General features: G+C 43.1%; 5 protein-coding genes and 1 pseudogene across 10 annotated transcripts; 3 read left to right on the top strand and 3 right to left on the bottom strand.

The window, feature by feature from the left end:
• Positions 1–1,950: 1,950 nt before the first annotated feature.
• On the top strand, positions 1,951–4,942 carry LOC123729312 (uncharacterized). Of its 2 annotated transcripts, XM_045704192.1 has the most exons (3): positions 1,951–2,287; positions 2,459–2,601; positions 3,935–4,942. In XM_045704192.1, the coding sequence occupies exons 1-3, from the start codon at positions 2,251–2,253 to the stop codon at positions 4,346–4,348; spliced, it is 594 nt and encodes a 197-aa protein (XP_045560148.1). In that variant the 5' UTR covers positions 1,951–2,250; the 3' UTR covers positions 4,349–4,942. The 2 variants fall into 2 exon arrangements, with proteins under 2 accessions (XP_045560148.1, XP_045560147.1); XM_045704191.1 differs by lacking the exon at positions 1,951–2,287 and having other exon boundaries at positions 2,402–2,601.
• A 484-nt stretch (positions 4,943–5,426) lies between these two features.
• On the bottom strand, positions 5,427–8,637 carry spring1 (SREBF pathway regulator in golgi 1). The gene is made up of 5 exons (XM_014159995.2): positions 7,940–8,637; positions 7,580–7,736; positions 7,148–7,299; positions 6,755–6,868; positions 5,427–6,376 (listed from the first exon to the last, which is right to left on the bottom strand). Exons 1-5 carry the CDS (start codon positions 8,030–8,032, stop codon positions 6,293–6,295), a joined length of 600 nt encoding a protein of 199 aa, XP_014015470.1. The 5' UTR covers positions 8,033–8,637; the 3' UTR covers positions 5,427–6,292.
• A 58-nt stretch (positions 8,638–8,695) lies between these two features.
• Positions 8,696–17,512, top strand: rnft2 (ring finger protein, transmembrane 2). Of its 2 annotated transcripts, none has more exons than XM_014159994.2 (10): positions 8,696–8,800; positions 9,065–9,144; positions 9,348–9,835; positions 10,152–10,228; positions 10,420–10,520; positions 11,051–11,204; positions 13,359–13,508; positions 16,060–16,125; positions 16,593–16,694; positions 16,937–17,512. In XM_014159994.2, the coding sequence occupies exons 2-10, from the start codon at positions 9,098–9,100 to the stop codon at positions 17,069–17,071; spliced, it is 1,320 nt and encodes a 439-aa protein (XP_014015469.1). In that variant the 5' UTR covers positions 8,696–8,800; positions 9,065–9,097; the 3' UTR covers positions 17,072–17,512. The 2 variants fall into 2 exon arrangements, with proteins under 2 accessions (XP_014015469.1, XP_045560229.1); XM_045704273.1 differs by having other exon boundaries at positions 8,707–8,800; positions 9,036–9,144.
• Positions 17,513–19,794: 2,282 nt separating this feature from the next.
• Positions 19,795–45,198, top strand: LOC106579814 (F-box/WD repeat-containing protein 8-like; annotated as a pseudogene).
• A 169-nt stretch (positions 45,199–45,367) lies between these two features.
• tesc (tescalcin) lies at positions 45,368–56,045 on the bottom strand. 2 transcript variants are annotated; one of them, XM_014159989.2, is made up of 8 exons: positions 55,778–56,045; positions 52,837–52,906; positions 49,586–49,666; positions 48,910–49,049; positions 48,345–48,406; positions 46,924–47,031; positions 46,660–46,707; positions 45,368–46,257 (listed from the first exon to the last, which is right to left on the bottom strand). In XM_014159989.2, the coding sequence occupies exons 1-8, from the start codon at positions 55,839–55,841 to the stop codon at positions 46,168–46,170; spliced, it is 663 nt and encodes a 220-aa protein (XP_014015464.1). In that variant the 5' UTR covers positions 55,842–56,045; the 3' UTR covers positions 45,368–46,167.
• A 329-nt stretch (positions 56,046–56,374) lies between these two features.
• Positions 56,375–69,145, bottom strand: fbxo21 (F-box protein 21). Of its 3 annotated transcripts, none has more exons than XM_045704270.1 (13): positions 68,884–69,145; positions 66,288–66,423; positions 65,692–65,801; positions 65,268–65,389; positions 64,273–64,419; positions 62,174–62,310; positions 61,446–61,582; positions 60,956–61,135; positions 60,796–60,810; positions 60,568–60,700; positions 58,857–59,047; positions 58,320–58,477; positions 56,375–58,008 (listed from the first exon to the last, which is right to left on the bottom strand). In XM_045704270.1, exons 1-13 carry the CDS (start codon positions 69,105–69,107, stop codon positions 57,740–57,742), a joined length of 1,959 nt encoding a protein of 652 aa, XP_045560226.1. In that variant the 5' UTR covers positions 69,108–69,145; the 3' UTR covers positions 56,375–57,739. The 3 variants fall into 3 exon arrangements, with proteins under 3 accessions (XP_045560226.1, XP_045560228.1, XP_045560227.1); XM_045704272.1 differs by having other exon boundaries at positions 65,692–65,786; XM_045704271.1 differs by lacking the exon at positions 60,796–60,810.
• Positions 69,146–110,793: the final 41,648 nt, after the last annotated feature.

Here is a 110,793-nt window from a genome sequence, read left to right as displayed (position 1 = left end):
CGTTCTGGATTATTGACCCCTGCCTGCCCTGACCCTGAGACTGCCTGCCATTCTGGACCCTTTCTGGATTACTGACCCCTGCCTGCCTTGACCTGTTGTTTGCCTGCCCCTGTGATTGTAATAAACTGTTACTTCTACAGTGTCTGCATCTGGGTCTCACCTAAACGTGATATGTGGTTAATGCACTGCTCTGGTCCCCTTCCCTGCTCCACTCAGACAGCCTTAGCAAGATTATTTTTTTATTCCTTTTTGACCATTTAATGGGAAACTAAACTCAGCAAAAAAAGAAATGTCAACAGCTTTTATTTTCAGCAAACTTAAGATTCAACAACTGAGACATAAACTTAACAAGTTTTACAGACACGTGACTAACATAAATGGAATAATGTGTCCCTGAACAAAGGGGGGGGGGGGTCAAAATCAAAAGTAACAGCCAGTATCTGGTGTGGCCACCAGCTGCATTAAGTACTGCAGTGCATCTCCTCCTCATGGACGGCACCAGATTACCCCACTCTTCCACCAAGGCACCTGCAAGTTCCCGGACATTTCTGGGGGGAATGGCCCTAGCCCTCGCCCTCCGATCCAACAGGTCCCAGACGTGCTCAATGGGATTGAGATCCGGGCTCTTCGCTGGCCATGGCAGAACATTGACATTCCTGTCTTGCAGGAAATCACGCACAGACCGAGCAGTATGGCTGGTGGCATTGTCATGCTGGAGGGTCATATCAGGATGAGCCTGCAGGAAGGGTACCACATGAGAGAGGAGGATGTCTTCCCTGTAACGCACAGCGTTGAGATTGCCTGCAATGACCACAAGCTCAGTCCGATGATGCTGTGACACACCGCCTCAGACCATGACGGACCCTCCACCTCCAAATTGATCCCACTCCAGAGTACAGGCCTCAGTGTAACGCTCATTCCTTCGACGATAAACGCGAATCTGACCATCACCCCTGGTGAGACAAAACCGAGACTGGTCAGTGAAGAGCACTTTTCGCCAGTCCTGTCTGGTCCAGTGACGGTGGGTCACGGTGGGTCCCATAGGCGATGATGTTGCTGGTGATGTCTGGTGAGGACCTGCCTTACAACAGGCCTAGAAGCCCTCAGTCCAGCCTCTCTCAGCCTATTGCGGACAGTCTGAGCACTGATGGAGGGATTGTGCGTTCCTGGTGTAACTCAGGCAGTTGTTGTTGCCATCCTGTACCAGTCACGCAGGTGTGATGTTCGGATGTACTGATCCTGTGCAGGTGTTGTTACACGTGGTCTGCCACTGCCAGGACGATCAGCAGTCCGTCCTGTCTCCCTGTAGCGCTGTCTTGGGCGTCTCACAGTACGGACATTGCAATTTATTGCCCTGGCCACATCTGCAGTCCTCATGCCTCCTTGCAGCATGCCTAAGGCACGTTCACGCAGATGAGCAGGGACCCTGGGCATCTTTCTTTTGGTGTTTTTCAGAGTCCGTAGAAAGGCCTCTTTTTAGTGTCCTAAGTTTTCATAACTGTGACCTTAATTGCCTACCGTCTGTAAGCTGTTAGTGTCATAACGACCCTTCCAAAGGTGGATGTTCATTAATTGTTTATGGTTCATTGAACAAGCATGGGAAACAGTATTTAAACCCTTTACAATGAAGATCTGTTTAGTTATTTGGATTTTTACTTATTATCTTTGAAAGACAGGGTCCTGAAAAAGGGACGTTTCTTTTTTTGCTGAGTATATAACAGCAAGTAACTTACTTGTTACCCAGAACAATTTGATATATTGGGATAAAAACAGCTGGACTGGGCCTTTAATAGATGATTACACACAACATGACAAACATGGCATTGTGAATGTATTCTGGTTCAAAAAGCTCAATGCATACCTTCAGCCTGAGCCGAGCTTTCTGTAGTAGCAGTTGCATCAGTTTCTTGCACGTCAACTTCCTGAAGTTGAGAAATAGGTAGGTGTCATGGGAATAATACCTGGTGATTCAGTGGATATTTAGACATGTAACTCACCGGCCACGAAAAACAAACTGAAGATGAGTTTGGTTAAGCAAATAACCACATAAAAGGAAACATCTCAATTGATTTTTCTGATGGGTTTTCACCTTGTGTGATATCACATTGTAAGATATGAAGGAAGTTGATCATATCCGTATAACTTTTTTTCAACATATGACGAAGCAAAATGAATATAAGACTGTGACCACTGTCAGTGGGCTGAGCAACTCATTCTTGGCTAAACTATAAGCAAGGAAAAACTAAATATATGACATATGAAATGTTATATGTGAAGTTAACTGCAGGTAATATTATGCAACATCTGTGTCCACAACTACACTCAATTACAACATATTACAGCAAGAAAGGTTTTGCAAATTATACACAAAGACCTACTCGAAAACCATGTGTACTTTAATTCATGTCTTTCAGTATTGGAAAATACTATTGTAATTTTGCGTTGACTTCTTTCCCAGGACTTAAAGCATTGTGCATATTGGTGATGATGGTCACTCTGGAGGCTGACTCTTTTCGCCGAATGAAATCACCCTGGGGCTGCAGGGTCAAGGAGCTAACCACTCTCACCAAAACACTCATCAATGACAGCCTAACCAGCTATGTAAGTAGCTACATCTGTCTTAATATGCCATTTAACAGACGCTTTTATCCAAAGCAACTTACAGCGCATATATAAAAATGTTGTATGTGATCCCAGCAGGAATTGAACCCACAGCCTTTCTTGGAGTTGCTAGTTCTACCATTCTCTTACCAACTAAAGCCACACACCACCTGAACCAAACAGTCTTCAGTAGCTTTGTTTCCATTAACTTCCCCATGGATTTTTTTTGTCTATAAATGCGATAATTGCCTTCTAGGGTGCTTTGCCATTTCACTATTTTGTTTCGATAAAAACAGCTGGTCGTAATGACGTCACACCTATACAAAAACTTAACAATTGCGAAATACTTTTGAAGGTACGCAGGGACGTGATGTGTCGAATAAAAATGTGGTGGTTAAAGTGTTTCCATTACCCATTTAGACAAATTGCGCATTAATAAATTGGCGACAGCCTGTATGCCCTCCCACCTATCCGCGAAAGCCAGCATGGATAGAATGCAATAATATAATAATTCTCATTATTCTCATATAATAATTCTCATGTGCCAACGTATCGACAAGGTCCGTGCCATTGTGAAACTTACCCTCCTGTAGATCTGAAATAATTGGATGTTGAAACAACTTACCAGCCAACCAGAAAAGCAAGCCGATGCAGTAACCCCCCCCCCAAAAAAAATAAAAAATAAAATGTGAAACAGTATTTTGCAAGCGTTAGTCATTTAGAATGACATGTGGAGTGAAGGTTGTGGTTACATGATGACAACACGTGCCCCATGTACCTTCAAAAGTATTCGGCAATCATAATTTATTAGAAAAACTGTTTCCATCGTCATTTGTCGCAATTAAGTTAGACAAAAGAAAAATCCACCTGTATAAAGAATTACAATGTTGTCCATCTTTAGAAAATGTCTCCAATCTTCCGTTTCCATTACACGTGATTTTTGTTGTTGTTGCTTTTGTCGAATAAACCTGGGTCAATAGAAACCTGCCTACTGACTGACTTTAGTAACCGTGCTTACTTACATACTGTACCTGTACAATTACTACTGTCCTGTTCCCTTGGGTCCCATCATGTTCCTTTCAGTTCTTTACTTATTGATCCACGCAAATTCCAACGTCTTCCTTTCTGGCAATTTGGAGAAAGACAAGTCAGTTCATGGGTCAAAATACCAACTGTTGTTACTGGGATATTAATTGCCCTCTTTATTTAACTGAGACATTCTGTCCATGATAAGTAACAACTGAAAAACATTGACTTAAAACAGAATTTACTGAAGACATTCCATCATGTCAGAGTACATATTTATGGTCTATTTTCAAATCTCTTTTCCCAGATGGCAGCCAATGGACAGAACCAACCTTTTGCCCTGGGGTTTCCAGATCTGGACCTCAACAGTACCTCACCTTCCCCTCTGGAGAGAGCTCAGTGTGGGCTACACTTCATTGGCAAGGCCCTGGAAGAAGTCCTCAAGGACCAAGAGAGTGACCTGAACCCAGATCACATATCAATGCACAACAACCTGAATGACTCTGTTACCATGGTGTGGAGGCTATCTGCCTGTCTGAAGATAACCTTTGGGGGTGACTGCACCCAGAAGCCAGCCCACCCCGAGATGCCCAAGCCCCCCTTTCAGAGGAAGCGTTGGAGCATTACCCTGCTGGAGGAGTCACGGGACTTCCTGGTTTGGGTGGAGTCTGTGGATTCCAGAATAGTGAATAGTGGAGTAGTGGATTCCAGAATACCATAGATTCTATAATCACTGAGTTATATTTTATTTATTATAATATTAATGTATTTGATGAATTGAAGGTATTTATTCGTCTTAAATGCTATTTATTCCGATATATTTCATACAAATTTTATGGATGCATTCTTTTAGTACAAAGTTTCAGCATATTACCAGCACATGTCTGTCTACAGCAACAGCATTTCTGTTTTCTTATAAAGCTGATTTGTATTGGAAGTTCTGCAATAATAATAATACCATTGCCAAACAGTGTCATGATGACATAGTTCTAATAGTTTGTGTTAAATGAAACTGTTTGCATACTTAGTGGACAGGCCTACACTGTGTTCCCTTCCCATGTGACAGTCATTAATCAAATTGCCATGAATGAACATTTGTCAGGACCTTAATATATTTTCTAATTACAAGACAGATTCTGTTTTCACAGCTTTCAGGATGATTAATTGTTTAGCTCTGGCCATGTTCCCCAAGTGGATAATTTAAAGGCATGGAGAATTATTATATCTGCATAGGGCTACTGTGCATCCCAAATGGCACTCTATATAGGGGCGGCAGGTAGCCTAGTGAGGAGGCAGGTAGCCTAGTGGTTAAAGCATTGGGCCAGTAACCGAAAGGTTGCTAGGTCGAATCCCCTGACAAGGTAAAAATCTGTTGTCTGCCCCTGAACAAGGCAGTTAACCCAGTGTTCCTAGGCCATCATTGTAAATAAGAATTTGTTCTTAACTGACTTGCCTAGTTAAATAAAAATATACCTGCACCCTACATAGTGTATAAATTACAACCACTGAAAGCCCCTTCAAATCAAGCGAGATGCTTCAAGCTCAAACACTTCTGAAGTTGTGATACTGTCCAAGTTTCCTATCCTCCACTTTGTGAAAAACTAAAAGATGTTTAAAAAGTTTTCATTTTGTCATACTGTATATTAAAATATGCCAATTCTAGTTGATACAGCTCTGACCCCCGATAAACATTATCCAATATATAGAACACTTTCATACTGTGAAATACATACAAACTTATTTAATAAAATACCGAGAATTATTCTGAAAGAGTCTGCGCAATGTAAACCGTGAGCCGATTACTTTCAGTCACTTTATTAAATAACCAGTCAGTCAATATCCATACACGACTACACACAAAAGTAAAGACACATTCTTTATAGTTTGTTTTGATATTCAACAATAAGGACTAAACAACCGATATCAACCTTCAGTATATCGTCAGGCTTTAAATACAGACCTTTATAACATGGGTCGTGTTCATTTTGCACCAAACAAAAGAAAACAGACTAAAACATGTGAGACTCAAACACTTTTAAACATTTTCTGTTGCATGCCCTAATGAACATGACCATAATGTGGAACAATGGCAGCATGAGGTGAATCCTAACTGGTCTAATGAGCGAATGAGACCTGATGATCATCACTGATGAAGTTATGAAGCTATGCACTTATGAAGTGTAAATAATATAGCTATATCACATACAGTATTTGTCCATTGTTGTGAGGTTACGATAGTGTTCTTCGGAGCCATATGTAGAGACTGTTACTCACATTACTTTATCAAAAGGTTCAACATGGCGTCCGTTATTGTCAGTCAAATCCCCTCTATACAGGGTTTGGTGTTTTTGGTGGCTCCCGTTAAGCACCGTATGGTGTCAGACGTTTCAAGGCCATTATGTCGACACAAGATGAAGGGGAATCCCGTCTTCCCACGGAGCATCAAGGTGTGTCTCTTGGCTCATAGTTGGACCATTTCTTTACATTCTCGTAAGTCCCAGACAACCATTATTAGTTTCTATACAGTCTCATAGGTCCCAGAGGACCTTTATTAGTTTCTATACAGTCTCATAGGTCCCAGAGGACCTTTATTAGTTTCTATACAGTCTCGTATGTCCCAGAGGACCTTTATTAGTTTCTATACAGTCTCGTAGGTACCAAACAATCATATAGGCAGGAGTTCAGGTGGACTTTCTCCATAACAGTATTTTGCTTGTGGATTTCTGTAGGTATTTTCATGTTGGACACTCTACAGGAGCAAAAAAAGAAGGTAAACACAACCAATAGAATGTTTTACATCAATCTCTCTTGCTATCTCTGCATGACAGGATGTGGGTAGGGTCTGGGAGTGATCAGAGACCTGGGCCCAGATTCACAAAACCTGAAGAATACATTTTTCATTAACTGCCATTCTTTCTATAAAAGCGAGCTAAATCGGTTGCCTAGCAACACACATCTTAAGAAGCTTCATAAGAAAATCTTTCAATCTTGTTGAAGAATTGCACTTACAAACTATCTTATGAACTTGTTTTTTTCTTAAGAAGCGTGTTACATTATTGCGTAAGAAGTGTTTTGTGAATCTGGGCCCTGTTATCCTTGTTTGTTTCATGTAGACAACTCAACCTACCTGTGATGAAGTCCGACACTTGGCTAAACACAGCTCAAAGTGGTCCTCCACGGCTGTGAATAGGTTCTGGAAGCCATCTGCAGCTCTGTTCAGGAAACTCTCTAGAAGAGGTTGCTGAGAAGGAGAGAATATGAGAAAGAGAGAGAGGGGTAGAGGTGCAACAGTCAGATCAAAATCTGGTACTTCTCACATGGATTAGTCATAACACAACCACTGCAAAAGGTTCAGATGAAAACAACGTAAAGTTAAAGATGCCAGGGTAAGATTGAGATTTGACTCCATGACTGAAATGCCATGCACCCAAAAGATGTACATGCAAAAGATGAAAATTCTCATTTGGAACAAAACATTTTGCTGTTGGATGCAGCTCAACAAGTGCCACAGCTTGAATACCTTATCAGGCTGGAGGCAGCAGGACACACAGTGCTCGTAGATGTTGCAGCAGCCATTGGCCAGACAGCTTTTACAAATGTACTGTCTTGAGCTGGGGGCATTGACATTACAGCAACCATTCACCAGCAGATCGTTTCTGTCACAGACATAACCTGTGGGGACATTCACATGTAAAATGGATTAGTGACTTGAATATTGAAGTGGTATTTTATAATACCTCAATGATAAGGGCTTTTCTCACATCATCTTTCCTTAAAATGCATTGGGGAAGAAGGACAGGGGGGAGGGACCTTGGGTATTCTTCTCAAATACAGTTGAAAAGGAGGTGAGGAGATTGTGAGGAATCACAGAAAAAAAACTGTTGGAGAAAGAGGTGTTATTTCCTAAGGGATAACAAGTGAGTGAATGAGTCCAGTTAGATTCATAACTCACCCAGTTCATCTGTGAGCAGCGTTTTGCCCTGAATGGAGTTCCGGCACTGAGTGATCTGCCTGCTACTGTTGCCCAGGTTGAACCTGACTTTCCATGGGATCCGGTGATCCGGGTCCCTGGCCTCCAACAGGTTGCGATCCCGTATGGTTCTCTCCTCCTGCATAACACATCACAATATATATCTCACACACACATCTTGTATAGCCAAAAGTCAAGACCTTGCTGCATGACAGATAGATAGTCAGGTGTGGTTTGACAAACTAGTATAGCCTAGAGCTGGACCTCATATCAATCAAATGTATTTATAAATCTGTGTTCTGTGGACTAAATATACACCTGAGATGTCAAGAGTTTAAATACCTGTTTCAAGGTGCTGGTTAGGAAGTAGATCAAAGACAGTCCAAACACCACACCTAGCACCCAACGTTTTCTCAGTAACCTTCTTAGCACCATGGCATGACGTTATTGGGAGATCCCTGATTGGATTACAGCAATGCTAACTAGATAATGTTAGCTCGATAAACCATATGGTAGCTAGAGACTTCTGGTTCAACTGGGGTGTCTGGTTATGATTGGCAGTTTAGAAATCACGTTCAATAACTGAGAGCTTCGTTTGGTCAACACCACAACCTAACCCATTTTGCTGGCTAGCTAGCAATGCTAGGCAAGAAACCGTGGTAGCTAACGTTAGCTAGTTATATGTATATATATACGCTGTAGAGAAGGACCACAGCTGTGCTAGGTAGGTAGCTACAAAGTAACGTACATATTCGCTAGCCGTTTTGGATAAAGACTGCTTTGTTAGCCTGCGTCGCTGGAAACAAGCTAACGATGCTAGGCTAACTACTCACCCAGCTAGCTAGACTGACAGTTAACATTAGCTAGCTAAGGTTACCTGCCGTGAGATGCATTACCTAGAGTTAGCTGGCTATAACTCTACTGACAAATTACATATATTGTTGACGTTGCCTTCAGATAAATGACCGAGAAAGCTTCGAAAATAAACAACGTTTTTCCCATGAAATCTGACGTCCACCATCAAAACAATTCCCTAACACGGATCACACATCCGTGGGAAAGTGAACGCTGATTGGCCGAGTTGAAATTTCAGTGACGTCATACAGGAAAAACATCGTCGCGAGCCAGGCCAGGCAAGCCGCAGGGGTGTGTAGGCAAAATAACTACAAGGGAATGAGAATAATAAACAGAACGATGATTCAGGTGAGACCAACAATTCCCGTGGACAGATATTAACTAAGAATCATGCATATAAATCATGCAATACAGAAATCAGTAAACCATTGTACTGTACATGTAAATGGTGGCGTGATGGTGCGACTGCCAACCATCATAGCTAGTTAGCGTTAGCTATCTGCGGTTAGCCAAGTGTTGCAATAAAGTCTATCCAACCATCGATACTCTCCTTGCGGCGTTGTACTGTATTCACTTATTGCAGTCTGTGTGTCTGTCTGCACCCCATCATAGCCCTGGATCACTCGGGGATGAACTGGATGTGCCATGCAGAGAAGACACAGCAGCAACACGGATGGCATGCCCTCTGAAAGGTTTGAGTTCACGTCCTAGGACACAGGCATTTGCAGGTTCATCATCACAACCTGAAATTGTGCACTAAAGAGGATTGAATATATATATTATAACTGGTTAACTTCAGGAGCCAAATCCATTGAAAGGCAATGCAAGAAATAGACAATAGACAACAGTATTTGAACCGTCAAAAGATGCAGTTGATCCTCTCTCTGCTCTCCAGGAGCCGTAGCCAAACCCTTGGATCAGAAAGCAGCCTGGACGAAGGAGGTGTGTTTGACTGCCTGAAACCCGACTCGCCCACCTCCCCCCAGCAGCTCTTCTCTGGCCTGGTTGGGGTCGGGGTTCCCTCGGGATCTGGTGTGCCCTCCGCAAACTTCCAGGCGGCTGGCCTTGTTCTGGGGACTCCTCCAGACGTCTTCATCCAGATGACTGCCTCCTCCAGGGAGGAAGGGGGGCCACACCGCTCTGAGTGTGGGCCCTACCTCCCCCGCCCGCCCCCGCACCATCATCACAACCACCACCACTTTCACCAGCCGCTACAGCACCGTGCATCCGGAGAGAGGCATGGGAACAGGGAGGAGGCCTCGGAGGACCCCTCTACACCGGCTCCGGCCTTGTCGGAGCTGAAGCCTGTAGTCACCTGGCTACAAAGGGGGTTCCCGTTCATCCTGATCCTCCTGGCTAAAGTGTGTTTTCAGCACAAGCTCGGTAAGACTGGTTTTAGATCGCAATAAAAAAAATGACTCTTACACTTGTGTAGTAACACCAATACTACACTGATATACTACACTGAAATAAATACTATACTGATAAATACCTCACTGATATAAATACTACACAGATATACTAGACTGATATAAAGACTACACTAATGACAATGTTTTTATTAGTAGTTGCTTGGTAATTGTATAGTATTGGAGTTGGTCGTTTTGTGGAATAAGTAGAATAAGGAACATTTGGAAACTTTGGACGTGTCAGATACTGTGTGTGACTGACTGGTAACTCTTCTGTTTCTCTCTGGTAGGTATTGCTGTGTGTGTTGGGATGGCCAGCACGTTTGCCTTCGCCAATTCATCGTTCAAGCACCAGGTGTCACTACGGGTAATTTTCACCTTTTGTACATCTTTGATATGAGAGCATAACTCTTATACTTTCTATAAACATTTGAGCTCATTATTTGAGTGTTATCGAGTCTATGTAAATAGCTAGCTCGAGAGAAAGTGAGAGTATGCGTACATTAGTGATTAGTAAAGTATTTGATTATTTACTATTTGTCTGTCTGTGCATATCAGGAGGAGAGGTCTGTGGTTGTAGCTCTCTGGATGATCATGTTCCTATCTGGAAACATAGTGTATCTCTACTACACATTCAGTGCTGAGGAGCTGTACAACAGGTAGGGTAAAATCATGTCTTGTGATTCTTTCTTATGGTATTGCACTGAAAACACTACAATGCACTGAAAACCTTACATTGCACTGAAGACCCAACATTGTCAACCATCCAATATTTAGGCCTAATGGTTTACAGTTGGCTGACATTGACATTTACCTCTTTGATATTCTTTTCTTTCTCATCGATCTGTATACAGTATGACTGTGGTAATTTATTCATTCAGTTTTGTCCTTTTTGTTGTTGTAATATGATTTTCATTATCTTTAGGCATATGTTACCATGTGCCTTCTTGTCCTGTGAGTATTGATTTTCGTTTATCATTTCACCTGTTTTCACATTTTGTTTTGTCCTCAACATTTTTAGTCATGTTGTTCATTTTTGGTACTGTCTTCTGTTGATCCATGAATGTGTCCCTTGTAACCATTAGAGACTAGACCAGACATAAGGTATCACATCCATCCACGATCTAACCTCAACCTGTAAAGTACTGAAGTTTGTCTCATCTCTGCCCCCCCCCCCCCCCCAAATCAGTCTGATGTTTGCAACGCCCAACATAAACAGCTTTGACTTCTTTGATCTAATCTGGGCGGTGGGGATCACCGACTTTGTTCTCAAGTACTTTACTATCGGCCTGAAGTGCTTCATCCTGTTTCTACCCAAAATCCTCCTGGCCTTCAAATCCAGGGTAAGAGCCTGTGTTAGTGTGTTTTTATATTCATAAAAGCTTTTACTGTTTTCCTCAGGGTCACAGCTTGTGTGTGTTTTATATTCATTAAAGTTTCCCTCATGTCCTTGGGGTCACAGTGTGGGAGTGTGTGTATTGATGTCTTATCCACATGACAGTTTTGCTTATAACCTGTGGTCACAGAAAGAGTGTGTGTCTGTGATTGTGTATCTGTATGTGTTCCATCAGTGTGCAGGTTTTGCACCTGGGGCTCACAGTATGTTTTGACCAGTGATTTGTACATACACTAGATTACTGATAGGGGGTGCTGTGTTGAAGCCACCGTGCCTCCATATTGGCATTCCTATACCATTGTAAAAAATATTCTGGAATCTATAGAAATGCATTTATTAATGTCTATTTGTTTTTGCCACATTTATTCTGTTACAGACCCCTTAATGCATACTTTTAAATTACATGTGAGCTAAACATATATTTTTTTAAATATATAAAAGTGTTTGCTTAAACTATATATTTTTGAGATTACTAATGCCACTGGCCCCACTACAACAACAAATATTTAAATACATGTCATTTTGTCCATGAAACATTTAATTGAAATACTGTTGAATTCCATTCATTCCTATGGATGGCTGCTCCTACTGGGGAGTGCCAAAATCACTGACCGGTGGCTTCAAAGCCTCTCAATGGCCAATACATAAAATCAGCAATCCAGGGTTTATATACATCATTGGTTTTGACTCGGCTAATAAACAGGCCAATCAGAGAGTTAGGCTGCTGCCACTGAGCTCATTCATCCTGGGGGACTGCAAGGGTGAGGTCATCACTCCCTGGGGCTGGACCATTACTGTGGTGTGTGTGTGTGTGCTCCCACTACCCCTCACTTTCGGCTGCTGGGGAAGCCCGCGCCACGCAAACACTAAACCGACCGACCGACCAACCCCCACCTCAGCCACCATCCTCTGCCTTCCTGCCCCCCCCCCCCACCCCCTTACAGAAAAAGACAGGCCAGACTCATGTACATTGATTTATTATTTTATTTAGTTTGCTCTACTGTTTCTTCAACATTGCTCCTTGCCTGGCTACATTTTTGGCACTGTCAGTGCACTCCACTCCAGGGAAATGTATTTTCTAGTATCCATGCATCCACCTGAAGCAAGATTTAATGAAAACATGTTTTTAGCAGCTGAGGGGGATAACTCATAACAGTGGCGTACCCTAACTGCTGGTTAGGTTTTGATTGGTAGTCTGAGAGGTCAGCGTCACTAATGAAAAAAAAACAGCAGGAAGTCCCAGAATGCGTTGGAACTGCTGCCGTGGCTCAAAGTTTCTGGCCGGAGTCCAGTTTTTGTTTGACACACATTGTGTGTTTGCGGGGGACAACAATAAGGAAAGATGAATTTCCTGCTTGCAGAGGTCTCCCATCCTCAGTCCCCCCTCGACAGTTTCCAACCCAGAGTGATTAATCTCTGTCAGGTGATATCCACATAACCATTATACATACTGTGATGCCACTGGGAATCCATTTCCTGTTAGTGTTGGCCTTCTGTTTTTGAACCCCCCCCACTCCTCCCACACACACAGCAACAATAGGAACTTTTTATTTTAGAAGAGTACTGTCGCCTTGTCCTCCTGGCTTCCCCTGTGGCATCCATTGGAGAGCGAAGAGGAGTGGCCTCTTAAAGAAAAGATGGCTGCCCCCGTAGGTTGACTTGCCTAGGGCTGAACTGTGTGGGTAGCAGGTGAAGAGAGCCGAGTGGCTGTCAGTTTCTCTTGCAGTGTGTGGAAATTGCCTTTTTCTGCTGTGAAGCTGCAGCCTGCGGAGCCTCGCCGGTGGCCGTGCTTAGGCTGGAACTTGTTGCTTGCAGTGTGCTGCTCATCAACAGATAGGCCTAGAGCTAGCCTTATATGTGCTGTTTTTTGGTCATTTACTTAACTTAAAGAAAAACAGATTCTATATTGAGGGTACATACACTTATCTTTGAAGATTAAAATTAGTTTGAGATGAAACCTCCGTTTTTTTCTGTATTTCTCTTTTTCACACCATCTCAAACCACCCATCAACCACAGACATTGTTCAGATGAAACATAAAACATGTATTACATGCATTTCCAATGTCTTATCAGTGTCCTCCGTGTGTGTGAATGTCGCAGGGTAAGTTCTACCTGGTGATAGAGGAGCTGAGTCAGTTGTTCAGGGCCTTGGTGCCCATCCAGCTGTGGTACAAGTACATCATGGGAGAGGACCCGTCCACCAGCTACTTCCTAGGAGCCATGCTCATTATCAGCTACAGCCTCTGCAAGGTAACGTAGTGCTAATATAACTCACACTCAGCCTCTACGAGGTAACGTAGTGCTAATATAACTCACACTCAGCCTCTGCAAGGTAACGTAGTGCTAATATAACTCACACTCAGCCTCTACGAGGTAACGTAGTGCTAATATAACTCACACTCAGCCTCTGCAAGGTAACGTAGTGCTAATATAACTCACACTCAGCCTCTGCGAGGTAACGTAGCGCTAATATAACTCACATTCAGCCTCTACGAGGTAACGCAGTGCTAATATAACTCACACTCAGCCTCTACGAGGTCACGTAGTGCTAATATAACTCACACAGCCTCTATGAGGTAACGTAGTGCTAATATAACTCACACTCAGCCTCTACGAGGTAACGCAGTGCTAATATAACTCACACTCAGCCTCTACGAGGTAACGTAGTGCTAATATAACTCACACAGCCTCTATGAGGTAACGTAGTGCTAATAAAACTCACACTCAGTCTCTACGATGTAACGTAGTGCTAATAAAACTCACACTTAGCCTGCAAGGTAACGTAGCGCTAATAAAACTCACATTCAGTCTCTGCAAGGTAACGTAGTGCTAATAAAACTCACACTCAGCCTCTGCAAGGTAACGTAGCGCTAATATAACTCACACTCAAACCTCTGCAAGGTAATGTAGCGCTAATATAACTCACACTCACCCTCTACAAGGTAACGTAGTGCTAATATAACTCACACTCAGGCTCTATGAGGTAACATAGTGCTAATAAAACTCACACTCAGCCTCTACGAGGTAACGTAGTGCTAAAAAGAACTCACACTCAGCCTCTGCGAGGTAACGTAGTGCTAATATAACTCACACTCAGCCTCTGCAAGGTAACGTAGTGCTAATATAACTCACACTCAGCCTCTGCAAGGTAACGTTGTGCTAATATAACTCACACTCAGGCTCTGCGAGGTAACGTAGCGCTAATATAACTCACACTCAGCCTCTACGAGGTAACGTAGTGCTAATATAACTTACACTCAGCCTCTACGAGGTAATGTAGTGCTAATATAACTCACACTCATTCTCTACGAGGTCACGTAGTGCTAATATAACTCACACTCAGCCTCTACGAGGTCACGTAGTGCTAATATAACTCACAGGCAGCCTCTACGAGGTAACGTAGTGCTAATATAACTCACACTCAGCCTCTACGAGTTCACGTAGTGCTAATATAACTCACACTCAGCCTCTACGAGGTCACGTAGTGCTAATATAACTCACACTCAGCCTCTACGAGGTCACGTAGTGCTAATATAACTCACACTCAGCCTCTACGAGGTCACGTAGTGTTAATAAAACTCACACTCAGCCTCTACGAGGTCACGTAGTGTTAATGAAACTCACACTCAGCCTCTACGAGGTAACGTAGTGCTAATATAACTCACACTCAGCCTCTACGAGGTAACGTAGTGCATATATAACTCACACTCAGCCTCTACGAGTTCACGTAGTGCTAATATAACTCACACTCAGCCTCTACGAGTTCACGTAGTGCTAATATAACTCACACTCAGCCTCTACGAGGTCACGTAGTGCTAATATAACTCACACTCAGCCTCTACGAGGTCACGTAGTGTTAATAAAACTCACACTCAGCCTCTACGAGGTCACGTAGTGTTAATGAAACTCACACTCAGCCTCTACGAGGTAACGTAGTGCTAATATAACTCACACTCAGCCTCTACGAGGTAACGTAGTGCATATATAACTCACACTCATCCTCTACGAGGTAACGTAGCGCTAATATAACTCACACTCAGCCTCTGCCAGGTAATGTAGTGGTAACATAACTCACACTCAGGCTCTGCGAGGTAACGTAGTGCTAATATAACTCACACTTAGCCTCTACGAGGTAACGTAGTGCTAATATAACTCACACTCAGCCTCTACGAGGTAACGTAGCGCTAATATAACTCACACTCAGCCTCTGCAAGGTAACATAGTGCTAATATAACTTACACTTCTTTATGTGTAGGTGGTAGTAGTTCTATTCAATGTTGTTGGAGTAGCCTGTTCAATGGAGCCATATTCAGTTATATTCAACTCTGTATATTCAATGGAGTTGTTGGTACTGTGATTGCTAAATGTGGGTGGGTGGGGGTAGTGTATGTGCAAGAAATGCATGATAAATAGGCTAAAGCATGAAGACGTCATGGGTGGCTACAGCTTTCAAAGTATTTTGGGTTGAGATTAGACACTGGAGAAATTGAGTCAGAATTGTTCATAGATGAGTGTCCTCAGAAGGTTACAAAATGGGACAGGACACTGCACCTCACTGAGTGGTTAAAGAATAGAACATTACATTCAGTTAAGAATAGAAGAGGAACCAAAAGATATTGACCTAGTAGAGAATTGTGTTAGTTAGAAAGAACGTCATAAATTAGAATTTTGTAATGTTTTCACGATAAAATTCAGTGGTCACCAACCCTGTTCCTGGAAAGCTGGAGGTGCAGGCTTTTGTTCCATCCCTGCACTAATGCACCCGATTCTATAGCCTTAACTGTTTGTGTTTATCTTTCAGTCGTTTGACCTCTGTGGACGAGTATCAGCCATACGCAAGGCCATGGCAATTCTCTGCAGTTCTCAGGTGAGAAATTATTACTTTTTTTAAATACAAGTATCTGGGTCAATTAGCAGCCCACTTCACTATCCTATAGCCATTGAAGTAATATTTCTAGCTAAAGTAGTACACCTTCAACTATCAACTGGTTGTGCCTGATCTTGCTCTCTGATTGAGCTATATTACTACATATACATTATTAGAATGCACAACATATACACTGAGTTGACCCTGTATGGAATGGGAAGGTAAACATTTACATTTAAAAAATATATATTATTTTGTAATTTAGTAGACGCTCTTATCCAGAGCGACGTACAGGAGCAATTAGGGTTAAGTGCCTTGGTCAAAGGGCACATCGACCGATTTTTCACCTATTCGGCTCAGGGATTCGAACCAGCAAACTTTTGGTTACCGGCAGCCTTTTGGTTAACCGCTAGCCTACCTGCCTTTGTCTCTTTGTAACCACGTACTTGCTGCTCTATCACCCACAGAGTTATGGTGTGAGAGCCAGCAGCCAGCAGTGCAGTGAAGCCGGGGACGTGTGTGCTATTTGTCAGGGCGACTTCAGAGACCCCATCGTTCTTCTCTGTCAGGTGAGGGGACATATATGAACCCATGGCCCTGGCTCTAGCTACTATCCTCACTAGTATGTTATTCACTGCTAAGAGTTCTATGTTACATTTGTGTCAGGTTGTCATTTTTTAGCAACAGCTGATTGTGTGATATTGTGGGCAATCTGTGGTGTAGACAGTAAGTAGAGTAGTGTCATGTCATAGGTGATGGAGTGCATGTAACGGTAAATGTAATTTTGTCTGTCTGTCTCTCTCCCCTCTAGCATGTGTTCTGTGAGGAGTGCCTGTGTCTGTGGTTTGACCGTGAGCGAACGTGCCCCCTGTGTCGATCTGCAGTCATAGAGACCCTGCACTGCTGGAAGGACGGCACCACCTCTGCCCACGTCCAGATCTACTAGTGACTGATGGCCAGATGCCCACCAGACACTGGGGGGCACTATGGAGTCCAATTTAGTATGCCATTTATGTATCAAGTCAGTTACTATACCTTCTCTACACCGCTGTCACTATCCCTATCACACTGCTTGTCTAAGTTTGGCTTCAGCCATGTCTTGCAAAGAAATAGAATATTAACTTATCTCAGTGTGACCCAGCACCGTGTGGTATGGGTTAGTATTCTGGCAAAGGGTACCTATAATAGTATCTCAGTACAACAATTGCTTGTTTGCTCATGTATTTAGTTTTATTTAGTTACTTATGCATTTCAGTTGATTTCTAGTGTAGATTCAGCTTATGTTTAATGACATTATTTAAAATACAAAAACTTTATAGAAAAAGTCACAGGTTCTGTTGTCTTTCATTGTGTATCAGACTTTCCAATTAAACCATGACTTATGCAGTATTGTTCAACATTTATTGAATGTTTTATGTTGTCACGATATTACTCATTGCATAATAATGATAGCATTAATGCATTTTTACTTTTCAAACTTTTATTATCTAGATTGAGCACAGAATTCACAATGTAATACATATTTAAATAGCATGTAAAGAACACATTCTTTATAAAAGACACAGATTCAGCACTGCAATTGAAAACTACAGTTTTTGTGATATAAAAACAGCTTATGACTTGTAAACATAAATAGCATGCCCTTATATTTGCACATGATTTCTTGCACGGTTTCATTAACATTATCTGCATGAACAAGCTACAAAATGCTGAGCCCCCAAGCCCATTTCAAAAGTTCCAAAAAATGTAACAGTTGATGTATTCCCCTTTCTCTTCAGTCATCAATATTTGATACAGCCCACAGCATTATTCACCTAATAAAAATAAATGACTATAGAAACAAAAAAACGGTAGGAAAAAAATCGTATCAAAATTGATTTTCATTTGTAGTGATGGTAGAGTCCAGTCTTTACATGATCTATAATTATTACAGAAGCTTATCTAACAAGTACAGTGCAATTCTTCCACTGAGCACCATTTCAAGAATGCCCATCACAAGAGACAATGCGCCTAAAAGTAGGCTGCACACGTTCTTAAATGTGTTTTTGCATACCAATAGGATATTTCAGTTAGGTAATTGACATCGTATATAGTGCATCGATAATTCAAGTGTAAATTCATCAACTTATGACAGTCGCGTGGGCAATATAAGTACGTTTTTCCTTTGGTAACCGTCAGGGGAGAATGACATCACCGTTCCTTACTCGGAAGAATCGCCAGACATTGAGAGTGATGATAAAAGTTACGTCAATTCATATCTGAATACAAATGAATTCAAAGCAATGACTCAAATGATCTAATAAATGGGGAAAAAGCGCACTGAGAAATGTATTCACGCAGTACTGTATCTTAGACCCACATGTCCTAAAGTATTATTTGAATTGAAAATGTTACTCAATCGCTGTGACATAATGTTATGTCACCTGAATTCAGAAGCACAACATTTTCCTTAGCCAACATAAAGTACAAAGAATATATGTCCTTTGATTTTGGTCAGATTCCTTATTTTTCAAATCCCTGTCCCCAACAGTCTCGCTGCATGTGTGGCATGTTCATCATGATGACATGTCAGTGTGCACGCTGGACCTCGGCTCTCTGTGGCAGGCTGACTGGCTGGCATCCATTTTCTCAGTGCAAATATTCTGACAGCTTTCTCTCCTCTTCGGGATCATCTAAAGTGGATAAATAAATAAAAATGTTAGTGCATAATAAACATTTAGATCATATTTCGATTTTTTTCATAATCTTTGAATAGTCCAACATAGTTTTGCTTATGAATAACTAAATTATAAATACTCAAATTGTAAATAAACTACATCTTACACCAACTATAGTTACATATTTATAACCGCAATTTACCTGCTGAACATAGTTGGGGAAAGTTGACAATCAACCGTCTATACTCGCAACCAAGTTTGTTTGCGTTACTCATATGCTGCGTTCACAACAACTCGAAACTGGGAACTCGGAATTCTCTGACTTCAGACTTCAGTGCGTTCAAAACAACTGGGAACTCGGACAAAAACGAGCTCCAACTGGGAAAAATCATTTTGAACGGTCATTCAACTCGGAAATTCGAACTCGGGCCTCTTTCTAATGCTCCGACTTTCCGACCAGAAGATTACCGACGTCATGATTTGACCTCGTATTCTTCTGAGTTCCCAGTTGTTTTGAACGTGGCAATAGTGATGACGCGTACCTGTGAAGTTTACCTGTTGCTGGTTTTGCATTTGCAGTGTCTTGCACCTACAGGTGTCGCTTTCTGATAAAGAGCATGAGGACGGTGATTTGTATTGCTGTGCATACAAAGCGTTTAAAGTTGACTTTTCTATTAAACTCCAGTTTATCGTAATATCTGTTGTCTCGAGAGCCAACCGTCCAGTTTTTATCCATCTCGTCCCCGATCCTCCGGAGGCAGGAGGCGAGCGACTGGGTCCCGGAGCATGGTGAGGGTCCTTGGGCACAGATAATCGAGTCACCGGGTAGAGGCAGAGGCTGGTCTATCGGGAGCCAGCACATGTTCTCAAAAAAATCTATTTATATTTATTATCTGTCCCTGTCCCCTCCTCTTATCCACTCATCGGTAATATGATCCTCTTTACTGTACGGATCAGATCTGGACTGTGTTGTTGCTCTCTCTCTCTTATATTATTCATGATAAAGAGTCACATGGTGTGAGGGGTTTACATCATATTCTCCCAAAAGAGAGAGGTAATCATTAACTCTTAAAAACCCGTCGTCTCATTTTATCCGCCGAGGCTTTTGTTTGATATAATGGTCAAAGAGAGGTCTAGTTGAATAATCATAGGATTTAAAATAATAAGTATAATACATTTGAGATTACTGTACCTAGAAAGTACACAATCGGGATCATAAACCGTTTTCTTTAATAATTGTGTATTTTCATTTAAACTTTATTCATTGTACGCGTTATTCTTTGTTGAAATTAAAATATGAAACAATCCACTATTACAGACCGATGCGCCCATAATAAACTATGAGGAATTACATTTTGTGGAACTAATCTGATAGCAAAGTCTCTAGTCGGACAGGTTTTGGTACAGGACTTCACTGTTTTTTGTTTTGAGATGGGCTAGCTACAAAAATGTTAACCCTGCCGCTTTGTCTAAAAATAATATAATAAGTATATGGCAGCGTTTACACAGCGTTTGAAGCAAGAACTGACAAACAACATACCCGCACATTGACTCGGTACCGGTACCCCTGTATATAGCCTCGTTATTGTTATTTTATTGTGTTACTTTTTTCCTTACGTTTTTATATTTTTTATATATATATTTTTTTGCAAATATTTTCTTACTTACTTTTAAAAACAGTTCTGCATTCTTGGTTAAGGGCTTGTACAGTCGTGGCCAAAAGTTTTGAGAATGACACAAATATAAATTTTCACAAAGTCTGCTGCCTCAGATTGTATGATGGCAATTTGCATATACTCCAGAATGTTATGAAGAGTGATCAGGATGAATTGCAATTAATTGCAAAGTCCCTCTTTGCCATGCAAATTAACTGAATCCCCCCAAAACATGTTCACTACATTTCAGCCCTGCCACAAAAGGACCAGCTGACATCATGTCAGTGATTCTCTCGTTAACACAGGTGTTAGTGTTGACGAGGACAAGGCTGGAGATCACTCTGTCATGCTGATTGAGTTTGAATAACAGACTGGAAGCTTCAAAAGGAGGGTGGTACTTGGAATCATTGTTCTTCCTCTGTCAACCATGGTTACCTGCAAGGAAACACGTGCCGTCATCATTGCTTTGCACAAAAAGGGCTTCACAGGCAAGGATATTGCTGCCAGTAAGATTGCACCTAAATCAACCATTTATCAGATTATCAAGAACTTCAAGGAGAGCGGTTCAATTGCTGTGAAGAAGGCTTCAGGGCACACAAGAAAGTCCAGCAAGCGCCAGGACCGTCTCCTAAAGTTGATTCAGCTGCGGGATCGGGGCACCACCAGTACAGAGCTTGCTCAGGAATGGCAGCAGGCAGGTGTGAGTGCATCTGCACGCACAGTGAGGCGAAGACTTTTGGAGGATGGCCTGGTGTCAAGAAGGGCAGCAAAGAAGCCACTTCTCTCCAGGAAAAACATCAGGGACAGACTGATATTCTGCAAAAGGTACAGGGATTGGACTGCTGCGGACTGGGGTAAAGTCATTTTCTCTGATGAATACCCTTTCCGATTGTTTGGGGCATCCGGAAAAAAGCTTGTTCGGAGAAGACAAGGTGGGCGCTACCATCAGTCCTGTGTCATGCCAACAGTAAAGCATCCTGAGACCATTCATGTGTGGGGTTGCTTCTCAGCCAAGGGAGTGGGCTCACTCACAATTTTGCCTAAGAACACAGCCATGAATAAAGAATGGTACCAACACATCTTCCGAGAGAATCTTCTCCAAACCATCTATGAACAGTTTGGTGATGAACAATGCCTTTTCCAGCATGATGGAGCACCTTGCCATAAGGCAAAAGTGATAGCTAAGTGGCTCAGAGAACAAAACATTGATATTTTGGGTCCATGGCCAGGAAACTCCCCAGACCTTAATCCCATTGAGAACTTGGACAAACAAAACCTCACAAATTCTGACAAACTCCAAGCATTGATTATGCAAGAATGGGCTGCCATCAGTCAGGATGTGGGCCAGAAGTTAATTGACAGCATGCCAGGGCGGATTGCAGAGGTCTTGGAAAAAGAAGGGTCAGCACTGCAAATATTGACTCTTTGCATCAACTTCATGTACCTGTTAATAAAAGCCTTTGACACTTATGAAATGCTTGTAATTATACTTCAGTATTCCATAGTAACATCTGACAAAAATATCTAAAGACACTGAAGCAGCAAACTTTGTGGGAATTCATATTTGTGTCATTCTCAAAACTTTTGGCCACGACTTGTTGTATTCGGTGCATCTGACAAATACAGTTTGATTTCATATAAACGACGAGCAACCAAACTCCAATGGTGACTCTCTTGGCCAACCAAGTCGGGAGGACTCTAAAAATAAGAATTTTTGTGAAAATGTAGGTGGACCAGAAAGAAGACAGAAGCATGTGTCATCTGTAACTTTACAGCGGAACAGTGAATGAGAAGAGGACCAACCACAAAGTATCGATAGCCGAGGCCTTGCTAGGTGGAAGGACCGGTCCCTTGTTGGAGAGGATTCAAGAGGAGAGGATACGAAGGAAGAGACAATACCACAGTGTGAAAGTTAACAAGGCCAACAAATTGGTGGATTAATTCATTCAAGACCTGGTAAGATGATGTTGAGGATGATCACGACAATCCTACCAGTAGAGGTAGCCTACCTACCACTTCATTAAGTGGAACTCAATTTCATTGCTGATTTACTTATTTTTTGCAGAATGAGATAAATGACATTCCCTTCTTTGACGTCGAGTCGCCCTATGAGTTATCCCTGAATATCTTCCAATATCTCAGACGGACAGAGTTGGGATGATGTGCTCAGGTAAACTAAGATCATGATCAAACCCGTCAGTCATATAACTAGACCTGAACATGACCCCTGTTTTGTGCAACCCTAATGTGACGTAGGCCCTAGTAAGTGATGATGACCACTATCCAACATGTCCCCTTCAATGTCCTCTTCAGGTCAGCAAGATGTGTAGTATAAGTACACCGTTCTACTTTGTTGTACCTAGTGATGACCACTCAATATGCTTCCACAGGTGAGCAAGGCGTGGGCCGTCCTGGCGGAGGACGATGTGCTGTCGTTTAGGATGTGTCTGAAGGATGGTTATCACCACGGTACCGCTGTCTCTGACTCTCCCTGTTGGAAGAACACACTACGAGACTGCAGGAACTCTGACAACACTGTGCTCTCCAGCTGGGAGGTAGGGGACGGCTTGGCTTGATAGGGGTGTGTGTGTGTCTGACTGCTTGGCTGTTTGTGTGGCACTTTAACTCAATGCATTTTTTTAGATAACACTTCATCTGAATTTGCCCTTAAACCTGTGTAACGATACAGTATTAACTTAAACCTGTGTAACGATACAGTATTAACTTAAACATGTGTAACTATACAGTATTAATTGTAGTAATAACATTGTAATTGCATAGGGACGCCGATAAACAACATTTCGACTTGCATGTCTTCCTACTCCTAGAATCGTGTTGGATCAATCAGCTAACTGCAGTATGACCTTTGAGAAGGTGCTGTGTGATGTCAGTTCCTGTGACAGCTATGTTGTTGCCGATGTAAGATATACAGTAATATAACCTGTTTTCAGTGTCAGAAGGGGCAAGCAGCTGTGCTGATCAGCACATTTCCAACCCAATGAAGGGAGATCAATAGACATGGACCTGCTGTTTTGACTCTGTACTAAAAGAGACCACCACATGTCTTTGAACTCCTTTTTTTTCTCCATGTTCTTTTAATTCAACCTGTTGTGAAAACACAATAGACTTCAGCCTCTATGTTATGTCCCTTACAGCTAAGGATGCTACTTAAATTCGACTGGGCCCGGTGTACAGTAGGATGATAGCATGACTTGAGCTGCTGAAATGAGTCTGTTAAATGTTGTATCAGGAGGCTGGGGCCCACAGGGGGTGGTCTGATTAAATTCTCCTCTGGCTGGGTCCCAAAAGGCACTCTATTCCCTACATACAGAGACAGAGGGCTGCCTGCTGTAGCAAATTGTATTCACCCAGAATATAATTTATTCCCCCTCAGGAGGCTGAGAATATTTGGCATAGGCCCTTGGATCCTAAAAAAGTTTTACAGCTACACCATCGAGAGCATCTTTACTGGCTGCATCACCGCTTGGTATGGTAAATGCACCACCCTTGACCGCAAAGTGCTACAGAGGGTGATGTGGACAGCCTAGCACATCGCTGGGGCCGAGTTCCGAGCCATCCAGGACCTCTATATCAGGCGGTGCCAGAGGAAGGCTCGAAAAAACTATCTGCACTGACTCTATCTACGCACACTCAGTGAACTATATATACACACTATATACACAATCACCCACACACACTACATTGACACTCCCACCCAAAACCCAAACCCACACACAGTCACATACAATACCAGTGAAAAGTTTGGAAACACCTACTCATTCAAGGGTTTTTCTTTATTTGTACTATTTTCTACATTGTAGCATAATAGTGAAGACATCAAAACTGTGAAATAACACATATGGGATCATGTAGTAACCAAAAAGGGTTAAACAAATATATTTTATATTTGAGATTCTTCAAAGTAGCCACCCTTTGCCATGATGACAGCTTTGCATACTCTTGGCATTCTCTCAACCAGCTTCATGAGGTAGTCACCTGGAATGCATTTCAATTAACAATTGCGCCTTGTTAAACATAATTTGCTGCTGCGACTCTGTTCTTTATTTTACTCTTATTATTATCTATCCTGATGCCTTGTCACTTTACCCTGCCTTCATGTACATATCTACCTCAAATACCTTATTATTATCTGTCCTGATGTCTAGTCACTTTACCCTGTCTTCATGTACATATCTACCTCAAATACCTTATTATTATCTATCCTGATGCCTTGTCACTTTACCCTGTCTTCATGTACATATCTACATCAAATACCTTATTATTATCTATCCTGATGCCTTGTCACTTTACCCTGCCTTCATGTACATATCTACATCAAATACCTTATTATTATCTATCCTGATGCCTTGTCACTTTACCCTGCCTTCATGTACATATCTACCTCAAATACCTTATTATTATCTATCCTGATGCCTAGTCACTTTACCCTGCCTTAATGTACATGTCTACCTCAAATACCTCGTACACATGCACATTGATCTGGTAGTGGTATTCCCTGTATATAGCTTCACATTGATCTGGTACTGGTACTCCCTGTATATAGCTTCACATTGATCTGGTAGTGGTATTCCCTGTATATAGCTTCACATTGATCTGGTACTGGTATTCCCTGTATATAGCTTCACATTGATCTGGTACTGGTACTCCCTGTATATATCTCCACATTGATCTGGTACTGGTACTCCCTGTATATAGCTCCATTCTTCTGTATTTTATTCCTTGTGTTACTATTTTATGATTTAGAAAATCTGCATCTTTGGGAAGGGCTCGTAAGCAAGCATTTCACTGTAAAGTATACACTAGTTGTATTCGGCGTATGTGGACAAATAACATTTGACTTAATTGGATTTGGATCACTGAATATTCTAAGATACTTCGCATCACTATGAGATCCTTGTATAACCAGGGTTGAGTTTTAGTTGACATTTTTCTTTTCGGATGGTTTTTCGAGGCAAGCTGATCAAATATTTCTCTCACTTTCATACAGTATCTTGTAGATGCACTGAGGAAGCAGAACTGCAGGTTGTGCTCTGATCTTGCCTAAAATTGATACATCAAACGTTTCATGGCTTGGAAGAGGGAAAGGCATGAATTTCTCCTGTTGATTCTTGGCGGAAGGACGATGCACTAATTAAGTTGAGTGTTGTTACCTTCCTGACAAACCCTGAGATGTCAGATGGAGTGTTTTAGCCTCCTGTCTGTCTGTCTGTCTGTCTGTCTGTCTGTCTGTCTGTCTGTCTGTCTGTCTGTCTGTCTGTCTGTCTGTCTGTCTGTCTGTCTGTCTGTCTGTCTGTCTGTCTGTCTGTCTGTCTGTCTGTCTGTCTGTCTGTCTGTCCCATTTCCTCATGCTGGGAGACCGATGCTCAGTGAAGTGGGTGGTACAGTAGCTAGCTGAAGTGGTTTAAGTGATTGTAGCATGTAAATTGGGGAGTTGGAGCTAGCTATCTTACGATCTTGTTTGTGCCACAGTGTCATTGGTAGCAAACTAGCTGAAAGGGTTTATCTGGCAGCCCTTTGGTGCTACTCTCTGTGGTTATCTCTGTCTGCAGCTCTCTCCAACAGCCCAACCCAGCACCAGTCCTGACCCACATCCAGGTTCCAGCACCGGAGAGGAGCTCTGTCCGTCTGAGGCAGCCCAGGGCAGCTGGTGCTGGGGTGGACCTGGGGTAGCTTGTCTCGTGGCTCTTCTCATGCCAACTGTGAGGAACTCAGCTGCCACCTCACTCTGCATGTCTCCAATTGACTAAGCTGTAAATGGGAAACTTGGGAAGCATTTGGTGTTTCTATGCATGTGCACAGAGAGGACTGTCTAAAGCTAGGATGAGCTAGCTATATCTTCTTAGAGCTACTGTAGGCCATAACTGATACCTGCCTGGTCCTCTTGAGCAGTATACATCACTGCTTCGTAAAAAGTGACTGTTTTAGGCTTCTATTCACTATGTCACAAATCTCTTTTATGTTAATATCATCCCTCGTGTTGAGTAACGTTGTTTTCCGTCCCCACAGGTACACGTCAGGGTATGTGAGACTGTGGGACACCCTCCACTAGGACTCTGCAGCCTCCTTCCTGAGGCCCAGCCCCCTTGACTGCAGACCTCAGCCCCAGACCTCACATCAGTCACGTCTGGTGTGGCTTCCTATGGCCATGGTGAGTGGGGGTCCTCGACTCGCTAGTCAATTTATTGGCTATTCCACTGGCTAGCCTTTTCTGGTAATTGTACAGAAAACGTTTTGCTTTCACAAAACTTGAAAATAACAGTTTCAGGGTGCGATTAGCAAGACACACATTCCACATTAGCAAGCTAGATGGGAAATGGTTCCACGTGACTCGTGCTGCTGCATCTGGTACTCTGGTCTTGGATCTTGGACCTGTTACTCATGCAAGTCCAGGATTAGTTTCAGCCAGAGTTTGTTTGTGTTTCACACATGATTTGCAGCACAGATCAGGGTTCCAGATCCCTGGGAGGGTCCACACTCTGGCTCTGAGCCTGGAGAGGCCCACCTTAGGTACTGCTGCTGGGCTAGACGTCCGGCTGGACCAGCCTGATGACGGGCTATTGGAGGACCCTTTGCCAGGCCACGCTGCCCAAACCTGTGAGTCTCTCTCTCAATTCAATTTCAATTCAAAGGGCTTTATTGGCATGGGAAACATTGTCTCTCTTTCTTTCTCTCTCTCACTCTCTCACTCTTTCTTTCTCTCTCTCGATCTCTCTGTCTCTCTCTTTTTCTCTCTCTGTCTGTCTCTCTCTCTCTCTCTCAGCTTGATCATTTTAATGAGGATTATGATAGAATCCCATGATGCAATGATAGGGTGTCTACATTGATCCAGTCTGCTGTTGTGATTTCTCATATTTTAATTCCTCTATCTGTCACAGTCAATCCATTGTCAATCCATTGTACCATATTAGTTCATTAGCAGTGCAACTGGACTTTTCATATGTGATGTACTTTACTGTCACATGGAGTGAGAAGTCTAATCAGCAGGCTGAATAAAGTTATAACTTTCCTAACAGAGGCTCTGGTCACAGGAGGAGTCTATGGTCTTAGTGCCAGGGGCTGGGGGGAGAGGAGTAGACAGTGGCCCCCTGGTGGCCCTCTCTGCTGGGGAGACAGTGTACCTGCTGGGCCCTGAGGACCTGGAGCCCCCGGTGCTCCATACCGTCTACGGCCTCCCAATCACCTGTCTGGACGCCTCAGTGACACACACTGCCCTGGGGGTCAAGAGCTGTGGCTGGGACATGAACGATGGAGGCAAGGTAGGTGAATCAACATTGAATTGATTACAGTCTTTTGACAGGGTCGTATTGATTAGGGCATTCATTGAAACATGACAGACAATGAGGGTTTCTAATGAATACAACCCCGGTGTTGTTTTTGATCTACTGTACCTGGTGTTAGGAACAGGATTACATTAAGGTAGGTATGCCAAAGCTAAGCACTAAGCCAATACTGAAGCCCAAACCATTATTTTTCTGCACTAATCTGAGTCTGAGTAGCAAAACACCCATCTGAGTCTGAGTAGCAATACACTAATTTGAGTCTGAGTAGCAATGCACTAATCTGAGTCTGAGTAGCAATACACTAATCTGAGTCTGAGTAGCAATGCACTAATCTGAGTGAGTAGCAATACACTAATCTGAGCGTGAGTCTGAGTAGCAATACACTAATCTGAGTCTGAGTAGCAATACACTAATCTGAGTGAGTAGCAATACACTAATCTGAGTAGGAATACACTAATCTGAGTCTGAGTAGCAAAACACCCATCTGAGTTTGAGTGAGTAGCAATACACTAATCTGAGTCTGAGTAGCAATACACTAATCTGAGTCTGAGTAGCAATACACTAATCTGAGTCTGAGTAGCAAAACACCCATCCAAGTTTGAGTCTGAGTAGCAATGCACTAATCTGAGTCTGAGTAGCAAAACACCCATCCGAGTTTGAGTCTGAGTAGCAATGCACTAATCTGAGTGAGTAGCAAAACACTAATCTGAGTCTGAGTAGCAATACACTAATCTGAGTGAGTAGCAAAACACCCATCCGAGTTTGAGACTGAGTAGCAATGCACTAATCTGAGTCTGAGTAGCAATACACTAATCTGAGTGAGTAGCAAAACACCCATCCGAGTTTGAGTCTGAGTAGCAATGCACTAATCTGAGTCTGAGTAGTAATACACTAATCTGAGTCCGAGAAGCAATGCACTAATCTGGGTCTGTGGCAATACACTAATCTGAGTGAGTAGCAATACACTAATCTGAGCGTGAGTCTGAGTAGCAATACACTAATCTGAGTCTGAGAAGCAATACACTAATCTGAGTCTGTGTAGCAATGCACTAATCTGAGTCTAAGTAGCAAAACACTCATCTGAGTTTGAGTCTGAGTAGCAATACACTAATCTGAATCTGAGTAGCAATGCACTAATCTGAGTCTGAGTAGCAATGCACTAATCTGAGTCTGAGTAGCAATGCACTAATCTGAGTCTGAGTAGCAATGCACTAATCTGAGTCTGAGTAGCAATGCACTAATCTGAGTCTGAGTAGCAATGCACTAATCTGAGTCTGAGTAGCAATACACCCATCTGAGTCTGAGTAGCAATACACTAATCTGAGTCTGAGTACACAAACACACACTAAACATGTTGAGTCTATTTCCCAAAGTATCTGCTATTTGTGTATACTGTATTATTGTGGTGTATCTAAGGGCCCTACTCCTAACTGAAGCTGGTACCTTCATTTAGCCCTCTGCATATTACAGGAGACAGAGTTTATGTGGCTTTTCTTCGAGAAAAAACGCAACAGCAAACGTACAATGCTGTGCACAGAGCCCTCCACACACAGTACTACAATACGTTGAGTTCCCCACAGCTGTGAAGCGAGCTGTAGCCTATTGTGTGTTTGTGTTAATGAGTCTGTTATTAAAGAATATGAAACAATGTTGTGTATGTTATTGTGAATTTTCCAGTACGTATGTGGCAATTATTTATTTCAGAAGGTGTCAGCAAAATCTAGTATTCTGTATGTGCTCAAGGTTATTGGACACCATTAGATATGCACCTGTCGGTTATTCTTGTAATTGTTATGGCCAACTATGGTTACACCTCTTGGGTCTTTTCCAGAACAGGGGTGTCCCTTTCAGAGGAGTTAGCAAGATGACATGTATTGGTTATTCCTGTAGAGTGCCAAGGTCTATTGCTATGGTCCTACATGCATTAAACTATTTCTGTGACTCTACAGGTTCCATGTCCTATTATGAAGGCAATATGATAACGGTGGCTGAATGCCAGAGGTGATGAGCCATTAAGAGGAGTTACTATGAGTATGACGTAAGGAGGACAAATGTATTACACGTGTGTGCCAAGACTGGAAGGAGTTGTATTCATGAACCAGCTCGGCTTTTATTATAAAGTAATAAAAAGTCTATTTGACCTCACAGGCTCCAGTATTTGTGAAATATGATTGACCAAATATTTCCACGACAATGTTTGCAACAGCTTTTTTTGTTGCCTAAAATTAATTTGTAGAATATTATATTCTACAGTGCATTCGGAAAGTATTCAGATCCCTTCACTTTTTCCACATTTTGTTACGTTACAGCCTTATTCTAAAATTGATTCCATAGTTTTTTTCCCCCCTCATCAATCTATACACAATACCCCATAATGACAAAGCAAAAATAGGTTTTTAAAAATGTTTGCTAATTTATAATTTAAAAAAAACGGAAATATCACATTTATATAAGTATTGAGAACCAGAGCGTCACTGCACAGCTATTTTCAGGTCTCTCCAGAGATGTTCATTCAGGTTCAAGTCCGGGCTCAGAGACTTGTCCCGAAGGCACTCCTGCGTTGTCTTGGCTGTGTGCTTAGGGTTGTTGTCCTGTAGGAAGGTGAACCTTCGCCCCAGTCTGAGGTCCGGAGTGCTCTGGAGCAGGTTTTTATCAAGGATCTCTCTGTACTTAGCTCAGTTCATCTTTCCGTCGATCCTGACTAGTCTCTGTCCCTGCCTGGTTTCCTCCAGACGTGACGCTTCGCATTCAGTCCAAAGAGTTTAATCTTGGTTTCATCAGACCAGAGAATCTTGTTTCTCATGGTCTGAGAGTCCTTTAGGTGTCTTTTGGCAAACTTCAAGTGGGCTGTTATGTGCCTTTTACTGAGGAGTGACTTCCGTCTGGCCTCTCGACCGTAAAGGCCTGATTGGTGGATTGCTGCAGAGATGGTTGTCCTTCTGGATGGTTCTCCCATCTCCACAGAGGAACTCTGGAGCTCTGTCACAGTGACCATTGGGTTCTTGGTCTCCTCCTGATTTCTCAGTTTGGCGATGATGGTTCCAAACTTCTTCCATTTAAGAATTATGGAGGCCACTGTGTTCTTGGGTACCTTCAAGGCAGCAAACATTTTGCAGTGGACATTTTTTGGTAACCTTCCCCAGATCTGTGCCTTGACACAATACTGTCTCGGAGCTCTACGGACAATTCCTTCGACCCCATGGCTTGGTTTTTGCTCTGACATGCACTGGCAACTTTGGGACCTTATATAGACAGGTGTGTGCCTTTCCAAATCATGTCCAATCAATTGAATTTACCACAGGTGGATTGCAATCAAGTTGTAGAAACATCTCTAGGATGATCAATGGAAACAGGATGCACCTGAGCTCCAATTTGAGGATCTAATTCGGGCTTTAGTTGTAAATCGGTGTCATACATTTCAGTGTATTTCAAGATAAATATTTGCAAGATGTAGTTTTGTGGAAAAAAAACCCTGTTTGAAAAACCCACTTAGTTAAACACCTTAGTCTGTCTCTCTCTAAAAGTTTAATGGTTTGTTAGGCACAGATGCTGGTACTTAAGTAATTAGTCGAGTGACTAGGGACCGGACCTAAATGGAGCCTCTCTCTGTTGGTTAGACATTTCTTTGGCAGAGCTATCCCACTGACATCATTACAATGTTCTCATTCCTGATGATGTTATATTTTAACTAAAGCGCCACAGATTGGGCCTAGGAGAAAGTTTGAGGGATAACTTTGCTGCAGTGCATCCTCTCAAGGTTACAGCTAAAGGATTTTTAAAAATCTTGTAAAATCAAGAGAGATGTCATATACAGTGGCAAGAAAAAGTATGTGAACCCTTTGGAAATACCTGGATTTCTGCACAAATTGGTCCTAAAATGTGATCTGATCTAGGTCACAACAATAGACAAACACAGTCTGCTTAAACTAATAACACACAAACAATTATATGTGTTCATGTCTTTATTGAACACACCTTGTAAACATTCACAGTGCAGGTTGGAAAAAGTATGTGAACCCTTGGATTTAATAACTGGTTGACCCTCCTTTGGCAGCAATAACCTCAACGTTTTCTGTAGTTGTGGATCAGACCTGCACAACGGTCAGGAGGAATTTTGGACCATTCCTCTTTACAAAACTGTTTCAGTTGAGCAATATTCTTGGGATGTCTGGTGTGAACCTCTCTCTTGAGGTCATGCCACAGCATCTCAATTGGGTTGGGCCACTCCAGAAAGGCATATTTTCTTCTGTTGAAGCCATTCTGTTGTTGATTTACTTCTGTGTTTTGGGTTGTTGTCCTGTTGCATCACCCACCTTCTGTTGAGCTTCATTTGGCGGACAGATAGCCTAACATTCTCCTGCAAAATGTCTTGATAAACTTGGGAATTCATTTTTCCGTCGATGATAGCAAGCTGTCCAGGCTCTGAGGCAGCAAAGCATCCCAAAACCATGAAGCTCCCTCCACCATACTTTACAGTTGGGATGTGATTTTGATGTTGGTGTGCTGTGCCTTTTTTCTCCACACAAAGTGTTCTGTGTTCTTTCCAAACAACTCAACTGTAGTTTCATCTGTCCACAGAATGTTATGCCAGTAGCTATGTGGAACATCCAGGTGCACTTTTGCAAACTTCAGACGTGCAGCAATGTTTTTTGTTGGACAGCAATAGCTTCTTCCGTGGTGTCCTCTCATGAACACCATTGTTGTTTAGTGTTTTACGTATCGTAGACTCGTCAACAGAGATGTTAGCATGTTCCAGAGATTTCTTTAAGTCTTTAGCTGACACTCTAGGATTAACACTTGACACTCTTCTTAACCTCATTGAGCATTCTGCGCTGTGCTCTTGCAGTCATCTTTGCAGGACGTCCACTCCTAGGGAGAGTAGCAATAGTGCTGAACTTTCTCCATTTATAGACAATTTGTCTTACCGTGGACTGATGAACATCAAGGCTTTTAGAGATACTTTTGTAACCCTTTCTAGCTTAATGCAAGTCAACAATTCTTCATCTTAGGTCTTCTGTGATCTCTTTTGTTTGAGGCATGGTTCACATCAGGCAATGCTTCTTGTGAATAGCAAACTCAAATTTTGTGAGTGTTTTTTAGAGGGCAAGGCAGCTCTAACCAACATCTCCAATCTCGTCTAAGTGATTGGAGTGCAGGTTAACTGACTCCTGACTCTAATTATCTTTTGGAGAAGTCATTAGCCTTGGGGTTCACATACTTTTTCCAACCTACACTGTGAATGTTTAAATGATGTATTCAATATAGACAAGACAAACACAATAATTTGTGTGTTATTAGTTTAAGCACACTATGTTTATCTATTGTTGTGACTTAGATGAAGATCAGATAAAATTTGATTACCAATTTCTGCAGAAATCCAGGTAATTCCAAAGGGTTCACATACTTTTTCCTGCCACTGTAGCCTACCAGCTCCACAGGTCTTCAATCTGACTAGGCATACATGTTGATGTCTCACATCCTGTCCAAAATACTGCCGCTTAGGCCTCCTTTTTCCAAATGAATTATTCTAAGACAACACTACTGATTGGATAATATTTGATATGCTAGTGATCGTGAATTAAATCGAGCATTGAGTTTTCGTTTGTTTCATCTCTCCACTATAGGCCTAGCTAGCTCATCTTCTCTAAATTATGCCAATTCATGATTAGCACGTTTTCGCTTCACTAATTAATCTGAAGAATTACAGCTTTTAATCAGCTTTAACAAGTCTATCGGTTTCATAGTGTTTCTGACAGCATGTTCCTTCTGCGAAGTGGGAAATAAGAATTGCCAACAGACTCTGAGGCAGAATGTGTTATGTGTTATTTCATGAGAAGACATATGCCTAATTAAAAACTGTGAAAAGAATGGAGGTGGCATCCAGACGTTTTCTCTTCACACCGAGGAGTTGAGTCATCACTAGGACTTGTTGCTTTTCCAGCTACATGTTTTAGAGGTATTATGACATGAATGGTCTTTGTAATGATCCTGTCTGTCTGTCTGTCTGTCTGTCTGTCTGTCTGTCTGTCTGTCTGTCTGTCTGTCTGTCTGTCTGTCTGTCTGTCTGTCTGTCTGTATGTATGTATGTATGTATGTATGTATGTATGTATGTATGTATGTATCTGTGTCTGTCTGTATGTATGTATGTATCTTTGTCTGTCTGTGTCTGTCTGTCTGTCTGTTTGCTCATGTGTACGGTATGTTGCTAAGTGTCTACATGTCTCATGTATTTGTCTGTCTTATTCATGTCTTTGTCTATTGGCCTGTCTGTCTGGTGTCTGTGCAAGTCAGCCAGAGTCAGCAAAACAGTCAGTCTCCCTCTCCTCTGGACCTGCACCCTCCTTCCCTTCCCCAGCCCAATTCCTCCCTTCCCTCTCTCCCCTCCCCAGCCAGTGGACTTGGGGGTCTAGACATCTGCTCAGTGCTCCTGTTACCCTGTTACCTTGTTACTCTGTACGCTGTTACCCTGTACCCTTTACCCGCCGCCCCCATAGGTTACACACAACACATCCATGACATAGATTTGTTCAATGAAAAGTGTGGCGTGTTCCATTAGGATCCTTTCATCGTTTAGGATCAGTGGTCTTGATTAACTTCTGACAGTTGCTTTGAATGTGTGTCTTCAAACTCTGTGAGCTTGATATACTGTATTCATGCCAATGTTTGTTCACATTGGATCTATAAGTTAGTTCTACTTGTTTTTAAATGCATTAACCTACCTGACATCTGAAAGTCAAGTGTAAAAACAATGCAACATGAACTCAACTGACTGCATAATTTAACAATCATTTAGGGACATTCGTCCTCATTTACTTAACAAAGGAACTCGTGAAGGGAGCGATTTAGGACAAATTATAGATTTATCATTTTATTTTTGTTTAAACTATCCCTCCAGGAATCCAGCAGCCACATTAACACGATGACTCTGCTGTAGCCAAAGCCATGAGGCCTTTTATCAAAGCATGCTGAGGTGCTCCCTAAACGGTTTCCATATTAATGTCAAACTGTGTCTATACTCCCTTTCGCTGACAGCTCCTCCACATAATAGCTGGTTTGGGCTGCTTTTTAATCAAATCCCCTCCCCCAAAACTGAGATGATTCATCGAAAAAAAGACAAGCAGACAGCCCCCTCTCATCCACGCCTGTCTCCTTCTCTCTCATTTCCCCTCTCCGTCTCCTTCCTCTCCTCTCTCCTTCCCTCTCCTCTCTCCTCCCCTCTCCTCTCCCCCCACCTCTCCTTCCTCTCATCCCCCCTCTGCTTTCTCTCTCCCTCCCTCTCCTCTCCTTCTCTCTCATCTCTCCTCTCTTTCCATCTCTCCCTCTCCCCTCTCCTTCCCTCTCCTCTCTTCTTCCCTCTCCTCTCTCCTTCCCTCTCATCTCCCCTCTCCTCTCCCCCACCTCTCCTTCCTCTCATCCCCCTCTGCTCTCTCTCTCCCTCCCTCTCCCCTCCTTCCCTCTTCCTTCCCTCTCTCCCCTCCTTCTATCTTCCTTCCCTCTCCTTCCCTTTCCCCTCCTTCTCGCTCTCCCCCCCTCTCCCCTCTCCTTCCCTCTCTCCTCTCATTCCCTCTCCCCTCTCCTTCCCTCTTGCCTCTCCTTCCCTCCTCCTTTCCTCTTCTTCCTCCTCTCCTCTCCTTCCCTCTCCCCTCTTCCCTCTCCCTCCTTCCCTTTCCTCTCATTCCCTCTCCCCTCTATTCTCCTTCCCCCTCTCCTCTCCTTTCCTCCTAGGCCCCTTCCCGAATCCCATCAAGCTCTCATTTCAAAGGCGTGTGTGTGTGTGTGTGTGTGTGTGTGTGTGTGTGTGTGTGTGTGTGTGTGTGTGTGTGTGTGTGTGTGTGTGTGTGTGTGTGTGTGTGTGTGTGTGTGTGTGTGTGTGTGTGTGTGTGTGTGTGTCCTGTATGTGTGTGTGTGTCCTGTGTGTGTGTGTGTCCTGTGTGTGATTTTGGCTTGCTCCGCTTGGGGCTAGCTCACATTAAGGCTGCCTGGCCCAAATAGGAGACACAAAACAATTGGCATCTTCTCAAGCCTTACATCATGCTGCTTGCTCCCTCTCCTCTCCTCTCTCTCTCTCTCTCTCTCTCTCTCTCTCTCTCCTACACACTGTCTCTCTCTTCTCTTCCCCCTCTTCTCTTTTCTCTCATCCTTTGTTTAATGTCTTTATCTATCATTCCCCATTCTGTCTGAAGGTTGGCTAGTTTGTTTAGTGTTGTTTTGAAAAGAGAACCGCTCCAGCCACTAATTGACCAATTATAACACAGCCAGATTACATCATTTAAATAACATTTTAAAAGGCTTTTGTTATGGAGCTGGAGGGAACACGATTAATCATTCTCTTTGAATTAATATTGATATGCTTGTGGGTCAATGTCCTTCCTATCATATTCAAACCTTTTTGTTATTTAAGCTTTACAATACTGTATTCATAGCTCTTTTTGCCAAGAAAATGTAGTGTTTATAATTACTGACAACCATTTTATTTCATTTAGATTCTGTTAATGCCCCTTCATGTCAGTTACAAAGCATGGTCTGCTGCCTGCTTGTTAACAGCACAGAGATTAATTCCTGTGTAAAAGCGTAGGCAATGGAAAGTGTTGTAATGAGTCTCGGAGCTCAGACAGACAGAGACGGTGTGTGTGAGACTAGAAAGTTGTGAGGATCAACGTCTGTCTTCACTGCTTCATGTCTCGTGCTGCTGCTAGATGTAGAGGACGTTTTACACACTGCTCAATCTGCTCAAATCCAGGTGTTATCTAACTCATGCTGTTGTGGCTGTAGCAACAGTATCCATCGCCAAATAACTCTGTTTCTGTGTGTTACCTCTGTTTATATTCAGGTGCGGAATCATTTTTAGTAGCCAGTGAAGGAGTCTAACTCTCTGTGTAGTATTTTGTACAGATCCAGATATACAGTCTATAGACAGGCCAGTCTGAGGTGTCTCTGGGAAACTCAGCAGGAGACGTATCCTGTGTCAACCTAAGAGACAGCCCCCCCTCACCTGATGGTGTGTGGAAACAAAGACAGGAGGTATGGGACCCAATGTGTCATTACACCTGCTGAGTGTACACACACACACACACACACACACACACACACACACACACTGGCACATTATTTTGCCTGTCAGATTTTAGCACCACAGTAGTACCAGATTAGATCCAGTGGCTCCCTTGGGTACACCTACTGGGCTCTAGTCAGAAACAAACCTGTTTATCACAACACAATATTCCTCAACACACAATCACAACTGATTAGGAACATTGGAATGTGGAGATACAAACAGCATACTTGCAGGAGGGAGGATTTTGTGTTTGGAAAAAGAAAAAGCAATTTTCTTCGCACCGTGACTGGGTTGCCGAGAGAGAGATATGTAGGAAATCAACTAAATGTATTGAAAGTAGTCTACAAAGTAGTCTATGCATACCTGGCAGAATGATATCATGATTATTTGCATCAATCCAGTGGGTAGTTGTTTTGCAAACTATACCATCACACATGCTACAAAACACAGCTAAACAACAGCCTCTTGTTGGAATTAAAGGATAACTACAACCAAAAATCCCAGACCACAAAAGTGCTCTCCTGGTGTGTTTTAAGCATTGCTGTGGACTTACAACCAATTTAGTTGTTTTTCTATAATAAAAAAAATCTGATTTTGAGAGTGAATACCTGAAAAAACAGGAGAAAACGGAAACCTGGAAAAACTAAACGGAGAAAACCTAAATGAAATCAGGCAAAAACGAAGAGAGATTTTCTAAGAGGGAGCTACGTGGATCATCAGAGTGTTATAGCCTGGGGGTATTTGTGAGGGAGGCAACGGGAGGCAGATACTGGCAGCCTTCACACTGCTGTGCTGTGGCCTCGCCATTCAGCCGCTAAAACACACACACACACACACACACACGCACTGCATCTGCAACCTGGCTCTCAGAATGGGGGAAAGAAAGACAGAAAAAGAGCCATTTTCATCTGCACTTGTCCCTGACAGCGGTGCAGGAGTTGGCAGGTAAAATAAAGAAAACATTTTGGGCAGAATCCTTACCAATCAAACTCCTGCCATGACTTTCCTACCAAATTCATCAGGCAATAAGTAGAAAGACTAAAGCAGACAAATCCCAGGCAACTCTATGTCTCGTTGTGCATAGCCAGTCTTTTAAAGGTGGGACCCCCAGCTCACCTGCAACAACAGCCAAAGCAGAAGACTTAGCTTTGTCCCTCTGCCTTATGTAGTCTTGTATGTAGTCAGTCTCTGATGTAGTAGTCTTGTATGTAGTTAGTCTCTGATGTAGTAGTGTTGTATGTAGTCAGTCTCTCTGATGTAGTAGTCTTGTATGTAGTCAGTCTATGATGTAGTAGTCTTGTATGTAGTCAGTCTCTCTGATGTAGTAGTCTTGTATGTAGTCAGTCTCTGATGTAGTAGTCTTGTATGTAGTTAGTCTCTGATGTAGTAGTGTTGTATGTAGTCAGTCTCTCTAATGTAGTAGTCTTGTATGTAGTCAGTCTCTCTGATATAGTAGTCTTGTATGTAGTCAGTCTCTCTGATATAGTAGTCTTGTATGTAGTCAGTCTCTCTGATATAGTAGTCTTGTATGTAGTCAGTTTCTCTGATGTAGTAGCGTTGTATGTAGTCAGTTTCTCTGATGTAGTAGTCTTGTATGTAGTTAGTCTCTGATGTAGTAGTGTTGTATGTAGTCAGTCTCTCTAATGTAGTAGTCTTGTATGTAGTCAGTCTCTCTGATATAGTAGTCTTGTATGTAGTCAGTCTCTGATGTAGTAGTGTTGTATGTAGTCAGTTTCTCTGATGTAGTAGTCTTGTATGTAGTCAGTTTCTCTGATGTAGTAGTCTTGTATGTAGTCAGTCTCTCTGATGTAGTAGTCTTGTATGTAGTCAGTCTCTAATGTAGTAGTCTTGTATGTAGTCAGTCTCTCTAATGTAGTAGTCTTGTATGTAGTCAGTTTCTCTGATGTAGTAGTCTTGTATGTAGTCAGTCTCTCTGATATAGTAGTCTTGTATGTAGTCAGTCTCTAATGTAGTAGTCTTGTATGTAGTCAGTCTCTCTAATGTAGTAGTCTTGTATGTAGTCAGTTTCTCTGATGTAGTGGTCTTGTATGTAGTCAGTTTCTCTGATGTAGTAGTGTTGTATGTAGTCAGTCTCTGATGTAGTAGTCTTGTATGTAGTCAGTCTCTCTAATGTAGTAGTCTTGTATGTAGTCAGTTTCTCTGATATAGTAGTCTTGTATGTAGTCAGTCTCTGATGTAGTAGTCTTGTATGTAGTCAGTCTCTCTAATGTAGTAGTCTTGTATGTAGTCAGTTTCTCTGATATAGTAGTCTTGTATGTAGTCAGTCTCTCTGATGTAGTAGTCTTGTATGTAGTCAGTCTCTCTATAGTAGTGTTGTATGTAGTCAGTCTCTCTGATATAGTAGTCTTGTATGTAGTCAGTTTCTCTGATGTAGTAGCGTTGTATGTAGTCAGTTTCTCTGATGTAGTAGTCTTGTATGTAGTTAGTCTCTGATGTAGTAGTGTTGTATGTAGTCAGTCTCTCTAATGTAGTAGTCTTGTATGTAGTCAGTCTCTCTGATGTAGTAGTCTTGTATGTAGTCAGTCTCTTATGTAGTAGTCTTGTATGTAGTCAGTCTCTCTAATGTAGTAGCGTTGTATGTAGTCAGTCTGATGTCTGTTCTGTCTGTGGGGGGCTGGAGTCTGTTCTGGCTGTGTGGGGACTGGAGTCTGTTCTGGCTGTGGGGGGCTGGAGTCTGTTCTGGCTGTGGGGGGCTGGAGTCTGTTCTGGCTGTGGGGGGCTGGAGTCTGTTCTGGCTGTGGGGGGCTAGGTGCTGGAGTCTGTTCTGGCTGTGGGGGGCTGGAGTCTGTTCTGGCTGTGGGGGGCTGGAGTCTGTTCTAGCTGTGGGGGGCTGGAGTCTGTTCTAGCTGTGGGGGGCTGGAGTCTGTTCTGGCTGTGGGGGGCTGGAGTCTGTTCTAGCTGTGGGGGGCTGGAGTCTGTTCTGGCTGTGGGAGGCTGGAGTCTGTTCTAGCTGTGGGGGGCTGGAGTCTGTTCTAGCTGTGGGGGGCTGGAGTCTGTTCTGGCTGTGGGGGGCTGGAGTCTGTTCTAGCTGTGGGGGGCTGGAGTCTGTTCTGGCTGTGGGAGGCTAGGGGCTGGAGTCTGTTCTAGCTGTGGGAGGCTGGAGTCTGTTCTAGCTGTGGGGGGCTGGAGTCTGTTCTAGCTGTGGGGGGCTGGAGTCTGTTCTAGCTGTGGGGGGCTGGAGTCTGTTCTGGCTGTGGGGGGCTGGAGTCTGTTCTAGCTGTGGGGGGCTGGAGTCTGTTCTGGCTGTGGGGGGCTGGAGTCTGTTCTAGCTGTGGGGGGCTGGAGTCTGTTCTAGCTGTGGGAGGCTGGAGTCTGTTCTAGCTGTGGGAGACTAGGGGCTGGAGTCTGTTCTGGCTGTGGGGGGCTGGAGTCTGTTCTAGCTGTGGGAGGCTGGAGTCTGTTCTAGCTGTGGGGGGCTGGAGTCTGTTCTAGCTGTGGGGGGCTGGAGTCTGTTCTAGCTGTGGGGGACTGGAGTCTGTTCTAGCTGTGGGGGGCTGGAGTCTGTTCTAGCTGTGGGAGGCTGGAGTCTGTTCTAGCTGTGGGAGGCTGGAGTCTGTTCTAGCTGTGGGGGGCTGGAGTCTGTTCTAGCTGTGGGAGGCTGGAGTCTGTTCTAGCTGTGGGGGGCTGGAGTCTGTTCTAGCTGTGGGGGGCTGGAGTCTGTTCTGGCTGTGGGGGGCTGGAGTCTGTTCTAGCTATGGGGGGCTGGAGTCTGTTCTGGCTGTGGGGGGCTGGAGTCTGTTCTAGCTGTGGGGGGCTGGAGTCTGTTCTGGCTGTGGGGGGCTGGAGTCTGTTCTAGCTGTGGGGGGCTGGAGTCTGTTCTAGCTGTGGGGGGCTGGAGTCTGTTCTGGCTGTGGGGGGCTGGAGTCTGTTCTGGCTGTGGGAGGCTGGAGTCTGTTCTAGCTGTGGGGGGCTGGAGTCTGTTCTAGCTGTGGGAGACTAGGGGCTGGAGTCTGTTCTAGCTGTGGGGGGCTGGAGTCTGTTCTAGCTGTGGGGGGCTGGAGTCTGTTCTAGCTGTGGGGGGCTGGAGTCTGTTCTGGCTGTGGGGGGCTGGAGTCTGTTCTAGCTGTGGGAGGCTAGGGGCTGGAGTCTGTTCTGGCTGTGGGGGGCTGGAGTCTGTTCTGGCTGTGGGGGGCTGGAGTCTGTTCTAGCTGTGGGGGGCTGGAGTCTGTTCTAGCTATGGGGGGCTGGAGTCTGTTCTAGCTGTGGGGGGCTGGAGTCTGTTCTAGCTGTGGGGGGCTGGAGTCTGTTCTAGCTGTGGGGGGCTGGAGTCTGTTCTAGCTGTGGGGGGCTGGAGTCTGTTCTAGCTGTGGGGGGCTGGAGTCTGTTCTAGCTGTGGGGGGCTGGAGTCTGTTCTAGCTGTGGGGGGCTGGAGTCTGTTCTGGCTGTGGGGGGCTGGAGTCTGTTCTAGCTGTGGGAGGCTAGGGGCTGGAGTCTGTTCTGGCTGTGGGGGGCTGGAGTCTGTTCTGGCTGTGGGGGGCTGGAGTCTGTTCTAGCTGTGGGAGGCTGGAGTCTGTTCTAGCTGTGGGGGGCTGGAGTCTGTTCTAGCTGTGGGGGGCTGGAGTCTGTTCTAGCTGTGGGGGGCTGGAGTCTGTTCTAGCTGTGGGGGGCTGGAGTCTGTTCTGGCTGTGGGGGGCTGGAGTCTGTTCTGGCTGTGGGGGGCTGGAGTCTGTTCTAGCTGTGGGGGGCTGGAGTCTGTTCTAGCTTTGGGAGGCTAGGGGCTGGAGTCTGTTCTGGCTGTGGGGGGCTGGAGTCTGTTCTGGCTGTCCATCAGGGGGCCACGGCCTAATGCACGTCTTCCTCCTCTCCAAATTGGTTGCTCTCTCACTCTTTTTCTGGAGTTTCCAGGGAGCAAATGAGGGTCCTGATTAGACTGGGGCTGTCTGGAATACTGCCTGATCATAACTGCCCAGGCCACAGATGGGGAGAGGGAGAGAGAGCCAAGGTCGTGCCCAGTGGTCCTGTGCCAGTAGAAAAATAGCCTGTCTACAATGTCTCCTCTAGTAGGCTTTCTGTTTCATGGCAGTCTGACTCTGCACTATGTGTTAAAACATCAAATAGTTAGTCTAGTTTTCAACATACCTTTATTGACCTCAACTGTTAAGATAACATGGTACAGTATTTGAGTGTCCACGTTACGATGATGTAATCCCAATCTGGTTTGTGCAGGCCCACTCTCACATTGCTGTGTTTTCTAGTAGAAACAAGGATCGGGATGATTAATGTGGAGTAGCGTGTTGACTGGCAGCTTAGGGAAGACAGGGGCACAGTTCAAACAGACTGCCAGACAGTAACTTTTAATCCCCTGAAACAACACCACTCAGCAGCCACGACCATGGATGCATCTTAAATTGCACCCTATTCCCTATATAGTGCACTACTTTTGACCAAGGCCCATAGGGCTCTGGACAAAAGTAGTGTACTAGGTAGAGAATAGGGTGCCTGTTGGGACACAGACCATGTCTCGCCATACGTCTTAGTTACAATACTAATGCCCATTTAGCTATGCAACCCTGATTCGTTTAATTTCTTGAAGCGGAAATTTAGTCTGTTCACCCCCAAATAAATTAGATTTGGTGTATGAACTTTTGGAAAGCTTTTAGAATGCACTCATCCTCTGGCTGCTGCTGGGGACCCAATAAACTAAAGCGGTGATGAACAGATGGAGCTGAGGTCCATGGGGCATGTGTGGCTCTTCAAACCAGACCCAAGAATCTTCCTCTTAGTTTCATTAATGCTACAGCACTGCCATAACGTGGCCCAAAATGGCACCCTATTCCCTATATAGTTTTCACGTCCTGACCATATACTTAGGTCTTTTTGTATTATATTTGGTCAGGGCGTGGCAGAGTTATGTTTGGTTATGGTATAGTGGGGTTGTGAGTGTTGGTTTAGGTTCTTGGTTAGGTTTTCTATGTGTAGGTTGAGTGCTGGACTCTCAATTGAAGGCAGGTGTGTTGAGTTGCCTTTGATTGGGAGTCCTATATTAGTAGGGTGTGTTTGTCTGTGTGTTTGTGGGTAATTGTATTTTGCACTGTGTTTCGTTTCACCTGTGAAACTGTCACCTTTCTCCTTTGCGTGTTTATTTTGTTTTGTCGTTTCCATCTATAATAAATATGATGTGGAACAGTCAACCCGCTGCTTATTGGTCATCGAGTGATTTCGACATATCTTCCGATGAGGGAGAATACGAGGAACGTGACAATAGTGCACTACTTTTGACCAGAGCCCCATATGGCTCTGGTCAAAAGAAGTGCACTATATAGGGTGGGATTTGGGACAGAGATCATGTTTAATCAGTTCAGAACACCTCAAATATTTGTAGCTTTGAGTGAATTAGTGTTATTGGCGGCTATAGTAATGACATGTTGGTTTATATGAGGGCAGAAGCAGATGAAAACCTCTCAATGCCACCTGCTCTTGCTGTTTCTACCTGTCTTTGTTGGTGTGTATCTTCTCTGATCACCTCTCACTGCTTCTCTGTTAGTTCCCTCTGTAATGAATTGTTCTGAGACACCACAATTGCTCTGGTCACCTAGTAAAGATGAAATTACAACTTCCTCTCTGTGTGTTCCGTTTCAGGGTGAGGGTGTTTTACCTGCGCACCGGCTCCTCTGTGACATCACTGTACGCCCACCACATGGGCGTGACCTCCGTGCAGGCAGACTATTGGAAGATTGTGAGCGGAGGAGGCGAGGGATTGGTCTGCGTCTGGGAGACGGGGATGGGAGCCAACCTGGTTGTTTAGTGTGCATCTGTTGATACATCCATTTGTTTGTGCCACTAAAGGCAGGTAGAGTACTGACATGCTGTTCTGCTCTTATTCATATCCTCATTTATGTGTCTTGCGGTTCCTGTCACTTGTATGCATTTTATAAATATTCAGCAATATGCAACATTGACCTATCAGGCTGACATTGGCAGCAAACCAACAGGTGCATCAGTATTGATTGATCAATTCTCAGTTCCTTAGTGAATGTGTTTAGGTTTGTGTGTGTTTGGGTTTGTGTGTGTTTGGGTTTGTGTGAAAAATATATAAAAAACATTTAATTGTAAAAAATTGTGTTTGTTGTTTCTCCTTCCTGTCTATTTTCAGTCACCCAGTCAGACACGTCTGGTTCAACACCAGCTCCCTGGTGACAACCAACATCCCAGACAAAAGTCTCCACGAGGGGTCTGCATCACAGACGACGACCTCACAGCCTACTGCAGGTGACTGATAACGCACAGACCCTCCCTCACCCCTCTAACACTGACTCGCGCTAACACTCTAAACCCTGAAGGCTGTTTGATGCTAATGCTATTCATAAACATGGCATACCCCGGTTCTAAGTACTTCCTCAGGCTGTCCTATCCCAATACAGATCCTTGCACAAGAAACTACTTCTCATACTTATAAGCTTTGGGCTTAGCGCTCCTCTACTTTATTCTACAGAGAACATTATGCAGAGAGCATTGGCTCATTCTCTCTGTCCACACGACACAGGGGACAGAGAGTAGTGTCTGCTGTTTAACTCACCTCATTCTCTCTGTCCACATTAGACACAAGGGAGTGATCTGCCACTAGGACTTCTCTGAAGACTCTTCCTCCGAAGACCATGTTCTGCCCATCTGCAGGTCTCACTACGTAGAGTCATCTGGTTACAACATCAGCCTGTACGTTCCCTATGACATCCTGTCTTGCGCTCACCCTTCCTACTGACCCACGTACCCAATCTACAACCAGGACTTTTATACACTGGTTGTGGGCCTCTGGACACTATATACTGTATGTGATGTGTGACTGCATTGTTCTGATATCCTGGTTAAATCAAAAATCGAATCAAAATCAAATCAAATGTTCTTTGTCACATGCGCCGAATACAACAGGTGTAGACCTTACGGTGAAATGCTTACTTACAAGCCCTTAACCAACAATGCTTTAAGAAGTTTTAAGAGAAATAAGTCTTAAGTAAAAAATTGAAAGTAAAAAATGAAAATGACAAATAATTAAACAGCAGTAGTAAAATAACAACAGCGAGGTATAGAGTCAATGTGCGGGGGCACCGGTTAGTTGAGGTATTTGAGGTAATATGTACATGTAGGTAGAGTTAAGTGACTATGCGTAGATAAGAAGACTGAATGCTGTGCTCACGGTTGTTTCATCAGTGTTCAGTCTGGTTTAACCAGAATATGGGGTCTGCACAAATCAAACCAGCTTTTATAAATCTGAATTTAATTTTGAATTTTGTTTGTGACGGTAGTGGTCCGTATTTTTTTTTAAAGAGCTTCATGTTTCCTCATAAAGGTGTAAATGTACATACAAAGCATTGGTCTTGCTATCCACATTTTGTACAGTGAGTTGTTTAATTGAACTTCTGATGTAAAATAAATGAATTCAGAATAAATGCATTGTCATGATGGGATTATATTTTGTTAAAGAGATATTGAACTTCACACTGATACAGTATGTTCCATAAATTGAACAACAATCAACTAATCTTTCTGCTTAATTTACTTCAGTGGAACTGCGTAAAGTGCTTCTGTATTCACAAGAAGATGCACGCAAAACACAAATAATGTTGCCATTTTTCATCACAATTTTATTATTTTGAATTAATAGAAAATGTATATAAATTACTGTCAAGGCTATTACAACTTCTTTGGGCATAAGGCACAATATCCATTTAATGTATTAGAAATTGAATTTAAACAAAGTAGTACATTTAAGTGGTTATTCTTTGGTTTTAGAGGGTAGGAAGGTGAATCTTACAATTTACAGAGAGTGCTGTAAGTCTCCCTACCAAGGCCATAGCAGAGGACAGTGTCCAGTGTTTCAATTGGAAATGTACAGACATAATAAAGCTCGGTGAAGTAGATAAATGAGTCCCAAGTGTATTCTCTAGCCCTGTTGGAATGCACTGTGCCCCGTGTCTCAGGCTCTGAATGTGAGCCAGAATAAAAGTGACCCTGGATGCCATTGCCAACTCTGATCCTCAGAAGTGATCCACATAACAGGTCATGTGAACATCTAGGCACTCAAAATGTCAGTACTGTAAACATAACATTGACATGAGGGGGGCGGTATGAAGGGAGGAGGGGGGTATGAAGGCTGAGGGGGGTATATGTAGGCAATATTGTGCATTTACATGTCATGTATCACAATGTATTATTCTGATAATAATTTCCCATGAATAATTAAAAGTATGAAAACAGTGCATATTAATAGTATTTAAATATTAGTGCATATGAAAGGTATTTAATTACACTTTAGTGCGTATGAAAAGTATTTGGCTTCATTACAGAGGAAGACGGGAGAGATTAATTCTACAAAAAACAGCCGTACCATAATGATGTCTCTTAAAGGAGACCGAGGCTCATTTCGATTTTCCACATCGCAAGTTTGCAGTGTCCATGTTTAAGAAGCGAACATGCATCCTCGTCTCAATATCTAAGGTGTTTAGAATCTGAGGGAAGAAAAGGTAGTGGAATATAAGCCTGATATGGCAGTATACAATATACAGTATGTAAAGTATACAGTACAGTATATAAATAAACAGTATATAAAGTAAAGAGTATAAAGTATACAGTATATCAAGAAAACAGTATAAAGTATATAAAGTATACAGTATATAAAGTAAACAGTATAACGTATATAAAGTAAACAGTATATAAAATAAACAGCATAAAGTATATCAAGTATACAGTATTTAAAGTATACTGTATATAAAGTATACCAAAATATAAAGACACCAAATGTCACTGTTTTAATAGCTTGTGTTTTGCATAACTCATAGTGAAATGGCATTTCCTTTTTTTTATGTAACAGCCAATTTGAATATCTTGTGCAATACACAGTAACACCATACCTGTAGAAAATTTTCAAAAGTGATTCCTTCATAGAATTCATCAGGTTCCTGAAAAACAAAGTACCCAATTCAAGCAATAAGGCATGATGACCTGTTCTTACGCACGACACAAAACAGTACACAGTAGAGCAGTACTTTGCACTTCAAAATAAGGTGTGGTTCACTGTAATGAATCGTGCTATCGGCATATCTTACTCATATACCTACTTCATAAACTATTTGATCAGTAGTACAATAAAGCAGTGTTAGTGATAACCTCGTTACCATTTTGCCCCTTGTAGTGCTTGCCACTTCCAGCATGGCAGCGTCTGCGATGGCCTTGGCGGTCTCCTGCCCGATAGTGCCAGCCTTAGATAGGAGCTCCTCCACCACCTACATAGAAAACAGCACAACGGTCCATAAAACATTTATTCATTTATTGTGTTATCTTGAATTTCTGATGTACACGCAATTCAGCTTTAAAGCTGCCATGTATATTGGAATAAACTCAATTTATACTAAAATGGTCAATGATAAACCGTCCATCATAAAAGTGTCACAGGGATAGTGCTGACAGGATCAGAATTGCATTTTAGATCCTAATGTAAAAGATTACTATGTGGACAGGGGGACCTGATGCTACATCAGCACTACTTCTCTGAGACACTTTGGGGGGAATTCCGACCCAAGATAAACACACCCGTAAATGGAAAGTCCCTTTTATGCACTTTTCTCTCTATGAGTATACTGACCTTGAACTTAAGCATGAGAATAGCATGCTATTCACCCTGCTGTTTGTTTGAGGTGGAGATCAAAGAAATGAAGGTTTGGCTGTGGTGTCTACAGATACACCGTATTCTGACCTTGACTTAATTCCCACCTTAACATGTGATGAAACTGTGAATAAGGTCGAGCAACCTGTCGGTTCCAAGTGGAACAACATTAACTTTATTTTTTCTGATAGAAATAACACCATTCTCCATGCACTGTAATTTACAGATTGATAAGCACTATTGATAAGAGCTAGGTAAATGAGAAAGCCGTAACGACAGGACCATTGTCATCACAGTTCCATGATTATTAGGGTAGATTTATAGGACTACTGTTCAACCCCTATTGTACACTGTTCTCACCTTCCAATATGTAATGGATTGAACAATTGAATATGGTAACTTTCAGGATGAATCAAACAACTGTATTTTTTTATTTTATTCATAAATACTTTCCTAACCCTAAATAATATACAAGATCAGAGTATTTTTAAATCTACCAATTGGTTCTGAAACAGCGATGAATATGCATATATTTAGATGGCTTTCATTAATTGATCCCTAATATTCTGAACCCTTCTCTCCATAAATTCTAATGAGTCTGTCAAGAAAATTCAAATTATAGATAGGCCTACAATAAATTCAAAGGGATGGCTTCAGATACATTTACTGAAAAACATATTGAATGAAAACTCTACGAGAAAATCTGTTGGCCAGCAAGTGGGAGGGTTTTCAGAGGTTGAATGAAATTAATTCAGTGCGCCAAGGGAACCATGCCTGCAAAGCCTGTTACGCACCTGCACAAGGTGAATACCAACTACTGAGAAGTGTGTAGGAAAGGCGTACATTTCCCAAGTCTGAATCGGGCCCTTTGTGAATACAGGCCCTGGGCCTGGAGGACTATGGTGAGGAGAGAGAAGTAAAGGGAGGTGTTACCCGTCTGTACTCCTCCAGGTTGATGGTGCCGTCGCTGTCTGTGTCATGCATGTTGAATAGAACTGAAGAGACAAAAAGAGGAACAAGCTAAACAGTATGTTTTTTACAGAATATTTTCTCCCCAAAGATAGTGTAACTTAAGGGTCTCTTACTATTATTGTTCAGGGGAAGGATATGACTCTAATGGCCTATTCCACATGTAGGAGGAAGTAATGAATGATTCAAAAAAAATGTGTCTCTCTGAGATTCAGCCATGAGTATGAGGATCAAGACAGACTGGCTGGTCCACTTTAGGCCCTATTTAGATTCTAGACAAGAGTATGATTACTGAACTGAAACTTTGTTAGAATTCTATATATGCTTGAAGAATAGCCCTTAGAATAGCAACTCAGAATAAGTTGTTTTTCTTCTATTATAAATCTGGGTGTTGACTTAGTATCAAACCCATGTTGCCTGCATGACTCAAGACCACATTAGCTCACTGAGTTAAAGCCTAGGCATTAGCCCAGGGTACTAACACAAGTCTTAGACAATCTTACTTTACTCATCACCAAACCAAACTCACATCGTAGTTTCTCCCTCCTCAGGTTCTCCCTCTCCTCCTCTGTTAGGCCCATGGCTGCTGGGCGGAAGTGAGTCATCACCATAAGGAACTCCTCAAAGCCAATCTCCTGGACTGTACCCGTCTCATTCTGATGGAGGTTTCTGTATCAGGTATATAGAGGAGGCATTTAGCTGGTTAAACCAGGCTCACCAGTGAGGGCAGGGTTCAGTTTGGTTCAACCAAACAAATAGAGAGGCATAGAGTTACAGTTACATGGCAATTCACTGACTGCCATGTGCTGAACATGCTTCACGACTAAAGCCTTTACAGCATCACTGATTACTTCATGAACAAAACTGTTGTCTATGTGTAATAACTTGGTTATAACAGTCAATGGCAGTAAATATGTATAGCATGAGTGATTTCAATATTTTCAAATATTTATTTAATTTCATATATGTTTTACCCCTTTTTCTCCCCAATTTCGTGGTATCCAATTGGTAGTTACAGTCTTGTCTCATCACTGCAACTCCCGTACGGACTCGGGAGAGGCGAAAGTCGAGAGCCGTGCGTCCTCCGAAACACAACCCTACCAAGCCGCACTGTTTCTTGACACAATGCCCACTTAACCTGGAAGCCAGCCACCACCAATGTGTCGGAGGATATTTTCAATATTACACTTTGGCTATATACTCACCTTTTATCAAAGAATGCATTAATAATTTGAGCCCGGATTGGATTGTTATCTAGAGCAGGGATGCTGGCCAAATCCTCTCGACTGCAGAAGAAACATGATATGACAATACATTAGTAACAAGTCAACAACAAAACAGAAAACATGATATGACAATACGTTAGTAACAAGTCAACAACACAACAGAAAACATGATATGACAATATGCTCGTAACAAGTCAACAACACAACAGAAAACATGATATAATAGTTATTTACCTCTATTAATCAAAGTTAAAGGGCGTCTTTTTTCTAAAGGTCAAGGTTATTGTTCTATCAATACATATTATTTAAATTCAGTACAGTATAGAATATCAAAATAAATACTTGTACACTCCCTCTTTCTTTTTAAAGGGAAGGCATGTGCAATCTATCACTATGTCACTATGCAAGGCAACCTGCCAATGATGAGTGATTGTGTGTGTGTGTGTACCTATGTCTGTGTGTGGCCATAACTTAAATACCCACAATGCAACACATTCAAAAGGACTTAGCAGGCACTATTTTGGGCCTAGATTCAATCAGATCGTGTGTTAACCGGCGATAGCCGACACCCACATAGCTGATGTTTTGGAGGTGTCGGAAGTGGGACTGCTGAGCAGCTGCTCTTGTTCATTGTCACGAAACCACACTCATCCCACTAATATTAGTTCAGAAGGAGGAAGTGTGGGCGATATAGAAATAATGACACTCACATTTCAAATAATGAAACAAAATGATGAGGATTTCTATCGGCCTAATCGAGGTGTAGATTACATCTCACATTCAAGTGTTGAAACTTGTAAACAAGGCTGCATGAGATTTCTCATAATGCGACTCCGTGCAGGCAGGTGAATATTTATAAAGGTGGGAGCACATGCATTGTCAAGGTCTCCATTCTTACTGTTCAACTTAAGTTTACCACTTATCAAATAGAAGTTTCTTTTGCATCTCATGTTCGCTTTAGGTATAATGCCAGGAGCTGCTTGTGGATTTGACAGCTCTAACACAGTTTCACCTCCGACACTGCCAAAACAACCGCCATGTGGATGTCGGCTAAAGCGGACCTGATTGAATAGTACCCTTAGTTTAGGTAAATAATACTCAACGTGTTTCAATGAAGAGGGGTGTGTTATGAATACATGGATATGGGTAACAGACAATGATGGACTGACTATATGTTGGTGTTGGTGGACTGTATGAGGGCGTTGGTGGATTGAATGAGGGCGTTGGTGGACTGTATGAGGGCCTTGGTGGATTGAATGAGGGCGTTGGTGGACTGTATGAGGGCGTTGGTGGATTGTATGAGGGCGTTGGTGGACTGAATGAGGGCGTTGGTGGACTGTATGAAGGCGTTGGTGGACTGTATGAGGGCGTTGGTGGACTGTATGAGGGCGTTGGTGGACTGTATGAAGGCGTTGGTGGACTGTATGAGGGCGTTGGTGGACTGTATGAAGGCGTTGGTGGACTGTATGAGGGCGTTGGTGGATTGTATGAGGGCGTTGGTGGACTGTATGAGGGCGTTGGTGGACTGTATGAGGGCGTTGGTGGACTGAATGAGGGCGTTGGTGGACTGTATGAGGGCGTTGGTGGACTGTATGAGGGCGTTGGTGGATTGAATGAGGGCGTTGGTGGACTGTATGAGGGCGTTGGTGGATTGAATGAGGGCGTTGGTGGACTGTATGAGGGCGTTGGTGGATTGTATGAAGGCGTTGGTGGACTGAATGAGGGCATTGGTGGACTGAATGAAGGCGTTGGTGGACTGTATGAGGGCGTTGGTAGACTGTATGAGGCGTTGGTGGACTGTATGAGGGCGTTGGTGGACTGTATGAGGGCGTTGGTGGATTGTATGAGGGCGTTGGTGGACTGAATGAGGGCGTTGGTGGACTGTATGAGGGCGTTGGTGGACTGTATGAGGGCGTTGGTGGACTGTATGAGGGCGTTGGTGGACTGAATGAGGGCGTTGGTGGACTGTATGAGGGCGTTGGTGGACTGTATGAGGGCGTTGGTGGATTGAATGAGGGCGTTGGTGGACTGTATGAGGGCGTTGGTGGATTGAATGAGGGCGTTGGTGGACTGTATGAGGGCGTTGGTGGATTGAATGAGGGCGTTGGTGGACTGTATGAGGGCGTTGGTGGACTGTATGAGGGCGTTGGTGGACTGTATGAGGGCGTTGGTGGACTGTATGAGGGTGTTGGTGGATTGTATGAGGGCGTTGGTGGACTGTATGAGGGCGTTGGTGGACTGTATTAGGGCGTTGGTGGATTGTATGAAGGCGTTGGTGGATTGTATGAGGGCGTTGGTGGACTGTATTAGGGCGTTGGTGGACTGTATGAGGGTGTTGGTAGATTGTATGAAGGCGTTGGTGGATTGTATGAGGGTGTTGGTGGACTGTATTAGGGCGTTGGTGGATTGTATGAGGGCGTTGGTGGACTGTATGAGGGCGTTGGTGGACTGTATGAGGGCGTTGGTGGACTGTATGAGGGCGTTGGTGGACTGAATGAAGGCGTTGGTGGACTGTATGAGGGCGTTGGTGGATTGTATGAGGGCGTTGGTAGACTGTATGAGGGCGTTGGTGGATTGAATGAGGGCGTTGGTGGACTGAATGAGGGCGTTGGTGGACTGTATGAGGGCGTTGGTGGACTGTATGAAGGCGTTGGTGGATTGTATGAGGGCGTTGGTAGACTGTATGAGGGCGTTGGTAGACTGTATGAGGGCGTTGGTGGACTGTATGAGGGCGTTGGTGGACTGTATGAGGGCGTTGGTGGACTGTATGAGGGCGTTGGTAGACTGTATGAGGGCGTTGGTGGACTGTATGAGGGCGTTGGTAGACTGTATGAGGGCGTTGGTAGACTGTATGAGGGCGTTGGTAGACTGTATGAGGGCGTTGGTGGACTGTATGAGGGCGTTGGTAGACTGTATGAGGGCGTTGGTAGACTGTATGAGGGCGTTGGTAGACTGTATGAGGGCGTTGGTAGACTGTATGAGGGCGTTGGTGGATTGTATGAAGGCGTTGGTGGATTGTATGAGGGCGTTGGTGGACTGAATGAGGGCGTTGGTAGACTGTATGAGGGCGTTGGTGGACTGTATGAGGGCGTTGGTAGACTGTATGAAGGCGTTGGTGGATTGTATGAAGGCGTTGGTGGATTGTATGAAGGCGTTGGTGGATTGTATGAAGGCGTTGGTGGATTGTATGAAGGCGTTGGTGGACTGTATGAAGGCGTTGGTGACAATACCTTAGTGTCTCCTGATTGTTACTCAGCTGTCTGAATCTCTTGTTGATGTTGCCAATCTGCTCCAGGGAAACTGAAAGAAACCAATCGCAGTAGTTCAGAGCAGATTAGCATGAGAAATGTATCAGTAGTGAGCCACTTGAGACTTTTAAAGTACTAATAACTTGAGAGTATTCTATTTCCAGATCCACCACCCTCTTTACAATGCTTTTCATTTTCATTCAAGCTTTCCTTCTGGATTCTATCTGTTGTGAAATGCATGTAAATGAACTGTAGCAAAAAATAAGGTGCAAACAGGTACAGAACGAACTGTGACAACAATGGGCCTACGCCACAATCAGCCTGATGATAAAAACACAATCAGCCTGATGGAAAAACAAACACACTGGTGTGATTATATTTGCATTCAAAGGGAACGTTGAATTATTGACTTATGTGTGGGCTAATGTCTTCACATGAGCATTTGAATGTTATGGTTGCTAGATACAGTTATAGAACCACAGTTTGTGATATTTGGAAGAGGTATTTAGCCGACAATAGTGTTTATTTTAAAGGAGGAACTTGCTTCTCCTCTCAGTGCCTGTTAAGAGCACATACTCAAATGGATATTTACAGGAGCAACAACTACTGTAGGTGAATATGCTTCAGTAACAACAGAACAACAGGCTACACAAACTAGACTTGCACAGGCAGGTGTACAGATTAATCTAGGTGGCGGTGCATTCATTGTGAAGATCTCCATTCTCACTTTACACACATGGTAATACATTTAAGTTGGAATTTTATTAGAAACGGTCCATGATCAATCAGAGTAATATTATCAGTCTTTATTGAACTCTCTCACCGCTCTCTTCTGAAAATCAGTCATCCCGTTTATGAAAGCAGCCAGCTGATAAGATTAACAGATCAATGTTCCAAACACCTAGCTACTGCTTCAAACCTGTACTTCATCCACGTGTTATACACTGAGGGGAAGCAAACCTGTACTTCATCCACGTGTTATACACTGAGGGGAAGCAAACCTGCACTTCATCCACGTGTTATACACTGAGGGGAAGCAAACCTGTACTTCATCCACGTGTTATACACTGAGGGGAAGCAAACCTGTACTTCATCCACGTGTTATACACTGAGGGGAAGCAAACCAGCACTTCATCCACGTGTTATACACTGAGGGGAAGCAAACCTGTACTTCATCCACGTGTTATACACTGAGGGGAAGCAAACCTGCACTTCATCCACGTGTTATACACTGAGGGGAAGCAAACCTGCACTTCATCCACGTGTTATACACTGAGGGGAAGCAAACCTGCACTTCATCCACGTGTTATACACTGAGGGGAAGCAAACCTGTACTTCATCCACGTGTTATACACTGAGGGGAAGCAAACCTGCACTTCATCCACGTGTTATACACTGAGGGGAAGCAACACTTTTCACTTCCAAAAATACTGTGATATTTGTTTGACTGTCAATTCATTTTTAGATATATAATTGACAGTGTAATACTGAAATTACAAATGATAATTTTCTTCTTTTCACTATAAAGTAAAAAATCTGACTATAGAGTAAGCTGTAGACTCAACATATTAATCTTGCATGGAACCATATTGGCAAGTTGCATGACATTCTATACATCTGGTTTCAATAAACAGTGGTCCCTCTGTCCTTACCTACCACCCTCTAATCAGATTTTCAATGGAATGACAGAAGGACAATCCAACTATTGTCTATTCATGTGAAAACAGCTGGAATACAGCATCTTATTCTGTGCTTTTCAGAAGACTGACCACAAAGTAATGTCTAGTTTGAAATATGAAATGATGAGGCACTTCTAGATTTGCTACACTGCCCCGGTCAACTGTAAGTGCTGTTATTGTGAAGTGGATACATCTAGGAACAACAACGGCTCAGCCGCGAAGTTGTAGGCCACACAAGCTCACAGAACGGGATCGCCAGGTGCTGAAGCGCATAGCACGTACAAATCGTCTGTCCTAGGTTGCAACACTCACTACTGGGATCCAAACTGCCTCTGGAAGCAACTTCAGCACAATAACTGTTTGTCGGGAGCTTCATGCAATGATTTTACTTTTGCCTAGCAGCCTAAGATCACCATGCCCAAAGCCAAGCATCGGCTGGAGTGGTGTAAAGCTCACCGCCATTGGACTCTGGAGCAGTGGAAACGTGTTCCCTGGAGTGATGAATCACGCTTCACCATCTGGCAATCCAATAGACTAATCTAGGTTTTGCACATGCCAGGAAAACGCTACCTGCACCAATGCATAGTGCCAACTGTAAAGTTTGGTGGAGGAGAAATAATGATCTTGGGCTGTTTTTCATGGTTCGGGCCAGGTCAATTAGTTCCAGTGAAAGGGAATCTTAACGCTACAGCATACAAAGACATTCTAGACAATCATGTGGTTTCAACTTTGCGGCAACAGTTTGGGGAAAACTTTCCTGTTTCTGCATGACAATGCCTCCATGCACAATGCGAGGTCCACACAGAAATAGTTTTTCGAGATCGGTGAGGAAGAACTTTACTGGCCTGCACAGAGCCCTGACCTCAACCCCATCGAACACCTTTGGGATGAATTGGAACGCCAACTGCGAGCCAGGCTTAATGACCCAACATCAGTCCCGACCTCACTAATGCTCTTGTGGCTAAATGGAAGCAAGTCCCTGCAGCAATGTTCCAACATCTAGTGGAAAGCCTTCCCAGAAGAGTGGAGGCTGTTATAGCAGTAAAGGGGTTACCAATTCCAAATTAATGCCCATGATTTTGGAATATGTTCAGTGAGCAGGTGTCCACATACTTTTGGTCATGTAGAGTATTTTTCCCTTCATCGAAGTTTAGGCTATTTATTGATAAATAATGAGTTACTTTGTATATGATTATAATCAAATAGAACGTGAAATATAACTGTTGTTTGAGTAGGCTACTTACATCCAGTTCGATCAGCCAGGTCTTGGAACTCATGTTCAGTGCCCGCAGATTGTGAGGCTCCCATTGCGATTATTCTCAAAAGAGCGTCAATTGCGCATTGAAGTTCTTTCAGGAGCGCACTATGATCTTAACCGCAGGTAAAACTACTTGAGTTGTACTGTCCTCACTAGTACCAAGAAGCTCTTCCCTCTGCTTTCATAAGCAAGTTAGTAACATACACTCTTTATTATGGTCCATTGGGAGAGACGCTGTGCTGACTTCCCCAAGGTCCTAAAACAGTGTACCATTGTGGAGGATTTTTATTTTTTTATTTTTTTACATTAGTCAATTCAGAATGAATCGACTGTGTCCTTGAATTAATTACTGGTAAATGTGATGGATGAACAATCATAGTCATTAATAGCAGAATGAGACTTTCATTTCAAATGTAATCTTTGCATGTAGTGAAAAGGCATTGTCATTGAGTATAACGTTACAGACCCTTATCTTTAAAAAAACATATACCTACTATAATTTCAAGTCGGAGTACATTCTAGAAGAAACAACAGAAAAAAAACTGCAGTAGGCTTATGTAATAACACAGTCAAGACCAAAAGAAACATTGAAACTTTTTATTAAGTCTCACAACCCATTCCTGTTCCAAGTCATTGAAGTCCTGCATTGTTTTACTTGTAAATATACAGAATTGTTTAATAACACGTTCTAGAAATGTGAAAGTTATCCTTTCTTAAGTGCATGAATCATTATTATAATGTAATGTGACAGAAGAAGAGAGACCTTGTCAGTTGTACAACTGAATGTATTCCAACTCAAAATGTGTGAGATACTGTAATGCTCATTTTCATATCTTTTCATACTGTAACACTCATTTTCATACTGTAACACTCATTTTCATATTGTTTAATACTGTAACACTCATTTTCATATTGTTTAATACTGTAAGTTCATTTTCATACTGTTTCAGACTGCAAGGTTCATTTCCATATTGTTTCATACGGCAAGGTTCATTTCCATATTGTTTCATACTGCAAGTCTCATTTTCATATTGTTTCATACTGCAAGTCTCATTTTCATACTGCAAGGTTCATTTTCATATTGTTTCATACTGTAAAGTTAATTTTTATATTAATTGAAGTGGAAGTGGAGGGGTAGAGGGACTATGGAGTCAAGTCTGGGAAGACCTCTTCTTGACAGATGTTGGAGAAAGTATATTGAGGTGGAGAGAGATTGAAACACTTACTATCTCAGTAAGTCTTCATGAAGTTAGAGAGAGAAAAGGGGCTTTGGCTTTGACTGGTGTTGGTTGGCAGGCGGTGGTACAGCACATGATCCAGGTACTGAAGCATTCATGGGTCAGTATTCAAAATAAGCTTCTCAGAGTAAGAGCGCTGATCTAGGACCAGTTTTGCCCTTATGATCATAGTGAATAAGATAATATGGACAGGGGGAGGACCTGATCGTAGATCAGCACTTCCTACTCAGACTCTGTGAATACCGACGGCCCTGATGGTTTTGGGGACAGGATGTCGTGTCAAGTAATGGAAGTGGATGGGGAACAGAGGAGGGCCCTGTCCAGAAACAACCCCTAGACCCTAGTAGTAGCTCCACCCTGCCCTAGTAGTAATGCCTCCCGGTCCAATGAAAGGCTAGTCGTAGCGCCAACCTTCCACCCAATAGGCTAGTAGCACCCTTAGCGGGCATTGGCTGAAAGCGGATGTCTGGTTTTCAGGGATACAGTATTTTCAACCTAACTTCCATTTCCCCTGAAAAACGGAAGTGAGGACTCCGCTCAGGCATCTTTCCACGTTAGGTTAGGCTAGTAGTAGCTACAATCTGCCCTATGACAGGCTAGTTGTAATTCTGCCATATTGTTTATACACATCCAATTCTTTCAGATGTACCTGTGCCTAGGTGGTAGGAACTAGGGGTTGTTTTGAATGGGGCCGAGTAGTGAAGGCTTAGCTATGTGGGCATGGTGTCCTGGTTCTCCTGGCTGTCCTGGTTCTCCTGGGAAGGTCCCTCTGGGCCGTTGGGGCTCTCCTGTTGCACTGAGCTGGGCATCAGTCTGTGGTAGAGGTCCTGTACGGTGCCCAGAGTCTCTGCCATGTCCTCTGGGTAGCGTGTCTGCAGCTCCTCGTTGGCAACATAGTGGCTGTCATGGAACTCTGAGAAGTAGCGTCCCACCTCCGGGTGAGCGATCTCCAGAGGGGCGGAATGGGGCTCCAGATTTTCTAGGAGACGAGAGAAAAAGAGGCATAAAGATACTAAGTATAGTATCATGTAACAGGAAATCTCAAACTGAGCCGAAGCAAGTTACTGTACAAGATAGCTGCATATTCTGTGTACATTTGAAAGTATATAGGCCTACACCTTAGCAGCACCTTACTCATCCAGCATGTATAACTCTTCAATAAGCATTTCAAGTATTACATTTGTCATGTTTCTTCTCAGAATGCCTCCTTAACGAACTACCACTGCCCTGACATTGAGAATTACATACTGTACATGTCACTGAAAGATAATGTCTCTGGTATAGATGTACCCTGGGCAGCGTATCGGCAGGTGCCATCCTGCACTAAGACGTTGTAGAAGGGCTGGTTGGCCCCGCTGGACAGCTGGTGGACCCTCATGGTGGTAATCCACTCCTGGCTCATGGTGCACTTGGGGTCCCAGCCATAGATTGCACAGTTATAGCCAGACCTGGAGAGAATGGGGACCGTCACACAGTGTCAGATATAGAGATGAGGTACAGTGTCACATGGGGAAAGGGCACACTACAGGTTTATAAATCACAGTGATTATAATAAAAAGTAATCCATAAATACCTATTCTGCCATTCAACAGATTACAGTAGTTTTACATTGACAGTGTTAATCAACAGCAGAGGATGGCAGCTTTACCCAGATAGAGGGTGGTGGAGGACAAACAGCTGATTCAGGGATGGATGGAAGGAAGGACAAACAGATGGAAAGATTAGACGGAATGGATAAACAGACAGACATGCAGACAGCCCGTTTGCTCGGACAGGGAAGCAGGCAGGCAGACAGACTGCTCGGACAGACTGACTGCTCAGACCCACCTCTTGTGTTTCATGATGAGGCCTACACTGTACTGCAGCTCTAAGTGTTCGGGGGCACTGCGTCTCTTCACCTCTGGCTCTACAGGGTGTTTCTTGTGCTGGATGTGTTCCAGGGTGTGTTGTACCAGATAACCCACTGCCCCGTGTTGGGACGGGTCCAACGCCTGGATGTGCTGCAGGATGTCGAGGACCTGGAAGAGGCAGGAGAGGGGTCAGACACCAGTCATTATCAGTTGGGGAAAGCTTGTCCTCTGCTCTGGACTGTAGTAAGCAGGTAGAGGCAGGTAAATGGTTAGAGCATTGGGCCAGTAACTAAAAGGTCGCTGGTTCGAAAATCTGAGCAGATGAGGTGAAAGAATATAATCTGCCGATGTGCCCTTGAGCAAGGCACGTAACCCTTATTTGCTCCAGCGGCACCATGTAAAACAACACATTTCACTGGACCTATCTGGTGTATGTGACAATACAACTTTTTTTTTTTTTAACAACAAATCTGCAGTATCAAAGCCATTGGTAAAGCCATTTGGTCCAATTACATGTACACTACATGGGCAAAAGTATGTGGACACCTGCTCGTCAAACATCTCACTCCAAAATCATGGTCATTAATACAGAGTTGGTCCTCCTTTGCTACTATAACAGCCTCCACTCTTCTGGGAAGGCTTTCCACTAGATGTTGGAACACGGTGTTCGATGGGGTTGAGCCAAGTTCTCCCACACTGAACATTTCCGTATGGACCTCGCTTTGTGCACGGGGCATTATCATGCTGAAACAGGAAAGGGCTTTTCCCAAACTGCTGCCACAAAGTTGGAAACACAGAATCGTCTACAATGTCATTGTATGCTGTAGCGTTAAGATTTCTCTTCACTGGAATTAAGGGTCCCGAACCATGAAAACAGCCCCAGACCATTATTCCTTCTCCAACAAACTTTATAGTTGGCATTATGCATTTGGGCAGGTAGCGTTTTCTTGGCATCCGCCAATCCCAGATTCCTCTGTCGGACTGCCAGATGGTGAAGCGTGATTCATCACTCCAGAGAACACGTTTCCACTTCTGCAGAGTCCAATGGTGTTGAGCTTTACACCACTCAAGCCGACGCTTGGCATTGTGATCTTAGGCTGCTCGGCCATGGAAACCCATTTCATAAAGCTTCCGACGAGCAGTTGCAACTGACAACAGACGACTTTTACACCATACGCGCTTCAGCACTCGGCGGTCCAGCTCTATGAGCTTGTGTGGCCTAAAACTTTGCGGCTTAGCCGTTGTTGCTCCTAGACGTTTCCACTTCACAATAACAGAACTTACAGTTGACCAGGGCAGCTCTAGCAGGGCAGAAATTTAACGAACTGACTTGTTGGAAAGGTGGCATCCGATGACGGTGCCACGTTGAAAGTCACCGAGCTCTTCAGTAAGGCCATTCTACTGCCAATGTTTGTCGATGGAGATTGCATGGCTGCGTGCTCGATTCTATACACCGGTCAGCAACGGGTGTGGCTCAAATAGCCAAATCCACTAATATGAAGGGGTGTCCACCTACTTTTTGGCCATGTAGTGTATTTGGGTTTCGTGGGGCTCAGTTGGTAGAGCATGGCACTTGCAACGCCAGGGTTGTGGGTTCGATTCCCACGGGGGAGTCACTCTGGATAAGAGCGTCTGCTAAATGACTAAGATGTAAATGTAGATATGCCATGTTGAAATATCATGCTAACCTTCTCAGGCCAGATGCCCAGGTGGAAGTAGAGTCTGGCCTGTAGTAGAAGGTATTGGACGTTGTCTGGGTTGATGGTGAGGTAGAGATCCAGAGAGTCTCTCAGCAGCTGGTAGGATTTTTCATTGCCCTCCCTGCATGACATAGCACAGTGATACACAGTGTTGTTTCATACCACAACAGCGACAGCTGAGTGTAGGAATTTATTTTTGACCAACTCTAACATTACCTCAAGGATGAGATCCTGAGGACAACATAGAAAATCAGGAAAAAAGAAACATTTGGATTGATTCAATTCCATGATGTACGGTTGGAGATTTTCTGATGTCAGAAAAGCATAAATTATATATTAGTCAGAAAAAAAACATCCCTATGTTTGTAAATCTTACCCTCGTTTGCCAATGTTCAGCAGATTTCCCACCATCCTTAACAGCACTTCTGTTGTACTGATGGCATTGTAGTAGTCTGCAGTCACCTGATGACCAATGAGGTACTCGCACTCCTTAGCCGTCAGCTGCTTGCCTTTACCGAAGGCGTCAATGTACACAAAATCATAGATGTCCCCACTCCTGAAATGAGATATGAGGTTTTATCAATACAAGTACAAACATGTTACTTTGATGTGATTTCTGGCATGCAATACAGACAATGCTACATCGGGTATATTGAAAACCAGCATTTTTGGGAGCGCAATACTGAATTTCACCCAATCATGAACTAGTTCAAAACTAAACGTTAAACTATCCCTTCAAGATCAATTAATTTTATGATTGTCTCTATGCACTACAACTATACCAGTGGATGGAAAAACGTATAGTCTTTGATCACTAAAGAAGCCTTTGCCTTCCATTCACTTCCTCTCACACTTTGGCCCCTTACCCTCTTTGTTGCTGGCACCAGCGAAGCAGGAAGTGATTGGGGAAGTTGACAGGCTCCAGTTGAACCCCCAGTTTCCTGGCCAGCGTCATGTAAAGGACAGAGAGGCTGATGGGAATGCCTGTCCGGCGAAGCAGCACCTACGGAGGGAGGAGACATGGGAGTATGAGAGCCACAATGTCTGTCATGTTTCTTAGTTGATTGATATAGCATTATCAAGGTCCTCTATAGGCTTTCACTTCATTTTAATAATAAAGTCCAGGGCCCATATTCACAAAGTCTCAGAGTAAGAGTGCTGATCTAGGATCAGGTCCCCCTGTCTATTCATCATGACTGAAAAGACACACTGATCCTAGATCAGAACTAAAACTCTGACACGCTTTGTGAATACTGGCCAAGGAAAACATCATCCATGTCCTCTATAACCTCTCTGAGCTACTGTACGTGGTGTATGTAGGAGTTGAGCGGGTTGTAGTAGCTCATACCTGGTGTATGTAGGAGTTGAGCGGGTTGTAGTAGCTCATACCTGGTGTATGTAGGAGTTGAGCGGGTTGTAGTAGCTCATACCTGGTGTATGTAGGAGTTGAGCGGGTTGTAGTAGCTCATACCTGGTGTATGTAGGAATTGAGTGGGTTGTAGTAGCTCATACCTGGTGTATGTAGGAGTTGAGCGGGTTGTAGTAGCTCATACCTGGTGTATGTAGGAGTTGAGCGGGTTGTAGTAGCTCATACCTGGTGTATGTAGGAGTTGAGAGGGTTGTAGTAGTCACACTCGTTGCCCTTGTACTGAAGCTGCTCGTATAAAACAGCATTGAGGGTAACGACCACCTGTCTCTGGAGATCAAAGTCGTCTACAGCAAAACAATCGCCTAGAACCAGACACAATCAGAAAACAGGATCACATTGTAAAGTACATCAGTGAAGAATAGGGCTGAGAATTAAACAAAATTATATTTACACTCAAGACCTACAGTTGAAGTCGGAAGTTTACATACACTTAGGTTGTAGTCATTAAAACTAGTTTTCAACCACTCCACAAATGTCTTGTTTACAAACTATAGTTTTGGCAAGTCGGCAAATGACACAAGTAATTTTTTCAACAAATGTTTAGACAGATTATTTCACTGTATCACAATTCCAGTGAGTCAGAAGTTTACATACACTAAGTTGACTGTGCCTTTAAACAGCTTAGAAAATTCAAGAAAATTATGTCATGGCTTTAGAAGCTTCTGGTAGGCTAATTGACATCATTTGAGTCAATTGGAGGTGTACCTGTGGATGTATTTCAAGGCCTACCTTCAAACTCAGTGCTTCTTTGCTTGACATCATATTAAAATCAAAAGAAATTAGCCAATACCTCGGAAGAAAAATGGTAGACCTCCACAAGTCTAGTTCATCCTTGGGAGCAATTTCCAAACGCCTGAAGGTACCATGTTCATCTGTACAAACAATAGTGTGCAAGTATAAACACCATGGAACCACGCAGCCATCATACCGCTCAGGAAAGAGACGCGTTCTGTCTCCTAGAGATTAACGTACTTTGGTGCGAAAAGTGCAAATCAATCCCAGAACAACAGCAAAGGACCTTGTGAAGATGCTGGAGGAAACGGGTACAGAAGTATCTATATCCACAGTAAAACGAGTCCTATATCGACATAATCTGAAAGGACGCTAGCAAGGAAGAAGCCACTGCTCCAAAACCGCCATAAAAAAGCCAGACTATGGTTTGCAACTGCACATGGGGACAAAGATTGTACTTTTTGGAGAAATGTCCTCTGGTCTGCTGAAACAAAAATTGAACTGTTTGGCCATAATGACCATCGTTATGTTTGGAGGAAAAAAGGGGGAGGCTTGCAAGCCGAAGAACATCATCCCAACCGTGAAGCACGGGGGTGGTAGCATCATGTTGTGGGGATGCATTGTTGCAAGAGGGACTTGTGCACTTCACAAAATAGATGGCATCATGAGGACAGAAAATGATGTGGATATATTGAAGCAACATCTCAAGACATCAGTCAGGAAGTTAAAGCTTGGTCGCAAATGGGTCTTCCAAATGGACAATGACCCCAAACATACTTCCAAAGTTGTGGAAAAATGGCTTAAGGACAACAAAGTCAAGGTATTGGAGTGGCCATCCCAAAGCCCTGACCTCAATCCTATAGAAAATCTGTGGGCAGAACGGAAAAAACATGTGCGAGCAAGGAGGCATACAAACCTGACTCATTTACACCAGTTCTGTCAGGAGGAATGGGCCAAAATTCATCCAATTTATCGTGGGAAGCTTGTGGAAGGCTACCCGAAACGTTTGACCCAAGTTAAACAATTTAAAGGCAATGCTACCAAATACTAATTGAGTGTATGTAAACTTCTGACCCACTGGGAATGTGATGAAAGAAATAAAAGCTGAAATAAATAATTCTCTACTATTATTCTGACATTTCACATTCTTAAAATAAAGTAGTGATCCTAACTGACCTAAAACGGGGAATTTTTTACCTGGATTAAATGTCAGGAATTGTGAAAAACTGAGTTTAAATGTATTTGGCTAAGGTGTGGGTAAACATCTGACTTCAACTGTACCTGGTTAGATATTTCAAAGGGCGAGTTAACTCTAAAATCAAGTTTGGCATTCTCAGAACAAAAAAGGATCGTATGTCAATATGAATGTGCATGGACTCAAAATGACCGACTAATTATTCTGCTTTAAATCCACATGAAGACTAATTTTCCACATGAAGACTACTTTGTTTTGCCTTGGTATCAGCTCTTTGTATTCATTTCTAAGAGACACTGAGAGAACATGTGTTTCAAACTCCTCAGTCCAGACCAACCTTGTGTGACCCTCAGGCTTGGATGAGAGGGGTTCTTTATCCGCAGCATCTTGTTGATCTTGTCAGTGATCTCCTCCAGCTGGGAGGATATACCGTCATATGACACATCTGCTAGGGGGTTACAATACTGGTCTACCAGCACAGCTCCTACAACAGGAGAGGAGACAATAGGAGACTGTAAAAGTACATGGTTAAAAGCTGGTTATACACCACATTTTTTTCTTATGACTATAACACTTTCACTCTATTTATGTTATTTTCAAAAACCACAATGCAGAGGGAAACACAGACATTGTTTTTTCCCTAAACACCTCATTATTTCCAACATTATGCCCAAGATTCCCAACATTATTCACAAGAAGACAATGCTTACCAAGCTGTTTCTCTGAGTTTGTTACCACTAGTCATTAGGATAAGAGTGTATTGTGCAGTGCATGGCTAAACCCACTCCACATGTATGTTATTATGCCCATATTATTCAGCATTACTTTGTTTGATTGGTGTAAAGTACTTAAGTAAAAATACTTTCAAGTATTTCTTTATTTTGGTATCTGTACTTCACTATTTTTTTTATTTTTGGACGACTTTTACTTCTCTACAATAGAAAATAATGCACTTTTTACTCCATACATTTTCCCTGACACCCAAAAGCAGGCCGTGAATAAAAAATATGTATAAAAAAATGGTGCAATGTGGATTACTTAATATAAGGAATTTGAAATTATTTATACTTTTACTTTTGATACTTAAGTACATTTTATCAATTACATTTACTTTTGATAGTGAAGTATATTTATAACCAAATACTTTTAGACTTTTACTCAAGTAGTTTTACTGGGCAACTTTCACTTGAGTCATTTTCTATTAACGTAGCTTTACTTTTACTCAAGTATGACAATTGGATACTTCTTCCACCACTGCAAGTCATGAAAGTGTATTATCAACCTAAGTGCAGTGTAGCGTATGGCTAGGCCCACTCCACATCCATGACTCACCCTCTAGGGCTGACTGCTGCTCTGCAGGCTGCTCCAGGAACATCTTTAAACTCCTCAGGATGTTCTTCTGGCGCAGGAAATAAAGGATTTTCTTTGCATAGTACTTCAGTGTCAGGCTTTTCCTATGGGAGGCAGAGAGATTGTGAAGAGAGATAGGAGAAAGAGTGAGCGAGGGACAGAGAGAAGGCACAAGAAAGCGAGAGCGAAAGAGGGAGAGAGAGCGAAAGAGGGAGGGAGCAAGGGAGGTGAAAATGAGAGAGAAAGATAGATTGGGGAGAGAGTGATGAGAAAGAAGGCAAGAGAGAAGGGAGAAAAACAGAGATTTTCATTGTCCATTGTTACAACGCTCCAGGGAGGTTTAACACAGAACTAATGGCCAAAGATAGTTGTTGGTGCTGGACTGGAGTGTGGACATGGTTCTTACCTCCTGTCTGAGTTGAGTATAGAGAGCAGCTCGTCTTCACAGAAGTGCTCTGGGGCGCCGAGGGACTCGATCTCAGCAAAGCTGTCCCCCAGCACCTGGCCAACGCACGGCTGCGTTACAGATCTCTGGGTTAGTGCTAAAGAGGCCAGCCAAGCTCACACACACTCAAATACGGACACCACTACACGCACGTGCACGCAGCGCACGTAACACACGCTTGCATGCACTCAACACACACACACACACGATGCACATATACACCATCAGGCCAGCCCAGTCACATTGAGCATGATGTGGTGGGGTTAGGATTGCCAATAAATACAGTATCTTTCATGCTAAGTTTTTACAATGTTAGTAACACCTCTTTCCATCTCCACGAAGTACACTGAACAAAAATATAAAATGCAATTCTAGGACTGCCCAGTCATGTGAAATCCATAGATTAGGGCCTAATGAATATTTAAAATGTACCGATTTCCTTATATGAACTGTAAATAAGTAAAACATTTGAAATTGTTGCATTTATATTTTTGTTCAGTATAGCTAAATCAGAATGACAATAGCCATGGCAGCTTACTACTAAAGAAATCACTTACAACTTCCGTGAAGAATCTCTGGGAGATGGATACAACTGTTCGTCGTATTTGTACACCAACAGTGTGCCGCGTTCTGTATTCTTTCAGCCAATCACAACACTCGTTCTGGCGGTAATGCTTCTGCAATCTTGGCCATCTGGGGAGTGTAGGAAAAGGGACTGCAGTCAGAACGTTAAGGCAGAGTGCTGAACGATTTTATTTATTAAACAACTAAATTGACCAACGTCAGTTCAATTACTTGAATTCCGTTTTTTGGAGGCTAATGCGCCATTTCTCTAGAGAGAAATCAAATCATTCACAAAATAAATCAAATTAAGAACCATGTGGGATGCAGGGATTAAGGGAGTTGTAGTTTTCATTAAGCAAATATTCAACCTAGTTCAGCTCAGAAACGTAGTAATTAACAACAATGATCATAATCCCTTGCAGCAGTTTTTTTTGCGGTTGAGACAGATCAGAGAGGAAGAGGTGAAGCGAAAGGTTTTACTCTAGCCAAAATCTGTCCAAAACAAGCCCAATGCGTTTCTATGGGCTTATTTTGGACCTAAGTTTGTCACCTGCCTTCCCACCTTTGGGACAACAACTCCCATTGTTAGGGTGGAGACATGAGCATCTCGTTATTAGATACAGATCTCTGGACGAATACACCTTTACATCTGCTACGTTAGATACACACAGACCACCTGAGAGAGGAACGTACACAACAACGACAAGAGGGCCAGAGAAAATATGAAAGTATGCCTTATCTACTTTGAAGAACTAGTAAAATGATTGTCAGACAGCTCTGCAGCACACTTTGGCAGCCTAGCTATACTGAACAAAAATATAAAAAGGCAACATGTAAAGTGTTGGGCCCATGTTTCATGAGCTGAAAGAAAAGATCCCAGAAATTTTCCATACACAAAAAAGCTTATTTCTCTCACATTTTGTGCACAAATTTGTTTACATCCCCGTTAGTGAGCATTTTTCCTTTGCCAAGATAATCCATCCACCTGACAGGTGTTGCATGTCGAGTAGCTGATTAAACAGCATGATCATTACACAGGTCCACCTTGTGCTGGGGACAATAAACAGCCAATCTAAAATGTGCAGTTGTGTCACACAACACAACGCCAAAGATGACTCAAGTTGAGGGAGCGTGCAATTGGCATGCCGACTGCAAGAATGTCCACCAGAGCTGTTGCCAGAGAATTGAATATTAATTTATCATAAGCCCCTACCAACATCATTTTAGAGAAGTTGGCTATAAGTCCAACTGACTTCACGTGTAACCACGCCAGCCCAGGACCTCCACATCCGGCTTCTTCACCTGCGGGATCATCTGAGACCAGCCACCTGGACAGCTGATGAAACTAAGGAGTATTGTCTGTAATAAAGCCCTTTTGTGGGGAAAAACTCATTCTGATTGGCTGGGCCTGGCTCACAAGTGGGTGGGCCTATGCCCTCCCAGGCCCACCCATGGCTGCACCCCTGCCCAGTAATGTAAAATTCATAGATTAGGGTCTAATTTATTTATTTAAATTGAGTGATTTCCTTACATTAACTGTAACTCAGTAAAATCTTTGAAATTGTTGTGTTTACATTTTTGTTCAGCATAGCTAGGCTAAGTCAGAATGACAACCATGGTAGCTTACTACTAAAGACATCACTTACAACTTCCTTGCATGTTGCATTTATATTTTTGTTCAGTATAAATAGGATGACTAAAGACAGTACAGTATGGGGATGACAATGTTAGATGGCCTGGCTGACTGCTACTTCCTGAGCAGAGATGAGACGTTGACTTTTAAGGAATGAAAAATAAGTAATCAAATAAAAATAAGTAATCAAATAAAAAGTAAGTAATACAGACATCTGAAATATTGTATTATTTCATAGTAATTTCCTATGTTTCTATTGATGTCTACCCAATGTGGAACTGATCAGAGACGATGGGATATTTTCTGTTTAGGATGTGGAATTTCCATGAAAAAGCTCGAAAAACATTGTAAAGTCATTGCTTCATAATGCATTTCATGTTTAAAAATAATAAGAATCGAAAGTGACCTCAAAAGTCACTACCTAAATTGCAAATGATCAGTAGCTTGCTGATCGTTTGTGGCCTTCAAAGAACACCAATAGATTCTGAACCACTACGTTACTGCATGGGGCTCAGAGAAAAACAATCAGCCAAGTGCCATGTCAAGCCAACTGATTTTTGCAACAACTAACGTTACACAAGACCTGCAGTCCAATCACTGTATTTCCCACCATTCAAGGTCACACAATTTCAATATCTGTCCTCAGCGGCACGATACGGTGCAAGACAATAATTGTGAAATTGTTAATTTTGACTGAGACATTTTAGTAGTACAGCTGCTTAGCTAAACTGGCTATAGTACCTACTGCTTTGTGTGATGTCAAATTTGGTGCATCAGCAGAAAGTCAACGGCCGTTAGACAGCTCCCTTGCTTGCTCGCTATAACGGATCTGTCATGACTGTACTGAAATAGATCTAATATTTTAGAGAGGCAACTGCGATTTAGATGCCAATTAGCGTTAGATAGTCAAATCTCTAGCTAGCAAGATAGCTAACAAGATAATAATGTCAGTTCACCTGAGTTTGTACTGGTGTCCCCAGACCTTCCCCCTGCCGTGGCAAACATCGTGTAGCCGCTTGCAGCTGCAGGAAACATTGCAAATGTCGACATGTTTGAGGACAGGAAAGCATAAGATGTACTCAAGTAATTCGGCTGGTAGGTCTGTAAATTGTTTCTGTTCTATCTCGGAAACGATCCCGTTCAGGCTGGAGCACCCCTCTCCTGCTCCAGACATCGCCATCTTTACTGTTTACTCCGATTACCTCAATCCACAAACCCGCCCCTTTCTGGCGCAGGGGCCGAACTTCGACATCACCCAAAACTGTCAATCGTCTCAAATCAATTCACTGTTGTTAGTGACAACAAGACAAGTGTATGCTGCATACAGTAGTGATATATCAACATGCCATGGTTTATATGTTAGGAAGTCAACAAATGGAATTTCGGTTGTACACACACGAAGTATATCTGACCAAATTATGAAAGACAAGCATTGTCAATTTGAATTCCGTAAAGTAAGTGCGGAAGAGGTGCAAAAACAAGCCACCGGGGTCTGACAACTTGGATGGAAAATTAGAGGTTTATAGCGGACAATATTGGCACTCCTATTTGCCATATCTTAAATATAAGCCTACTAGAAAGTGTGCGCACTCATACCTGAAGGGAAGAAAGAGTCATTCCGCTACTTAAGAATAGTAAAGCCCCCTTTACTTGCTCAAATAGCCGACCAATCAGCCTTTTACCAACCCTTAGTAAACATTTGGAAAAAATGGTGTTTGACCAGATACAATGCTTTTTTTACAATAAACAAATTGACAACAGACTTTCAGCACGCTTATAGAGAAGGACATTCAGCAAGCACCGCACTTATGACTGATTGGCTGAGAGAAATTGATCATAGTCTGCTGCTGGAAAAACGTATGTGTTATGGCTTTACACCCCCTGCTATATCGTGGATAAAGAGTTACAGCGGCGATTTTAGCATGCACATCTTGGTAGGGCAAAAAAAGAGAAAGTAGGATGCATGCCAGCAAAGCCACTACACAATACAACACATCAACCACTATAACCGTGACAAACGGAGCCCACAAACGGCCAACATAAAGCTGTCCCAACAGCAGTCCAAACACCTTACCACTGCTACACCTGGCTATCAGCAGAGCCTTGTCTGGCAGCGAAATTGTTCATTCAGCCTCATTTACTGCCTTTAAAAAATATATAGCTGATATGGCTGACTTGCTTAAACAAATGTGGTTTCTAATGACAATTGAGATGTACAAACTATGGCATAAGGGGACGACAAGAGGATAAGAGGCAATTTCGATTAAGACATTAATGAGCGAGCTAGGAGGCCATAGTCTATATAACTATTTGTTTAGCACTTTTGAAATGTACAGTGACAGTATTCAGAACATGGGACGTTCTTACAGTGTTCTCCATGTACACCAAGTCAGAACCGTAGGATAAATAAAGAGGGCATATAAGCAGACAACGAAAACTCTTACAATATTCAATTATTACATTTCTCTAGAACAGGTTATAGGCTACATGTGCACCATCAAGTCAGAACAGTAGGTGGAATTGACAGGGGTAAATAGACCAAATTATTAGGGTGAGGCACATGGACTACTAACAGCTTACTACACAACATACACTTAGTATTACTTTCTTAGCTACAGTATACATATCTCCCTGGCATATTACATAATTTATGCAGCAGCATACAATACATTTTTGGACTCACCTTGTCATGCTGTGCTCACTTGAACAGGAAGGCGGCATGGTGGACCTTCATGGGCAAATTTTGTCATCAAAGTCTGGCATTCTCTGGATTTATGGTGCTTTCAAAATAACTGGGAACTCAGAAAAAAACAAGATCGAATCATGATGATGTCATTGATCTTCACATCGTAGCTCTAGAAAGAGGCCGGATTTACAATTCAGAGTTGGATGACCATTCAAATCATATTTTTCCAATCAAAGCTCGTTTATTCCTGACTTCCCAGTTGTCTTGAACTCACTGAAGTCAAGTTAACAGTTGTTTTGAGCACGGCACAAATCATGCTTCATTGACAGCATGGCCAATGTTGGATGTTTATCATTTTAATCTTGGAAAAGAGCCCCTTAATCCCAGATTTGGGACCACACAGCCACTCCACTGAATAGCAGGCTAGTGATTGCTTTGCAATGCTTGCAGTTAGCCACTGTCACTGATTCCTTCCAAACCACTCACTGTTGAATTTGCGATTTCCAACTTGTTATGTAATGTTCATGTGCAATATCCGATGAGCACCGATACGCTTTATCTATAATTTCTCTTCATTATTTTTCTTCATATTACAAGGATTAAAAAGGATTTACCTGTAGATTGTCGACTTGATTCATGATGATGACTGCTAGCTAAGATTTTGAAAGTATGATGTTGACATGATCAGTCCAAAGCTACTGTACATGTAATGTGATTTAACGTAATTTTATCTGTGGCCAATGACCTCAATCAGTCCAAAGCTACTGTACTTGTAATGTGATTTAACGTAATTCTATCTGTGGCCAATGACCTTTTTTGTCTAGGACCATAGTTAATGCATTTGCTATGCTGTATGTACATCTTAATTTCATGTGTTGATCAACAGGTGTTGATGCTGGTCCTCATAGGGGGGCTGTACTTTGGATGGGCACTTCCATAGGAGGGCTGTACTTTTGGATGGGCACTTCCAATGTAACTCTATGGCAGCACCCAAGGGGCTAGAATTTTCTAGCTCTACCCTTAGACAAGGCGGTGGCGTAGTGTCCCCAAGAGTGACATTACACTGAGCCAATCACAGCACAACGCTCCGTATTTTCTGCTGGCTTGCCCCACCACCACAGAAAGCACTGAACTAGGCTGAAATACCTGCATTCTGGAGCTGCCTTACTCAAGAAAGCAAAAAAGAGACCATGTTTGTATGCGGCTTTATTAACTCAATGATATATGTGGCCTGCTGGAGGTCATTTTGCAGGTCTCTGGCAGTGCTCCTGCTGCTCCTCCTTAAAAAAAGGCGGAGGTAGCGGTCCTGCTGCTGGGTTGTTGCCCTCCTACGGCCTCCTCCACGTCTCCTGATGTACTGGCCTGTCTCCTGGTAGCGCCTCCATGCTCTGGACACTACGCTGACAGACACAGCAAACCTTCCTGCCACAGCTCGCATTGATGTGCCATCCTGGATGAGCTGCACTACCTGAGCCACTTGTGTGGGTTGTATACTCCGTCTCATGCTACCACTAGAGTCAAAGCACTGCCAGCATTCAAAAGTGACCAAAACATCAGCCAGGAAGCATAGGAACTGAGAAGTGGTCTGTGGTCACCACTGCAGAACCACTCCTTTATTGGGGGTGTCTTACTAATTGCCTATAATTTCCACCTGTTGTCTATTCCATTTGCACAACAGCATGTGAAATTTATTGTCAATCAGTGTTGCTTACTAAGTGGACAGTTTTATTTCACAGAAGTGTGATTGACTTGGAGTTACATTGTGTTGTTTAAGTGTTCCCTTTATTTTTTGAGCAGTGTATTATGCCAAAATAACATTCAAAACAGGCAAGCCCCCTCAAAAACAATAATATTTTATTTATTTTGCTAAAAATGTGGGTCAGAGCCCCACCTGCCCTGAATGACGGGTTGCCACTGCCTGTCTAACAGAACACAGAGGGTGTTCTTTAATGGAAGCCTCTCCAACATTATCCATGTAGAATCAGGAATTCCCCAGAGTAGCTGTCTAGGCCCCTTACTTTTTTCAATCTTTACTAACGACATGCCACTGGCTTTGAGTAAAGCCAGAGTGTCTATGGATGCGGAGGACTCAGCACTTTACATCTCAGCTTCTACAGCGACTGAAATGACTGCAAAACTTAACAAAGAGCTGCAGTTAGTTTCAAAATGGGTGGCAAGGAATAAGTTAGTCCTAAATATTAAAAAAACTAAAAGCATTGTATTTGGGACAAATCATTCACTAAACCCTAAACCAACTCAATTTTGCAATGAATAATGTGGAAATTGAGCAAATTGAAGTGACTAAACTGCTTTGAGTAACCCTGGATTGTAAACTGTCATGGTCAAAACATATTGATACAACAGTAGCTAAGCTATGGAGAAGCTTGTCCATAATAAAGCGCTGCTCTGCATTCTTAAAAGCACTATCAACAAGGCAGGTCCTACAGGCCCTAGTTTTGTCACACATGGACTACTGTTCAGTCATGTGGTCAGGTGCCACAAAGAGGGACTTAGGAAAATTGCAATTGGCTCAGAACAGGGCAGCACGGCTGGCCCTTGGATGTACACAGAGACCTAACATTAATAATATGCATGTCAATCTCTCCTGGCTCAAAGTGGAGGAGAGATTGACTTCTTCACTACTTGTATTTGTGAGAGGTATTGACATGCTGAATGCACCGAGCTCTCTGTTTGAACTACTGACACACAGCTTGGACACCCATGCATACCCCACGAGACATGCCACCAGAGGTCTCTTCACAGTCCCCAAGTCCAGAACAGACTATAGGAGGTGCACAGTACTACATATAACCATGATTACATGGAACTCTATTCCACATCAAGTAACTGATGCAAGCAGTCGATTCAGATAAAAAACGGATAAAAATACAGGCACAGACACATGCATACACACCCACGATAGATATGTGGTAGTAGAGTAGTGGCCTGAGGGCATATACTTAATGTGTTTGCTTAATGTGCTTAATGTGTTGTGAAATCTGTTGTGAATGTATTGTAATGTTTTTAAAATTGTATAAACTGCTTTAATTTTGCTGGACCCCAGGAAGAGTAGCTTCTGCCTTGGCAGGAACTAATGGGGATTCATAATAAATACAAATACACACAACTGTCAATTTGCTGGCCGACACCTTTTTTTGTCTGTGCAGTATACTGTACGTATTCACAGTATTTCACAGTGGTCTTCTTCCATTTTGTTCTTTCTATTTTAGAGTCAACTAAACATCCAGCAGATTGTCAGTTAAATAAATCAGCTTCTTTAGGGGAAACTGTTGCTTTGATGGGCAATGTATCAGGATGAATGTTGATCCTGTTACACCTAGAGTTGAGGATCTCTGATGTAGAGCTGACTGACACATGGCGCTACAGTTGTGCAGTAACAGGTGTATGAGGTGTAAGGACAATGAAGTTGAATTTGATCATCACAGGTAGCCCTATTCTCTGATCATCCTTATCCATTCCTGGCTGAATACTTATCCTCTGACCAGCCTTATCCATTCCTGGCTGAATACTTATCCTCTGATCATCCTTATCCATTCCTGGCTGAGTACTTATCCTCTGATCAATCCTTATCCATTCCTAGCTGAATACTGAATACTTATCCTCTGATCAATCCTTGTCCATTCCTTATCCATTCCTGGCTGAATACTTATCCTCCATTCCTGGCCGAATATTTATCCTCTGATCAATCCTTATCCATTCATGGCTGAATACTTATCCTCTGATCAATCCTTGTCCATTCCTTATCCATTCCTGGCTGAATACTTATCCTCCATTCCTGGCTGAATACTTATCCTCTGATCAACCCTTATCCATTCATGGCTGAATACTTATCCTCTGATCAACCTTATCCATTCCTCGCTGAATACTTATTGCCCAATACTGCAGCATTATGTTCAATCATGTTCTCTTATTTTACCAGATAAATCACATTAGAAATAAACAAATTATAGAATATACTGGTGGTTACAATTTTTGTCTAGGACCATAGTTAATGCGTATGCTATACTGTATGTACATCTTCATTTCATGTGTTGACCAACAGGTGTTGATGCTGGTCCTCATAGGAGGGCTGTACTTTACTGGGCTTCTCATCACTTGCCACAGTTCCCGAGTAGCGCAGCGGTCTAAGGCACTGCATCTCAGTGATAGAGATGTCACTACAGACCTTGGTTAGATCCCGAGCTGTATCACAACCGGACGTGATCGGGAGTCCCATAGGGCGGGGCACAATTGGCCCAGCATCGTCCGGGTTAGGCCGGGGTAGGCCGTCCTTTTAAAATAATAATTTGTTCTTAACGGACTTACCTAGTTAAATAAAGTTAAAATAAAAATAAATAAATCACCAGGTGTATATGTCAGGTAACATAGCTCTCTCTCCTCTTCCGATACCTCAACAATAACATGTCACACGACAGATATACCACACCTTAAATTCTCTACACATTTGTGATCATCACTTATATCTACACTTCACCATTCAATCCCTCAAACTAGTATAACAGTGATGATTGTCTCTTTCTGATTGAATGGGACTAATAATGACAGATTGGGTGATGGTGGGTTGTTACTATTAGTATACTGTGAATGTTGTATGTTCTGCTGCACTTGTATTCATTCAGGGATATTTATGTCTCTCTGTTTTTTCAGAGACAAGCATCGGTGGCCCAGGAGTCTGCAACTCAAAGGAGAGACAGGAAGAGGAAGTCAGCTCAGAGAAAGTTCTTCATTCACGAGAGAGCAGGACAGGATTAATGCATGATGGGAGAAACAGTGTCATGTACCCACAGCTTGCTTTTGCTTCTAATAAATAATTTATTCAGCATAATCAATGGCTTAACATACAGTATTGGCAGATATTAATAAAATGTAGATTGATGTGAATGTAAATGTCAGGTTGATCTTTACTGCTTGTGATATAGATAAGGGCCCACTGTGTACTGAACAATAAACTTTGTGCTATTGTCAATAACTTTGCTTACACTTAACGTACTAACAATACAAACATTTTCCTTAGCTACTGACCGAACCTATGACTCTCTCGTTTTGTCAATATCACTTAGGCTACTGTAGGCTAGTCAAAATACCAGTATAAACATCACACAAGCCAGGTCGCAGTTGTAAATGAGAACTTGTTCTCAACTTGCCTACCTGGTTAAATAAAGGTGAAATAAAAATAAATACAAAAAATAGTTCAAAATCACATCACCTCCTTTAAAAAAGGCAAAGTGGTAGTGACATGAGTAGACAGCAACGACAGTCCTATGTACAGACCACTGTATAAGATAAAGCTTCTTCAAGCAGTATCTCATAGCTCACAATAGCCTTACATGTACTGCCGCAGTCATCAACCACCACAAGGAGTGATAACCAGTGGTTATGTAAAGGGTAGTCTTGGACATGAAGACATGTATGCTACAGCTTCCTCAGCTGTACGGAACATTTAAATGTCAGAGGGAGGTGTGTGGTGGGGTATAAAGTATAAAATGACCTGATGGACCTCACTCTTATCTGCTCTGATCATGAAGAGTCTGACGCGCTGAACATCTGGACACACACACACACACACTGTATCGATCCGATAGTGAGAGGATGACAGTGGGGAAAGATAGAGGCTGTGTCAAAGGCGGTCTGACAGGGGCATATTTGGCAACGATCGTTTGATTGTATGTTCTGCTGTGCTTTTAGTCATTGGTAGATTATGTCTGTGTCTTTAGAGACCAGCGGCAGGTCAGGAGTCAGCAACCAGATAGGATTCAGACTTAGAGGAATAAATCATCATGTCTTTGCTGCAACTCAAAGGAGAGACAGGAAGAGGAAGGTCAGAGAGGCCTTCATTCCCTGAGAGTAGACAGGCTTGACGAATGATTGGGAGAAACATTTCATGTTTTGAATACTAATTTATTCAGTATATTGAATAGCATAACGTTGCAGATAGAAAAGCCTTTTTTAAAACCAGATTAATCTCCACTTCATGTAAATTTGGGTCCTCTGTTTAGGTTTACAATCAACAATTACCAGTAAGTGCGATTGTCTTTACCATTGTGCTTATGTAAAGGACTCCACACTGCTTGCTTAGCGAGTACTACTTTCTCCCAATTCAGCCCATACCTGGTGCGAACTTGGGACCACTGTGGGGATACTTCAGGCTGAGGAGTAAGTTTTACACATCCTGATGTGCTATATTTACACTTAACTTACTAGCAATAAAAATGTTTTGCAAACTGACTGAAGAGAACTGATGACTATATCATTACCAATATAGGGTCTACTGTTGGCTACTAAAGAGACCAGTATGATCAATGTCATTCCCATCTGTTATATCACCAGAAGATGTCACTGTATGCTAAGGTTACAACCAAAGAAGAATAATGCCACTTCTAATCACCTCTACATGAGTAAAATTACATTTAAACTTACTTTACTGGTTTTCTGTGCAGTTTGTTCTTCAGCAGCTTGAGACAAAATATCCACAGGAAACTACTGTTTACCCAACCTTTTAGAAAGCCGGTAGTTATATCATTCGGTTTGGCACATAGGTAAAGTTTTTATATTGGATATTTGGTACTCTCTCGTCAATAGCTTTTGAACCAATTCAAATAAATAAAAGAAAAAAGACAAAAAGTGTGGATTGTTCCCCAATCCTCCCCTGATTCAGAATATACAATTTTCATGGCATGCTTGGTTCAGTAGCTATTGGCAAAAGAAAACCAAATATCCAGTGTAAAACTAATTTGACCTCGGTGTCAAACTGAACCATACAGTATATCTACCTGCTCTCTAAAAAGTTGGGTAAACAGCTTGAGCAGCTGAAGGACAAACCCCACAAACAGACATGGAGTTCAATGCCCCTTCTTATGTTGAGCTCTCATCAGGATCCCCATCTCTCCCTCCCTCTCCTTGAGCAAAGCACGTATCCCTAATTGCTTCTGCTCTGAATAAGAGCGTCTGCTAAATAACAAAAATATAAAATGTACCACAAGATGGCAGTGAGTATCTATGAGTGTCCTTCTGGAGAAGTGTGACTCAAACTACAGGAATCGCTCACAGTGTAGCCAAAATCAGCAAGGTCTTCCTTTCTTATGTATCAGCTCAGATGCATGGGAACCAAAGGCTTGCAGATAGATGTCCCACCTCTACGTTGTTCTTCCAGGTCACTTACAGTACAGCTGACAGACCCAGCAAAAGGGGGTAATGAAAACATTTATCCTATCATACAATATAAATCAAAGTGGAAATGATAGGCTTTAGGCTAATACCTGTGCCGATGTATAGTATTGAATAGGCCTTATATTACTTTTAGTCCTCTATGCTTTTCAGGCCCTGTAGTGCAATTGACTCCCATAGAAGCCAGCTTAATGAACATTGCCTAGAGCCCTTGGCTATGCAAAGAATGCATCATAATAATAACTTGGAAAGGACATCAGTACAGGGGAAGCAGCCTGGACCAAGGTTGGAATGGAAATTAGTAATAACACAGATCTGCAGAATGCGAATTGCAGGTTTGGGCTGATTGCTGTCTGTACCGGGATGATAATTGTATCAATTATATGCTTGGTAAACAGTAATTATTGAGCGTTTGGCCATTTGAGGTGCAGAGTCTTAGAAGTGCCTTACTTTTCAATATTTCCTTGTGCATCGAGTTGTATGGTTTGTTTAACTTTGCAAACATTGGTTTTTGAGGAAAGAGGACATCATTTCATGGAGTCTGTGAAGGCAGAAACCACATGGAAAAGTGGTAAGGTCTAAAAAACAGATTTTCACCAAGTCAAATTAATTGAATGTGTCAAAAGAGGTTTCATGACGCTTGTATCTAACCAAATTAGATTGTTTTATACATCAGTTGGGGTCTCTATAAGCTTCAATATGAAGTCCTAAACTTACCATGAAAGTTTATCCTTGTATCTGTGTGGGCTAACATAATCAAAATGGTTGCCTTTTGGTAAGTTGAGCCAATGGTTGAGCCAATGGCATGTGGAGCACATTGAAGTGTTTTCTTCCCAGGCATAAGGCAAGGCATTATTGCTGGGATATGAGGTAACAACAGGGCCTTGTCTATGTTAAAAAAGTACAAAGTGTTTGTTAGGTGATTTAAGTCTGTTTTAAAAGATGCTTAAAATTATTAAAAGACAAAAAGCTATTGTGATTGTGTTGATTTGTGTTTGGGAAATAAATATAGACATGGGTTTATATCATATTTAATTCAGTATAGAAATTTGTAGGCAGTTTAACTTAGGCTACCCTGTCCCACGGCTCAACTTACCCCATACCAGGGGTAAATTATGCTAAAAGACCACTTTTTTTCAGACAAACTATGTTTTAAAGCTGTAATGTTTACATGAAGTTTGATTATTTCCAGGGATACAAAACATCCTGTTAAAAAGAATACTATATTTCCCTGGACGGAGTAAAAAAAATATATATTTACCCATGTCACATCTTGACCATAGTAAGAGGTTATTTTCTTTGGTAGAGTAGGTCAGGGCGTGACAGGGGGTGTTTTGTGTTTTTCTATGTTTTGTATTTCTATGTTTAAGTTCTAGTTTTTCTATTTCTATGTTGTTGTTTTTTGGGTTGATCTTCAATTGGAGGCAGCTGGTCCTCGTTGTCTCTAATTGGAGATCATATCTAAGTAGGGGTTTTTGTTCCTGGGTTTTGTGGGTTATTATATTTTGAGTAGTGTTTGTTTCTCTCTGCGGCACGGTTTGTTTTGGCAATTCAGTTATTTATGTATTGCAAAGTTTCACGGATTAAATAAAATGTGTAACTACAACCATGCTGCACTTTGGTCTGCTCCTTTCAACAGTCGTGACAACCCTTCTCTCCCCTACTGTTAAAATGGAGCATGCTGAACTTATTAAGCAGTCAGCGATTATAGCTTTTATAATTGGGAACAAATATGCATCTGATATGTCTCTGAGCTTTGAGCTGGATGTATACCCTATAAAGACTTTTAGCGGCCCCCTGCCTTGAACGGAGCTGATGAAAGATAGACTGTCTGTAACGGCTGTTGAATGGAGTAGACCAAGGCGCAGCGTGGTTAGTGCTCATCATGAAATTTAATGGAAAATGAGAACACTTTACAACTAAACAAAAGACAACAGCCAAACAGTTCTGTCAGGTAACAAATGACTAAACAGAAAATAACCACCCACAAAACCCAAAGGAAAACAGGCTGCCTAAGTATGACTTCCAATCAGCGACAACGATGTACAGCTGTCCCTGATTGAGAGCCATACCAGGCCAAAACAAAGAAATACAAAGCATAGAAAAAATGACATAGAATGCCCCCCCCCAACTCACGCCCTGACCAACCAAAATAGAGACATAAAAGGATCTCTAAGGTCAGGGTGTGACACTGTCTAATTTTTGCCTGCCTTCCAGGGCCTCTATACCAGGTGGTGTCAGAGAAACTCCCCAAAAATTGTCAGACTCCAGCCACCCAATTCATAGACTGTTCTCTCTGCTACTGCATGACAAGCAGTACCGGAGCGCTTAGTCTAGGACCAAAAGGCTCCTGAACAGCTTCTACCCCCAAGCCATAAGACTGCTGAACAGTTAATGAAATGGCTACCCAGACTATTTGCATTGACCCCCCCCCCCCTTTTTTGTTGCCCTGACCGTCTTGCACCGGCTCTATTCACATTCACTCTACCAACACACTCACTACACTGACAAAAACACACATTTATAGTGACTCCACACACACACACACACACACACACACACACACACACACACACACACACACGCTGAAGTAAAAGGGCTTTATACATTTTAACCACGCTGCTATTTTTGTTTTACTTTTTAACTATTTATTGTTGGGAAAGGGCTCGTAAGTTAGCATTTCATGGTAAAGTCTACATTGGTTCTATTTGGCGCGTGTGACAAATACATTTGATATGTCCAGCCTGAACAAATTTAGTTGTAGCCTCTCAAGACTTTCATGACTTCGCTTAATCTCTGCCTTATTTTTATTCAGTCTCTGCTTTCTGCAGACACTTTTTGCTCTGTCAATACTTCACTCACATGAGACTGTTCCCAATCCCAAATAGGTTATGTAGTGCTGTATGTACCCTACTGGAACATAATAGAACAGAATAGAATGTTGAATTTACTGTCAAACCATTCTGGCTACTATCTGGTTTTTCAGGTTAAATGGAAAGGATCTTTTGGATCTGGTTTGTCAGGCCCTAGGACAGATCTGGATTTGGTGTGCCTGGTTCTAGGACAGAGGCATCTGGATCTGGTGTGTCGGACTCTAGGACAGAGACATCTGGATCTGGTGTACCTGGTTCTAGGACAGAGACATCTGGACCTGGTGTGCCTGGCTCTAGGACAGAGACATCTGGATCTGGTGTGCCTGGTTCTAGGACAGAGACATCTGGATCTGGTGTGCCTGGTTCTAGGACAGAGACATATGGATCTGGTGTGCCTGGCTCTAGGACAGAGACATCTGGATCTGGTGTGCCTGGTTCTAGGACAGAGACATCTGGATCTGGTGTGCCTGGTTCTAGAACAGAGACATCTGGATCTGGTGTGCCTGGTTCTAGGACAGAGATATATGGATCTGGTGTGCCTGGCTCTAGGACAGAGACATCTGGATCTGGTGTGCCTGGTTCTAGGACAGAGACATCTGGATCTGGTGTGCCTGGTTCTAGGACATCTGGATCTGGTGTGCCTGGTTCTAGGACAGAGACATCTGGATCTGGTGTGCCTGGTTCTAGGACATCTGGATCTGGTGTGCCTGGCTCTAGGACAGAGACATCGATCTGGTGTGCCTGGTTCTAGGACAGAGACATCTGGATCTGGTGTGCCTGGTTCTAGGACAGAGACATCTGGATCTGGTGTGCCTGGTTCTAGGACATCTGGATCTGGTGTGCCTGGTTCTAGGACAGAGACATCGATCTGGTGTGCCTGGTTCTAGGACATCTGGATCTGGTGTGCCTGGTTCTAGGACAGAGACATCTGGATCTGGTGTGCCTGGTTCTAGGACATCTGGATCTGGTGTGCCTGGTTCTAGGACAGAGACATCGATCTGGTGTGCCTGGTTCTAGGACATCTGGATCTGGTGTGCCTGGCTCTAGGACAGAGACATCTGGATCTGGTGTGCCTGGTTCTAGGACATCTGGATCTGGTGTGCCTGGTTCTAGGACAGAGACATCTGGATCTGGTGTGCCTGGTTCTAGGACATCTGGATCTGGTGTGCCTGGCTCTAGGACAGAGACATCGATCTGGTGTGCCTGGTTCTAGGACAGAGACATCTGGATCTGGTGTGCCTGGTTCTAGGACAGAGACATCGATCTGGTGTGCCTGGTTCTAGGACATCTGGATCTGGTGTGCCTGGCTCTAGGACAGAGACATCTGGATCTGGTGTGCCTGGTTCTAGGACATCTGGATCTGCTTATTTGGGTTCCAGTATGATGTCAAAATCTCCCACACAGGTTGATGTGTTGGTTGGTACTCAGTGTCCTCCATATTGCTTGTGAGGTGAATCAAGATTTAGTTCTGTTCACCAGCCATATATGTCTTCCAGGGATGTCATGAGCCTGGCAAGCAACTGACAGACTAATTGAGTTGTAAAAATAACAAAGCTAAATGGTGTTTGTTGTTTTCATCTGTCTCGCAAGTTTTGGACCACAATCCCACTGGGAACAGACATTTCAATGTCTAGTTTTGTCAACAAACGCGAGTTCAATAAAAGATTTCACCATGTCATTGGATTTTGGTTCAAAGTTGAGTGAAAGGGGGGCGCTGGTGAGCAGCAACATGTGAAGTGCTCCTACCCAGGGCAAACAATTTACATTTAATACTTGACCAACACCTCCCCCCACCATGTTAATTTCGTAAGATTTACTTTGGAATTGAACTCAATTTACTAATGTCTTTTTTTGGTGAAAACTTTTGACTTTTAATCATAAAATGTTGAGACAACAACGGCCACGAGCCAAAAAGGAGCAGGCCTCTGCTGAAGCCTCGGGCTCACCTGACACGCATGCTGATCCCCCCCGACCTAGCCATGGTAATGGTGGCTATCATTAAATCTGAACAGACCAGCCAGCACAGGCTAAGGTGGAGTCATCCTCTGACCTATCCACACAAATAGCTATTCTCACCTCCGAGGTCAACATAAAGATCAACTCCGTTAACGAAGACTTGGTGAGACATGACACCCGTTTGAATAGCCTGGAAGATGGCTCAAATGTTTACTCCGACAAAGTGCTGACACTGGAAGAGCAAGTCACCCGGCTGTCATCAGATGTTGTAAAACTCACTTCCAAGGTTGAGGACCTCGAGAAACAGACAGCGTCGGGGGAACGGTCACATTTTCATATTGAGAGAGGGACTCGAGACCGTAGGCGGAATGCGGCCTAGCCTGTCCATAGCTAAACTGCTACAGAAAATGTGAGGCCTTGATTACACCCCCACCCTTGATCATGCGCACAGAAGCATACAGTCCCGCACCGAAGAATGGGGAGCCGTCCCAGATACATAGTAGTTCAATTCCACTACATTCAGGAGAAGGAGGATGTCTTCCGTAAGGCAGCGCAAGCGGCTCCCATCACCCACGACGGCTGGAATATTCACATTTACCCGGACTACACGGCGGCAGTCATGAAGAAGAGGTCAGCCTTTAACGAGGTGAGGGGGCTCCTACACTGCTGTCTGGACCCCAAGTTCGGCATTCTTTACCCAGCTGTACTGAAGATCACTACTCCCTCCGGCGAGGAGAAGACATTCTTAGACCCAGCCAAGGTCAAATAATACATTGTCGGGCACCTACACCCACAGGAGGAAAGAAGACATAATACCAACTAGCCATTGTGGGCTCATACTGTGACCCTGCACTAGCCGTGCTAATGCGACAAAGGACCAACTAGTAAATTCATATCTTGATAAGAAATGTGCCTCCACCCAGCTGCCAAAAAATGACAATTATTCATCCAGTAACTAAACGTTATGAACAATGATGGTATGTATAGGGTGACATGTTCTCACAAGGACAATATAGTTTGAATAGTATTTTATTTACAGTACATGGCACAATTAGCTTTTACCAACTAGCTGCGGCTGTACAGCCACGGTGCTAGGTGGAGCGGTAATAATTAGCCTAGTCGCTACCTAAGGCTAGCCACAGAGCTCACTTTCCATGCCTTAATAGGATGCCCTACTAACATACTGTGAGCATGTTTAATACATACAAGTTTATAATCCCAAAGGACCAGGTGTACTATTCTTTACTATTTGACTGGTTGGTCCGCCCTGGTGCTGAGTGGTGGATAGCACGGGTTTGCAGGTTGTATAGCCGATCGAACACTGCAGCTCCGCAGGACAGGTATTACAGTTTTTTACATTCACTTTGGCACTAATTTCAGAACCTTGATGTCATTTTTCACAACTCTAGACACAAAACTCACAACCGATGATCAAAATGCACAATTTTCAAAACTCTAACACTTTTTCCAATTGCTTGGATACAATACACATAAAGATAAGATCATTTGTTCATTGAACTAAAATCATCTGTTCAAAATGACACAACTCAACATCAAAGTATTACCATTTCAAAATGCAATTCACACATTACATCTGAGATGACTGTCTATTCATTTCATTACAATGATCTAACTATCAATTAATACAACTGATCAAAATGATAAGTAACTGTTGCATTTCTCTTAATGCATAGTTTTATGGAAACTGACAAACAATATTCCATGTTTAGATCATGAAAGTTTCAGGATAATGAGATCCATTGACACCAATTACTGTGGAACATGAACCAATTGGACTACATTATCTATGGATGTAATATTTCATCATCATTCTTTATCAGAAACTGTTTCTATGGTCCCATGTACCACTTTTCCAGACCATGTTTTCAGACATTACTGTACACTTTATTATGTACACCTATCTAGTTCTGGGTAGGACCCCCTTTTGCCTCCACAACAGCCTGAATTATTCATGGTGTTGTACGTTAAGAGATGCCATTCTGCACACCACTGTTTTAAACAGCTGTTATTTGAGTATTTGTGGCCTTTATGTTAGCTTGAATAAGTCTGGACGTTCTCCTCCGACCTCTCTCATTAACAAGGTGTTTTTGCCCACAGAACTGCCGCTCACTGAATGTGATTTGTTTATCGCACCATTCTCTGTAAACTCTAGAGACTGTAGTGAGGAATAATCACAGGAGGGCAGATGTTTCTGAGATGCTGGAATCACCATGTGTGGCACCAACAATCATACCACGGTCAAAGTTACTTAGATTACGCATCTTGCCCGTTCTAATGTTTGGTCGAACAACAACTAAAGCTATCTACTCTATATGCTCTATATATTGAGTTGCAGGCAGCCACTTGAACCGCTGTTCGAAGAAGCAGGATATTTGGGTTAACATGCAGGTGTAATAATAATAAAGTGGCCACGCGGGTGTATGTATGCAGGCCCTTGTAATTGCTTTTCCAATACTGCCAACTCGTTACTGATGATTGATATCACACTGTAGTCTGAGTATATAGTGAAATGAGTGGTATCCACCTACAACAACATAGCGATAACATGGAGCCGGCAGGTGATCCAGGTCACAATAGAGGTCAAGCAGTGGGTGGAGGAAGACGAGGAAGACGTGGTGGTCAAAGGAATGGCAGGGGACAAGCACCCCTTCTGAGAAGGGTCGTGGGCCTCATTTGAGAGGTGTGGGGGAACATGGTAGAGGACAAGGCCACGGACCAAGACAGTGGCAGCACCAGCAAAGAGTGTCCAATGAAATCTGAGCAATAGTTGTACACCATGTCGTAAATCATGGCATGACAATGACTGAGGCAGCTACAACGATTCAACCAAACCTCAGAAGATCAACCGTGGCCTCAATCATCAGAACTTTCTGCAATGAGAACCGGTAAGTCTTCAGCATGCACTAAACATTAGGCTACTCTCAATTGACAAATGACAGTATACTGCATGCCAATGTGTACCACAGAGTAGGTGATGTGACTAAATGTGTTCTTACTGTAATTTTCCCCGCAGAATTGAGACTTTGCCAAATAGGGGAGGCAGAGGCAAAATCTGACTGACCAACAGTGGGCTGTGGTCAATTTGGTTCGGGCCAGAAATGATATTCACCTTACAGAAATTCGGCAGCACATCTTGGACAATGACGACATGTTCAACAATGTGGAAGCCATAAGTTTGCCGACTATTGCACGCATGCTGAAAAGGCACCAGGTGTCTCTAAAACAGCTATACCGTGTGCCTTTTGAAAGAAATGCAGACAGAGTGAAGCAACTGAGGACTGAGTACGTTCAGGTATTTTCAGTTTGAAGATGTCTGTTGTGAAAAATTCCCCCAAAATTCTACATCATTGTAATCAGTAATTTTCTTTCCAAAATGTCTTTTTAGAGGGTGATGGAGCTGGATGCTGACGAAAACCATCACAAATTCCTCTTTTTGGATGAGGCAGGCTTCAACCTGGCCAAGACAAGGAGGAGAGGTCGGAATTTCATTGGCCAGCGGGCAACCATCTAAGTACCTGGACAACGTGGGGCCAACATCACCACTATATCGGAAGATGATGTGGTGGGATGCAGACCTCGTATTGGATCATATAATGCTTCTCTCCGTGTAACCTTCCTTGATGAGCTAAATCAGTTCTGTAGAGCTGATGGCGTGACCTATGTCATTGTGTGGGATAATGTCAGGTTCCACCATGCTCAAATGGTGCAAGCATGGCTTCAGGCCCATCCACAATTTACCTCCCTGTACTTAACCCCATACTCTCCTTTCCTTAACCCGATTGAGGATTTTTTCTCCACATGGAGGTGGAAGGTATATGATAGGCGCCCTCACGAACAAGCCACCCTTCTCCAGGCTATGGATGACGCATGCAATTACGTCAGACCAGTGTCAGGCCTGGATTCGCCATGCCCGAAGATTCTTCCCAAGATGTTTGGCTAATAAAAGCATCCATTGTGATGTGGATGAGAACCTGTGGCCAAATCCACAAGACAGGGTTGATGGAAATATAGAAGCACAGTAATCAATCTTTTGTTTTGCTTTTTACAGTAAGCCAGGTGATGAACACTGCAGTTGACGTTTTACTGTTTTTTCTTTTTTTGTAGCTAATTATTTTTGCTTTGATTCAAAGAAACCTATGTTGTGATTTTATTGTGTTCATCAATAAATTTCATATTTTGTTCAATGATTCCACTGTGTCTGCAGTATTCTCTCAACTAGTCCTTTGACAGTGTATTTATGTGTAGTAGCATAATGAAACATTTATCACATATTTTGTACTACAATATTTAATGATTGTACGAACAACTACACAGTGAAACTATCGGTATCTTGTGTGTGGGTGATCTAAATGAATGTTCCTATGGTATTTCATGATAAATGAGTTATTTGAACCAATGATTCTGCAAGTGCAAGGTTTCTTTAAAGATATGAATGCACAATGCAATGTTTTGAACATTGGACAGCCTTTGTTACAAGTGATGACCGTTTTGAGTTTTGTGTCTAGAGTTTTGAAAAATGATCACAAGGTTCTGAAATTAGTGCCAAAGTAATTGTTAAAAAACTGTAATTATCAAGCGTTTGCCAGTCAATTTTCCATGTTCTGGCTTGTTAGGATGTTCAACAGAGGGTTACATTCATACAAATGTTGAATTTGACTGGGTTTGTTTTCCTATTTACTTATTTCATAAAATATTTTGGGAGTATATGTGTGTGTGTATGTATGTATGTATGTACAGTTGAAGTCGGAAGTTTACATACACTTAGGTTGGAGTCATTAAAACTCGTTTTTCAACCACTCCACAAATTTCTTGTAAACAAACTATCTACTTTGTGATTGACACAAGTAATTTTTCCAACAATTGTTTACAGACAGATTATTTCAGTTATAATTCACTGTATCACAATTCCAGTGGGTCAGAAGTTTTAGAAGCTTCTGATAGGCTGGCTAATTGACATCATTTGAGTCAACTGGAGGTGTACCTGTGGAGGTATTTCAAGGCCTACCTTCAAACTCAGTGCGTCTTTGCTTGACATCATGGGAAAATCAAAAGAAATCAGTCAAGACCTCAGAAACAAATGGTAGACCTCCACAAGTCTGGTTCATCCTTGGGAGCAATTTCCAAATGCCTGAAGGTACCATGTTCATCTGTACAAGCAATAGTACACAAATATAAACACCATGGGAACACGCAGCCGTCATATCACTCAGGAAGGAGATGCATTCTGTCTCCTAGAGATTAACGTACTTTGGTGCGAAAAGTGCAAATCAATCCCAGAACAACAGCAAAGGACCTTGTGAAGATGCTGGAGGAAACAGGTACAAAAGTATCTATATCCACAGTAAAACGAGTCCTATATTGACATAAGCTGAAAGGACGCTCAGCAAGGAAGAAGCCACTGCTCCAAAACCATCATAAAAAAGTCAGACTACTGTTTGCAACTGCACATGGGGACAAAGACTGTACTTTTTGGTGAAATGTCCTCTGGTCTGATGAAACAAAAGTAGAACTGTTTGGCCATAATGACCATCGTTATGTTTGGAGGGAAAAGGGGGAGGCTTGCAAGCCGAAGAACACCATCCCAACTGTGAAGCACGGGGGTGGCAGCATCATGTTGTAGGGGTGCTTTGCTGATGGAGGAACTTCACAAAATTGATGGCATCATGAGATAGGAAAATTATGTGGATATTTTGAAGCCTCATCTCAAGACATCAGTCGGGAAGTTAAAGCTTGGTCGCAAATGGGTCTTCCAAATGGACAATGACCCCAAGCATACTTCCAAAGTTATGGCTTAGGACAACAAAGTCAAGGTATTGGAGTGGCCGTCACAAAGCCCTGACCTCAATCCTATAGAAAATGTGGGGGCAGAACTGAAAAAGCATGTGCGAGCAAGGAGGCCTACAAACCTGACTCAGTTACACCAGCTCTGTCAGGAGGAATGGGCCAAAATTCGCCCAACTTATTGTGAGAAGCTTGTTGAAGGCTACCCAAAACGTTTGACCCAAGTTAAACAATTTAAAGGCAATGCTACCAAATATGAATTGAGTGTATGTAAACTTCTGACCCACTGGGAATGTGATGAAAGAAATAAAAGCTGAAATAAATCATTCTCTCTACTATTATTCTGACATTTCACATTCATAAAATACAGTGGTGATCCTAACTGACCTAAGACAGGGAATATTTTCTAGGATTAAATGTCAGGAATTGTGAAAAACTGAGTTTAAATGTATTTGGCTAAGGTGTATGTAAACTTCCGACATCAACTGTATATATGCACTGCTCAAAAAAATAAAGGGAACACTTAAACAACACAATGTAACTCCAAGTCAATCACACTTCTGTGAAATCAAACTGTCCACTTAGGAAGCAACACTGATTGACAATACATTTCACATGCTGTTGTGCAAATGGAATACATTTACATTTAAGTCATTTAGCAGACGCTCTTATCCAGAGCGACTTACAAATTGGTGCATTCACCTTATGATATCCAGTGGAACAACCACTTTACAATAGTGCATCTAAATCTTTTAAGGGGGGGGGTTAGAAGGATTACTTTATCCTATCCTAGGTATTCCTTAAAGAGGTGGGGTTTCAGGTGTCTCCGGAAGGTGGTGATTGACTCCGCTGTCCTGGCGTCGTGAGGGAGCTTGTTCCACCATTGGGGTGCCAGAGCAGCGAACAGTTTTGACTGGGCTGAGCGGGAACTGTGCTTCCTCAGAGGTAGGGGGGCCAGCAGGCCAGAGGTGGATGAACGCAGTGCCCTTGTTTGGGTGTAGGGCCTGATCAGAGCCTGAAGGTATGGAGGTGCCGTTCCCTTCACAGCTCCGTAGGCAATCACCATGGTCTTGTAGCGGATGCGAGCTTCAACTGGAAGCCAGTGGAGAGAGCGGAGGAGCGGGGTGACGTGAGAGAACTTGGGAAGGTTGAACACCAGACGGGCTGCGGCGTTCTGGATGAGTTGTAGGGGTTTAATGGCACAGGCAGGGAGCCCAGCCAACAGCGAGTTGCAGTAATCCAGACGGGAGATGACAAGTGCCTGGATTAGGACCTGCGCCGCTTCCTGTGTGAGGCAGGGTCGTAATAGACAACAGGTGGAAATTATAGGCAATTAGCAAGACACCCCCAATAAAGGAGTGGTTCTGCAGGTGGGGACCACAGACCACTTCTCAGTTCCTATGCGTCCTGGCTGATGTTTCGGTCACTTTTTAATGCTGGCGGTGCTTTCACTCTAGTGGTAGCATGAGACGGAGTCTACAACCCACACAAGTGGCTCAGGTAGTGCAGCTCATCCAGGATGGCACATCAATGCGAGCTGTGGCAAGAAGGTTTGCTGTGTCTGTCAGCGTAGTGTCCAGAGCATGGAGGCGCTACCTGGAGACAGGCCAGTACATCAGGAGACGTGGAGGAGGCCGTAGGAGGGCAACAACCCAGCAGCAGGACCGCTACCTCCGTCTTTGTGCAAGGAGGAGCAGGAGAAGCACTGCCAGAGCCCTGCAAAATGACCTCCAGCAGGCCACAAATGTGCATGTGTCTGCTCAAACGGTCAGAAACAGACTTCATGAGGGTGGTATGAGGGCCCGACGTCCACAGGTGGGGGTTGTGCTTACAGACCAACACCGTGCAGGACGTTGGCATTTGCCAGAGAACACCAAGATTGGCAAATTTGCCACTGGCGCCCTGTGCTCTTCACAGATGAAAGCAGGTTCATACTGAGCACGTGACAGACGTGACAGAGTCTGGAGACACCGTGGAGAACGTTCTGCTGCCTGCAACATCCTCCAGCATGACCGGTTTGGCGGTGGGTCAGTCATGGTGTGGGGTGGCATTTCTTTGGGGGGCCGCACAGCCCTGCATGTGCTCGCAAGAGGTAGCCTGACTGCCATTAGGTACCGAGATGAGATCCTCAGACCCCTTGTGAGACCATATGCTGGTGCGGTTGGCCCTGGGTTCCTCCTAATGCAAGACAATGCTAGACCTCATGTGGCTGGAGTGTGTCAGCAGTTCCTGCAAGAGGAAGGCATTGATGCTATGGACTGGCTCGCCCGTTCCCCAGACCTGAATCCAATTGAGCACATCTGGGACATCATGTCTCGCTCCATCCACCAACGCCACGTTGCACCACAGACTGTCCAGGAGTTGGCGGATGCTTTAGTCCAGGTCCGGGAGGAGATCCCTCAGGAGACCATCCGCCACCTCATCAGGAGCATGCCCAAGCGTTGTAGGGAGGTCATACAGGCACGTGGAGGCCACACACACTACTGAGCCTCATTTTGACTTGTTTTAAGGACATTACATCAAAGTTGGATCAGCCTGTAGTGTGGTTTTCCACTTTAATTTTGAGTGTGACTCCAAATCCAGACCTCCATGGGTTGATAAAATGGATTTCCATTGATTATTTTTGTGTGATTTTGTTGTCAGCACATTCAACTATGTAAAGAAAAAAGTATTTAATAAGATTATTTCTTTCATTCAGATCTAGGATGTGTTGTTTAAGTGTTCCCTTTATTTTTTGAGCAGTATATTTTAAATCTTCCCAAGTGGATGGGGTTGGTCGGGGGGGACATACCTATACCTCCTTTTTTATATATTGTTTTACTATCCTTCAGTTATGCATATTGCATAAGATACCTTGGGTGGTTGAGGTGGTACCCTTCAGAATCCCCTTCCCTAGGTGGTAACTTGATTATGTTGGCCCTGGATAGAGCTCTACTGAGGTTCACTTTAACATGGTAGTATTTTGCTCTAATCTAGGAGAGGCCTTCCCTGTAGCTCAGTTGGTAGAGCATGGTGTTTGCAACGCATGGTGTTTGCAACGCCAGGGTTGTGGGTTCGATTCCCACAAGGGACCAGTATGGAAGAAAAAAGAAAAAAAAATGTATGATATGAGAAATGAAATGTATGAAATGTAAGTCGCTCTGGATAAGAGTGTCTGCTAAAATGACTAAAATGTTAAAGTAAAAAAAGGTAGATGCAGCCATCCAACATAGAGAAGGCCAGCATAGTGGTCCAAGGATTTCTTCAGGATATTTTGTTGTTTTTAGCGTTTTTTGTCTTTTTTTATATTGTATTACTCTGACTTTTCAGCACACTGGCTATGTGATCGTACTAACAATCATTTCTGATTACTATGACTATGCCTAATTCACATATTCTAGGCTCCACTTGCTTTATCAGCTGAAACGTGAAAGGAATTAACCAGATGGTCAAGCTTATCCGTGTGTATGCTCATCTTAAGTCCGGACATTGTAATTACTTCGCCACTACGGTCTATTTATTGCCTTACCTCCCTAATCTTACCTCATTTGCACACACTGTATATGGATTTTTTCCATTGTGTTATTGACTGTACGTTTGTTCATTCCATGTGTAACTCTGTGATGTTGTTTGTGTCGCACTGCTTTGCTTTATCTTGGCCAGGTCGCAGTTGTAAATGAGAACTTGTTCTCAACTGGCTTACCTGGTTAAATAAAGGTGAAATAAAAAATAATAATAATAATAAAAAATGTTTTTCTCCAAGAGACCAATCTCCGGTCCAACGACCATGAGAAATTAAAGAGAGGTTGGGTACACCAAATATTTCACTCGAACTTTGGTGCTAAGGCAAGAGGGGTAGCCATCCTTATCAGAAAAGGCACCCCGTTTGTCTCCTCCAAAGTAATTTCAGATACTAATGGCAGATATATTATAGTGATGGGGAAATTGTTTAGCACATAGGTTATTCTGGCTAACCTCTATGGTCCTAATTGGGATGATGCTAAATTTCTCTCTGACCTCATCGCGACACTTCCTGACCTTAACTCATCATTTGATATTGTGCGGAGATTTCAATTATGTTTTGCATCCAAGTCTAGACAGATTCAGACCGAAGCCCAACAATGTAATTTCAAAATCAAGCGCAGTAATCAACTCATTTCTAGAATCCTATAATTTGTCTGATCCATGGAGGAGCAATCCCACTTCTAAACAGTACTCCTTTTTTCTCCTGTCCACCGCTCATACTCTAGTATTGACTTTTTCCTGCTGGACAATAGCTAATATCACAGCATCATTATCTCAGACCATAGCCCTGTCCAGCTAGATAGCCGCCACACGTGTCACAACGCGTGTGGCGACTTGACCCACTACTACTATACTGTAGTGTCTTTAAAAAATACATATCAACTCACATTAATGTCTTTTTACAGATCAACTGCACCCCTGACGTGTCTCACTCTACTGTGTGGGAGTCGTTAAAAGCATATCTAAGGGGCTACATTATTTCATACACAGCGTATGACAACAAACAGAGCACCAAACACTTATCGGAGCTTTGTCAAATCATTCTAGACGTGGACTACAGATATGCCTCTTCTCCGACTCCTGAACTCTACAAAGAGAGACTGCTACACCAATCGGAATTTGACAATCTTTCCACCAAACAGACGAAGCAGCTTCTGTTTAACTTTTACGGCTAGACGTGCCACTAGCGGGACACCTTGACAACATCCGGTGAAATTGCAGAGCGCGAAATTCAAACTACAGACATATAAACATTTAACATTCTTGAAAATACATGTGTAATACATCAAAATAAAGCTTAACTTCTTGTTAATCCAGCGACTGTGTCAGATTTCAAAAAGACTTTACGGCAAAAGCACACCATGCGATTATCTGAGGACAGCGCACCGCATACAAAACCATGAAAACATTTTTTCAACCAGGCAGGTGCGACACAAAAGTCAGAAATAGCGATATAATAAATGCCTTACCTTTGAAGATCTTCTTTTGTTGGCACACCAAAAGGTCCCAGTTACATCACAAATGGTCCTATTGTTCGATAAAGTCCTTCTTTATATCCATAAAAACTCAGTTTAGCTGGCGCGCTTCAGTCAATAATCCACCGGTTTCCCTCCATCAAAATGCATACAAAATGAATCCCAAATGTTACTAATAAACTTTTCCAAACAACGTTTATAATCAAACCTTAGGTACCCTAATACATAAATAAACTATAAAATTTAAGACGGAGAATCGTTATTGTCTTTACCGGAGAAAAATAGCAAAGAACGTGCTCTCATCCACACGCTTGGAAACACTACAGCCAAAATGGGAGCCACCTATAAAAACTACAATTTCTGGCTTATTTTTCCAAAAACCAGCATAAAACTCTTTCTAAAGACTGTTGACATCTAGTGGAAGCCCTAGGAACTGCAATCTAGAAGGATTTCGCCTTATAATAAAAGTGACAGCCATTGAAAACAGTGGTAGGATGAATATTTTTTTTTTGGGATGGTTTGTCCACGGGGTTTCGCCTGCCACATCAGTTCTGTTATATTCACAGACATTATTTTAACAGTTTTAGAAACTTTAGAGTGTTTTCTATCCAAATCTACCAATTATATGCATATCCTAGCTTCTGGGCCTGAGTAACAGGCAGTTTACTTTGGGCACGCTTTTCATCCGGACGTCAAAATACTGCCCCCTAGCCCAAAGAGGTTTTAAGTCGAGGCAAAAATTCTATGAACATGTGGAGAAAGCTGGCAAGTTGTTATCTCACCAGCTTCGACAATTCGCTGCAAGCAGCACCATACCTGAAATCTGTGTTGCATCTGATTTAACTTCTACCAATCCCAAAGAAATCAACATTCAATTTAAGCAATTCTATTCTGCTCTTTACTCGTCAGAGGCTCTTCCTGACATCTCGCACGCATGCATTTCTAGACAATCTGGACATCCCCTGTCTCAATTCAGATGAACAAACCAAAATGGATGCCTCAGTAAGTGATGAAGCTACTCTGGCAATCCAGTCCATGCAGAGTGGTAAAGCCCCTGGGCCTGATGGCTTCCCTATTGTATTTTATAAAGCATTCTCCTCTAAACTATCCCCAATCCTCAGCTCAATGTACAATGAAATCCTTTCTAGTCAGAAACTGCCACAGACACTTACCCAGGCAACTATTTCGGTTTTGCCCCTAGACTGTGGCTCATACTATCCTAAAAGCCTTTTGTGCTGCCATTATAAATTCTCACTAAGGTCCTCTCACACCGTTTAGAGACAGTGATGCCTAATATGATTAACTCTGACCAAACCGGATTTCTCTCAGGTAGGCAATCTTTCTATAATATGTGGCGGCTATTTAATGTTCTTTATTCTGCCCACTCAACTCTACAGCCAGAGGTTGTCATCTCTCTTGATGCTGAGAAGGCTTTCTACCGGGTTGAGTGGGAATATCCATTTACAGTACTAGAGAGATTTGGGTTTGGCCCGTCATTCCTTTACTGGATTAAGATTTTGTACTCGTCCCCAGTGGCTTCTGTTCGCACCAACAATGATACTTCCAGCTACTTCCCTCTCCACAGGGGGGCCAGGCAGGTTTGCTGTTAATCCCCTTTCCTGTTTGATATGGCTATTGAGCCTCTTGCTATTGCCCTGCGGGTGGAGGAGAGGATTAAGGGGCAACATAACTCACAAGGTGTCCTCATATGCAAACAATCTTCTTTCATACATCTCTAGCCCTGTGGAGAATATAGCCTATCTCTTGGACATGCTACAAGGTTTTGGGACATTCTCTGGTTATAAGTTAAACCTAACAAAAAGTGTGCTCCTCCCCATTAATCAGTTAGCAGAAGGAATTGGGTAAGCCAATTTCCCATTTAAAGGTATAGCATCAGGTCTTTACTTATTTGGGGATAAAGGTCACACACTCATTTAAGGCTCTGTTAAAACCTAACTTCAAAACACTCCTGGAGCGCACTAAGCAGGAGTTCATAAGGTGGTCGTCTCTTCCCATTTCATTAACAGGTTGCATTCATTCTGTTAAGATGACTGTACTACCTAGGTTTTGGTACTTATTTCAAATGATACTCATTTTTCTGCCAAAGTAGATGTTCAAACAACTGGGCAGCTACATTTCCAACTTCATTTGGAATAAGTCAAATCCACGAATGAGAGAGGTATATCTAGAGAGACCTAAACCCAAAGGCGGGTTGGGCCTTCCCAATTCTTTACACTACTACTGGTCAGCAAATATCTACATTTGTTTATTGGGTTTCTACATTTGAAAGCAAGGATGGCCCAACTTGGGCCATCATGGAGTTATAGTCAAGCCTTCCAACTTCTCTGGTCCCGCTCCTGTGCTCCCCAATGCCCATGAGCTCACTGGTCACCATAGCAGCACCCGCCCGTAGCACGCGCTCCAGCAGGTATATCTCACTGATCACTCCCAAAGCCAATTCTTCCTTTGGCCGCCTCTCCTTCCAGTTCTCTGCCTCCAATGACTGGAACGAACTGCAAAAATCACTAAAGCTGGAGACTCTTACCTCCCTCACTAGCTTTAAGCACCAGCTGTCAGAGCAGCTCACAGATCACTGCACCTGTACATAGCTCATCTGTAAATAGCCCATCCAATCTACCTCATCCCCATACTGTATTTATTTATTTATTTATTTATTTATCTTGCTCCTTTGCACCTTAGTATCTCTACTTACACATTCATCTTCTGCACATTCCACCATTCCAGTGTTTAATTGCTATATTGTAATTACTTCGCCACCATGGCCTATTTATTACCTTACCTCTCTTATCCTACCTCATTTGCATTCACTGTATATAGATTTTTCTACTGCATTATTGATTGTGTGTTTGTTTATTCCATGTGTAACTCTGTGTTGTTGTATGTGTCAAATTGCTATGCTTTATCTTGGCCAGGTCGCCGTTGCAAATGAGAACTTGTTCTCAACTAGCCTGCCTGGTTAAATAAAGGTGAAATAAAATAAAATAAATAAAAAACCTTGGCACCCATGTTTTGAACCCCATTGTTAAGAACTCCCTTAAAATCTGGTCCCAATTCCAAAGTCACTTTAGCCTTAAACAAGCAAGCGACTTCTCTCCATTAACATCTAATCATCTAATCCCAGCATCACAGATTGACACGGCATTCCAATTCTGGCATAGGAATGGTCTGATGTTTTTTTGTGACCTATTTGTTGAGAACACATTCGTTTCATTCGATACTCTGAGGGTTGACCATAATATTCCCAATACCCACTTTTTTAGATACCTGCAAACTCGCAGCTTTGCCAAAAAACATTTCCCTTCATTTCCACTCGATCCCACTAAGTGTCCAGTCGAGAGGTGCTTAGATCTTAACCCGTATCAGAAAGGCACAATCTCCAGATTATACGACATAATACAGAACATTAATCCGCCTTCCTTAAAATCTGCATGGGAGAAAGACATAGGTGGCAAGCTACCCGATGATATATGGCAACAAAGTATTGACGGTATCCACACATAATTTTGCATAAGGCATGGGCTTATTCAGTTTAAGGTTTTTCACCGTCTCATTACTCAAATGACAGATTGCCAAAAAAATACCCAAATGTTGACCCCAAATGTCTGAGATGCCACCAGAGTCCATCGACTGTGGGACACATGTTTTGGTCATGTCAATCTGAGTGGCCTCTGGGACCCCATTTTTGAGGCATTCTCACATATGTGTAATACAACTGTTAGCACCAACTCGGTCTCTGCCATTTTTGGGATACTTGTCCTAGACCAGAATGCTACCACGCATCGCTGCTAGCTCGCCGCCTTGTCCTCTTTCACTGGAAGTTTGCAAAGCCACCTTCCTTATATGCAGTGGGTTAAGGAGGTGATGTCATCTCTGCCTCTGGATAAGGTTAGGTACACTGTGCATGGGTCCCGACAGAAGTTTGACTTAACCTGGTCCCCATTAATACAATACGTGGAGAGCCTGTCTTTTACTTAGAGTAACTTACATAATTTGGTAAGCAGTCACGTCTGTTCTAGTCGCCATTTGTGCCGATAAGAATATTTATTGAACTTTTTCCCCCCATTGTTTTTGTTTCTATTTCTGCTTGTTTCTGTTTTTCCTTTCCTATTTAACTTACATCTATAGATGCCTTGGTGGGTGGGTTGTGTGGAGGGAGGGAGTGGAGAGTGGGAGGGAGGGAGTGGAGAGTGGGAGGGAGGGAATGGAGAGTGGGAGGGAGGGAGTGGAGAGTGGGAGGGAGGGAGGGAGGGAGTGGAGAGTGGAAGGGAGGGAGGGAGGGGAGAGTGGGAGGGAGGGAGGTAGTGGAGGGGATGGATGGATAGGAGAATGAGGGGTTGGGGTTATACTGTTTTTGTTATATCTGAATCTCTAAATAAAGTAAAAAAATGTAATCAAGTTCAGTGAAAAACATACACAATTCCTTTACATTGATTACTTTTTGCTAATCCAATTAGTTTTTCATGTTGATTCAACTTCATCCCATCGATTTTGTTGTTGTTGAAATGATGTGGAAACATTGTTGATTCAACCAGTTTTTGCCCAGTGGGATGTGTCCAAGGAGGAACCAATCACCCTTAATTTCCTGGCCAAGTTTTACCCTGAGAACACAGAGAAGTTGGTTCAGGACACCACTCAGCATCTCTTCTTCCTACAGGTGACAACGATTGGCACACTCATTCCTGCTCATCAACTCAATTAATATCTATATCAATGTATGAAACACACATTTTTAAGGTAGAGCTGGCCACCAATAAGGGAGCCTAGCTCTTGTCGTTGTTTGAAGGAGGCTCATTTTCAATACTTTTAATCTAAGACTTAAACAAGCATATATTTCTCTCTTCGGACTTAAAAAAAAAAAATGGTTTGGATTCTTCCCCATCTCCTTCAATAACCATTACATTTTACCTCAGAGGCCTGTCCATAAAATGTATCTCTCTCTGCTCACTGACAGTTACTGACATATCTGCTTCTTTTACTCTTTTAATGTTTACAAACCTGAAATCACCAAAGACTTCGTCCAAAATGGCAACCAATTCCTGACATGGGCCCATAGGACTGTGGTCAACAGTAGTGCACCATCTAGGGATTAAGGTTCCATTTGGTAAGCATTGTTCTTCTTCTAAGTCCTGCAGATAGCGCATCTTCAACCTCAGGAGGCTGAAGAAATTTCACAAACTTTTACAGATGCACAATAGAGAGCATCCTGTCGGGCTGTATCACCGCCTGATACGGCAACTGCACTACATGCAACTGCAGGGCTCTCCAGAAGGTGGTGCGGTCTGCCCAACACATCACCGGGGGGGGGGGCAAACTACCTGCCCTCCAAGACACCTACACCACCCAATGTCACAGGAAGGCCAACAAGATCATCAAGGACATCAACCACCCGAGTCACTGCCTGTTCACCCCGCTATCATCCAGAAGGCGTGGTCAGTACAGGTGCATCAAAGCTGGGACCGAGAGACTGAAGAACAGCTTCTATCTTAAGGCCATCAGACTGTTAAATAGCCATCACTAGCCGGCTTCTACCCGATTACTCAACCCTGCACCTTAGCGGCTGCAGCCCTACATACATAGACTTGGAATCACTGGTCACTAATAATGGAACACTAGTCACTTTAATAAATGTTTACATACTGTTTTACTTATCTCATATGATTATTTTTATATATTTTATTTAACTAGGCAAGTCAGTTAAGGACAAATTCTTATTTACAATGACGTCCTACCCTGGCCAAACCCTAATGACGCTGGGCCAATTGTGCTGCCGCCCTATGGGATGCCCAATCATGACCGGTTGTGATACAGTCTGGAATCGAACCAGGGTCTGTAGTGACGCCTCTTGGGAGCCCCATATATACTGTATTCTCTTCTACCGTATTTTAATCAATGCCACTCCGACATTGCTCGATCTAATATTTATATATTCCTTAATTCCATTCTTTTACTTTTAGATTTATGTGTATTGTGGTGAATCATTTTTAGATACTACTGCACTGTTGGAGCTAGGAACACAAGCATTTTGCTACACCCGCAACAACATCTACTAAATATGTGTATGTGACCAATAAAATGTAATTTGATTTGAAACATAAAATGCGACTGACATGCCTCTCAGAGCATGCTGCTGCACTATTGTCTGTCTGGGCAGTGACAGTGCAGCTTTTTAAAAATGTGTTCAATCTTCCCAGTGGCTTTCCTCACTTCGCTGGCCACTTTTAAGAAAGTTAAAAGAAATACCGAGGTATTTTTCAGGTCAGTTTACTTCTGAAAAGCTTTCAATGTTTCAGTGAGAACCATACAGTCATTGCAGACCTTGAGACAGCATGAAGAGACATTTTGCTCTTTAGGCACTCAGCCAATCAATGTAATAATACTCCATTAAATAAACGGTTATGGGCGCTCTCACAGTTCTTTGACCAGTGATCCCATTGAAATGGGCAATATAAAGCAACTGAAGCTACATCACTGATCTCTTCAGGCAGACTGCCAATAGAGGGCAAACTTTCACATCTAGTTTTTCTGGTTACTACAGTGTGAGCGACAGAGCCCTCTCAGCCAGAGCCCTCTCAGTAATACACTTTCCCATTATCCCTCTCTGATTGTGTTCAGCCATGTGGAATCAATGCACTGAATATTACCACTGTTCTTTCTCCCCTGTCCTCACACTATGTGGGGAATTCCTTCCCAGTCCTGACAAACACGGTTGTGTCCCAAATCGCATCCTATTCCCTATATTGTGCGTTACTTTTGTCCAGACTACCCATCGACAACAAAAGTATCAGAAGCATCCAAAATCCATTTTTCAATCTTGTAGTCTGAACAAGCATTTATTTTGTCTTTTTTAAATTTAACTAGGCAAGTTAGTTACAGTGTGGGAAAAAAGTATTTGATCCCCTGCTGATTTTGTACGTTTGCCCCACTGACAAAGAAAGGATCAGTCTATAATTTTAATGGTAGGTTTATTTCAACAGTGAGAGACAGAATAACAACAAAAATATCCAGAAAAACGCATGTCAGAAATGTTATCAATTGATTTGCATTTTAATGAGGGAAACAAGTTTTTGACCCCTTCTCAATCAGAAAGATTTCTGGCTCCCAGGTGTCTTTTATACAGGTAACGAGCTGAGATTAGGAGCACACTCTTAAAGGGAGTGCTCCTAACCACAGCTTGTTACCTGTAAAAAAGACACCTGTCCACAGAAGCAATCAATCAATCAGATTCCAAACTCTCCACCATGGCCAAGACCAAAGAGCTCTCCAAGGATGTCAGGGACAAGATTGTAGACCTACACAAGGCTGGAATGGAAGGTGACAACATTTGGTGCGATTATTCGCAAATGGAAGAAACACAAAAGAACTGTCAATATCCCTCAGCCTGGGGCTCCATGCAAGATCTCACCTCGTGGAGTTGCAATGATCATGAGAACGGTGAGGAATCAGCCCAGAACTACACGGGAGGATCTTGTCAATGATCTCAAGGCAGCTGGGACCATAGTCACCAAGAAAACAATTGGTAACACACTACGCCGTGAAGGACTGAAATCCTGCAGCGCCCGCAAGGTCCCCCTGCTCAAGAAAGCACATATACATGCCCGTCTGAAGTTTGCCAATGAACATCTGAATGACTCAGAGGACAACTGGTGAAAGTGTTGTGGTCAGATGAAACCAAAATGGAGCTCTTTGACATCAACTCAACTCGCCTTGTTTGGAGGAGGAGGAATGCTGCCTAGGACCCCAAGAACACCATCTCCACCGTCAAACATGGAGGTGAAAACATTATGCTTTGGGGGTGTTTTTCTGCTAAGGGGACAGGACAACTTCACCGCATCAAAGGGACGATGGACGGGGCCATGTACCGTCAAATCTTGGGTGAGAACCTCTTTCCCTCAGCCAGGGCATTGAAAATGGGTCGTGGATGGGTATTCCAGCATGACAATGACCCAAAACACACAGCCAAGGCAACAAAGGAGTGGCTCAAGAAGAAGCACATTAAGGTCCTGGAGTGGTCTAGCCAGTCTCCAGACCTTAATCCCATAGAAAATCTGTGGAGGTAGCTGAAGGTTCGAGTTGCCAAACGTCAGCCTCGAAACCTTAATGACTTGGAGAAGATCTGCAAAGAGGAGTGGGACAAAATCCCTCCTGAGATGTGTGCAAACCTGGTGACCAACTACAAGAAACGTCTGACCTCTGTGATTGCCAACAAGGGTTTTGCCACCAAGTACTAAGTCATGTTTTGCAGAGGGGTCAAATACTTATTTCCCTCATTAAAATGCAAATCATTTTATAACATTTTTGACATGCGTTTTCTTTCTGGATTTTTTTTGGTTATTCTGTCTCTCACTGTTCAAATAAACCATTTTAAAGACTTCTGGGGGGGGGGGTATACTGATAATCTATTATTGAGAAGAGAATTGTATTGGATCCACCGTTTCTGCACCATGTCTCCTAAAGGTCTAAACCAATAGTTTGACATCAGACCATTTCTTACATGAATATGTCACTTTGATTTGTCATGCCTTCCAGGTCTCCTACTTGGTCATTTTGAATTGCATTGTTTTCACGCCCACCATGTGCGTAATGGTCATGTGAGGTGAAATGTGTATATTTTGGGGTTTGAGCACTCAGTTTGTTTGACCTGACCAAGATCTGTTTCAGATCGAAACGTTGTCAATAAAGCGGTGAAAAGGCAGCTTCAACAGTGTGCGGGTCTCCCACATTTATCAATGACCCCATTAGGTGTTAAAAGCTCAACTGGCCACATTTATCAAATCACATTTTATTTGTCACATGCGCCGAATACAACAGGTGTATTCACCTTACCGTGAAATGCTTAATTACAAACCCTTAACCAACAATGCAGTTCAAGAAATAGAGTTAAGAAAATATTTGCTAAATAAAATCAAATTAAAAAAATCAAATAAAAAGTAACAATAAAATAACAATAACGAGGCTATATACAAGGGGTATGCATAGATAATAAACAGCGAGTAGCTGCATTGTAAAAACAAAGGGGGTGGGGGGTCAATATAAATAGTCCGGGTGGCCATTTGATTAATTGTTCAGCAGTCTTATAGCTTGGGGGCAGAAGCTGTTAAGGAGCCTTTTGGACCTAGACTTGGCGCTCCGGTACCGCTTGCCGTGCGTTTGCAGAGAGAACAGTCTATGTCTTGGGTGACTGGTCTATGTCTTTGGGCCTCTAAAATGTGCAGTTGTGTCAGACTACACAATGCCACAGATGTCTCAAGTTGAGGGAGAGTGCAATTGCCATGCTTGCTGCAAGATTGTCCACCTGTAAGTATGTACTTATCTACCTCAATTACCTTCTACCCCTGTACATCAACTCAGTACTGGTACCCCGTGTATATAGCCAAGTTATCGTTACTCATTGTGTATTTGTTACTTGTGTTATTATTTTTTAATTATTTCCCCCCCCAAAATTCTGCATTGTCATTCTCTGCAACGTCTAAACATTTCATTGTTAGTCTACACCTGTTGTTACCAAAGCATACGACCCCCACAAAAATATATATATTTGATCTGTTTTAAAGCATTTAGGAGAGAGAAATCGCCTACCACCCGGAAAACGATTTAGAGGACCGGCTATTAAAGCCTATAACATTCAGGCGACAAATTAACAACAACAATTTAAAATGGATGCTGCAAAAATAAATATGGACAAGAATACAAATGACAAAATGTCTTGTAAAGCTTGTTTCCTTAATAGTCTCATTAATTCAGATGTTTTGGGAGCACTGCTCCTCCGTCTTCTCCGCTCAGATAGTGTCAAGACCACCGATTACTGCTTAACAGAAGACATCACCATCCCTGTCTCACTGGCTGCATCCCTAATGACAGCTTTTTCCCTAGAGGGCACTACTTTTGACCAGGGCCCATAGTCAGTCCTCTGAATATGGTAACATAGAGAGATACATTTTGGCCCGTCAGAGGGGGAAGGGCTGACTAGTCCTTGGGCATTGTCCTTTGTGTTTTGCTGGGCCATTGCCATGGGGCCGGAGGTGACAGAGAGCACATAAATTAGGGCCAAGCCTACATATACAACATTGCCAAAAGTATGTGGACACCTGCTCGTCAAACATCTCATTCCAAAATCATGGGCATTAATATGTAGTTGGTCACCCCCTTTGCTGCTATAACAGCCCACACTTTTCTGTAAAGGCTTTCCACTAGATGTTGGAACATTGCTGAGGGGACTTGCTTCCATTCGGTCACAAGAGCATTAGTGAGGTTGGGCACTGAAGCTGAATGATTAGGCCTGGCTCGCAGTCAGCATTCCAATTCATCCCAAAGGTGTCCGATGGGGTTGAGGTGCAGGCTAGTCAAGTTCTTTCACACCGATCTCGACAAACCATTTCTGTATGGACCTTTCCTTGTGCACGGGGGGATTGTCATGCTAAAACAGGAAAGGGCCTTCCCCAAACTGTTGCCACAAAGTTGGAAGAAAATAATTGTCTAGAATGTCTTTGTATGCTGTAGTGTTAAGATTTCCCTTCAATGGAACTAAGGGGCCTAGCCAGAGCCATGAAAAACAGGCCCAGACCATTATTCCTCCCCCAACAAACATTATAATTGGCACTATGCAGTCGGGCAGGTAGCGTTCTGGCATTTCGCTAAACACAGATTTGTCTGTAGGACTGCCAGATGGTAAAGTGTGATTCAGTTGACTGGGGCACCTCTAGCAGGAAAGAAATTTGACAAACTGACTTGTTGTAAAGGTGGCATCCTATGATGGTGCCACGTTGAAAGTCACTGAGCTCTTCAGTAAGACCATTCTACTGTCAATGTTTGTCTATGGAGATTGCATAGCGGTGTACTCGATTTTTATACACCGTCAGGACCAGGGGTGGCTGAAATAGCCAAATCAACTAATTTGAACGGGTGTCCACATACACAATACTGTAAAAACCAAATTGTTTTTATCTTCATCTGCATAACCTTCTTAACTTTACATAGTGTGTGGTTGCTAGGTAAGGGTGGTGAAAGACTGGGTTGAAAGCAGACCTCTACTTAAAGCATTGGTACCAGGCAATCCTCTCCTTTTTGTTCAGGAGCCACAGAGATATCTTCCTGTTCTGTTGGGACCTCTTCATTGACTCTAAATTAGTGGTTCCCCCAAACCTGAGGGGAAGGAGGATGACAGAAAAAACAAGGAAAGAGGACGACATATGGTTTATGCATGCGTGCGTATGTCAATCAATCACATTTATTTTTAAAGTCCTTTTTACATCAGCAGTTGTCACAAATTGCTTATACAGATACCCAGCCTTAAACCCGAGAGAGCAAGCAAAGCAGATGTAGAATGTACACTACCGGTCAAAAGTTTTAGAACACCTACTCATTCAAGGGTTTTTCTTTATTTTTACTATTTTCTACATTGTAGAATAATAGTGAAGACATCAAAACTATGAAATAACACATATGGAATCATGTAGTAACCAAAAAAGTGTTAAACAAATCAAAATATGTTTTATATTTGAGATTCTTCAAATAGCCACCCTTTGCCTTGATGACAGCTTTGAACACTCTTGGCATTCTCTCAACAGGCTTCACCTGGAATGCTTTTCCAACAGTCTTGGAGGTCCCACATATGCTGAGCACTTTTTGGCTGCATTTCCTTCACTCTGTGGTCTAACTCATCCCAAACCATCCCAATTTGGTTGAGGTTGGGGGATTGTGGAGGCCAGGTCATCTGATGCAGCACTCCATCACTCTCTTTCTTGGTAAAATAGCCCTTACACAGCCTGGATGTGTGTTGGGTCATTGTCCTGTTGAAAAACAAATGATAGTCCCACTAAGCCAAACCAGATGGGATGGCGTATCACTGCAGAATGCTGTGGTAGCCATGCTGGTATGCCTTGAACTCTAAATAAATCACAGACAGTGTCACCAGCAAAGCACCACCACAGCATAACACCTCCTCCTCCAGGCTTTACGGTGGGAAATACACATGCGGAGATCCCCTGTTCACCTACACAGCGGTTGGAACAAAAAATCTGCAATTTGGACTCCAGACCAAAAGGACACATTTCCACCAGTCTAATGTCCATTGCTCGTTTTTCTTGGTCCAAGCAAGTCTCTTCTTGTTGGTGTCCTTTAGTAGTGGTTTCTTTGCAGCAATTTGACCATGAAGGCCTGATTCACGCAGTCTCATCTGAACAGTTGATGTTGAGATGTGCCTGTTACTTGAACTCTGTGAAGCATTTATTTGGGCCACAATTTCTGAGGCTCATAACTCTAATGAACTTATCCTCTGCAGCCGAGGTAACTCTGGGTCTTCCATTCCTGTGGCGGTCCTCATGAGAGCCAGTTTCATAATAGCACTTGATGGTTTTGCGACTGCACTCAAATAAACGTTCAAAGTTCTTGACATTTTACGTATTGACTGACCTTCATGTCTTAAAGTAATGATGGACTGTCATTTCTCTTTGCTTATTTGAGCTGTTCTTGCCATAATATGGACTTGGTCTTTTACCAAATAGGGCTATCTTCTGTATACCACCCCTACCTTGTCACAAAACAACTGATTGGCTCAAACGCATTAAGAAGGAAAGAAATTCCACAAATTAACTTTTTAAAAGGCACACCAGTTAATTGAAATGCATTCCAGGTGACTACCTCATGAAGCTGGTTGCGAGAATGCCAAGAGTGTGCAAAGCTGTCATCAAGGCAAAGAGTGGCTATTTTAATCTTTTTTGGTTACTACATGATTCCATATGTGTTAATTCATAGTTTTGATGTCTTCACTATTATTCTAAAATAGTAAAAATGAAGAAAAACCCTTGAATGAGTAGGTGTTCTAAAACTTTTGACCGGTAGTGTATTCAGTGGCTTGCGAAAGTATTCGCCACCCTTGGTGTGTAAAGAGGATATGAGAGAAGTGAGGGAGAGAGAAGTGAGTGGTAGAGAAGTGAGTGGTAGAGAATTGAGTGGGAGAGAAGTGAATTGGAGAGAAGTGAGTTGGAGAGAAGTGAGTGGGAGAGAAGTGAGTGGGAGAGAAGTGAGTTGGAGAGAAGTGAGTTGGAGAGAAGTGAGTGGGAGAAAGATGAGAGAACTGGCATGAGGGTTGAGATAAGGGAAATCGTACAGACTTAAGATCTGTAATCTGATTTAAATGAGAGCAGAGACCACAGGACAACATAAGCCGTGTAAATCCTAGAAGAAGCAGTCATTAGAATGCAAGAGACGTAGAGACAGAGAGACTGAAGGAGGAAAGATGGAAAAAGGGATTAAAAGAAGCAGAAAGGTGTGTGTGTGTGCATGCACGTCTGTATGTCTGGGTGTGCGCGTGTACAACAGTAAGCATAAACCTGCATGCCCGTTTGGTGTGTGTGTGTGTGTGTGTGTGTGTGTGTGTGTGTGTGTGTGTGTGTGTGTGTGTGTGTGTGTGTGTGTGTGTGTGTGTGTGAAATGAACGTAAGTGTGTGTGTGGGGCGGTTCTGTCTGGAGAGGTTTTGTCTGCTGTTTAGTATTCTGCTGGGCACCTCATCCGGAGACGTGTTGACTGGAATTTCAAGCAAGAGCTGCGCCAAAGAAACGCAGGCAGTTGCCTGGCCAGGCATTCACTCACTGGCTGTATGGTGTGACTAGCGGACTGGAGAGAGGGCGTGACTAGCCTAACGGACTGGAGAGAGGGCGTGACTAGCCTAGCGGATTGGAGAGAGGGCGTGACTAGCCTAGCAGACTGGAGAGAAGGTGTGACTAGCCTAGCGGACTGGAGAGAAGGTGTGACTAGCCTAGCGGACTGGAGAGAAGGTGTGACTAGCCTAGCGGACTGGAGAGAGGGCGTGACTAGCCGAGCGGATTGGAGAGAGGGCGTGACTAGCCTAGCGGATTGGAGAGAGGGCGTGACTAGCCTAGCGGACTGGAGAGAGGGCGTGACTAGCCTAGCGGACTGGAGAGAGGGCGTGACTAGCCTAGCGGACTGGAGAGAAGGTGTGACACGCCTAGCGGACTGGAGAGAAGGTGTGACTAGCCTAGCGGACTGGAGAGAAGGTGTGACTAGCCTAGCGGATTGGAGAGAGGGCGTGACTAGCCTAGCGGATTGGAGAGAGGGCGTGACTAGCCTAGCGGATTGGAGAGGTGTGACTAGCCTAGCGGATTGGAGAGAGGGCGTGACTAGCCTAGCGGACTGGAGAGAGGGCGTGACTAGCCTAGCGGAATGGAGAGAGGGCGTGACTAGCCTAGCAGATTGGAGAGAGGGCGTGACTAGCCTAGCAGACTGGAGAGAGGTTGGGAGTAGCCTAGCGGACTGGAGAGAGGGCGTGGCTAGCCTAGCGGATTGGAGAGAGGGCGTGACTAGCCTAGCGGATTGAGAGAGGGCGTGACTAGCCTAGCGGATTGGGGAGAGGGCGTGACTAGCCTAGCGGATTGGAGAGAGGGCGTGGCTAGCCTAGCGGATTGGAGAGAGGGCGTGACTAGCCTAGCGGACTGGAGAGAGGGCGTGACTAGCCTAGCAGATTGGAGAGAGGGCGTGACTAGCCTAGCGGATTGGGGAGAGGGCGTGACTAGCCTAGCGGATTGGAGAGAGGGCGTGACTAGCCTAGCAGATTGGAGAGAGGGCGTGACTAGCCTAGCAGACTGGAGAGAGGGCGTGACTAGCCTAGCGGATTGGAGAGAGGGCGTGACTAGCCTAGTGGACTGGAGAGAGAGCGTGACTAGCCTAGCGGACTGGAGAGAGGGCGTGACTAGCGGACTGGAGAGAGGGCGTGACTAGCGAACTGGAGAGAGGGCGTGACTAATGGACTGGAGAGAGGGCGTGACTAGCGGACTGGACAGATGGTGTGACTAGCGGACTGGACAGAGGGCATCGAAGACGACGTCCCCAAAGTGACCGTATGTACATATCCCAACCAGAAGCCATGGATTACAGGCAATATCAGCATCAAGCTAAAGGCTAGAGCTGCCGCTTTCAAGGAGCGAGACACTAATCCGGACGCCTATAAGAAATCCCGCTATGACCTCAGATGAACCATCAAACAGGCAAAGCATCAATACAAGACTAAGATTGAATCCTGCTACACCGGCTCTGAAGCTTGTCGGGTGTGACAGGGCTCAAAAACTATTATGGACTACAAAGGAAAACCCAGCCGCGAGCTGCCTAGAGATGCGAGACTACCAGACAAGCTAAATGCCTTTTATGTTCGCTTCGAGGCAAGCAACACTGAAGCATGCATGAGTGCACCAGCTGTTCCGGACGACTGTGTGATCACGCTCTCCGTAGCCGATGTGAGCAAGACCTTTAAACAGGTCAAAATTCCCAGACGGATTACCAGGACTTGTACTCGGACCAACTGGCAAGTGTCTTCACTAACATTTTCAACCTCTCCCTGACTGAGTCTGTAATACCTACATGTTTCAAGCAGACCACCATAGTCCCTGTGCCAAGGAAAGCGAAGGTAACCTGCCTAAATGACTACCGCCCTATAGCATTCACATTGGTAGCCATGAAGTGCTTTAAAGTGTGGTCATGACTCACATCAACAACATCATCGTGGAAACCCTAGACCCACTCCAATTCGCATACGCCCCAACAGATCCACAGATGATGCAATCGCACTCCATACTGCCCTTTCCAACCTGGACAAAAGGAACACCTATGTGAGAATGCTGTTAATTGACTACAGCTCAGTGTTCAACACCATAGTGCCCACAAAGCTCATCACTAAGCTAAGGACCCTGGGACTAAAAACCTCCCTCTGCAACTAGATCCTGGACTTCCTGACAAGCCGCCCCCAGGTGGTAAGGGTAGGTAACAACACATCTACCATGCTGATCCTTAACACTCAAGCCCCTCATGGGTGCATGCTTAGTCCCCTCCTGTACTCCCTTTTCACCCACGACTGTGTGGCCAAGCACGACTCCAACACCATCATTAAGTTTGCTGACGACACAAAAGTGGTAGGCCTGATCACCGACAACGATGAGAAGCCTATAGGGAGGGGCTCAGAGACCTGGCAGTGTGGTGCCAGGAGAACAACCTCTCCCTCAATGTGAGCAAGACAAAAGAGCTGATCGTGGACTACAGGAAAAGGAGAGCCGAACAGGCTCGCTTAAAACATCGACAGGGCTGTAATGGAGCGGGTTGATTGTTTCAAGTTCCTTGGTGTCCATATCACCAACAAACTATCATGGTCCAAACACACCAAGCCAGTCGTGAAGAGGGCACGACAACACCTTTTCTCCCTCAGGAGACTGAAAAGCCTTGGAATGGGTGCCCAGATCCTCAAAAGGTTCTACATCTGCACCATCGAGAGAATTCTGACATGCCAAAACTTGGTATATTTGGAAAGAAGACATTTGGGAGATTATGAGGAAATGATCAGAAGATAGATAGGAGTTACAGAGTTCATAAGATCAAGCACACACAAAGGTTTTACTTTTTAATTTTTTTTTAAAGTAATCTTTCATTGACAAGTTATAAGTTACTTACTGATGCCCAGAGCTGGAAACACAGATGGCTTGCACAACATGTGAACAATATCAGAAAAAAATGGGATTGATAGACCTAACAACTAGAAATGTGCAGATGTTTTTGTAAGTGGTGTCAGGTGTGGTCATGGGACGTTTCCAACCATCCCAAAACCTCTCCAAAGTGGCACATGTCTGTAAATTAGATAATTCCAGTGCTATGACATATTTGCAATCCCTAAATGCTATTTGTTCAGTATAAAAACACAATTTCTACCATATCAACTTCACTCAAACATTGTGGTGGTGTTGTGGGGTATCCAGGGTACATTCAAGTGTCCTTTCAACCTCTCCAAAGGTAATTGCACTGTTTTTGCACACTGGATGTGCCTCAAAGTAATTGTTCGCTATAAAAACTCAAAACTCAAAAACGCACCCTCCCGCCCAACTAGCATCACTACTCTAGACGGTTCTGACCTAGAATATGTGGACAACTACAAATACCTAGGTGTCTGGTTAGACTGTAAACTCTCCTTCCAGACTCACATCGAGCATCTCCAATCCAAAATTACATCTAGAATTGGCTTCCTATTTCGCAACAAAGCATCCTTCACCCATGCTGCCAAACATACCCTCGTAAAACTGACTATCCTACCCATCCTTGACTTCGGCGATATCATTTACAAAATAGCCTCCAGCTCTCTACTCAGCAAACTGGATGTAGTCTATCACAGTGCCACCCGTTTTGTCACAAAAGCCCCTTATACTACTATATATTCGTCGCCAAACCCACTGGCTCCAGGTCATCTATATGTCTTTGCTAGGTAAAGCCCCACCTTATCTCAGCTCACTGGTCACCATAGCAACACCCACTAGTAGCACACGCTCCAGCAGGTATATTTCACTGGTCATCCCCAAAGCCAACACTTACTTTGG

The sequence above is a fragment of the Salmo salar genome, chromosome ssa20 (assembly GCF_905237065.1).
Source record: "Salmo salar chromosome ssa20, Ssal_v3.1, whole genome shotgun sequence".
NCBI lineage: Eukaryota > Metazoa > Chordata > Actinopteri > Salmoniformes > Salmonidae > Salmo > Salmo salar.
Note: the sequence above shows the minus strand (reverse complement) of the source record. Positions and strands in the feature narration are given on the sequence as shown.

Coding starts and splice junctions, on each gene's coding strand:
- fbxo21 (XM_045704270.1), bottom strand. CDS start 69,107: ATGGCGATGTCTGGAGCAGGAGAGGGGTGCTCCAGCCTGAACGGGATC. Junction 62,311..64,272: donor AAGCCTGAGGGTCACACAAG/GTTGGTCTGGAC, acceptor GTCTGGTTCTAG/GCGATTGTTTTGCTGTAGAC. Junction 58,009..58,319: donor CTGCCGATACGCTGCCCAGG/GTACATCTATAC, acceptor CTCGTCTCCTAG/AAAATCTGGAGCCCCATTCC.
- spring1 (XM_014159995.2), bottom strand. CDS start 8,032: ATGGTGCTAAGAAGGTTACTGAGAAAACGTTGGGTGCTAGGTGTGGTG. Junction 7,737..7,939: donor TAACCAGCACCTTGAAACAG/GTATTTAAACTC, acceptor TGTGTTATGCAG/GAGGAGAGAACCATACGGGA. Junction 6,377..6,754: donor AGTGTCGGACTTCATCACAG/GTAGGTTGAGTT, acceptor TTGCTCCTGTAG/AGTGTCCAACATGAAAATAC.
- tesc (XM_014159989.2), bottom strand. CDS start 55,841: ATGGGAGCCTCACAATCTGCGGGCACTGAACATGAGTTCCAAGACCTG. Junction 49,050..49,585: donor AATGCATTCTTTGATAAAAG/GTGAGTATATAG, acceptor TACCTGATACAG/AAACCTCCATCAGAATGAGA. Junction 46,708..46,923: donor GCACTACAAGGGGCAAAATG/GTAACGAGGTTA, acceptor TTTGTTTTTCAG/GAACCTGATGAATTCTATGA.
- rnft2 (XM_014159994.2), top strand. CDS start 9,098: ATGCAGAGAAGACACAGCAGCAACACGGATGGCATGCCCTCTGAAAG. Junction 10,229..10,419: donor AGCACCAGGTGTCACTACGG/GTAATTTTCACC, acceptor TGTGCATATCAG/GAGGAGAGGTCTGTGGTTGT. Junction 10,521..11,050: donor GCTGAGGAGCTGTACAACAG/GTAGGGTAAAAT, acceptor CCCCCAAATCAG/TCTGATGTTTGCAACGCCCA.
- LOC123729312 (XM_045704191.1), top strand. CDS start 2,404: ATGTCTTTCAGTATTGGAAAATACTATTGTAATTTTGCGTTGACTTCT. Junction 2,602..3,934: donor ATGACAGCCTAACCAGCTAT/GTAAGTAGCTAC, acceptor CTCTTTTCCCAG/ATGGCAGCCAATGGACAGAA.